Here is a 110,297-nt window from a genome sequence, read left to right as displayed (position 1 = left end):
ATTGTTGAAGTAATAATGGAGAATTTAAACCATATACGTGATTAGGCTAAATCAACATTGTTGTGTGAAAGGAAATTGGGGTTAATATAATTTTAATGTAAAGATATGAAGTGCAGAGCGTATGAGACTGATTACTGAAATGACAGGAATAATTATTGCACAGAATAGGGCTGTACTTAAACTGACAAGAACTCAAGAGCTGAGAAGAGGCCTGTTGCCTCTTCACTTACAAGGTAAATGGTTGATATGCAAAAAGATCAGATCTGAATGTTTCAGGATTGAAGGAGGTTGATCTTATCCAAGGGTCTGGGCAATTAGGGTTGTAGAATGTGCAATGAACAGCTCTCATCAGGCATCTGAATGGGCCTACCATAAGCTAGGGTAATGTCCAATTCACCTCTACCCATTGAAGACATTGGGCTTTATGGAATTGATGTGCTACAATGCAGACAATTACACTCTGCACTCTTTCCCCATCCCTACCCTGAGGCCCACCTATTTCTCCCCACCATTCACCACCCCCTGCTAATTTCCTCTCTCTGGTTTTACAATCCACAACACTTTAAACCTGTATCACGCTTTCCTTTCTTTTTTTTCCACCTTTGTTCCAGCCAGCGGCCTTTCAAGCCCCCCACCACCGTGTCAACCTATAACTTTAACTTTCTGCTGTCTGACTCCCTGAGGTATTCCAGCACCTTGTATCTTATCTTTTGTATAAATCTGCATCTGCAGTTCTTTTTTACTACATTCTAGCTGACTCTCACGGAAACCTTGACTACACCTATTTGCACCATACCGAATCAGCTGAAAGGGCCTAGACTCAAAACGTTGCTTTAACCATTCACTCACGTTGCTGAGTTACTCTAGCATTTTGCTCAAGATTCTAGCATCTGCCGTTCCACGATACTCTACAAAGTGATAACTGCATTCTTAAGAAACCTCATAGAAAATCACATTATAAAAAATAATTGTATTAATGCAGAAAAGAAGGTTTAGGGCTGGGGAGTTTCAGACGCAATACCAACGTTACTTTTCCTGCCGGATTTTCAAAAATAAAGCTATTTTTAATAGCTAAAAAAATATTCTTGTTACTGAAAGCAGAGTTTATACCTGCCACCCAGGTCCGCCACTCCCCTTTACCAGCTTTCTTCTCGTCTCCCACTACAATGTCCGAAGAAGGGTCTCGACCCGAAACATTCACCTTTCCATGTTCTCCAGGGCTGCTGCCTGACCTGCTGAGTTACTCCAACACTTTGTGTCTTTGTGTATTAACCAGCATCCGCAGTTCTTTGATGATACCGGCATTTGTATGTTGCCGTGACGGCATGAGCTGAACCTGACCCAGTGCCAACGACCGGGCAATCGTTTCACTCAACACTGAGCATTCCACCTTGGCCTATGTGATCACTCGGTTGCCAAATACTTTAACTTCCCATTCCCATACTGACTTTTCTATCCTGGGCCTCCTCCAATATCAGAGGCCAAATGCAAATTGGAGGAACAGCACCTCATATTTTGCTTGGGCAGTTTACAACCGAGCGTTATGAAATTGATTTCTCTAACTTCAAGTAACTTGTGCCACCCCGCTTCTCCATACCTCCCCCACCGTAGTCTTCGTACTAGTTTCGCTGTCGTCCTGGTGAGTTTCATTATCTGTATAACTCATTATCAACGAGCCCACAGCCAACAATGGACTGTTTCCTTGATCATTGTTTATTTTTGCATATCTTTCATTTGTTCTATATATCTCTATATCGCTGTCTATATCTCGTTTCTTTCCCCTGACTCCCATTCTGAAGAAGGGTCACGACCCGAAATGTCCCCTATTCCTTTTTTTCCTTTTACCCCAGGTGCCCTGTGACCCAGTTCCACAGGGGTACTATACACAGGTTTTGTGTGCATACTATCAGTGGGATTTTCACAACACAAGACTGCTGAAGCACAGATGCACCAATAGAGCATGATACCTTGAAGGTGGAGTCGCAGGTAGTAAAAAAGCTTTTGGCACATTGGCCTTCCATCAGTCAGAGTATTGAGTATAGAGGTTGGGAGGTCATGTTACAGTTGTATAAGATGTTGGTGAGGCTGCATTTGGAGTACTGTGTTCAGTCCTGGGCACCATGTTATAGGAAAGATGTCAAGCTGGAAAGGTTCAGAGAAGATTTACGAGGATGTTGCCAGGATTTGAGGGGGATTGTAGGGAGAAGTTGAGTAGAATGGGACTCTTTTCCTTGGGGTGCAAGAGGATGAGGGGTGATCTTATAGAGGTGTATAAAATCATAAGAGGAATAGATTGGGTAGATGCACAGAGTCTCGTGCCAGGAGTAGGTGAATCAAGGATCAGAGGATATAGGTTTAAAGTGAAGGGAAAAAGATATAATAGGAATCTGAGGGATAACATTTTCATACAAAGGGTGGTGGATGTATGGAACGAGCTGCCAGAGGAGGTAGTTGAGGCAGGAACTATCCCAACGTTTAAGAAACGTTTAGACAGGTACATGGATAGGATAGATTTAGAGGGATATGGGCCAAACGCGGGCAGGTGGGATTCGTGTGGCTTGTGTGGGCAAGTTGGGCCATAGGGCCTGCTTCCACGCTATGACCATCTGGGATTTTCCTGGCCACAACACGTGACTTCTGCAGTAACAGATGCACAGATAGAGCACACATTTGCTCACTGTGCATCACCATGTCCAGCTGGCAAAGGACTTCTGAGCAAATCTTGCGTTTGAGGCAGCAGAAGTTATGAAGCTGCTTCTGCTGTTTCTGTTTGTTGTTCACCTGACTGAGGTCAGTTGACAGGGTTCACCATGGGGAGGTCGACAACATGAGCCCCTCTGAGCAAATGAGTGAAGTTTAGTTCAGCTTAGTTTATTGTCACACATACCGAGGTACAGTAAAAAGCTTTCGTTGCAAGCTAACCTGTCTATGGAAATACTACACATGATGACAATCGAGCCAGTGTCCAGATACATGATAGCGGGAATAAGGGATGCGTCAAGAAATATTATAGATTGGGTAGAAAGTGACAGAATATGTTGAGATTAAGGATCTTTTGATGGAGTGGAAGGAATCTGTTTTGAATAGATACAGTACAACTTCAAATAAGCTCTGAACTACATAGACTATTATTGCATTAATATTGTTTGTTTTTTGTGCGCGTGTGTGTATGCGATGTGTGTATGTGTGCGTGTGTGTATATGATCTATATATAATGTGTATTTGTGAGTATGTGTATACACACACCGAACTTTTTGTTTCCCTCTCGTTTATTATATTGTTTACAGTGTACTGTGTTTACATATTCTGTTGTGCTGCTGCAAGTAGGAATTTAATTGTTCTCTCTGGGGCATATGACAATAAAACACTCTTGTGACACAGATTACGTGAAAAAAATCTGAAGAAGAGTCCCGACCTGAAAAGTCGCTCATCCTTTTGCTCCAGAGATGCTGCCTGTCCCCGCTGAGTTACTCCAGCATTTTGTGTCCATCTTCGGGTGTAAAGCGGTTATCTGCGGGCTCCTTCGTACACACCAGTATAGTCACAGCTTCCCGGCCACAGGAGGGCCTGGGTCTGATCTGCAGCCGCTGCCGCCTCCGATCGCGGCCGCCATTGGTAACGGCAGCCGAGTCCCGTTGCTAAGGCGAGCCGGGCCAATAGGAGGGGCGGTTGTTGCGCCGTGCGGACGGTGCCGCTGTCCACTTCGCCTCTTGTCAACGGTTGCCGGGCGGTTGGTCGACCGGTCGGTCGGAGGCGCAGCTCGTCGCCCAGTCTCCCTTCACGAGTACAGATCGACGGCCTCGGGTGCCTTTCATTCTTTGTGAGTATGTTAAAGCAAAGTAGGTCGTGAGGGGTTGTTTGGGGATTCCTCCCCGGGCCCCTTTAGTTTCGCTGAGTTTCGTTTAGTTTAAGATACAGCGTGGAAACAGGCCCCTCGGGCTCGATATTGACAATAGACAATAGGTGCAGGAGGAGGCCGTTCGGCCCTTCGAGCCAGCACCGCCATTCAATGTGATCATGGCTGATCATTCTCAATCAGTACCCCGTTCCTGCCTTCTCCCCATACCCCCTGACTCCGCTATCCTTAAGAGCTCTATCTAGCTCTCTCTTGAATGCATTCAGAGAATTGGCCTCCACTGCCCTCTGAGGCAGAGAATTCCACAGATTCACAACTCTCTGACTGAAAAAGTTTTTTCCTCATCTCAGTTCTAAATGTCCTACCCCTTATTCTTAAACTGTGGCCCCTGGTTCTGGACTCCCCCAACATTGGGAACATGTTTCCTGCCTCTAACGTGTCCAACCCCTTAATAATCTTATACGTTATGATAAGATCTCCTCTCATCCTTCTAAATTCCAGTGTCGATCCAGTCTTTCAACATACGACAGTCCCGCCATTCCGGGAATTAACCTAGTAAATCTACACTGCACGCCCTCAATAGCAAGAATATCCGTCCTCACATTTGGAGACCAAAACTGCACACAGTACTCCAGGTGCGGTCTCACTAGGGCCCTGTACAACTGCAGAAGGACCTCGTTGCTCCTATACTCAACTCCGCTTGTTATGAAGGCCAACATTCCATTGGCTTTCTTCACTGCCTGCTGTACCTGCATGCTTCCTTTCAGTGACTGATGCACTAGGACACCCAGATCTCGTTGTACGTCCCCTTTTCCTAACTTGACACCATTCAGATAATAATCTGCCTTCCTATTCTTACCACCAAAGTGGATAACCTCACACTTATCCACATTAAACTGCATCTGCCATGCATCCGCCCACTCACACAACCTGTCCAAGTCACCCTGCAACCTCATAGCATCTTCCTCACAGTTCACACTACCACCCGGCTTTGTATCATCTGCAAATTTGCTAATGGTACTTTTAATCCCTTCATCCAAGTCATTAATGTATATTGTAAATAGCTGCGGTCCCAGCACCGAGTCCACACTCTCCGGCTGCACACTTGCACTATCCCACACACACGCCAGGGACAATTTACAATTTTTACCGAAGCCAGTCAACCTACAAACCTGTACGTCTTGACTTGGGGGAGTGTGGGAGGAACCCGGAGCACCCGGAGAAAACCCACGCAGGTCACGACACGGGGAGAACGTACAAACTCCGTACAGACAGCACCCAAAGTCAGGAACGAACCCGGGTCTCTGGCACTGTAAGGCAGCAACTCTACCGCTGCACTACCGTTCCTCAGTCCTAGAGCTCTGCTCTGTCAGCCCCTTGGGCAAAAGCTACATGTATGTGGTTGCACATGTGGTCAGGCAAAATCTCTGGACAGAATGGACAGGTGACATTTCAGGTTGTGAGCAATATTCAGATTGGAGCCGAGCAGAAAGTGTTGATTTTTACCACTTTACCACTAACAAGATGCCGGAGGAGGTAGTTGAGGCTGGGACTATCCCAACATTTAAGCAACAGTTAGACAGGTACATGGATTGAACATGTTTGGAGGGATATGGACCAAGCGCTGGCAGGTGGGACGTGTAGCTGGGGCCGAAAGGTCTGTTTCCACACTGTATCACTCTATGATTATGACTACAGGTGCTGTCTGTACGGAGTTTGTACGTTCTCCCTGTACTGGACTGCTTGCGTTTCCTCGGGTGCTCCAGTTTCCTCTCAAATCCCAAAGGCATACAGGTTTGTAGGTTAATTAGCTTTGGTAAAATTGTAAATTATCCCTTGTGTGTCGGATAGTGCTAGTGTAATAATAATAATAATAATAATAATCATTTATTTTATATAGCGCCTTATCGTGTGCTCAAAGCGCTTTACAAAGACAATCATAACATAAAAACAAACAGACAAACTATCCTAACGGAAAAGCGGCGAATAAACAACGCCAGCGTCCTCTCACGTCAGGGTCCGGCAGTAGACAACAAAAAGCACAGGACACACAGATACAATTTTTACACAAACAGCCATCACAGTGATTGCTCTAGGCACACCCTCACTGTGATGGAAGGCAAAGAAAAGTCTTATCTCTTCCTCATTCTTCTCCCGTGGTGCCACGAGGTGATCGAGGCTCCCAACTTTTTGAAGCCCCCACTGGGCGATGGAAAGTCCCAGGGCCGAGCCGAGCAGGCCGATGAAAGTCCTGAGCCCCCACCGGGCGATGGAAAGTCCCAGGGCCGAGCGAGCAGGCCGATGAAAGTCCTGAGCCCCCACCGGGCGATGGAAAGTGCTGCGGCCGAGCCACGCAGGGCGATGAAGGGCCTGCGAGCGGGTCGATCGTACCTCGCGCTCCGGGCGGTCGAAGCTGCTACGGCTGGAGCTCCCAAAAACCGGTCGCCAGCCAGGGACCTGCGAACTCCCGATGTTGCGGTCTGCAGGGCCCACGGCCGAAGCCTCCGAGATGGTAAGTCCAGGCCCTGCGACCGGAGTCTTCAAGGTCGATCCCAGCTGGAGGCCGCCGACTCCACGATGTTAGGCCGTAGCGCGAACGGAGATACGACACGGTAAAGGTCGCATCTCCGTTGAGGAAGAGATTAGAAAAAAGGTTTCCACCAACCCCCCCACCACCCCCCCACATATACAGAGTTAAAAATAGAACAAAACGTACATTAAACGATGACAATAGACAAAAAAAACAAAAAAGACAGAGAGACTGCCGGTGAGCCGCAGCTGCAGAACACAGCCAAGCCCCTTTGTACAAGGTTGGTTGCTGGTTGGCATGGACATGGTGGGCCAAAGGGACTGTTTCTGCTCTCAAGTAAAGTCTAAAGTCTCCCACAGATATGCACAAAGATTTGGAGTAATTCAGCGGGTCCTTTTTCTCCAGAGATGCTCCCTGACCGACTGATTACTTTGGCTGAGTCCCACAGTAATCTTGATTGCACCTCCTCCCACCCTACCTAAAGGCATCCTACTCAAAACGTTGCCTGTCCATTCCCTCACATATAAAGATTGCTGAGTTATTCCAGTACTGCATTTTGCTCAAGATTCTAGCATCTGCAGTTCCATATTTATCAATAAAGATATAATTGCATTAATGAGAAACAGCATTATAGAAAATCACATTGTAAAAATTATTGTGTTAATGGGGCCCCTACTCTTCACGTTGTATATTAATAATTTGGACGAGGGGATTGAAGGCTTTGTGGCTACGATTGCGGATGATACAAAAATAGGTAGAAGGGCAGGTAGTGTAGAGAAAGCAGAGACTCTTCTGAAGGACTTGGACAGGTTGGAAGAGTGGGCAGAGAAGTGGCTGATTGAATATAGTGTAACAAAGTGGTGTCATTTTGGTAGTAGGGATAAAAGCGGCCATTATTTTCTATGGTGAGAGAATCCGGAAATCGGAGGTGCAAAGAGACTTGGGAATGCTGGTGTAGGATTCCCAAAAAGCTAATCTGCAAGTCATAGAGTGTGGAAACAGGCCAACATGTCCCAGCTACACTAGTCCCACTTGCCTGCTCTTGGTCCATATCCCTCCAAACCTGTCCTATCCATGCACCTGTTTAACTGTTTCTTAAACGGTGGGATAGTCCCAGCCTCAACAACCTCCTCTGGCAGCTTGTTCCATACACCCACCACCCTTTGTGTGGAAAAAGTTACCCCTCGGATTCCTATTAAATATTTTCCCCTTCACCTTGAACCTGTGTCCTCTGGTCCTCGATTCCCCTCCTTTGCATCTACTCCATCTATTCCTCTCATGATTTTGTATACCTCTATAAGATCTCCCCTCATCTTCCTGCGCTCCATGGAATAGAGACCCAGCCTACTCAAACTCTCCCTATAGCTCACATTTTCTCGTCCTGGCAACATCCTTGTAATTCTTTTCTGAACCCTTTCAAGCTTGGCAATATCTTTCCTATAACATGGTGCCCAGAACTAAGCACAATATTCTAAATGCGGTCTCACCAACGTCTTGTATAACTGCAACATGACCTCCCAACTTCTATACTCAAAACTCTGACTAATGAAGGCCAAAGTACCAAAAGCCTTTTGGACCACCTTATCTACCTGCGACTCGACCTTCAACGAACAATGCACCTGTACTCCTCGATCCCTCTGCTCCACAACACTACCCAGAGACTTACCATTTACTGTGTAGGTCCTGCCCTTGTTCGACGTTCCAAAATGCAACACACACTTTACTGTATTAAATTCCATCAACCATTCCTCCACCCACCTGGCCAATCGATCCAGATCCTGCTGCAATCTTTCACAACCATCTTCACTATCTGCAAAACCACCAACTTTTGTATCATTAGCAAACTTGCTAACCTTGCCCTGTATGTTCTCATCCAAATCATTGATGTAGATGACAAACAGTAACGGGTCCAACCACGAACCCTGAGGCACACCACTAGTCACTGGCCTCCATTCCGAGAAGCAACCTTCCACCATCACCTCTGCTTTCTTCCATGGAGCCAAATTGCTATCCATTCAGCAATCTCTCCTTGGATCCCATGCGATCTAACCTTCTAGAGCAGCCTACCATGCAGAACCTTGTTGAATGCCTTACTGAAGACCATGTACATAACATCTACAGCTCTGCCCTCATCAACCTTTTTGGTCATGTCTACAAAAAAATCAATCAGATTTGTAAGACACGACTTTCAACGTACAAAACCATGCTGACTATCCCGAATCAGCCCTTGCCATCCATGTGCCTGTATAACCTCTCCTTCAGAATACTCTCAGTAACTTACCAACTACAGATGTTAAGCTCACCAGCCTATAGTTCGGAGCATTTGCCCTGCAGCCCTTCTTGAAAAGAGGCACAACATTTGCCACCCTACAATCTTCTGCACCACTCCTGTATTTATGGACGACTTGTAAATTTCAACCAGGGCTCCCGCAATTTCCACTCTAGTCGAATCGGTAATAAAGAAAGCAAACCCAATGCGAGCATTTATTTCAAGAGGGCTTTTATCTTAGAAGTTAGATTAGAAGTTAACCTATGGTGAGCGTTTGTCAGCACTGGGCCTGTACTTGCTGGAGTTTAGAAGAATGAAGGGTGACCTCATTGAAACATACAGAATAATGAAAGGCTTGGATAGAGTCGATGAGGAGAGGATGTTAATATTAGTGGGAGAGTCTAGGACTAGAGGTCATAGCCTCAGAATTAAAGGATGTTCTTTTAGGAAGGAGATGAGGAGAAATTACTTTAGTCAGAGTGGGTTGAATCTGTGGAATTCTTTGCCACAGAAGGCTGTGAATAAGGTTGCCAACAGGCCCATATTAGCTGGGACATCCCGTATTTTGGGCTAAATTGGCTTGTCCCGTACGGGACTGCCCTTGTCCCGTATTAGGCCCAGGGTGCTCTGTAGGCCCGGACGCCGCCTAACGGAGGTTGCACAGCAACCCACCTCCCGGCCCGGGTGGCCGCCATTGGTGGAGCGGGGTGGGGGGGGGAGAGTCCTGTCCCGTCCCAGTGCGGGGATGTTCAGTGTGATGGGTAGACAGCGGCGGCTCGCCCCATTGACAATCCTCGGGGGGCCAGAGCAAGTTGCTGCGCTGATGCCGACTATGGGCGGCGTGGGGAAGGCGCTGAGCCGGCCGGGGAGAGGAGGGAGGACGGGGGAGCCGAGGGTAGGCCCAGCGCCAGGCCTCGGCCTCCACCTCCACCAACGCCCAGCCTCACCGTCGCTGCTGCTGCTGCCGCCTTTCCCCTTGGCCCACCTACCTCAGGCTCACAGTTACCCGGTCACGTCCAGGCCCAGCCTCCGGCTGCTTCCCCCGGCACCAAGCCTGGCTTTCCCGCTGCTACGGAGCCGGCAAACCCGCCCCCAAGAGAAAGCGGCCGAGCCCTGCTTGTACCCGAGGACCGTGGAGGAGGGTGAGAAGAGAATGGCGCTGGGTCACAGCCCTGACCATGGCAAAAATACTGTGCAAGTTCTGAACCGGGCAAAGTAAATCAATCTGCATTGCTGACAATGGCGTCTGGAATCAGTCTGAGCAAAGCAGGAAATGGATCTTGATTTTTATGCAGAAAGACATTGATTAAAATAATGTAGATATATATATGGGATTTTTTTCCTACAAAAGATAGGAATTTAATCAAAGTAAAAATCAGAAAAATGATGATCCCTAGTTCACTAATTGTGTCAGGTACAGTTCACACATGGAAACATACATAGTAATGGAATTACCTGGATTTAGAAACAGATGTATTATGGCAAGAGAGCCATCCAGTCATCAAGTCTATGCTGGCTTCATGTAAGGCAGTCATGCTTGTCCTTTTTCCTGCTTTTTTTCCAGAACCTGCAAATAATTTCCTCTTGTACAGATTTTATTCCTTGCCCATCCCCGAACATCTTGTTTGACCCTTTTTCCATCGAAGTAGGCAATGATTTACAAATCATGAAGTCGAGAATGCAGAGGCTAGAATCATGTGCTAAAATGCTGCCTGAGCCACTGATATTCACATCATTACTGCTTTCTGTATAAAAATTAAAAAAATTCTTAGAGTCACAGATTCATACAGTATGAAAACAGGCCCTTTGGCCCAACCTTCCCACACCGACCAGCATGTCCCACCTACACTAGTTTCAGCTGCGTGCGTTTGGCTGATATCCTGATAATCCTATTCTATCCATGTTCCAATCTAAATGTTTCTTAAACGTTGCGACAGTACCTACCTCAACTACCTCCTGGCACCTCATTCCATACACCCACCACCCTTTGTGTAAAAAACGTTACCCCTCGGGTTCCTATTTAATCTTTCCCCCCTCACCTTAAACCTATATCCTCTGGTTCTCGATTCCCCTACTCTGAGCAAGAGACTCTGTGTGTTTATTCGATCTATTCCTTACACGATTTTGTACACTTCTAGACGAACACCCCTCATCCTCCTGTGCTCCAGGGTATAGAATCCTCACCTGCTCAACAGCTCCCCATTGCTCAGGCCCTTGAATCTTGGCAACATCCACATTAATCTTCTCCACACCTTTTCCAGCTTGACAACATTGTTCCTATAAAATGGTGTCAAAAACTGAACCCAATACTCTAAATGTGACCTCACCAATGTCTTATATCACTGCAACATGACCCCCCCAACTTCAATACTAAATTGTGTAAGAAGGAACTGCAGAGGCTGGTTTAAACCGAAGATAGACACAAAAAGCTGGAGCAACTCAGTGGGACAGGCAGCATCTTTGGAGAGAAGGAATGGGTTACGTTTTGGGTCGAGACCCCTCTTCAGACTGGTTAGGGATAAGGGAAACGAGAGATATAGACGGTGATGTGGAGAGACAAAGAACAACGAATGAAAGACTTGCACAAAAGTAACGATGATAAAGGAAACACTGACATTGTAAGCTGTTTGTAGGGTGAAAATGAGAAGCTAGTGTGAATTGGGTGGGGGAGGGAGAGAAAGAGAAGGAATGCCAGGTCTACCTGAAGTGAGAGAAATCAATATACCACTGGGCTGTAAGCTGCCCAAGGGAAATATGAGATGATGTTCCTCCAATTTGCATTTGGCCTCACTCTGACAATGGAGTAGACCGAAGACAGAAAGGTCTGTGTAGGAATGGGAAGGAGTATTAAAGTGTCCAGCAATTTGGAGATCAGGTTGGTTCATGTGGGCTTGTTCCGCGAAATGATCACCCAGTCTGCGTTTGATGCCGATGTATGAGTCCACATCTTGAACAACGGATACAGTAGCTAAGGTTGGAGGAGGTGCAAGTGAACCTCTGCCTAACCTGAAAGGACTGTCAGGCTACCTGGACAGAGTTGAGGGAGAAGGTTTAGCGACTGGCGTTGCATCTTCTGCGGTTTCAGGGGAAGGTACCTGGGGAGGAGGTTGTTTGGGTGGGAAGGGATGAATTAACCAGGGAATTGCGGATGGAACGGTCTCTGTCATAGGCGGAAAGGGGTGGAAATGGGAAAATGTGGCTAGTGGTGGGGTCCTATTGGAGGTGGCGGAAATTTCGGAGGATTGTGTTGTATGCGACGGCTGATGGGGTGGAAGGTAAGGACTAGGGGACTCTGTCTCTGTTGCGACTAGGGGAAGGGAATCATTGGCGAAGCTGCGGGGTACCGAGGAGACACGAGTGAGGGCCTCATCGATGATGGGAGAGGGGAACCCCCGTTCCCTAAAGAATGAGGACATCTCGGATGTTCTATTATGGAACACCTCATCTTGGGCGCAGATGCGGCATGGACGGAGGAATTGGGAGTAGGGGACAGAGTCTTCGCAAGAAGCAGGGTGGGACGAAGTGTTGTCGAGATAGTTGTGGGAGTCAGTGGGTTTGTAATAGACGTCATTCAATAGTCTATTTCCTGTGATGGAGACAGATCAAGAAAGGGAGGGATGTGTCGCGGATGGCCCAAGTAAATTTGAGTACAGGATGAAAATTACAGGATGGTAAAGTTGTTGAAGTCCATGAGTTCTGCATGGGTGCGGGAGGTAGCACCGATGCAGTCATCAATGTAACGGAGATAGAGTTCAGGGATAGGGCCAGTGTACGCCTGGAACAAGGAGTGTTCAACGTTATGCCTGGAACAGGGATTGTTCAATGTATACTCAATTCTCTGACTGATGGAAGGCCAAAATGCCAATAGCCTTTTTGACCACCCCATCTACTTGAGGTTCACCTGCACCTCATCCAACCTCATCTATTGTATCCGCTGTTCTTGATGTCAACTTCTCTACATCGGCGAGACCAAACGCAGGCTCGGCGATCGTTTCGCTCAACACCTTCGCTCAGTCCGCCTTAACCAACCTGATCTCTCTGTGGGTGAGCACTTCAACTCCCACTCCCAGTCTGACCTTTCTGTCATGGACCTCCTCCAGTGTCATAGTGAGGCCCACTGCAAATTGGAGGAACTGCACCTCATATTTTGCTTGGGCAACTTGACTTCTGTATGAACATTGACTTCTCTAACTATAGATAGCTCCTCTGTCCTTCTCTTCCCTTCCCAGTTCTCCCACTGTCTTCCTGTCTCCACCTATATCCTTTCTTTGTCCCGCCCGCCCTGACATCAGTCTGAGAAAGGGTCTCGACCCGAAGCGTCACCCATTTCTTCTTTCCAGAGATGCTGCCTGACCTGCTGAGTTACTCCAGCATTTTGTGATACCTTCGATTTGTACCAGCATCTGCAGTTATTTTCCTATACCATCTACTTGCAACATCACTTTCAAGAAACTGTTTCTGTACTCCTGCAGTCCTAGATCCCTCTGTTCTACACCACTCCCCAGAGCTCTACCATTCACTATGTCGGTTGGACTTCCCAAAATGGAACACTTCACATTTCCCTGCATTAAATTCCATCAGCCTTTCCTCAGCCCACCTGCCCAACTGATCAGGATTGTGCTGCAATTTTTGACATCCATCTTCATTACCTACAATACCACCCACTTTTGTGTTATTCACTAACTTGCTAACATGCCATGAACTTTCGCATCCAAATCAGTGATATAGATTGCAAACAGCAATGAGCTCATTTCAGTGTCTTTTGAAGTAAAGATTGAAACCTCTTCATCGCTGATCAATCTGCTGATGGATATATCTTCTCACTATTTAACTTATCTAAACCTATTCTCATGTGAGTAAAAAACACATTGCTGGAGGAACTCAGTGGATCAGGCAGCATCTGTGGAGGGAATGGACAGGTGATGTTTCCAGTCGGGACCCTTCTTGAATCTGAAGACAAGCCCTTTTGACAGTCCATTGAGTTGCTTGTATCTCCTCTTACAATTTTCTACACCTCAATCAGCTAATGCATGTGCATTGTGAAATTGGGGCTGCACTAGTTATTTTCCTATGCCATCTACTTGCAACATCACTTTCAAGAAACTGTTTCTGTACTCCTGTTGTCCTAGATACCTCTGCTCTACACCACTCCCACCACCACACCACTGAATCTGAAGGCAAGCCCTAGGGTGCTGCTGAGACTCCAGTCGTCGTTGTCGCCTGGATTGTTCAGCGAACCGATGTCCCTCCCCTTGCCCGGCCATTTTATGCCTTGGAGGTGTCTCCTGCAGCTGACCTTGAGGGTGAGTTAGATAAGACCTTGGTTCACTTTTTTACCTGCCTTGCTCCCCGCGACCTTCACCGTCAGCTCCTTCTTCTTCAGTTCCCCAGGGGGACGAGCAGGCTCGGCGGCTTCCCCCTTCAGACCACGGCCTGCAGGGTCTTTCTGCATCCGGCTGGGAGGCCCAGCGGTCACTTCGGACTCTCGTTCGAAGAAGTCCAATAGCTGTTCCAGCACACTCAAGACGATGTTGGATCTCGTCATCAAGGTCGACATTGGAGGAGAGGTGACTTCCAAGGTACGGAAAGTGATCCACATTTTCCAGGGATGTTTCACTGTTGAATTGACGTTTTTTTCGTTGGTGACGATTAGTAGATAACCTGAATCTTATTGCAGTTGATGGTATGTCCAAGTTTCATGTATGCACTGTTGAAGGCAGTCAGGAACTGTTGCAGATGATTTTCTGAGAGAGCTGCAACACAATTGTTATCTGCGTATTGGAACTCGATGAGGGAGCACGTAGATGTCTTAGTCTTGGACTTGAGACGGGCAAGATTGAAAAATCTGTCATCTGTTCTGTAGACGATTCCGATTCCTGGGGGTAGGTCATCCTTGATGATGTGGATGGTTGTTGCAATGAAGATGGTGAACAGTGTTGGGGCAATCACGCAACCCTGTTTCACTCCTGATCTGACTTGAAATGGCTCACACTTGCTGTTGCTGGCCATGACTGTGGGAAGCATGTCATTGTGGAGGAGTCTCAGGATTCGAATGTACTTTTCAGGACATCCATAGGTGGATAGGACCTCCCAAAAGAGTTCCCTTGATACCGAGTCAAAGGCCTTAGTGAGGTTGATGAATGCCATGTACAGAGGTTGAAGTTGTTCACAACATTTTTCTTGTAGTTGAAGCATTGAGAAGGTCATGTCGGCTGTTCCATGTGATGGTCTAAAACCGGCTTGTGTCTCCGGAAGGATCTTCTCGGCTAAGGGCTTGAGTCGGTTGTTCATGATGTGGGAAAGGACATTGCGTGCTGTTGCTAACAGGGAAATTGCACAGACCTTCAGTCTGAGAAGCAACCTTACACCGTCACCATCTGCTTCCTTCCATGGAGCCAATTTGCTATCCATTCAGCTATCTCTCCTTGGATCCCATGTGATCTAATGTTCCAGAGCAGCCTACCATGCGGAACATTGTCAAATGCCTTACTGAAATCCATGTACACAACATCTACAGCTCTGCCCTTATCGAGCTTTTTGGTCACATCTTCAAAAAACTCAATCAGATTTGTGAGACACGAACTCCCACATACCAAACCATGCTGATTATCCCTGTCCATCTAAATGCCTGTATATCTTTTCCCTCAGAATACTCTCTAGTAACTTTCCGACTATAGATGTTAAACTCACCGGCCTATAGTTCTCAGCATTTTCCCCGCAGCCCTTCTTAAATAAAGGCACAACATTTGCCACCCTCCAGTCTTCTGGCACCTTTCCTGTATTGAAAAACGACTCGCAAGTTTCTCACAGCCTACAGATCAAATTAAAGTTCTCTGTTTATGCCACATTCAGTCATGAACAATGGCAGCCAAGTAAACAACCAACAGTAGGAGGTGAATACTCCTTGACTAGCTAACTGCTCAAACAACAAAGACAAGGGTGTCCAAACTAGAAGGCTAATGCTTCTGCAACAATTTGCAACCCACGATGGCCTTGTCATGACCTCACTACCATCGCAGAAAACAATGTTGAAAATTCTTCTTATCAAGAAACAGGTGAACGAACACATTGGATGTAGCAAAGGCTTTAGATCCCAACCACATCACAACTTTTAAACAGAATTTGTTTCAGAAGTAGTTGTATCTCTAGCCAAGCAAATCCAATAGAGCAGTAAAACCTGAATCCACCGAACAAAATGGAAGTTTGTCTCATAAAGTCATAAGGAATGGGAGTACAATTAGGCCATTCAGCCCATAAAGTTTACTCCGCCATTCAATCATGGCTGATCTATCTCTCCCTCCTAACTCCATTCTCCTGCTTTCTCCCCATAACCTCTGACACCCCTTATTTCCTGTCCACATAGAAGAATATATTTAATTCAGTCCCATCATAGAGTGATACAGCATGGAAACAGGCCCTCCGGCCCAACTTGCCCACACCGGCCAACACGTCCCAGATACACTAGTCTCACCTGTCCATGTTTGGCCCATATCCCCCCAAACCGGGTATCCATGTACCCATCTAACTGTTTCCTAAATGTTGGGATAGTCCCTGCCTCAACTACTTCCTCTGGCAGCTTGTTCCATTCCCCCACCATCCTTTGTATGAAAAAGTTACTCCTCAGATTCATATTAAATCTTTTCCCCTTCACCTTAAACCTATGTCCTCTGGTCCTCAATTCACCTACTCTGAGCAAGGGACTCTGTGCATCTACCCAATCTATTCCTCTCATGATCTTATACACCTCTATAAGATTACCCCTCATCATCCTGCGCTCCAAGAAATCTTCTCTGAGCCCTTTCTAGCTTGACAACATCTTTCCTATAACAAGGTGCCCAGAACTGAACACAATAGACAATAGGTGCAGGAGGAGGCCATTCAGCCCTTCGAGCCAGCACCGCCATTCAATGTGATCATGGCTGATCATTCTCAATCAGTACCCCGTTCCTGCCCTCTCCTCATACCCCCTGACTCCGCTATCCTTAAGTCAAGAGCTCTATCTAGAATAATGGACCACAATGGGCCAAGGACTGGGTGCAGGTCGGTGCTGCAGACCAGAGAGACAGAGTAAATGTGGCCTCACCAACATCTTATGCAACTGCAACATAACTTCCCAACTTCTATCCCAGAACTGAATACAATACTCTAAAGTTTAATTGTGGACGGCTCGATTGAAATTATCTATAGTCTATTCGATCAAGTGTCACGTAATACGACCTCGTGCATATTTGGAAATGGCACCAAATCTGGCTACTCGGAAAAATAATTTCACTGTGTTTTGCACATGTGACAATAAAGCACCATTGAACCATTCATTGACTTTGTTGTGCTCTACCATCGTCTCTGGTGAACTGGAAAGTAACTAGGAGAGATGATGGAACAGTTAATACAATGGTTAAAATGTACGTCTTGTATGATTGTTAGGGTGTTTGTTGAATTATTTGCGGCACTACATCTTGATTTAGGGACATCAATAGGGTGAAATTATCTTTATTAGATTTTCACTGTAATTGGATTTGGATTACTGATGCACAGGATATTAAATGAACAATGTCAGGCGGATACTATCTGTAGAGATGATTGATCCTATTAAATCTATTTCTAAGCACTCTTTAAATAACTGTGTGCCTATTGATAGCATTTATCCATTGCAGAATTTGTCCTATTCTGCATGTTTGCAGTTAGTAATTCCTTCCATTATAATTTATTCCTTTACAATGGAAGGAATAATTAATCTGCAAAGATTAAGGAAGGATACAAGTAGACGTAAGATGACAAAAAGGTTTTAACTTAGCGTCGGTATTTATAATGAATGTAGAACATAGAAAAGTACAGCACAGGAACCGGCCCTTCGGCTCACAATGATGCCGATAAACTAATATCCTCTGACTGCATGTGATTCCTCCATTTCCTGCATATTCATATGACTTTCTAAAAGCCTCTTAAATGCAACTAGTGTGGCGATGCCCGGGGATTAGGCCACTCCCTGGGTCATCCCCCTCGGCACTGAGTGGACAGGGCTGGGGAGGGGTCTGGAGCTACGGGGTTTGCCTGAAGGAGCTAGAGTTTACTCTCGTGCGAGAGACTGAAGAGAGTGGATGTTCTGATGGTACATTAAAGTTTCTGTTAATCCTTACCTGGCGTCTTGCCTGATTCCTGCTGCGTCCAGACCCACATGCTCAATTGGGTTCAGATCAGGTGATAGATTTGGCCACTCAAGAATTGACCATTTTTTAGCTTTGAAAAACTCCTTTGTTGCTTCCGAAGTATGTTTGGGATCATTGTCTTGCTGTAGACCGCCGGCCAATGAGTTTTGAAGCATTTGTTTGAACTTGAGCAGATAGGATGTGTCTATACATTTCAGAATTTATTATGCTACTACCATCATCAGTTGTATCATTCCTTCTCTCCTGAGATGCTGCCTGACCTGCTGAGTTACTCCAGCATTTTGTGAATAAATACCATCATCAGTTGTATCATCAATGAAGATAAGTGAGCTAGTACCTTCAGCAGCCAAAAATGCCCAGGCCATAACACCCCCACCACCGTGTTTCACAGATGAGGCTTTGGATCTTGGGCAGTTTCTTCTCTCCTCCACACTTTGCTCTTGCCATCACTCTGATATAAGTTAACCTTTGTCTCATCTGTCCACAATACCCTTTTCCAGAACTGTGGTTGCTGTTTTAAGTACTTCCTGGCAAACTGTAACCTGGCCATCCTATTTTTGCAGCTAACCAGTGGATTGCATCTTTGTAGCCTCTGTATTTCTGTTCATGAAGTCTTCTGTGGACAGTGGTCATTGACAAATCCACATCCGACTCTTGAAGTGTGTTTCTGATCTGCCGGACAGGTGTTTGGGGATTTTTCTTTATTATAGAGAGAATTCCGCTGTGGAGCGGAATCAGCTGTGGAGGTCTTCCTTGGCCTGCCAGTCCCTTTGCGATTAGTAAACTCATCAGTGCTCTCTTTCTTAATGATGTTCCAAACAGTTGAATTTGGTAAGCCTAAGGTTTGGCTGATGTCCCTAACAGTTTTATTCTTGTTTCTCAGTCTCATAATGGTTTCTTTGACTTTCATTGGCACAACTTTGGTTCTCATGTTGATAAACAGCAATAAAAGTTTGCAAACTGATGGAAAGACTAGGTGCTGAGAGCTCTCTTATACATGCAATATGGAGGCATTTAAACACACCTGGGCAATTACAAATATCTGTGAAGCCATGTGTCCCAAACATTATGGTGCCCTGAAATGGGGGGGGGACTATGTAAAAGCACAGCTGTAATTTCTACATGGTGAAACCAAAATGTATAAAAATAGTCTTTAATAAAATCTGACAATGTGCACTTTAACTACATGTGGGGTTTTTTCTATTACAAATCTTAAATTGTGGAGTATAGAGGCAAATAAATAAAGAATGAGTCTGTGTCCCAAACATTATGGAGTTCTGTGACCTAAAGCAAGCAACACTAAATTCTAGGCTCATAAATGTCCATTTGGAATGGTTATTATGGTAAATTAAGTTACCATTTGAAAACTTAACTGTTAGCAAATTAAGGAGAGGATTTTTTTCAGATACTGGATCTCTTTATAATTAATTCAGGTACGGCATGGTGTTGCCGTGTAAATAGAGGAGGGAAAATACAGGTTAAATCGTTGGTCCATGCCAATTTAGCTGGCCAGAAAAATGCTTTGAAATTTGAATTAATGGAACAAATTATTCTGAATTATATTTGTTGATAAGGGCTAAATATTTTTTGATACCCATAGCAATTAATTTCAGTGTAAAATTTACATTCGGGTCGGGTAATATTCTGAGGTTAGATAACACCTTTAGCACATTTAGTTCAGCTATACACACTAGTACCTAGATATTTTTTCTGATAACCTTGTATCTCAGTTCTTGATAAGACTTCTGTGTTCCGACAAGAGCCTTTTAAGATTTCTTCTTCAAAGACTCAAGGTGATATCCTGCCCTACAATCTACATCATAGAAACTGAAACATGAGGCATGAATGAAAAGATTAATACAGCAGTGACAATATGGAGGTCAGGGTCCACTTTGATTAGTACAGGTGTCGAAGGTTATGGGGAGAAGGACGGAGAATGCGGTTAGGAGGGAGAGAAAGATCAGCTATGGTTGAATGGAGGAGTAGACGGTCGGCCAAATAGCCTAATTCTGCTTCTATCTCTTATGATCTTATAATAAAGTTCCATACCATACCAACTTCTCCACCGGATCAACGTACTGCCTTTTATGTCCATTTTATCAGGGAAACAAAGCTCCACTGAGGCATGTCCTCCTCATCAACCGCACCCACCCCCCACTACTTCTCCGCTGGTTCTGCCCTATTCCGCTGAGATGCTGCTGCTCCAGCAGACCACTGCATAGAAAATGGCTGATGCAACCACCGTGTTTGAAGTTTGTTTGAAGGATTTAATATATAACTTAGTATTTACATAATGAGCCAATGAGAATTTTGATCATGGCCAATATCGTGCAGCAGCAAACAATAGGTTGTTGTAATTTTAGGTTAGGCTTTACTTTATATTTTAAATTACCAAATTATTTTACCTATAATGTTGAAATGTGTTCTATTTTTATGTTGGGGTCATTGATTGTGCTTGCATTTCAGGAACAGATGAAGCATGTTTAAAGTTGAGTTATAGCATCATCATTTCCATTGGACAATGTCACAAACATCTGGTGGTTTTCTGCTTCCAATGGGCCCATTTTTGGGACAGAAAAAAGTTTCTCCAGCTGAAACAGAATGCAAGGAAACCGAGGACGTTTTGGAATCAAGTAAGTAGCCACAATGCAATTTTTTTTATTGGCTACAAAGCTGCATTTGACAAAAAATAGATGACAGTGGATCTACGTTCCAAAAAGAAATGTGTGAGTGCACTTCATTTTATTTATTTTAGATCATTCCTGGCACACTGGAGAGTATTTTTATGTGCACTTGGACCCCAAAATCCCTCTGCACATCATGGTCTTAAGGGTCTTTCTATTAACTATATACTTTTCCTTTATATTCAACCTCACATTTGATTGGATTAAACTCCATCTACCAATTCTCCGCCCATTACTCATAGAGTCATAGAGTGAAACAGTGTGGAAACAGGCCCTTTGGCCCAACTTGCCCACACCGGCCAACATGTCCCAACTACACTAGTCTTTTAGAACCCAACCGCAAAACTGTTACAGAATTATATCCTGCAGTATACTTTGACCGCCTTCCTCACTATTCATAGCTCCACCAATTTGCCCGATGCGGGATCCTGTACATCGGTGAGACCAAGAGTAGATGCAGCGACCAATTCACTGAAGACTTGTGCTTGGTCCTCCGAGGCATACGGGATATCCCGGTTGCCAAACATTTCAACTCCCCTTCCCTTTCCCATACTGACCTTTCTGTTGTCTTAGGGCCTCCTTCATTGTCAAAGTGAGGCCACATGCCCAGTCGGAGGAACAGCACCCTCTATTTCGCTTGATGAACTTGCAACCCAGCAGTATGAATGTTGAATTCTCAAATTTCACACTCCCCAAGTCAGTTAACGAGTTCCACAGTTCGCAACGATGTATCCCTCTTGGTATCAGACCGTCCCGAGCCAACAATCAGCCTATCGGAACCACCCTGCCTGATGTCATCTGTTGCCAGACCTGATTTGTCCTGGTCTTTTCTTACTTCCAGTTCCTTTCCCCTACAATCAATCTGAAGAAGGGTCCCAACCTGAAACGTCACCTTTCCATTTTCTCCATAGATGCTGCCTGACCCCTTGAGTTACTCCAGCATTTGGTGTCTGGAGAGTCATAGAGTGATACAGTGTGGAAACAGGCCCTTTGGCCCAACTTGCCCACACCGGCTAACATATCCCAGCTGCACGTCCCACCTGCCAGCATTTGGTCCATATCCCTCCAAGCCTGTCCTATCCATGTACCTGTATAACTGCTTCTTAAATGTTGGGATAGTCCCTGCCCCCTCAGATTCCTATTAAATCTTTTCCCCTTCATCTTAAACCTATGTCCGCTGGTCCTCGATTCACCTACTCTGGATAAGAGAGACTGTGCATTTACCTGATCTATTCCTCTCATAATCTTTAACACCTCTCTAAGATCACCACTCATCCTCCTGCGCTCCAAGGAATGGAGTCCTCGTCTACTATTGAGGGCGTGCAACATAGGTTTACTAGGTTAATTCCCGATATGGCGGGACTGTCATATGTTGAAAGACTGGAGCGGCTAGGCTTGTATACACTGGAATTTAGAAGGATGAGAGGGGATCTTATCGAAACATATAAGATTATTAAGGGATTGGACACGTTAAAGGCAGGAAACATGTTCCCAATGTTGGGGGAGTCCAGAACCAGGGGCCACAGTTTAAGAATAAGGGGTAGGCCATTTAGAACAGAGATGAGGAAAACCTTTTTCAGTCAGAGAGTTGTAAATCTGTGGAATTCACTGCCTCAGAAGGCAGTGGAGGCCAATTCTCTGAATGTATTCAAGAGAGAGCTTGATAGAGCTCTTAATGATAGCGGAGTCAGGAAGTATAGGGAGAAGGCAGGAACAGGGTACTGATTGAGAATGATCAGCCATGATCACATTGAATGGCGGTGCTGGCTCGAAGGGCCGAATGGCCTACTCCTGCACCTATTGTTTATTGTCTATATGATCAGGCCCTGGATATATATGATCAGGCCCTGGAGATTTATCTACCTTCATACACAAGGTGTACCTCTTCGACCGTAACACTGACTGCTCTCAAGACACTTCCATTGAATGCCCCAAGTTCCACCGGCCCCTTGTCTTTCTCCTCGTTAAACACAGAGGAGAAATGCTCATTGAGGACCTTGCCCATCTCCTGTGGCTCCACACAGAGTTGACCACTTTGATTCCTGAGGAGTTCCACTCTCTCTCTAGTTACCCTTTTCCCCCTTATGCATTTATAAAATCTCTTGGGGTCAAAAGATTTTGGTATAAACCAGCATCTGCAGTTCACTTTATTACATCATTAGAATGTTTTTAATCCATTGAAATCAGTGTTGCGTATTGAAATCAGTGAGTTAATGGCAAGAAGATCAAGGAGGCCAAAACTAATGCAATTCTCCTGGTATGGTCCCACTTACCACATATAATTGCAATAGTTAGCATTGATCACTCTTCTAGGTTTCTGGTTGCACAAGTATAAATTTTACACATTAATCATTTCTGCCAGTTTAAATTCCACGAGGGCATTGAATAAAATGATGTATTTAACATAGTAGCATAGTATCTGTCAAAAGAATTATTGGTTATAAACAGACAATCTCATTTGATTGAGTTTGGCAGAGTTTACTTCATATGGCTGATTATGGATCTTTTGACCTGTCTTTCGTTATTGCTTATGCAACTGTCACATTCATCAATGCATGCCTTGTTGCTAACCAAAGCCTGCGCACTATCTGGTTCCCAAAGCTAGGATGTGTTGTTAAAACTGTAGCTCTTTCAATTTGCCAGGCCAGATGGTAATTATGCACAATAGCTAGTTCAAAATGTACAATGGTCTGCTTTTACACTTGAATTCAAGTTAACCTTGGAGCTGGGAGTTACTGTGATTTATATTCTCCTTATGAGTATACTCTGTCCACCAAAATTCTACACAAATAACAGCTGTATATCTTCTGCTGAGAACAGAGAGTGCCTGAGAGCTTGGATTTTTTATTTTTAGCCTAGTTTATTTGTTTAGTTCACAGATACAGCATGGAAAAAGGCCCTTTGGGCCACAGGGTCCATGGCGACTATTGATCACTCATTCATACTAGATCTATGTTATCCCAATTTAACATCCACTGCCTACACCCTAGGAACAATTTGCAGAGGCCAATTAACCTACAGACCTTCATGGCTTTGGGATGTGGGAGGAAGCCGGAGCTCCTGGAAAAAACCCAAGCAGTCACAGGAAGAACATGCAAACTCCATACAAACAGCAGCCAAGATTAGGATTGTCCCAAGTCTCTGGCGCTGTGACATAGCAGCTCTACCAGCTGCGCCACTGTGCTGCTTTTATTTTCTTTCGGCAGTTAATTGCCTTATAGTTACCAAACCACATACAATAAAAGCTTCGCTATTGGGCATCTGTGGGGAATATCAGGTGCTTGTTAGTCACATAATTAATAATATAAAGAGTCAGAAAGAAATTGGAAGGGGAAAGAGTGTTCTGGAGTACTCACCAGTAGTTGGCAATTGGCATTACCTAGCAAGTGATGTGCAATGGCAGGAGATGCCTGGGCACCCTCAGTACCACCTTGACGTCAGTGTGTGTGTTCAATCACTGTTACCCTGATGTCAGCCTGTGCATCAGCTCTGGTGCTGGTTAGGGCAATGCTGGATAACTGAGCTTTTGTATGGAAATATATTTTGAATAATATTTATAATGCAATTGTGCTAATTATCTAAATATTTTAGGTTAAAATGTATATATAGATTTTGATTAATTTACAAACTAAATGTTAACGTGGCTACCATTTTAGTAAGGTTAAATGAAGCCCAGATGTCTTTAATCTTTTGATAAATTTGATAATAGTCTGTTGATAAATTGTTAAATGTGAACTTATCTACTTTCTTGGCATGAAAAATTCCATTACACCTTTCAAAGAAGTCAGGGGGACTTCTCCATGTGCCCTGGTCAATATCTGTTTATGAACTAAGTTAAAACAGATAAAATTACCATTTATCCTATTGCTCTTTCGTGTCTTTGCTGTGTTCTGTTTGATAACCATGTTCATTTTAATTACAATAACAATTCCACTTAAAAGAAGTCTGGTTAAGTGCTTTGCAATGACCAATAGTTGTGAAAGGCATTGCAAGAGTGCAAGATTTTTTTTCATTCTTGTTCAACAGCGATGGGATTAAATTATGTATTATGTTACTTCAGTAAATACCATACATTTCTTTTTCCTTAGGTGACGAGTCGCCATTACCAATGATACTTGAAATGTCAGCATCTTCCTCAGTTGAAAATAAAGTAAGCTTGATGAAAAATAATCTTATTAAACTACGTATTTAAAAGGGATTTCAAACCTGATGACGCCTGTGATGTGACATTTGATTAAATACCTTTTGATAGTTGTGTTTCGCATCCACCGCATTTCTGACATTGATATCTTAGAAAGCTAACATGGACCCCATGAATCAATTGGCCTCTCTGCTGAGCTATTCTAACATATTTCAATCTTCTTACATATGATCTTGTCACATTTATTGGAAATTTGGATTTGGATCATTCCTCTAATCATTAACATAGAATATAGAAAACTGCAACACGGAAATACACCCTTTGGCCTAACTCCGAGAGGTCCACTGGGTGGCGCCGTCAGCGATGGCAGCCTCGCCAACAGTCTGTCTGCCTTTTTGTCTTTTTTGTTATTTTTAGTGTGTTTTAAGAGTTTGTGTTAATGTTCTCTGGTTTGTTTTATGTGGGGGGGAGGGGGTCGGGGGAAACTTTTTTCTCAATCTCTTACCTTGCCAAAGATGCAATTGTGTTCCGGATCGTATCTCCGGTCGCTCTGCGACCCAACATGATGGAGCTGGCGGCCTTGCTGAAGACTGACTTTCTGCGATCCCTTGCCTGGGATCTACGCTCCAACCATGGCCTGCGGATTTCACCATCGAGGAGCTCGCAGTCTCGGGTAGAGACTGATGTCGGGAAGCTCCAAAGTCACAAAAGGTTTGACCAGCGCGGGGTCTAATCGCCCGGCGCGTAGGGAGCTAACATCCCTCCCGATGTGGGAGTTTGTTTGCCCCGACGCGGAAGGCTCGACCGCCGTTTGCGGGAGCGAAGATCACCCCGACAACGGAAGGTTTGAATGCCCCGACCGCACAAGAACAAAGAAGGGAAGAATTTTGAACTTTTTTTGCCTTCCATCACAGTGAGGAATGTGGGGAGTCGTTGTGATGGATGTTCATGTTAAAATTTTATTTGGGTGTCTTGTTGCTCTTTATTGGTATAACTGTATGGCAAATCAAATTCCTCCAATATTGCAAAACATACGTGGCTAATAAAGTACTATTATGATTATGATTAACTCGTCCATGCCGACCAACTTTTATAACTCAGTCCCATTTGGATGTGTTTGGTCCATATCCCTCTCAGCATTTTCAATCCATGTAAATCTCCTTTAAACATCTCCATTGTACTCATCTTTACAGCTTCATCTGGCAGCTTGTTCCATGTATGCACCAGCCTCAGCGTGAAGAACTTGCCCCTCAGATCTGTTTTAAAATGTTTCCCCTCTCACCTTAAATTTAATCTGGCCTCCATGCCCTGGGCAAAAAACTGCGACCATTCATCTATGCCTCTCATGATTTTATATTATCTCTATAAGGTCACTCAAGCCTTCCCATCCTGGCAACATCCTGGTGAAACATTTCTGCACACTTTCCAGCTTAATGATATCCTTCCTATGGCAGGGTGACTAGAACTCTATACAATACTCCAAATGCTGTTTCACCAACTTCTTGTACAGTGATAGCATGATGGTGCAACTCCTGTACTCAATGAAGGCATGTGTGCCAAACACCTTATTCACCACCTTGTTTGCCCGTGGAATTATCAGGGAAAGTTCATGCTAACGCAATTTAATCCTCTTGCCTGCACATGAGACATTTTCTTCTGTTCCTATCTAAATGCCTCTTAAACATTGTTATCATATCTGTTTCTAACATTTTCCCTGACAAGGCATTGCAGGTAACTATTATTCTCTGTGTAAAAAATCTGCTTTAAACTTTCCCCCTCATACCTTAAACGTATTCGCTCTGTATTTGCCATTTGCATCCTGGGAAAACAACTTTGATTAGACTCAGAAACCAATTTTAACAATTAATGCCTTCACTTGAAATTAACTATCTCAAAAAAACTTAAGGAATTAAACCAAGAACTTCATAATGCTTTGTTGCCTTTACCACATGTAATTGTCTTTACCACTGGAATTTTTAAAAGTATATCTGTTACCAAGTTCTCTGTCATCAAAATGGTGGAAAGACTCCAAGTAGATAAATGGGTTTTGCAGGATAAAATATTTTCATTGTACTCCTGTTTCCCTTTCTTGGTTCTGTAATTTGTTTTCTATAACTAGAATACTTTATTTAAATTAACTATTTAAACTATTTCCTCCAGAATACTATGGTCACAGAGGACAATAAGCGAAATCATGGATCTTTTAAATTCCTAACATCTACACCACCAAAGGATTCTTCGCAACCAGAGGAATCTATGCAAAAGGACACGCTCAATCATTTAAATGGATCAGGTAAATTTATGCCACCTAATCTACTGTACCATATTTTTTTCTTTCCATCAGCCCTTGATAATATTGGTACATTTTCAAGCCTCTGGTATGGAGCTTAATCAAATTATTTTTAAAATATTTATATAATTCCCTTTTGGATATGATTATTGTTCACTGGTCCTTCAAGCTGTTTATTCTATATTTTTAACAAATCACACAAAGTGTTGGAGTAACAGCGGGTCAGGCAGCATCTCTGGAGAACATGGATAGGCGATGTTTTGTATCGGGATCCTTCTTCAGACCTATTCTATATTACTCACTATGTCTTTTATCCTTACAACAATATTATGAAAACTCTTTTCTGGCAAGATCATCTTTGTAATATGAATAAATAGGATAATTTAGCACAGATGTGTGAGAATTGTTTAGTGCTGAAACTGCAATCAATCGATTCAGTCTATTCTTCATGAAGGATAACACCACTAATTTAACAGTAAAACTGAAGATATATTTACTACTTAATGGTGTAAGAAATAGATGTAGCAGGAGGCCATTGAAGTAGAGCTTTGTCAGGTTGTGGGGAACAAAAATGCTTGTGGGACTAATTTATGAGTTTATAGAAATTTATGATATATTAATGACCCTATTTCTAGAATTCTATGAATGCGTAATTTTTTGCAACAACCATCTGTGCAATATCTTATCACATACTTACTTAGGCTCCATTGACAACAGCTGCCAAACCCATAACCTCCATCACATATAGAGAGAGACAAGGGCAGTGGGTTTTTGTGAATACTACCACTTGCAAATATCAATCCATCCTACTTGCAAATAAACCATCATTGTCATAGATACATAGACAATAGGTGCAGGAGTAGGCCATTCGGCCCTTCGGCCCTTCGAGCTAGCACTGCCATTCAATGTGATCATGGCTGATCATGGCTTTCTTGTTGCCTTGGAGAGATGAAAAATATAGCTGAAATTTGAATTCGATAAATCAATGTAACATAAAAATTCCCAATTATTTGAACATTTACCAAAATTTTTTTTTTTTTAATACTTCTGCTCCCTTGTTTTTATTTTGACATATGTTGTATTCTATATTTATTATTTTGTAGTTATGAACTTCATTTTTGCCTTTTCAATTATTTCCCAAATCGTTAAATGTCCTTACACTTGTTTTTCCTAGTGTTCCTTGATCTATATTTACATGATAAGTGAGATATTCAGCAATTAAAATATTTTATTATTCAGTTAGATCATGGCTGATCCATATTTTAAATAGATGCCCAACATTGCTCCATGTTCTTGCTAACGATTTGTAAGCAAAAAATAACAATTGATATAAACTACTCAAGTGAACCACCCTTTAGGAGGAGAGTATTTCAGGTTCCGATAAGCACTTTCTGATTTTGGCAGTAAATTACCAGGCTCTAATTTTAAAATAATGTTCAATTGTTCTCCTCAGATGAAACTACTCGATTCGTTCTATCTTAATTTCCAAAATGTTTTATCATTTATAACTTGAGTATTTTATCATTTATACTCTAAGTATATGAATGCAAATAAATATAAATTATAATGTAACTCTTTAAATCTTGGTAACATTCTGGTGAGCCCGCACAGTGTTTACTCTAAACTCGGTTAATGTTCTTGAAAATCAGTGCCCAAAATCTATGGAGTGCTCCTGGTGGTGCTTGGTAAGGATTCTTAAATAATAAAGGCTTTACTTCCTCACATTTGCATTCTAACCTTGGGATAGACAATAGACAATAGGTGCAGGAGTAGGCTATTCGGCCCTTCGAGCCAGCACCACCATTCAATGTGATCATGGCTGATCATTCTCAATCAGTACCCCGTTCCTGCCTTCTCCCCATACCCCCTGACTCCGCTATCCTTAAGAGCTCTATCTTGCTCTCTCTTGAAAGCATCCAGAGAATTGGCCTTCACCGCCTTCTGAGGCAGAGAATTCCACAGATTTACAACTCTCTGACTGAAAAAGTTTTTCCTCGTCTCCTAATCTTATATGTTTCAATAAGATCCCCTCTCATCCTTCTAAATTCCAGGGATAAAGACCAACGTTTTATTCCTGGATTTACTTAACTTCCCATTTATAGTCATCCTCTTTTCCCACTTAAAATAACGCAGAGAATTTTCAAAAAGTCTTCCATTTCTTTAATATCTATTATATTCCTGCCAGCATTAGTCTTTAATGGACCCAACTTCCCCATAGCCACTTATCGTAAATTAAACATTTGCTGCTTGATTTTACATTGTTTGCCTTTTGTTTCCTATTGCCTTGCACCTAATTGCATTCCTTGTATTCTTTACTTTATGACTCTGGTATTCTCTTGAATCTGTACTCTTCCTTGTATTAGCTTTTCATTGTGCAGGAAAGGGATAGTTTTTCATTTGGGAAGACAAAAACATTACCTATCAAATGGGACTAACTCAGATAAGCCCCTTGGTTGGCATGAATGAGTTGCACCAAAGGGTCTATTTCCATGCTGTGGCGGCACGGTGGCGCAGCGGTAGAGTTGCTGCCTTACAGCGAATGCAGCGCCGGAGACTCGGGTTCGATCCTGACTACGGATACTATCTGTACGGAGTTTGTACGTTCTCCCCGTGACCTGCATGGGTTTTCTCCAAGATCTTCGGTTTCCTCCCACACTCCAAAGACGTACAGGTTTGTAGGTTAATTGGCTGGGCAAAATGTAAAAATTGTCCCTAGTGTGTGTAGGATAGTGTTAATGTGTGGGGATCGCTGGGCGGCGCGGACTCGGTGGGCCGAAGGGCCTGTTTCCGCGCTGTATCTCTAAAATCTAAAAACAAAACACAAAAAAAACTCTGACTTTGACTTGGATGCTTCATAAATGTAACAAAGTTCACTTTTGTATGATTTGTTAATGCAAGTCAAAGGAGCAGCTGCTTGATGAATTCACTCATTGTTAATGTAACCAATCTTCCTCTATGTTTGAAGAGATTCATTTTAACTAAAAAGGCAAGTTGTATCATAATTTTCTTCAAAGATTACTATTACCTATTTTTTATTAGCTAAATCATTCTCTACTTTCATGTTTAGGATCACAAAACAGTTTTGCCAAATCTCTTCTGCAAGCTGAAACTGTGCTCTGGAATCGTCTTCAACCTGGATGGAGATGGTTCATGGCTAAGCAGCAAGCAGATGAGACATATTCCGATGCAGAGAGTGATGATCAATTGCTAGCTTCAGACCACGAAAGCAGATGTTCTTCAAGAAGAATGCTTGAAGCGGAGCAGATTGTCTTTGAATTGGATAAGTGTTGCCAACTGCAACAAAGTTTAAAAGGTACTTTATTTCATGGTCATGTAAAATCATTACCCATGGATACTTTGAGCACTGCTGACTTTCAATATCATCAAGCCATATCAAGCTTAGGAAACAATTATGCGAAACTTAGGAAACTATTGGAATATAGATCTTGTATTCTTCTTAATCAAGCATATATTAAGAGACTAAGGGGAGCATCTAACTTTGTAAGGAAACTGGAGCAATTGCTGATGCAAGAACAAGAAAAGTCCAAAAAAGTAAATGAAGCCAGAGATCAGTCAAGTGTCACATCTGTGAAGGAACTTGGACAACTATGTGAAGAACTGAGATGTCATACAAGCCACTGGAAATGCTTAGAAGAAAAAATTAAGAATGATCCTTGGTTACGTTTTAAGCTGATGCATTTGAAGAAGATTTTTATGTGCATGAAGCGAACTTTGACTTGGTTGAGCATAAATGCTGTTTTACTCATGGAGCAATATATCTCCAAAGTACTTTGTACATTAGCATTCACTGACCCTCATAACATACCCTCAGAATCACTTTGGGAATTTTTTCGAGGTTTGGAAATATACAACGTTATTACAAAGGAATCTAAAATACCTCAGTCATATCTTGAACTGAATAATTCTGTTGAAGAAATTAATATAAATGAGTCTGATTTGCTGTGTCAAAGAGTGAAAGGAACATTGTGTCAACAGGGAGAAAATTGGAAAATTGAACCATTCCTAATAGAGAGAGTATTGAAGATTTTAGCTGATGAAAGAGGGAGTATTGCAGCCTCTTGTTTTTATGATACCATCATGATGAATAAAACATTTCTTTCAACGGTGAACCATAATAATCTCAGTGCATTAGACTGGGAAAATATAAAGCTCTCATTTCTTAGTTTTGCAGATAATCACAATATTTTTTGTGGTGATGAAATGAAAGATACCTTGTGTCAACCAAAATTATGGAACAGCCAACAAGAATTGAAACCTTGTAGTTGTAAGAGGTCCATTCAAAAGTTCTGCATGGAAGATGAAGTGCTTCTGAACAAAATTGTTGACGGTCTTGTTGCATCAAACATATTGTGGCAATATGTTCTGAATCGACCCAAGATGAATAAGCCACAGGAAATCAAAGCAGAAGACCTGCACCTGCAGCACAACATCTTTTCAGCAGAAGATAGCCCTTACCAAAGTTTAGAAATGAAACAGAATGATGAAATAACTGGAAATCCCTTGGTTTTCCCTCTCATGAGAAAATCTGTACATTGGCAGGACTATACACACTGTGAAGGAAGGGTTCTGCTGTTTTCCAAATACAAATCATTGATGTGGAAAAACTTTGCAACTCAATTGCGTGATCAATTCTATTTCCAGCCACTGTTTGCTTCTTGTGGCTCTAAACATTATATTGGAAAGCTGGACCAGTGCAAGGCAGAAATCCCTGCGTTACTTATTCAAATACTGCTTGAAGCATGTTATAAAGGTAAGCATGAGCAAAACGTTGTTGCTTTCAGTATTTGTGTTTCTGGCTGATGCATTGTTGTACACAATGCCATTCTGTGCTCTCTTACGTTACATGATGTTTACAAGAAGTTTATAGTCATCAACCTTAAAAATAAAGGTATTGTAAAGTATTTTCAAAATGGCAAAGATCTTTATAATCTTGAACTGCAACTTCCTTTGTTTGAATGAAAATTGATAACAAAGTTGTACAGCCATCTTAATGAACCAATAACCTACTATTTCTACAGAATTATACAGCACAGGTTGAGACAATTCACCATAATGTATTTGTTCCAGATCATTTAAGGAAACTTCAAAGTAATTGCTCTTTCTCTATGGTTTTGCAACTTTTCTTTTTCCATGAATATTTATGTTTTTTTTTTTACGTGGGTTGAATCTGCTTCCATCAAATTAATGGAAATTAGCTGCTTATGTTGTAAAAATCTTACTTGTATCTTCTCTACCTCTATATTTTTTTGCTGCCCAAGGAGGTACCTTCTCATTAAACCAATCCTAAATAGTATTAGCTGAAGACTTTGTATAATATCAGTCACCCGCTTTTATATCTTTGCAGTCCACTATTAGGATAAAGAACACTAGATAAAGTACACTGACAGCCAAGGTTTGCCCTTCACTTTTTCAGTCAGAGAGTTGTGAATCTGTGGAATTCTCTACCTCAGAAGGCAGTGGAGGCCAATTCTCTGAATGCATTCAAGAGAGAGCTAGATAGAGCTCTTAAGGATAGCGGAGTCAGGGGATATGGGGAGAAGGCAGGAACGGGGTACTGATTGAGAATGATCAGCCATGATCACATTGAATGGCAGTGCTGGCTCGAAGGGCTGAATGGCCTCCTCCTGCACCTATTGTCTATTGTCTACCACATATTCACCCTTCAGCAGGCAATATTAAAACAGATTAAATGCACATGTATCTTTTTGGCCGTGATATATTACAGATTAGCTGCTGCATTTCCTTACGTTATGTTTGTGGCTACATCATAGGGTGACCTGAGCTCAAGAGAGGGTGCTTCATAAATGCAAGTCTTTCCTTTACATTTTGTAATGAGTAGTCTCTGTTGAGCGACATTTTCCCCCAAGCATGTCTCAATCTACATGGTGGTGCACTATATTTATTTGATCTGAATTCCAAATTTTGTTCAGATATTTAGTTACCTGTAGACTTGAAACAGGGTACATTGCTAAACACATCAAACTCTCTAATTAAGGTGCAGAACAATGATGACTTCCTGCAGGGCTCCTCCACTTGTCACATTGAAATCTATTGCTATTGGATGAATGCTAGTAAGATGTAATATCCTGCAGCTCCGCTCTTGCTCCCCCATTTTGTAATCCGAATATTCATTTCCCTTTTTAGGACTCTTCTATCATGTTTGTGGATTAGTGCTGCGGCTATAATTGAGGTCTTTTCTAGGGAAGACTAAGTTTCAGTTTGAGGGGCAGGGACAGTGAAGAGTATAGAGAGGTTCTTTTGTTGTTCTTTTTAGTTTTTCTGTTGCAATGTTTCTCCAGTTTTGAATTGAACAACTTTTGGTAAAATATGGTTCTATGACCTTATTTCAATATAACAGTATAACAACAGTATAACAGAACTTTATTGTCATTCGGTATAAATACCGAACGAAATTTCAGCAGTCACAAGACACAGCAAAAAAGAAAAGAACACAGGACACACGACCCCAACACAAACATCCATCACAGTGACTCCAAACACCCCCTCACTGTGATGGAAGGCAACAAAACTTCCACTTTTGTGGTCTGATATCCTGAGGTGCGCAACTTCTATCAGAGGTTGTTAGATATCACGTGGTTCAGTTGTAAATTCAATTCCTTTGATTAAAGTAGCCCACATTAGCTGAGCAAAACCTGAATAATATCCATACTTGGGTTCACAGAATGGCATCCACACAAGTGTGAAGGGGATAAGAAACTCGTTAATGGAGCAGTATTAACTCAGTTGGAGCACTCTCATAGAGTCAGACAGATTAAATATGCACTCTCAGAAGGGATTTCATAAAGTAGCACACAGACTCTCAGTTAGGAAGGCGACAACCTATGAGATTAAAGGAAAAGTGTTTGTAATTCATTCATTCACCAGAAGCAGAGGGTGGAAGGAATGTTTGTCAGACAAGAAGGGATATGCAGTGATGTGCCATTATCATATCTGCCTCCACCGCCACCTCTGGCAGCACATACCAGGCGTCCACTGCTATCTGTGTAATAGGATTTGCCCTGCACATCTCCTTAAATGTTTTCCCTCTCACCTCAAAGTTATGCCCTCTAGTCCTTGACATTTCATAATAATCATAATCATAATCATACTTTATTAGTCAAGCATGTTTTGCAACATACGAGGTATTTGATTTGCCATACAGTCATACCAATAACAAGCACCAAAACCCACAACATACATTTTAGCAGAAACATCCACCACAGTGACTCCTCCACATTCCTCAATGTGATGGAAGGCGAAAAAAAAGTTCAATCTCTTCCCTTCTTTGACCTTCCACGGTCGGGGGCGTCGAGCCTTCCGTTGACAGGACGATCTTGGTTCCCGTAGCCGGCAGTCAGGCCCTCTGCATCAGGGCGATCAAGCTCCCGCATCAGGGGGGTTCTCAGCTCCCCCGCACCGGGTGATCAGACCCCAGGTCGGGGCTGGTTGATCCTCCTCCGACTTTGGAGTTTCCCGACATCAATCTCTACCCGAGACTGCGGGTTCCTCGATGGTGAAATCCGCAGGCCGCGGTTGGAGCATCGATCCCTGGCAAGGGATCGCAGGCTCCGATGGTAAGTCCACAGCCCCACGGTGGGGGCTCAAAGTCAGTCTCGAGCAAGGCTGCCAAAAATCATATCTCCGGCAAGGTAAGAGATTAAAAAAAGGTTTCCTCCCGACCCCTTCCCCCACCCTTCACGTCAAACAAACCAGAGAACATTAACACATACTTTTTAAAACACACTAAAACTAACTAAAAAGACGAAAAGGCAGACAGACAGAGCGTTGTCGAGGGCCCCCAGAACAAAAGTTTCTAACTGTCTGCCCTATCTATGCCTCATAATTTTTTCTCCTTCTATCCAGTCTCCCCCTCAATCAGAGAGTTGTGAATCTGTGGAATTCTCTGCCTCAGAAGGCAGTGGAGGCCAATTCTCTGAATGCATTCAAGAGAGAGCTAGATAGAGCTCTTAAGGATAGCAGAGGCAGGGGGTATGGGGAGAAGGCAGGAACGGGGTACTGATTGAGAATGATCAGCCATGATCACATTGAATGGCGGTGCTGGCTCGAAGGGCCGAATGGCCTCCTCCTGCACCTATTGTCTATTGTCAATCCCTGATGACCAGAGAAAACAATCCAAGTTTGTCCAACCGCCCTTTATAGCCATTATCCTCTAATCCATGCAACATTCCGGCAAACCTCCTGTACTCTCTCCAAAGCCTCCACAGTTTTCCTGTAATGGAGCTACTGGAACTGCACACAATACTCCAACTGTGGCCTAACCAAAGCCCTATAAAGCTGCAACATAACAGGCTGGACTGTTATACTTAACACTCCAACCAATGAAGGCAAGCATACCATATGCCTTCTTTGCCACAACCACGTGTTGCATTAACTGTATACTTTCCCCTTACATTCAAACTCCCAAAGTGCAGCAACTCACACTTGCTCGGATTAAACTCCACCTGCCATTTCTCTGCCTGTTTCTGTAGCTGATATATATCCTGCTGTACACTTTTACATCTCCCCTCCCTGTCCGCAACTTCAATTTTGGTGTTGACTGCAAACACTGATCAACCCATCTAGATTTATGTCCACGTTATTTTACACATATCACAAATAACAGAGGTCCCAGCATAGATCCCTGTGAAACTCCACTGGTCACAGACCTCGAGCCTGAATAACACCCTTCCACCATATCCCTCTGCATTCTGTGAACACCAATTCTGAATCCAAATGACAAAGTCATGATCCCATGCATCTTAATATTCTGGATCAGCCTACCATGAGGGATTTTATCAAATGCATTATTAAAATCCTTGTAGAAACCTTTACTGCTCATTCCTCATTGATCACCTTCATCACCATGACCTCCCATGGACATGCGGAACTGAGAATGATTTGCTCCATTCCTGTGGACTATCCTGCAATATTCTTGTCCTTGATAAAAAAGAGTGTTTCGTATTTTCCTGACATGTATCCGTCCCTTCTCATAAGGTAACCATCTAGTCAGAAAAAACCCATTTCACCTGGAATTTTAGAGACACAAGAGACTGCAGATGCTGGAATCTTGAAAAAAAAAAAAACTGCTGATGGAACTCAGCAGGTCAGACAGCATCTATGGAGGAGAAGGCACCGACCCAAATGGTCATATGCTCATTTGCCTCCGCAGATGCTGCCTGACCCACTTTGATTTTTGCTGATATTTTACCTTCTTGCCGTTGATGAATTTTGCAGCTCTCAAATGAAATTGTTGCAAAACCACAGGTTTTTGATACTTAAATGAACCATCACAGAATCATGCAGCACAGATAAAGTCAGTTTGGCCTACCATGTCCATGTCAATCACAAATGCGGATCTAAAGTAATCCTTTTCTCCAGCATTGACCCATAGTCTTCTACCCTATCTATGACACGTATAATTTTGCGGACCACAATCAGACCCCCCCCCCCCCCCCCCAGCCTGCACTTTCCCAAGCAAAACAAACCCAATCTATGCAGCCTGTCACCACAAGTGAAAGAATCTATCCCAGCAACATCTTGCTGAATCTCCGCCGCTTGCACTTCTTCCTACAGTGTGGCAATCAGAACATTACATGAATCACCTCATATTTATCAGAATTAAATTCTACATGCTCGTACCCTGCCCATCTTACCAACTCACTGATATCATCCTGTAGCTGATGACAACCCTTGAATTATGTAATACTAGGCAGGTGGGTCTAGTGGAGACAGGGCATCTTGGTTAGCGTGGGCAAATTGGGCCAAAGGGCCTGTTTTCATGCTCTAGAGCTCTATGACTAATTAAGAACAACACAAATTTACATGTGTAAGAAGGAACTGCAGATGCTGGTTTAAGCCAAAGGTAGACACAAAAAGCTGGAGTAACTCAGTGGGACAGGCAGCATCTCTGAAGAGAAGGATTGGGTGACGTTTCGGGTCGAGACCCTTCTTCAGACAGACAGATTTACATGCCATCTACATACTTACTAATCATACCTCCTCCATTATCATTCAATTTGTTAACATACTACGTAACTTCTACAGATGCATCGTAGGAAGCAATTTGGCTGGATGCATCAGTTTGGTATGGCAACTACCAAGACTGCAAGAAATTGCAGAGTTGTGGAAGCAACCCAGTCCATCACACAATCGAGCCTCATTACCTTTGACTCCTTTTTGTACTTCACGCTGCCTCAGGAAAGCAGCTAACATAATCGAGGACCACTCACACCCCAGTCATTTTCATCCTCCCTCCCCCACTTCTTTTGGGCAGAAAATGTAAAAACCTCAAAACAGACTTCTTGTACGCTAGGGATGAATTCCCAATCTTTCAATTTACCTCATTGTGGCCCATGTACTTTAAAAAAATTGCACTTTGTGAGTAGCTGTAACACTATATTCTGCACTCTTTCTTTTTCGCTCTTGCATTGTCTGATGTACTCCTGTTAGGCATGATTTACCTGGATAGCATGCTAAAACAAAGTTTTTCACTGTATATCAGTGCAAATGATAAAAAAATATACCATTACTAACAGTGAGAGTCCCATCAATGATACCTGTGGTATACCACTAAACATATGCTTTCAATCACGGAAACGACTCTCCACAATCATCCTCTGCCTCCTATTACCACGTTAATTTTGGGATCCAATTAACCAACTTGCCCTGGATTGAATGGGCTCTAACATTTTGGTCCATTTTCCCGTGTGGGACCTTATCAAAATTTTTACTGAAGTTCATGAAGAGGTCATAAACCATTAATAATTTTGATGGATCTTTTAAAATCTTACTCAAATTGGTCAGGTAGGATCTCCCACTAAAAAAAGTTATGCTGAGTACCTTTGATTAATTCCCTGCCTGTCCAAGTGAAGATTAATCATGTCCCTCAGAGCTTTTTCCAATTACATCCCTACTGCTGGTGGTCAACCCACAGACCTGTAATTACCTAATGATAAGTCTGGTTCATTGGGGAAAGGCAGGTTGCAATACATTAGGCAGGAGGCTGGGAGACTAATTGGGAACAGCTGTTCTTCAGTAAGTCCACATCAGATATGTGGAAATCATTTAAAAACCGGCTGATCAGAGTTCAGGACTGACATGTTCCAGTAAGAAGGAAGGTTAAGGATGGTGGGGTCAGGGAATCCTGTCTAATCAAAGACGTTGTAAAGTTTGGTCAAAGAAAAGGAAGCATATGTAAGATTGAGGGAGCTGAAATCAGAGAGGGCCTCTGAGGAACATGAAGAAATCAAGAAAGAACTCAAACAGGCAATTAGATAGGCCAAAGGAGCCATGAAATGTCATTGGTAAATCAGATTAAAGAAAATCTCAAGGCTTTTTATACATACATTCAAAAGCAAGAGGAAAACTAGGGAGATGGAATGACCAGGAAGGAATTTCTGCATGGAGTCAGAGGATTTCAGCGAGGAACTATATGGGTACTTTACATCTGTATTCACCAAGGAGAACATAGAGGATAGTGAGATCAGTGAGGGGTAGCCTGATATGCTAGGGTAGTTTGAGATCAATAAGGAGATGATCAATTAGGTGTTGGGTCTCTTGAAAAGTATTAAGGTGGAAACATCCCAAGGGTCTGATGGTATCTATCCCAGGCAAGATAGATTGGAGGGGCTTTGGCAAGGATCTTTGCATTCTCTCTCGCCAGGGATGAGATCATGGGGGATGGAGAGCATTCAATACTGTTCCTTTGTTTTAGATGGGAAATAGAGATAATCCAGGAAATTATATGATAGCGAGCCTTGTGTAGGATTTACTCACATTTGGAAGAAATTACGGACAGTCAGCATGGCTTTGTCTGTGGTAGATCATGTTTACTAACTTGATTGCGTTTGTTGAGGTGGTGACAAAGGTGATCGATGAGGGGTAGCATAGCGGGTTATCCGTCTGGATTTTAGTAAGGCGTTGGATAAAATCCCTCATTATAGGCTGATCCAGAACATTAAGAAGCTTGGGATTAATGTTCCATCATGTTTGGTATAAACATTATGGGCCAATGGGCCTGTTTCTGTGTTGTACTGTTTTATGGTAGACACAAAATGCTGGAGTAACTCAGTGGGACAGGCAGCATCTCTGGAGAGAAGGAATGGGTGACGTTTCGGGTTGAGACCCTTCTTCACTGTTGTACTGTTTTATGTTCTTAACTGTAATCGCTTTATAATAGAGGCCTTTCTGAAATCTAGTTAAAAGCAACTTCTCAATAATTTTGCTAATATTTATGGTTTTCAAAATTATACATAATTAGGTGTGAACAAGAGCAGGAACTTGCTCTGTTACCTGCTGCTGTTCTTGATTATAAGTATCACATTCAATAGAACTCATAATTATTCCAAGAATGAGTAGGTTAACATGTATGAGCTTTTGACGGCACTGGGCTATGCTCACTGGAGTTTAAGAATGAGGGGGGACCTCATTGAAACGTACAGAATAATGAAAGACTTGGAAAGAGTGGATGTGGAGAGGATGATTCCACTAGTTGGAGTGTCTAGGACTGGAGGTCATAGCTTCAGAATTAAAGGACATTCCTTTAGGAAGATGAGGAGGAATTTATTTGGTTAGAGGGTGGTGAATCTGTGGAGTTCTTTGCCACAGAAGGCAGTGGAGGCCAAGTCGATAGATATATTTAAGGCAGAAATAGATAGATTCTCGATTAGTACGGATGTCAGAGGTTCTGGGGAGAAGGCAGGAGAATGGAGGGAAGGAGAGATAAATCAGCCATGATTGAATGGCGGAGTAGACTTGACGGGCCAAATGGCCTAATTCGACTCCTATCACTTATGATCTTATGATAATTTGAATCCTTAACATGGTAACTGATACTTAGGCCCACCAAGTAGGCGCCAACGATCAAGCACCCTTTACACAACTGAATTATTCTCATTTTATTCTCCTCAACTGCATTCAGACTGTACTACCAAACTATGCACTAGGGCCAATTTATAGGGGCCAGATAATCTAGCAACTTGTGTAGGAAGAAACTGCAGATGCTGGTTTACACTGAAGATAGACACAAAATGCTGGAGTAACAGCGGGACCGGCAGCATCTCTGGATAGAAGGAATGTGTGACGTTTCGGGTTGAGACCCTTCTTCAGACCAACAGTCGGGAGAGAGGGAGATAAAGATAAGGAAGGGTAAGGTGTGAAAATTAGACATCAAAGGGGATAGAATGTTGCAGAGCTCTCGTCAGAGAGAGAACTTCTTCAAAATAGACATTTTGTCTGCTCCACTGAGAAATCTCCTCAAGGTATGCCTACTTTGATGAAGTTCCTCTTTCTGATGAGAGTACTGCAACATTCTATCCCTTTTGATGTCTCATTTTCACACATTACCCTTCCTTATCTCAGTGTTTCCCTCTCCCCTGATTCTCCGTCTGAAGAAGGGTCTCAACCCGACACGTCACCCATTCCCTCTGTTCAAGAAGATGCCTGTCCCGCTGGGTTACTCCAGCATTGTGTGTTTAATCTAGCATCTAGCAAGTCTTTGGTTTGTGGAAAAAAAATAGAACATCAGGAAGAAATTCAAGGGAGATTGTGCAAATTCCATTCAAACGACAGCAGAAGTCAGGGTTGACCTTAGGTTTGCTGAAGCTGTAAGGCAGCACAAACAACAAAATATATATAATTTTTCATCTTCATAAATCTAATAAAGTATACTATGTTTATAAATGATTAAATTTGACTTCTGATTATCATAAGATGTTTTTTAACCAGATCTGTTAATCATTTGTTCTTCAGGAAAGACGGATTTAGGACCCTGTGGACAGGATTTGGTGTATAATGTTTAGAATATTATTTGGCTCGATGGGAAACAAACTAGTTTGATTATTTCATTTGGCAGAGATTATACTCCAGTGATCATCATTAACACATTGACATCTTGCATCTAATTTAGAGATGCTACTGTGGGGAGAATTGGCATTCTAAACTCAATGTTGCAATAATGCATGATGTAGTAGGAAGAAAGATTTAAACAGTAGCAAAAAAAAAGCATTAGTGAAGTTGAAATTTACAGAATTTACCTGATTTACTTGCATGGTTTCAGTAATCACACATCAAATCCAGCATCCCTGACTCACTGGACCCACATCAATTTACATACAGGGCAAATAGATCCACAGAGGACGCCATCTCTCTGGCTCTTCACACTGTCCTGACTCACCTAGAGAGACAGGGCACGTACGTGAGGATGCTATTCATAGACTATAGCTCCGCCTTCAACACGGTCATCCCCACCAAGCTCATCACCAAACTCCACCAGCTAGGCCTCAGCTCGTCATTATGTGACTGGATCCTGGACTTCCTGCTGGAACGACCGCAGGCAGTGAGAATGGGCCCGCACCTGTCCTCCACTATCACCCTGAGTACCGGCACACCACAGGGCTGTGTTCTGAGCCCCATGCTCTACTCCCTCTTCACACACGACTGAGTTCCTGCATTCGACACCAACACCATTGTCAAGTTTGCAGACGACACAACGGTGATCGGGCTGTTCACCAACGGGGATGAAACAAACTATAGAGCGGAGGTGCAGAACCTGGCGGACTGGTGCTCGGATAACAACCTGTCCCTAAATACCACCAAGACCAAGGAGCTGATCATCAACTTCCGTAGGTCACATAACGGGGAATATGCCCCGATCTCTATCAACGGGGACAGTGTGGAGAGAGTGTCCAGCTTCAAGTTGCACTTTACCCTGTCCAAAACTGTTACAACTGTTTCGTTTCGTTGGGTTGCTGCTGTCTAAATTACTTAAATTATTGCATCGTATGGGAGGCGCATTCCCAATCTCGTTGTACCCCTGGGTACAATGACAATAAAGATATATTGTATTGCATTGTATTGTATTGTAATGATGAAGTATATCAAGGAGTTGTAAGTCTGTGGAATTCACTGCCTCAGAAGGCAGTGGGGGCCAAGTCTATGAATGCATTCAAGAGAGAACTAGATAGAGCTCTTAAGGATAGCGGAGTCAGGGGGTATGGGGAGAAGGCAGGAACGGGGTGCTAATTGAGAATGATCAGCAACCCAACGAAACGAAACAGTTGTAACAGTTTTGGACAGGGTAAAGTGCAAGTTGATCTATGCGTTGTGGCCATCCGGCTCAGCAGGACCGGTTCATAGCAGCTATGGCCCTGGGGATGAAGCTGTTCCTGAGTCTGGAGGTGCGGGCGTAGAAGGCCTTGTATCGTCTGCCCGATGGAAGGAGTTTGAACAGACTGTTGCAGGGGTGTGAAGAGTCTTTGTGGATGCTGGTGGCTTTTCTGAGGCATCGTGTGTTGTAGATGCCCTCCAAGTCTGGTAGCTGTGTTCCGATGGCCCTCTGAGCTCTATGGACTACCCGCTGTAGAGCTTTCCTTTCTGCCTCCGTGCAGCTGAGGTACCACACAGGGATGCCATGCGTTAGGATGCTCTCTATGGTGCAGCGGTAGAAGGTCGTCAGCAGCTGTTGGGGTAGACCAGACTTTTTCAGTGTTCTTAAGTAGAACAGTCTTTGTTGTGCCTTCTTGACCAGCGCAGCAGTGTTATTGGACCATGTTAGGTCCTCCGAAATGTGAGTGCCCAGAAACTTGAAGCTGGACACTCTCTCCACACTGTCCCCGTTGATAGAGATCGGGGCATATTCCCCGTTATGTGACCTACGGAAGTTGATGATCAGCTCCTTGGTCTTGGTGGTATTTAGGGACAGGTTGTTATCCGAGCACCAGTCCGCCAGGTTCTGCACCTCCGCTCTATAGTTTGTTTCATCCCCGTTGGTGATCAGCCCGATCACCGTTGTGTCGTCTGCAAACTTGACAATGGTGTTGGTGTCGAATGCAGGAACACAGTCGTGTGTGAAGAGGGAGTAGAGCATGGGGCTCAGAACACAGCCCTGTGGTGTGCCGGTACTCAGGGTGATAGTGGAGGACAGGTGCGGGCCCATTCTCACTGCCTGCGGTCGTTCCAGCAGGAAGTCCAGGATCCAGTCACATAATGACGAGCTGAGGCCTAGCTGGTGGAGTTTGGTGATGAGCTTGGTGGGGATGACCGTGTTGAAGGCGGAGCTATAGTCTATGAATAGCATCCTCACGTACGTGCCCTGTCTCTCTAGGTGAGTCAGGACAGTGTGAAGAGCCAGAGAGATGGCATCCTCTGTGGATCTATTTGCCCTGTATGCAAATTGATGTGGGTCCAGTGAGTCAGGGATGCTGGATTTGATGTGTGAGAGGACCAGCCTCTCAAAGCACTTCATGACTATCGGCGTTAGGGCAACCGGGCGGTAGTCGTTCAGGTTGGAGATCTTTGCTTTTTTCGGCACCGGAACTATGATAGCCGACTTCAGGCACTTGGGGACCGTAGCCAGGGATAATGACAGGTTAAAGATCCTGGTGAATACCTCAGCCAGCTGTTCAGCACAGTCCTTCAGTACCCTTCCTTGAACTCCATCCGGTCCTGCAGCCTTGCGTGGGTTGACCTTTTGCAGAGCGCGTTGTACCTCCTGTGTGCTCAGTTGCACCTATTGTCTATTGTCTATTGAGTTTTTCTTCTGTGCAAGTGTCCTTCAAATGCTTGATTTTCTTTTTCTTTAGGAATTCTGCCAAGTGACTGTGAGCCATTTGTAAAGGATCTTTCTCTCTCCATGTGGTCACGGATTGCTCTCGTTCATTGGGATCAAGGTACTAAAACTGGTGCAGAGGCGGGGATGTAAAAACTAAAAGTGGGGCAATTATAAATTTATTCAGTAATTATTAGCAGAATAAAGAATTACAGAGGTGGTGCAGAATAAAGCACATTGCAGTGACAAGTAGCAAAACAAATAATTGGGAACCTCTATTTTAAATAATGTCAAATCTTTTAATAGGTGACTTCATGGCTAATTGTTTGGACTTGCGTCCAGAGGTCTGGACTGCACAATTTGAATCACAGCAGAACAGCTGTGGCATTTAAATTCAATTAATTAAGTAAATTTGGAATAGAAAATGAACATTGGTAATGTACCCACTTGTGTTATTATTTGTTATAAACACCCATCTTCAGTCAATCTACGATTCCCGATCCAATGTGGTCAATACCCAGTGAGACATTCAGTTTTATGGGGTAATATATTGCAAATAAAGGCCACATCCTATCATATCATATATCATATATCTACAGCCGGAAACAGGCCTTTTCGGCCCTCCAAGTCCGTGCCGCCCAGTGATCCCCGTACATTAACACTATCCTACACCCACTAGGGACAATTTTTACATTTACCCAGCCAATTAACCTACATACCTGTACGTCTTTGGAGTGTGGGAGGAAACCGAAGATCTCGGAGAAAACCCACGCAGGTCACGGGGAGAACGTACAAACTCCTTACAGTGCAGCACCCGTAGTCAGGATCGAACCTGTGTCTCCGGCGCTGCATTCGCTGTAAAGCAGCAACTCTACCGCTGCGCTACCGTGCCGCCCTATGAATGAATAAATTAAAAATAACGTTATCAGTAAGATTATCAGTAACGTTATCAGCAGATGAAAATCAGATTATTTGGATATGTTAGTAACTCAAAAATTGTTTTAAAATTGGGGTTATAAAATAGTTTTACATAATTTATTTGAACCCAGCTACAAACTTACTGTGAAACCAAAGCTTGAATGATTGGCAAAAACAGGAAGACTAACCACACAAAAAACACAAAGTGCTGGAGTAACTCAGCAGGCCAGGCAGGATCTGTGGAAGGAATGGATAGGTGCCGTTTCAGGTTGGGACCCTTCTTCGGACTCATCATTCGCTCCACAGATGCTGCCTGACTTGCTGAGTTCCTCCAGCACTTTGTGTTCTTCAGATTCCAGCATCTGCAGTTCCTGGTGTCTCCATACCAACCATATTGTGCTTTTAAGGTTTTAATATTGGACTCATAGAATCATATGGCACAGAGGCGGACCCTGTAGGCCCACCTTTTTCATGCTGATAGTAATGCCCATCAATGCTCAACCCATTTGCCTGCATCAGCCCTGTATCCATTCAGGCTTTTAAAATCTAAGTATCTGTCTAAGTATAAGTCTTTTAAATGTTGCAGGAGTAATGATTGGAGGAGTAATGTTACAGAACTGTAATATAATTGAATTATGGTGTAAAAATAATAACTTTTAGAATCCCCATTTACTTTTGGGATTACAATACAATACAATACAATATCCATTATTGTCATTCTACAAGTACAACGAGATTTTGATTGTCGCCTCCATATTGATGCTATCAAATCAAATATTTAAATAAATAACGGATTTAAATGTTTTCATGCTTAAGTATATTTTGACTGGATATTTATCAAGCAAGATCTGAAATAATAATTAATATATTAAGTAAATTTGAATATATTTAAATCTGCAGTTAAATTGTCAATGACTGTTATTTCTAAGAATAGGTGGGATAAAATTGTTTGTGGTTTAAAAGCCATTTTTAAGTAAATAGTGTATGGTTTCACAGGTGTTCAGAACCAGTTATTTTACATATTTAAACAAATTTGTAAAAGTTAGGTTGCCTTTTTACAGCTTGCCCTTCCCCTTTCCACATGGCACATACAAGATAATGAGTCAGATGACAACAAAAAATTGTTAATTTCATTATCCTTTCCCTTACCTAGAGAGACTGAGTCAAATTACACTGCTGACTTGGCTAAGATTAGGTAACTTTAATATGTCCTAGGAATTAGTGTGCGCGTGCGTGTGTGTTTTAATATAGTGCAACATACCAGATCAGCGGAGATATCCTCATTCTTTTAACGAGGGTTCCCCTCTTCCATTATAGATGAGGGTCTCACTAGGGTCTCCTCAATATCTCGCAGCTTCGCTTTTGCTCCCCCTTCCCCCATTCACAACAAGGACAGAGTCCCCCTTGTCCTCGCCTTCCTTCCCATCAACCATCGCATACAGCATATAATCCTCCAACACTTTCACCACCTCCAACGGGATCCCACTACTGGCCACATCTTCCCATCTCCACCCCTTTCTGCTTTCCGCAGGGACCGTTCCCTCCGCAACTCCCTGGCCGAATCGTCCCTTCCCACCCAAACCACCCCCTCCCGAGGTACTTTCCCCTGCAACCGCAAGAGATGCAACACCTATCCCTTTACCTCCCCCCTCGACTCCATCCAAGGACCCCGACAGTCTTTTCAGGTGAGGCAGATGTTCACTTGCACCTCCTCCAATCTCATCTACTGTATCTGCTGGTCCAGGTGTCAACTTCTGTACATTAGCAATACCAAGCGCAGGCTCGGCGATCGCTTCGCTGAACACCTGCGCTCAGTCCGCCTTAACCTACCTGATCTCCCGGTTGCTCCCCCTCCCATTCCCAATCTGACCTTTCTGCCCTGGGCCTCCTCCCTTGTCAGAGTGAGGCCCAGCGCAAATTGGAGGAACAGCACAAGATATTGGTACATATTCACTCTATTAAAATAAAATCTTTGTGCATTATCTCCATTTCCACATTATCTCCATTTCCATTTTTGATAGATGTATGTTTTTGAACAAAAAACTTTAAATCACTGCAAGATTGTTTTCAAGATGCCTTTCAAATTTCAAAGCAACACTTCTGCATCCAGTTTGTCTTCAGTGTAAACCAGCTTCCACAGTTCCTCCCCATATTTCTTCATCAATGTTCTTTGGACCGGCATTCATAATTGTTTGATTATGATTTGGTGAGGCATCTTTGATTTTTTCAGAGTTCAAAACATGACACAAATGCAAGGATATTGTTCTTGTTTTAGTTCAGAATGTCTTTTTGCCCATCAAAGCACCAGCTTTTACTATTGCAACGTTTAAGGAACATTTAGACAGGTATATGGACAGGACAGGTTTAGGGGGATATGGGCCAAATGAAGGCAGGTAGGACTGGTGTAGATGGGACATGTGTGCTGGTGTGAGCAAGTTGGGCCGAAGTGCCTGTTTCCACACTGTAAGACTCCATGACTCTTAGTATCCTTGCTGGTCATTTTAAACAATCTGGAGGAGTTTTTCAAGGTATATAATTTGTAGATAACTAAAACAAAAACTTAGAAGTAAATCTTAAGATTTATATAATTTGTCTCTTGTTATATTTGTTCCAGTATTCTGCAGTACCTTGGGATCAATGCTGAAGGATAAATGTTTTCCTGATTCTGACACAAAGGGAGATACATCAAGAAGCAGGACAGCTGGGCTGTTCCTTGAACTATTACACCCACTCTGTGCAATGCTAACATGGCTGAATAAGGAACAAGGCCAAAATCAAGGTCAGCAAATCAGTATTGAATCACTAAATTCTTAGTTTGTTTTGTGTGAAAGAATAACATGATGTTAATCCCTAAAATATTATTTCAAATATGTATATATTTTTCAGTATTGAAGTCTACAGCCAATTATTCAGGTTATTGCACCCTGCAATTGTTTTACTTTCTCATAATTGTGAATCCTTTCTAATTTTGTTTGAAATCAATAGACAAAGATCAAAATATACTATCCTTTCTCAAAGAATCAATCAAGAAAATGGATATTGCATGTTAGCAGTTTTATTCTTAATCTTTTCCCCTTGTATAAATAATTTCTGATAAATATTGTTCCATTTATTAATAGTACTAATCTTCCTCCCACCATCCGATAAGATCAAGTTTCAACTCCCGCTGTTCTGGATTTTTTTTTTTCCACAGTCATTTAGTTAATTTAGTAGATTACTGATGTCTGAGTTCCTAATACACAAATTGGTTGAAAGCTTCAAATTCCTAGGAGTATATATCATCAACAACTTCTTTTGCACCATCCATATTGAAACAATGGCCAAGAAAGCACACCAATGCCTCTACTTCTTTAAAAGGCTTACGAAGTTTGGCATTTCCCCAACTACTCTCACCAACCTCTACAGATGAACTGTGGAAAGCATTTTTTTGAGATGCATCACAGCATGGTTTGGGAACAGCTCCATCCAAGATCGAAGGAAATTGCATATAACTGTGGACGCAGCCCAGACCATCACAAACACCAACGGGCAAAAGGTATAGAAGTGTGAAAACGTACACCACCAGATTCAGGGACAGTTTCTTCCCAGCTGTTATCAGGTGACTGACCCATCCTACCACAACTGGAGGGCAGTCCTGAACTACTATCTACCTCGCTGGAGACCCTCGGACTATCTTTGATCAGACTTTACTGGCTTTATCGTGCACTAAACGTTATTCATGTTATTCTCTTTATCATGTATTTGTCCACTGTGAATGGCTCGATTGTAATCATGTATTGTCTTTCCGCTGATCGGTTGGCACGCAACAAAAGCTTTTCACTGTACCTCGGTATACGGAACAATAAACTAAACTAACCTAAACCTATCTGCCTTAATGTTCTTCAAGAGCCTCAGCACCATATCCTTCTCCATCTCAAATTACCTTAGTATATTCGTATTCTCTATATTGATCTCGCTACACACTTGCCGCTGATAGTGCAAAGAGAAAAATATCAACATACAGTCACTTGGGGTAGTCAATGGAAGTGTCTTGAGAGCAGTCAGTGTTAAGGTCGAAGAGGTGCTTAAGGTCCTGACACGTACGAAATCTCCAGAGCGTGATCAGAAATATCCGAGGACATTGTGAGAAGCTGGAGAGGAAATTGCAGATGCTCTGGCTGAGATTTATGAGTTATTAAATTCGGGTAGGGTGCCCGAAGACGGGGGGGGGGATAACACAGGTTGTGTTGTGCCACTATTCAAGAAGGACTGCAGGGAAAAGCCTGGGAACTACAGGCCAATGAGCCTAACATCTGTGGTCAGAAAGTTACTAGAGTATTCAGAGGTGCATTTAGATGGACAAAAGCTGATTGGGAATAGTCAGCATGGTTTTATACATCTCACAAATCTGATTGAGTTTTTTTAAGATGTGACCAAAAAGGTTGATGATGGGAGAGCTGTAGACATTGTGTATGTGGATTTCAGCAAGGCATTCGACAAGGTTCCATACAGTAAGCTGCTCTGCAAGGTTGGAGTGCATGGAATCCAAAGTGAGATAGCTGAATGGATAGAAATTTGGCTTCATGGAAGGTAGCAGAGGCTGATGGTGGCAGGTTGCTTTCATCTGGCCTATGAATGGGTGCCTTGGTCTGAAAGATATGAACTACACATTTAAAAACAATATTTTCCTAGTGGACCTGCACTATAAATGTGTTTTCATTGTTATAGTAATTTACCACAAGTAAAAGCAAAATGAACCCTCATCTGGAGAAATAAAACGTTAACATTTTCAGATTCAGTTTAAAGTTTATTAATAGCCTAATTTAAATTCGTTTATATTAATAGAATAGGAATTAACCAAAGCTAATAATCAGGAAAGAAACAATAATGTAAACAGCTTTAGTGAGGTTTATTTTTTAATAACATTATGATTCAATTGGAATAAATAATGCTTAAAATGAATATAAATTCTGAACTGTGAGCTTTGTGAAACCAATTTTTTTGCTCAATTTTAAACTGCAACTTCAGTATCTTTCCAAATGAGTTAATCTTTTTAAAAAATCTTAATTAACCTGGACAGTTATTCAATGAACCATGCTTAGTTAATTGAGCCCAGTAATTGAACATAGTGATGCATGCAGAATGGCAATTTAAGAAATTGAATAATCAATAAAAAACTAATAAAGAACCCAGGAGCATTTGGCGGTTATCTACTTGTTGCCCATCAACTCAGTGAAAAATGAACGTTTGAAATGTGCAATGAAAAGCTGGGAATTGCAAGGAAAAGCCTGGAACTATAGACCAGTGAGCCGAACATCTGTGGTAGGCAAGTTGGCTGGACAGGATTCTGAGAGAAAAGATATATAAGTACTTGCATAGACGGGGCTAATTAGGAATAATCAACATGGTTTTGTGTCCAAGGGCGATTGTGTCTTATGGATTTTTAAGATGTAATCAAAAAGGCGGTTGAGGGCAAAGCTGTTGTGTTTGATTAGATACAAAGTCCCGAAGGATACAGTAAGTCCAGATGGATGTAGAGCTGTTTCTCATGGTACATTAGGCCTTGTAATAATGGTGGATAGGTTCGAGGGAAAGGTTAGATAGAGAATCTAAGAGAAAGGCAAGTTGGTGCTCAGGGTGGCCCCTGCAGTATGATGGCCCTCCAAAGTGAGCACCCACTCTGTATTTGGTTTCTCCAACTAGAGGAGACTACATTGTGAATATTGCAAAGAAATTGTGCTACCTTAATTTATTTTGTCACGTGCAGATTTCTTTCAACTTTGGGCACGAAGGATCCTTGATATTTTATAGTACTTTCGTGGTCATTGCTCAGAAATAGGTCCACCCAATGTGCTGCAATAGGATTGCATGCTGTTAAAGTCATACAGTGTGGAAGCAAACCCCTCAGCCCAAATTGGCTACACCAACCAACATGTCCCATCTACACTAGTCCCACCTACGTACCTTTGGCCCATAGCCCTTTAAACCTATCCTATCCATGTACTTGTCCAAATGTTTCTTAAACATTGCGACAGTACCTGCCTCAACTACCCCCTCCAGCAGCCTGTTCCAAATACTCACCACCCTTGTTACCCTTCAGGTTCCTATTAAATCTTTCCCCCTTCACCTTAAACCTATATCCCCTGATTCTCGATTCCCCTACTTTGCACAAGAGACTCTGTGTTTACTCGATCTATTCCTATCACGATTTTGTACATGTCTGTAAGATCAGCCCTCATCCTCCTGCGCTCCAAGGAATAGAGTCCTCGCCTACTCAACTGCTCCCTATAGCGCAGGCCCTTGAGTCCGGGCAACATCCTTGTAAATCTTCTCTGCACACTTTCCAGTTGGACAACATCTTTTCTATACCATGGTGCCCAAACAGAACGCATTACTCTAAATGTGGCCGTGCCAATGTCTTATATAACTGCAATATAACCTCATAAATTTCTATACTCAATACTCTGAACTGATGAAGGCCAAAGCGCCGAAAGCGGTTTTGACCACCCTATCTACCTGTGACGCCACTTTCAAGGAAAGTATTTTATTATCCTTTGCTGTTATGAAACTGAGCTCCTTCACACTATTGTTTCTTTAATGATAATTTGCAAGTCTTTAATAACACATTATTTCCCTTTTTATTCTTTTTATAATCTTTAGACTTTTTTAAATGATTACTTGAGTTACCTTTTGCTTTTTCGATTCCTTTGTAGTGACCATACAGTGACCTTGGACTTTCACTCTGGATTCTCCATAAACGTTTATCTAGTTTAAAATGAAATGCTATTGTCCATTCAGTAATTGCATTTATCTAATATTATTATTGAATTAATCTCGACTACTGAATAATTGCACATGCAGTGTGATATATGACAAGTAATGAAAACAAACTGAACTGCGGTGTACTAAAATTGTGCTTCCAAATCCATTTGTTATTGCTGTGTAATAAGGTTTTGTAAGTGACATCGTTCATTAAGGACGTGGAATAGAAAAACAGCTTGTGGTTGCAAAAGCAACAATGCAACAAATATTACAAAGATTGATTTATGTGTGTGTATTCAAACTAAATAGGAAAGTAATTGTTTGAAGGAAAGTTCTTTTTTGCTAATGAATTATAGATGAACTTGAGCCTAACATTTTCAAATTTGCTGAAGGTAATCTAACACTGTATAATTTAACAATGCAGGGAGCGCTTGCTAACTATGGTATAATTTTAATGGAAAATGTGTTCTCCCAGTAGATGTAGCAAATAAAGGACTTCCTTAAATGTCTTGTAATCTGGAGGAATGAACGTATAACCTGGAGAAAATTAGTTCAGAATCAGATTTCACCTTGATGTTTTTAGTATTAGTATTTTTTTTTAAATGTACATAATAAAAGTAAATAGTTATAGCAAAATGGCGATAACAGCCAGTTAGCAGGTCAGGAAAGTACACCAACACCTCTACTTCCTTAGACAGCTTAGAAATTTTGGAATATCCGCAACAACCCTCTATTACACCCTATTATACCTCTCATAATTTTATATACTTCTGACAGATCTCCCTGAAACCTTTGGCATTCCAGAGAAAACAATGCAAGAGTGTCCATCCTCTCCCTGTGGCTAATACCCCCTAATCCAGGTATTATTCTGGTAAACCGCCTCTGCCCTCTTTCTCTTTCCAAAGCCTCCCCTTCTTTCCTGTTATGAGGGTTTCTTCCAGGTGCTTTGTTTTTCCTCCCACATTCCAAATACATGTGGGTTTATAGGTTAATTGGCTCCTGTAAAATTGCCCCTAATGTATAGGGCCTGAATGAGAAAATGGGAGAACATAGATGGTAGTGTGGACTCGGTGGCAGAGCATGTTTCCATGCTATATCTTTAAATCTAAAGTTAAACTAAATTTAGATAAATTATGTTGAGCAGGGTTGGGAACTATTTAGTATCAGAGAGGATCTGCAGGGTTCAGAAACTCATTCCTGCTTAACCACAAACATTAAGACTTTAGTCCCACCAACATCACGAATAAATTGACTTGGCTATTCCCTTTTCTACCTTCTGGGAGAAAATACAGGAGCTTGATAGCTCAGATGTCCAGACTAGAACAATATCTTATTCACTATCTGACTCCTGAACCAGTCACCTGGGACTGGGACTCTATTCCTTGGAGCGCAGGACGATGAAGGATGATCTTATAGAGGTGTATAAAATCATGAGACGAATAGATCGGGTAGATGCACAGAGTCTCTTGACCAGGATAGGGGAATTGAGGACCAGAGGACATGTTCAAGGAGAAGGGGAAAAGATTTAACAGGAATCTGAGGGGTAACATTTTCACACCAAGGGTGGTGGGTGTATGGAACGAGCTGCCAGAGGGAGTTGAGGCAGGGACTATCGTAACATTTAAGAAACTGACAGGTATATGATTAGGACAGGTTTGGAGGGATATGGGCCAAACACAGGCAGGTGAGACTAGTGCAGTTGGAACATATTGGGCAATGTGGGCAAGTTGGACTGAATTTTTAATTTAATGTAAAATCGTTGAAAACATTAGCGACGCAGTGGTGCTGGTTTCCGACGGGCACGGTGACGGATGCACCACACATCTCTGTCCTCCATACAGCTGGCAAGCTCCTCTTTTGTCTCTACATATGTGTCTTCCATCAACGTCTTCAGCACAGTCTTGTTTGGTCGTCCCGGGTTCCGTCTTCCATGGGTGCGTTCCCACAGCACAACCTTGTTTGCTGGTATTTCTGGATGGCGGTGGCAATGACCAGCGAGCCTCATCCTTCTTGACCTGATCTTCTCGGTCAGAGGTGGAATCTCCCCATAGAGCTGGGCGTTGGTGATGAGGTCCCTCCAACTGATATTTTGAACTTTTCTGAGCATTCGGGTGTAGATACCATCAAGGGACTTGGATAGTGTTCGAGTGAGAGTGATATTGTCTCTATAGTTGCATGGAAGAATCTCAGTTTGAGACCCTTAGACATCCGAGATGTCCAGATTTTCCCCATTTTATTGAGGGATTTCCATGCGAGCCCTTTCCAGACCTTGATGTCATTCTCCGAGCTCTGCATCCTCGCTCCCAGGTACTTGAAGTCCTCCACTTTCTTGAGAGATGCACTGCCACTGGTCATAAGAGGCTCATGGGCATCACCGTTGAACGCCATGTACTCCATCTTCTTGGCATTGAGGTGAAGGCCCACATTCTCGCACTCCGTCTCGACCCTGCTGAGCAGCTCCTGTGCCTCCCCTATGTGGTCTGACAGCAGGACGATGTCATCAGCGAAGTCGAGGTCTGACAAGTTGACTGACCCAATTCTTCTCGAACCCCTTGGGGTGATTGTGAAACCGAGGTCCTCGTGTTCCTTGAACGCCTGCCTCATTGCATAATCAAGGACAATGACAAAGAGAAAGGGTGCCAGCGTGTCTCCCTGTAAGACCCCCACGAGGATTTCGAACACTTTGCTCTCGTCATCCAGAGTGCCAACCTTGGCTGTGGTGCCCAAGTGCATATCCTCAATGGCTCTCAGGAGACGAGGAGGAATACCATAAGCCTGTTTAAACGCTGTATGACTCTATGACTCCATGACCATTTTACACCCCATTCCTTAAGATACTGACATGTACTCTTCCTCCTAACGCTACCTCTTTTGACTATTCCATTATTGTGCTTTAGTATTCTCTTGCACTAAGATTTTGCACTGCAATATTGCATCGTTCTGCTGTTTTGCACATTGTATTTATTGTTGTGCTTATCATTGCTGTATGTATACTGTTTTCTCTGTAAGCTTCATGTGAACATGGAATTTCATTGTACCCTGGTATATATGACAATAAACTAATCTAATCATTTCTCCTTTGAAATTACATTTCACAGTGAAACATCAGGCACAGGAATAGAAGATATTAATCCAAGCCTGTCTGACTTGGCAGTAATATGGGACATTTAAAAGCCTGCTCAGTTATTGATTCACATAAATGAATGTGCAAGGTGCCTACCAGATACTCAATGACAGATTATCTATTCTGCAGTGAAGAAACAGCTTGCCAATTGTTGAAGTTCAATTCCAAAAATGCAAGCAGAAACATGGATCAGATATTTAATCAAATTCCAACTCTATTGTTAAATTCAGCTGTGTTAAAACCTTTGAATTAGGGAAATAGTACAAGATTTCCAAGAGCCTGAGTTGAAGCAGATAACCTCAGTATATTTGATCAGGACAGTGGCACAAGTAGTAGAACTGCTGCCTCATAGCGCTAGAAATCTGGGTTCAATCCTGACCGCAGATGATGTTTATGTGTAGTTTGCACATTTCCCTGAGACCTGAATGTTTCTTTCAGGTGCTCTAGTTTCTTCCCAAAATGCATGTAGGTTGGTGGGTTAATTTTTTGTTTAGTTTAGAGATACAGCACGGAAACAGACCCTTCGGCTCATCTAGTCTTGCTATTGAGGGCGTGCTGCGTAGGTTTACTACGTTAATTCCCGGAATGGCGGGACTGTCATATGTTGAAAGACTGGAGCGACTGGGCTTGTATACACTGGAATTTAGAAGGATGAGAGGGGATCTTATCGAAACATATAAGATTATTAAGGGGTTGGACACGTTAGAGGCAGGAAACGTTCCCAATGTTGGGGGAGTTCAGAACCAGGGGCCACAGTTTAAGAATAAGGGGTAGGCCATTTAGAACGGAGATGAGGAAAAACTTTTCAGTCAGAGAGTTGTAAATCTGTGGAATTCTCTGCTTCAGAAGGCAGTGGAGGCCAGTTCTCTGAATGCATTCAAGAGAGAGCTAGATAGAGCTCTTAAGGATAGCGGAGTCAGGGGGTATGGGGAGAAAGCAGGAACAGGGTACTGATTGAGAATGATCAGCCATGATCACATTGAATGGTGGTGCTGGCTCGAAGGGCTGAATGGCCTACTCCTGCCCCTATTGTCTATTGTCTGCACCGACCAGCAATCATCCTGCACACTAACACTATCCTACACACACTAGGGACAATTTACAATTCTACCAAGCCGATTAACCTATAAACCTGTACGTCTTTGGAGTGTGGGAGGAAACTGGAGAACCTGGAGAAAACCCACGCAGGTCATAGAGAGAACGTACAAACTCTGTACAGACAACACTCATGGTCTGGATCAAACCCGAGTATCTGGCGCTGCAAGGCAGCAACTCTACCGCAATGCCACCAATTAACCGCTATAAATCACGCCTAATATGTAGGTGAATGATGGAATCTGAGGGAATTGATAACAATGTAGGTTGACCACCACAGGGATTTACGTAAGACTTGTGTAAAATGTTAAGTGCTCATCTGGATATTTAGAGAGAAACCAAGGGGGAAAAAACTTCCCCCTTGGGCCGTGAAATCCGTGCAGACCATCAACCGGATTTGATGAGGCAAAGCTCTTGCTTCCATGCTGTTTCTCTCCTGGTTTTACTCTAAATATCTAGATGAGCACTTGACTGCCAAGACCTGTAAAGCCATGACCAGGTGCTGGTAAATGGATTTGCGTAGATGATTAGTTGATAGTCAGCATGGATAAGCGATTCGAAGGGGTTAGTTATATGCTGCGTGACGCTATGCCCAGTATATGAAGTGTCTCGCAAAATATTACGAGCAACATAACATTACCTTGCACATTGTTTCCAAAGCAAATAGTATTACCTAAGCAGAATTAAATTGGAAGATCGTGCAAAATGGAAATATACTGTCTTTGTAGAGTCTGCATCTTTCATTTGTGGCCATGTGGATTTTCGCTCAGCGCTCCAGTTTCCTCCGAAACATCAAGAGTTGTGCAGGCTAGCGGATACATTGTCCACTGAAAATTACCTCTAGTATATAAGTGAGTGGTAGAATCTGAGGGGAGTTGATTGCAATGTGGAAAGAATATGTTACAGGGAACACTGGTAGGAGAATGAGATTGTTCATTAAGCTGACATAGACTGTGGGCTGAAGAGGTCTCTTTCTGTGGTGTATGGGAATACAGATGCTACAATGTTTGGTTATTGTCTGTAATAATGTACATTTTTGTGTGGCCTTGGAAACGTAGTGTTTGAATGGCTTGTGACTTTTACGGATGCTTATGTTTTAAAATGTATTTGCTATTTTTTTGTTACAGGTTCCAGTATTGGAGGAGATCGTAAACTACTAGTGGCGTCAATCTTGGTGCGAACATTGAGTCATTGCATCGTAACACTGCAGACTTCTTCCCATTGGTTAATGACAAAAAGTTTTCAGTTTCTTTCTTCTTGGTCCATTAATCAATTTCTGCTACTCGTTCAAGGAGATCTAAAAGTGAGTGCAGTTTTGATTCCATTTGTAACCATTTATTTCTGAGAAATGATATATTGAAGCCACTTTGTCCTGTAATTAATCAAGAATAACAAATATTTGATCATCGTCTCATTCATTAAGATGTATATTTGACTGAGTATTCCTGTTCTATTCGCAATGATTTAAAAAATATGGGACTAAGGTGAAATGGGTCACATATCAGAAGTAAAGCAGCTACTCTGAAACGTATAGCATTTAAAGAAAAATACATTGTTTGCTTATGCATAACTAACACGAAGAGATGAAGCGATGAGCTAGTGGGTCGTGGAATGGGAAATTTAGTTTAATGTAGATAAATGCGAGGTGTTGCATTTTGGAAAGTCAAACCAGGACAGGACCCTCACAGTGAATGTTTGGGAAGAATTGTAGAGCAGACGGATCTAGGAATATAGGTACATAGCTCCTTGAAAGTGGTGTCACAGGCAAAAAAAGGTGGTCAAGAAGGCTTTCAGTACATTGGTCTTCATCAATTAGGATATTGAGAATAGAAGTTGAGATGTTATGTTACAGTTACACAACACCTCATTTTGGAGTATTGTTCTCAGTTTTGGTCCTGCTGTAGGAAGGATGTTATTAAGTTGGAAAGTGTACAGGCAAGATTTATGAAGATGTTGCCAGGACTCGAATGCCTGAGCTATAAAGAGAGATTGGCCAGGCTTAGAGCGCAGGAGGAGTGGTCTTATTGGTGTATAAGATCACAAGGATAATAGGATGAATGCCCAGTCTTTGTATTTTTAGGGGAATCAAGAACCAAAAGACATTGGTTTAAGGTGAGAGGGAAAATATTTAATAGGGAGTCTGAGAGGCAACTTTTTCACACAGAGAGTGGTAGGTATATGGAACACACTGTCGGATGGAGATAGTTGAGGCTGGTAGTATAACAATGTTGAGAAGGCATTTGGACGGGTACACGAATAAGAAAGGTTTAGAGGGATATGCGGCAATGTAGGCTGTAGCGTTGATGTGCCATTGTGGTCGGCTGGACAAGTTGGGTGGAAGGGTCTGTTTCCATGCTGTTTCAATCTGACTCGATTTTAACCAGAGTATTGCTTTTAAACTAACAAGTGAGGGATTTTGTAATCCCATTTGTGCACAAAGACACACAGTTGATTATATTGCCATTGATGAGTCAGAGAATCATTATCATGAAGAATAAAGTGATCCAGACCTTTTGAGCGCACATCAGTACACTGCGAACCCACTTAATGCCATTCCGCAAAGTGCTGATTCATTATACAGGTAATTCTGTTAAAACGCAATAGTTGCCTCACATTATAGAAAATTGCATTGTAAAAATAATGGTGTCAATGGGGAAAGAAAGGTTAGGAGCGAGAGAATTTCAGACTTGAAATAACTACGTTTTTTTCACTTGCAGAATTTTGGTCTTTTTAATAGCTATTAGTTTATTTGTTACTGCAGGCTAAAAGCACTGAAAACTACATGTTACATCGTTTAATAAAGAATCATTGCAATAAGAAACATTTGCTTGTCAATTTCCATGGCCACCTGTGGTGAAACTGACTGTATTCTTAAGAGACAATGGTGTCTGAATATTCCAGGGAGGTTATGTGGAAAGATTTTTCTGTCTTGTTTCTTTCTAAGGACAGCTTTTTTTCTGCTTGTTAATTCCCAAAGTAACTTTTAAGTGGTTCTCTTGTTCCAAATCGAAATTGCATTATAACCAATCCAGGTCGCATAATACAAATATTGGTCCCTAATTTATCACCCGCATTATATTCAATAAGCATTATGGTAACATGTTATAGCAGAAGTACTGAGTTACAGTGAAAAGCTTTGTTTTGCATGCTATCCATTTGGCAGCTCAACTTCCCTCATCCTTGTGATTTTGCTGTGGTAACAAACAATGGCCAACGATCACTATTGTGATATTGCCATGAAGGTGTTTCCAGGCTAGACCGAGATCAAAAAATTATAGAATAGAATAGCATTCAGCTCAATTCATTCACACTGACCAGTGGGCACCTTTCCATATTAATCTCATCACCCAGTACTTGGTCCATTGCCCTCTATGCCTGAGCAACTCAAGTACTCATCTAAACGCTTCTCAAATGCTGTCAGTAATGCTGCTTTAATCACTCTCTCGGGCAACGCATTCCACTTTCTGGGTGAGGAAAGGCCCGTAATATCCCTTTAAGTCTCTTCCTCCTTAACCTAAATCTAATCCTCTAACTTTATCTATTGCATTTGGTTCTTTCAATGTGGTCTCTACATTGACGAGACCAAGCATAGATGAGGCAACGTACTTGCGTACTCAGCTAGAACTCACAATTGTCAGCCATTTCAATTCCTCTTCTCATTCCTTTGCAGTCCCATGTCTTCAGCCTTCTGGGCCTGGCTTCCATTGTTATAGCGAGGCCACGTGCAAACTGGAAGTGTCTCATATTCTGCTTGGTTAGCCTACAAACCAATGGTCTGAACATTGATAATCTCATCCCCTTCCACTCTCTTTCTGATCTACACATGTTCTGTCACGTACACCTTTACCTTTACATTGCTCTCCCATCACCCAGTTCATTTCCCCTCCTCCACTCTTGACTCTCTTGTCTTTTGAGCATCTCTGGAGAACATGGATAGGTAATGTTTGGGGTCCCGACATGAAATGTCACCTATCCATATTCTCCAGAGTTGCTGCCTGACCTTCTGAGTTACTCCAGCACTTTTTCTTTTTTGTAAACCAGCATCTGCAGTTCTGTGTATCCATGGAAAAATGAGAGATTGAAATGTAAAATTCCGAGGCGATTGACAACAAGGGTGCATGTTGAATTGGGGCTCGCATAGTTAGGGGTATTTAATATTAAGGTGCCTAATTTCAGAGTAAGCTATTGGTTATTTCAATGATTCAATTATACTTCATTCTCACAGGTACAGCGAAATCTTTTTTAGTTTTGCATAGAATCTGGTAAAAATCATACAGCAGACTTCATCTAGGCAGTAAAGTTTCTGGCTTCAACAAAGTTTCAAAAGGATGGGGATGATGAGGAGTTTCTTCTATCAGAGGGTTGACATTTTTGGAATTTTCTATCCCAGTAATCTGTGTACATAGAGTAATTTAATATATTCAGAAAGGAGATTGATAGACATTTGAACTACAAAGGAATCAAGTCAAGAGTATTTTATTGTCAAATGTCCCAGAAAGAACAATGAAACTCTTACATGCAGCAACATGTAGCATGGGCGGCACGGTAGCGCAGCGGTAGAGTTGCTGCTTTACAGCGAATGCAGCGCCGGAGACTCAGGTTCGATCCTGACTACGGGTGCTGCACTGTAAGGAGTTTGTACGTTCTCCTCGTGACCTGCGTGGGTTTTCTCCGAGATCTTCGGTTTCCTCCCACACTCCAAAGACGTACAGGTATGTAGGTTGATTGGCTGGGTAAATGTAAAAATTGTCCCTAGTGGGTGTAGCATAGTGTTAATGTACGGGGATCGCTGGGCGGCACGGACTTGGAGGGCCGAAAAGGCCTGTTTCCGGCTGTATATATATGATATGATGATATGATATGATATAACATCACAGTAAGCAAACATAGTAATCTGTAAACTATAATAAATGAGAAAAATGTTTAATGTCATTTACGTGTGTATATATATATTTATTTTTTTATACACACGCACACACACACACATACATGCACATAAAAGCAAACAAACAAACAATAATAATACAAAAAACAAAGGAGGATAGAGAGAGCATGGGAAAGTGTTGCTGAGGCCAACCTGTGGTCGATGGAGTTCAATGACAAATGGAGGAAAATGATTCATTTTGGTGAGAAGAATGAGGAGGGACACTTACAACATAAAGAAAAACACTCCAAGGAGGAGGGATAAAGAAGCTGAGAGGCTGCGAGTGAGGTAGGAAAATAACTGCAGATGCTGGTACAAATCAAAGGTATCACAAAATACTGGAGTAACTCAGCAGGTCAGGCAGCATCTAGGAGAGAAGGAATGGGTGACGTTTCGGGTCGAGACCTTTCTTCAGACTGAAGAAGGGTCTCGACCCGAAACGTCACCCATTCCCTCTCTCCTAGATGCTGCCTGACCTGCTGAGTTACTCCAGCATTTTGTGATGGCTGCGAGTGAGGAATCAGCTGGAAAAGCACAAAGAATCCTGGATTTTATAAATGGGGGTTAAAAACAAAACCATGAAATACATTTCTATTGAATATTTGTTATCATCTGTAACTGAAATATTGTGTCTAATTCCGGATATCAGATTTCAAGAAATCCATACTACGGTGAAATAGAGATGTACTAGAATATCTGTACAGCAGAGAAGGTGGAATGGCAATTTGAAAGAAGTTTTCAAAATTATGGAAATATAAAATAAAGACAAAAAGCATGCAGCTCTGGTCGCCACATTACAGGAAGGATGTGGAGGCTTTGGAAAGGTTGCAGAGGGGATTTACCAGAATGATGCCTGGAATTAGGGGATATTACCAGACATTGCAGGAAGACCTGACAGAAGTATATAAAATTATGAGGGGCATCGACAGGGTAGACTTTCAGATCTTTTTTTCCCAGGATGGAAAAATACAATACCAGAGGGGCAAAGTTTAAAGGAGATATGCAGGGCAAGCTTGTACACAGAAGGTCGTGGGTACCTGGATCACGTTGCAGGTGTTTGAGGTATATACCATAGTGCCATTTAGAATTTGGGATAGGCACATGGATATGCAGAGAATGGAGGGATATGGATTCTATGCAGAAAAGGTAAGATTTGGTTTTGGCATCATGTTCGGCACAGACATTGTGGGCCAATGAGCCTGATCCTGTGCTGAACTGTTTTATGTAATAGATAAAATATATAAAAACAGCATATTTCCATTGACAAAAGGTTCAAGAAACATAGTTGACTAATTTCAAGCAATTGATAAAAGAAACAAAGGTATCGACGAATACTATTTTCATGCAGATCTTTAGTTATGATTTAGAATTGATTACCTGAAAGAGTGGTAGAAGCAAATTAAATTCTAATGTTCAGTGATGATTATATTGAAAGTCAGAGCAGACCCAAGAGGCCACTTGGCCTACTCCTGCTCCTGTTTTTTTGTGTTCTTATGTAAGTACTTACTTAATTCCTTTTTTGAAAGACATAATTTAATCTGTATGGAGAATGCACAGTGAACATGAAATGAAAAGTTGAGTGATAGGTACTCTATCAGCAGGCTAGTTTGATAGATGGCTTACTTTTGTGTCTGATGAGTTACAAATCTGGAGGTGTCATAAGCTACTAATGGTGTAATCTATTACTCATTAATTGTATGTACCTCTAGAATACATTCTGGTTGTGCTGCTATAACCGACATTTCCAAATAAAACAATTTCTTTGATTCTTGACTTTTATCTGAAAAATATTGACATGTTTATTAATATCCAGTTCTTCAATAAATTGAATCTGACCTGCGACCCAATAAAACTAATTTCATTTCTGAGTAGTGCCCTCGGGATGCTGAATGTATACTAGAGTACAGAGAAAAATGATTTGGTTAGTAGTGCTATGTTTAAGGTTAAATGAAACCAACAAATGTCAGAAATTCTCAACACATGCAGGAAGAGGAACAATGAGAGTCATTACGATTTAATTTTTTTTTAGTTTAGTTTAGAGATACAGCGCGGAAACAGGCCCTGTGGCATACCAGGTCTGCGCCGACCAGCGATCCTCACATATTAACACTATCCTGCACACACTGGGGACAATTTTTACATTTACCAAGCCAATTAACCTGCAAACCTGTACGTTTTTGGAGTGTGGGAGGAAGCCGAAGATCTCGGAGAAAACTGATGCAGGTCACGAGGAGAACGTACAGGTTTGTAGGTGGTAGGAGAGATAAATCTTGGCTGATCTATCTCTCCCTCCTAACCCCATTCTCCTGCCTTCTCCCCATAACCCCTGACACCTGTACTAATCAGAATCTATCTATCTCTGGCTTAAAAATATCCATTGACGGCCTCCAAAGCCTTCTGTGGCAAAGAATTCCACAGATTCACCACCCTCTGACTAAAGAAATTCTTCCTCATCTCCTTCTTAAAGGAACGCCCTTTAATTCTGAGGCTATGACCTCTAGTCCTAGACTCTCCCACTACTGGAAACATCCACTCCACATGCATTCTATCCAAGCCTTTCACTATTCGGTAAGTTTCAGTGAGGTACCCCCTCATCCTTCTAAACACCAACGAGTACAGGCCCAGTGCCGTCAAACGCTCATCATTTGTTAACCCTCTCATTCCTGGGATCATTCTTGTAAACTTCCTCTGGACCCTTTCCAGAGCCAGCACATCCTTCCTCAAATATGGTGCCCAAAATTGCTCACAATACTCCAAATGAGACCTGACCAGCGCCTTTTCGAGCCTTTGCATGACATTCCTGTTTTTGTATTCTAGCTCTATTGAAATAAATGCTAGCATTGAGTTTACCTTCCTTACTACCGAAGTATCTTGAAACTAAACTAATAATTTCTTGGAACTGTAAATAATCTAACTGATTAATAATTCAATGTGCTGCAATTCTCCAAAACAAAGTCAAGATATATTTTATGATGTTACCCTATATCCTACATCAGCAACTTCTGGTCGGGGTTATTAGATGAGCTAATGAACTAATTGTTTGCGTTGCTTTAGATTTTTGACAAACAACATGGAAACAGGCTCTTCGGCCCACCGGGTTGCACCGACCAGCAATCACCCCGTATACTAGCACTAAACTACACACTAGGGGCAATTTATGATTTTACCAAAGCCTATGAAACTGTAGGTCTTTGCAGTGTGAGAGGAAACCGGAGCACTCGGAGAAAACTCACGTGGTCATTGGAAAATGTACAAACTCCATACAGACATCACCCATAGTCAGGATCAAACCTAGGTCTCAGGCGCTGCAAGGCAGCAACTCTACCGCTGCAACACTGTGCCACCCTAGCTATTCACCATATGTAAACTAAAATCAAAAATATTCCATCTTTTGGAAGCTTTTTTCTAGTGCACATTTGACTATTATAAACTGCAGATATGAAAATAGTTTTTAGATGGTTATTTTGACTATTGAAATATGTACTCTAAGAAGATAACTGCAGATGCTGGTACAAATCAAAGGTATTTATTCACAAAATGCTGGAGTAACTCAGCAGGTCAGGCAGCATCTCAGGAGAGAAGGAATGGGTGACGTTTCGGGTCTGAAGAAGGGGCTCGACCCGAAACGTCACCCATGCCTTCTCTCCTGAGATGCTGCCTGACCTGCTGAGTTACTCCAGCATTTTGTGATTGAAATATGTACTGTCCACACTCCTATATGGTCACAAGGCATCTATCAGTTGATTACTTGTTTAATATGGCCACTATAAATCATTCAAAAGTGGCATTCAATTTGTCTATCGCAAGATTCCCAAATGGTCCATGGATGTCAAATGAACACCATGCTGTGACTCAGTGGTTGTAGAAATGCAATGGGAAGAGCAGCTTGACAATTTTAACCTGTGATGGGGAGAGGTAAAAAAAAACAGAATGCTGGAGTAACAACAGGTCAGGCAGCATCTATGGAGAACATGGATAGGTGACGTTTCAATTCAGGACCCTTCTTCAGTAGAGGCCAATTCACTGGATGAATTTAAAAGAGAGTTAGACAGAGCTCTAGGGGCTTGCGGAATCAAGGAATATGAGGAGAAGGCAGGCACAGTTACTGATTGTGGATTACCAGCCATGATCACAATGAATGGCCGTGCTGGCTCAAAGGGCCAAATTGCCCTCCTCCTGCATCTATTTTCTATGTTTCAGTCGGATGGTGGTGGTGGAAGGGAGAAGCTGAAAGAGAGGTGGGGGCATCCTGTTTCGTGAAAGGGAGGACCTTAGAATGTCAAAGCCAGTCAAGTTTATTTTGTGGCTCAACGAAGAGCACTCCAATTTCTACACCCACAGACTTTTGATTGGAATGTTGATATAGCTCACCAGTAATGACACACAAAGCTCATTTTTCGATTTTTCAAGAGCGTCACATATTGCTGTCTTTCATTGCCTCCGTGAGGATAAGCATACTAAAATAAACATACCAAACTAATTTTCATCTAAGATTAGTAACCTGGTGTTCTTTAGTTTAGTTTAGTTTAGTTTAGAGATACAGGCAACAGGCCCTTCGGCCCACCGATTCCGCACCGACCAGCGATCCCCGCTCATTAACACTATCCTACACACACTAGGGACAATTTACACATACACCAAGCCAATTAACATCTTTGGTGTGTGGGAGGAAACCGAAGATCTTGGAGAAAACCCACACGGTCACGGGGAGAACGTACAAACTCTGTACAGACAGCACCCATAGTTGGGATGGAACCCGGGTCTCCGGCGCTGCAAGCGCTGCAAGGCAGCAACCCTACCGCTGGGCTGCCCACAATACTTGTGTTTTCTTCTAGTTCCCTTGGTGAAATTCCTTTGCTGTCATGTTTTCTTTGCTTCTTTTGTTCATTTGCTTTCATTGACTGATACTTTCTAAAAAATGGAGTACTGCATATGCAAAACTATGAAGTAACTATGATTCTCATTCTCAAAATCGGATGTTTTTCTGAGAATCTCTTCCGACTCTTTACATTCATAAAATACAGAAACAGTAGTCATGATTTTTATTTTATTTATATCTCAAACTGTTCTGTGATTGATCACGGTATCAACTAATAGTACACTGACATGAAAAGTTTGTTATACTGTTTAAATAATCACCGATCAGTCTGCTGGGAAACAATATTTTTAAAGGGCATTTAATTTTTATTTGAAAGCTTAGACAATACATCAGATATGATTTTTCAAAATTTACCAGGTTTCTGAAAGGGTCCCTGAGAATTGAACTATTACTGAATGTAACAGGTCTTCTGAGACAGAAGGGAGAGGGTAAGCAGGGAACCATAGGCCATTACAAAAAAGAGACAAAGTGCTGTAGTAACCCAGCGGATCAGGCAGCATCTCTGGAGAACATGGATAAGTTGACCTTTCGGGTCAGGCCCTTCTTCAGTTACTCCATCGAGGGCACATGATATTCAAGGGCATATGATATTCAAGTATTACCATGGGTAATGAATTACGATGAGTCAGAGTATCGGAGGGTGATCGATCGACTGACTAAATGGTGCCAATACAACAACCTTGCTCTCAACATCAGTAAGACCAAGGAACTGATTGTGGACTTTGGAAGAGGAAGGATGAGGATCCACAAGCCTGTCTTTCTCGATGGGACAGTGGTGGAGAGAGTCAAAAACTTCAAATTCCTTGGCACACATACATCTGAAGATCCGTCCTGGATCAGCATGTTGATGCAATCATAAAGAACGCTCATCAATGCCTGTCCTTCCTTAGAAGAATGAGGAGATTTGGTATGTCAAATACTCTCTACTCTCTTGAACTTCTACAGGTGTACAGTAGAGAGCATATTGGTAGCATTACAGCCTGGTTCGGCAACTCGTACGCCCAGGAACAAAGAAGATTGCAAAAAGTGGTGATCTTGAGGACTCTAAAAGAAGATCCACTAGAGTGATCAAAACAGAAAGTGCTGGAGTAACTCAAAGGGTCAGGCAGCATCTCTGGAGGGAATGGATAGGCGATATCTTGGGTCGGCACCCTTCTTCAGACTGAAGAAGTAAATTCCCACCACAGATGCTGCCTGACCTGCGGCGTTACTCCAGCATTTTATGTTTTCTCAAGATTCCAGCACTACAGTTCCTTGTATCTCCATTTTACTAGATTGATATCTGAGCAAAGAGGTTGTTTAATGAGGAAAGAGTGAGAAGTAAACTAGAGCGTAGAATAATTAAAGATGATATGGAACCACAAGAGTATGATGGGGCTTGGCAGGATAGATGCAAGACATCGTATAACTAGGGTTAAGGTTTCAGGATAAATTCTCATACTTTTTCACATATTTTATTACAATATTGAAAGAGGCCATTAGATCTGGAGAGTTATTTACTGGCTCTCAGAGCATTCCCACCTTATTTCCCAACAACATATTCTCCTTCACATGGCCATAACTCCCTCCCCCCCATCAATTATCTTATCACCCACATACATATGACTACTGCATATGTTTTTTGAACTTCAAAATGGCTCTGGGTGTCCATTTATTGAGAAAATTACATCACATGTCCCATTGCAGAGGGCACTAAAACATATAGTGAATTTGTAAAATATTCACTGGATATTTGCAGGACAGGTGATCATGATATAAAATCATAATAGAAAATGAGATTCGTAGAGATGGGTATTCATTAGTCAGCATGGATATGGTGGAACGAAGTGCCCATTTCTGTACTGAATGAGTTAATGACTGCATCTGCATTAGAGTCATAGAGTGATACAGTGTGGAAACAGGCCCTTTGGCCCAACTTGCCCACACCAGCCAACATGTCCCAGCTACACTAGTCCCACCTGCCTGTGCTTGGTCCATATCCCTCTAAACGTGTCCTATCCATGTATCTGTCTAGCTGTTTACTAAATATTGGGATAGTCCCAACCTCAACAACCTCCTCTGACAGCTTGTTCCATACACCCACCACCCTTTGTGTGAAAAAATTACCCCTCAGATTCATATTAAATCTTTTCCCCTTCACCTTGAACCTATGTCCTCAGGTCCTCGATTCCCCTACTCTGGGCAAGAGACTCTGTGCATCTACCCGATCTATTCCTCTCATGATCTTATACACCTCTATAAGATCACCCTTCATCCTCCATTCCAAGGAATAGAGACCCAGCCTACTCAACCTCTCCCTATAGCTCAGACTCTCTAGTCCTGGCAACATCCTCGTAAATCTTCTCTGAACCCTTTCAAGCTTGACAATATTTTTCCTATAACATGGTGCCCAGGACTAAACACAATACTCTCAATGCGGACTCACCAACGTCTTATACAACTGCAACATGACCTCCCAACTTCTATACTCAATACTCTGATTGATGAAGGCCAATGTACCAAAAGCCTTTTTGACGACCTTATCTACCTGCGACTCGACCTTCAAGGAACCATGCACCTGCACTCCTAAATCCCTCTGCACCACAACACTCCCCAGACATCTTCCATTCAATGTGTAGGTCCTGCCCATGTTAGATGTCTCAAAATGCAACACTTCTCTGTATTAAATTCCATCAACCATTCCTCAGCCAACCTGGCCAATCAATCCAGATCCTGCTGCAATCTTTCGCAACCATCTTCACTATCTACATAACCACCCACTTTTGTATCATCAACAAACTTACTAGTCTTCAGCAAACTTGCTAATCTGTATGGGAATTACTTTCCAATACTATGTCTAGCGTAGAACTGTACAGCACAAGAATAGGCATTTGGGCCCATAATGTCTTCGCCCAACATAATGACAAGTTAAAATAATCTCTGCTTATTCGTGATCCATATCCTTCCATTCCCTGCATATCCATGTGAAAAGCCTTAGAATCTTTTTCAATCCGAATTGCAAATGACATTTCATGGCCCCTTTTGGCCCTTCTAAATGCCTGTTTGAGTTCTTTCTTGCTTACTTTTTATTCCTCATAGGTCCCATTTGATTTAATCTTTCTAAATGTTACATATGGTTCATTTTCCTTTTTGATAACATTTACAGCTCTTTGGTCGTCCAAGATTCCCTTGACTTACCATCCTTATCTTTCCTCCTGACTAGAACATGCTGGTTCTGAACTCTGATCAACTGGCCTTAACCGACTCTCCTGTGTCAGATGTGAAGTTACTCAATTACAATTGCTCCCAATTTACTCTCCTTAACTCCTGCCTAATAATGTTGTACTCTGCCTTGCCTCAATTTAGTACTTTCCCCAAAGGAACAGACTTATCCTTCTTCATAACTATCTTAAAGTCGATGGAGTCGTGATCACTGTCCCCAAAATATTCTTCCACTGAAACACCAGTCACCTGGCCAGGCTCATTTCCCAGTACAAAGTCCAGTATGGTCTGTCCTTGAGTCTGAAGATTACATCTTTCTATGTATGCATCCAAGTATTTTTTAAATGTGATGAAGGTTTCTAACTTGAGTCGGAAGTACTGAAGATCACATCTTTTCATATATACATCCAAGTACTTTTTAAATGTGATGAAAGTTTCTAACTCTACCACTCTTTCAGGAAGTATTCCAAAACCCTACTCCTCTCAAAATGAAAAAAATTGTTGATTATCTCCCCTTGAGTACTTCTACACCAATGAACAACTCAGTAAATAGGAGGAGTACTCGGCCATTCAGTCCTTTGAGCTTGCTGTGCCATTGTGCATGATCAGAGCCAGGTAATCTAATTTAAAACCATAGTCCTGCTTTCTTCCTAAACCACTTGTTCTCTTTATGTGTCATAAAACGTATCCATCTTCTTAAATACACCCAGTGACATGTCCTCGACGGCACTCTGTGGTGGCAAATTCGACGGATTCACAACTCTCTCAGTGAAGAAATTTCTCTTCATCTCCATCCCATGAATCTCCTGAACGGGTGAGATTACAGAGATTGGGAGGGACAAGGTCATGGATAAAATTGAAAACAATTCTGAGAATGTTAAAATTGAGGAACTGCTTAATCGGCAAACATTGGAGCAATTGGTGAAGTAGAGAAATCTTAAGCACCAGATTGTAATATTAATATACTCACTAACAATATTAATTGAGAATGTTATTTATTTGAATATTTCTGTTGATTGCCATATCAAAGCTGCAGTTGTGTATTTTTGATTTTTATAATCTTTGTATATTCACAATTTTTGCAGCTCACTGGAAATCTTTGAACTTTTTAAATTGGCTGTTCTCCTTATGGTTGATTAAAGGTCATCTCATGATCTACAGTTAATAATTGCAACCAAATAAAGTGTAGGGTAAAAGGGTCACTGAATTCTTAATTATTATTGACTAGTTTTAATAGTAGACAGGATACCATAGTTACAAGCAGATCAAAGTAGATTTAAGAAATTATTCCATGCATGCCAATAATAATTGATTTTTAAGCAGAGAGCTCCAGTTGAGTCCATAAATGTAAATTGAGCGATAGTTTAATCTAGTTGTTCATTTTGTGCTACCTTCCCTGATGGCCTTATTAATGCATCGGTTTGACAGGAAATCAATCCTGCTGGATCCAATTGTGCCACCTTCCAAAGGATTTTGAGCAGAGGCTTCAGAATGTAACTAAACACCACACGACCTTCTAAAACAGACATGAAAGCATGGAGGATTCTAGGCAGTACTCCAGATGGAGATTTATACTGGAGGCTTTTACTAACGAAATCTCGTCCAGCGGTAGCGCAGCGGTAGAGTTGCTGCTTTACAGCGAATGCAGCGCCGGAGACTCAGGTTCGATCCTGACTACGGGTGCTGCACTGTAAGGAGTTTGTACGTTCTCCCCGTGACCTGCGTGGGTTTTCTCCGAGATCTTCGGTTTCCTCCCACACTCCAAAGACGTACAGGTATGTAGGTTAATTGGCTGGGTAAATGTAAAAATTGTCCCTAGTGGGTGTAGGATAGTGTTAATGTACGGGGATCGCTGGGCGGCACGGCCTTGGAGGGCCGAAAAGGCCTGTTTCCGGCTGTATAGATATGATATGATGATAACCTCAAATGAGGGATTTCACTCACAAATCCTTTTGAATTTCAAGTTATAAATGCAAAGCATTAATATGTTTCCCATTTATTTTTCAAATTCAATTGTATTGCAAATAAAGATGGGGTCTTTTTAACTTCAGTTTCTTTAAGAGGTTTTTAAATATATATATATATATATATATGACTTTTTGAAATATTATTGACCGGATTTCTTTGGTTGCAGCTTGACTTCCTACTTAATTAAGTTAGCCTGTTTCTTTCCGCTGCCTGATCAGAATCAGAATCAGAATTAGAATTACCTTATTGTCATCCAAAAAACAAGTCTTTTGGACGAGATTTCGTCACCCACAGTCCAACAGTAAGAGCAATAAAATAAGCAATTACACAACCACAAACCAACACAAAACAAAAAAAAAGAAACATCCATCACAGTGAGTCTCCTCCAGTCACCTCCTCACTGTGATGGAAGGCCAGAATGTCTTTTCTCTTCCCCTGCCGTCTTCTCCCGCGGTCAGGCTGTTATCGTTGCCACGTTCCAGGCCGTGCCAGACGGTGAAAGGTCCGCAGCGGGCCGACCCATGCCCCGCGATCCGGGGCGGGCGAAGACGCTGCCGCTGCACGTCGGGGCGGTCGGGGCTCCCGATCTGCTACGTTCTTATAGTATTTTTCTATTTTTGTCCAAATACAAGTCTCCCATTGCCTATTTGGGCACAGGTTCAGGTTTGGGTACAGCCCTTAAACGCGAAATCTTGGTTTACTCCTGCTTTACAAAATTAAATACTTTATTTCTTTTTAAATATGCACATAGTATATATGCAAAGAGATAAGTAATAGTCACCATAATTTCAATTAATGTTTATGATCATACTCAGCACAAACCTTTGTTGAAAAAAATAGAAACACAGATCGAAACCTCTATTATATTGAGAACTTGATGGATAATCTTTAAAGAATGCTTATATATATGTATGTATATATATATATATATATATATATATATATATATATATACACATTCATTCATACATACATATATAATAATTGTTCATGTTTGGTAAAGAAAAGTGGGCTCAATTGCGCCTTATGAAGGAAATTAGGGATAGTGTTAAAATCAAAGAGGATTAAAAAAATAATGTTAGAAAAAACCAGACCTGAGAATTAGGAGAAGTTTAGAGAAGTTTACTCACCAGAGTAGATAAAATAATTGATTAAGAGACGGGAAGATATGAGAGTAAACATGCAGCAAACATGAAAATTTAATGTGACCATCTGTAAATATGTGAATGGAAAAGGTGAGTGTAAAAATTCTTAAATGTGATTTTGGAGTAGAACAGGGAGGTTATCCTGATTGTCCTATCCAATGTAAGTTCCTCATTCAACATTTCCACCAACAATTCATTAAATCAACTGGTCATTGTCACATTGCTGTTATAGAGACTGATGTGTACAAACAGGTTGCCACCTTTAGAAAACATTTTTAATTTCAAAAAATCCTTGATAGGCTTCAGTACTTTCTGAGTTTGTGAAGAGCATAACCAAAGTGCCAGAATGTGCGTGTTACAGTTACAATTGTATTTTTCCTTTATATTTGAAGGGTTGATTTTGTTTATTACGTTGTTTTTACTGGTTGTGTAATTCATAATGACATAATTATTCACTGATGTCTGGATTACCAGCCTGTAGTTTCCCGGCATGCCCTTGTAGCCCTTCTTAAATAAAAGTACAACATTAACCATACTCCAGTCTTCCCATTCCTCCCACTTGGCTTTTGATGATGCAAATGAATTTGCCAGGGCCTCGGCGATTCTTTCCCCAACTTCCCACGATATCCAAGGATACTTGGTCAGGCCCTGGAATTAATCGCATTAATATTATTTGTAATTTGGATATAGTTCACTAGATCACCACCTATTTCCACTAATTCCTTTGCTTCCATTACCGATTCCTCAGTAAATGTAGCTGGGAAGTATTCATTTAGACCTTCCCCATCTCCTGTAGCTCGACACTTAGATGACTATGTTGATACCTAAGAGGCCTATTCTCTCACTTTTGGTCAATATACTTGTAAAATCACATAGGAATTTCCTTTATCTTGCATGTCAGAGCTATCTCATATCTTCTCTTTACCTTCCTGATTTCCCTCTTAAGTGCACTCCCTCATTTCTTATATTTATCAGGCTTCTTAACAATCCTTCCATAAACTAGGGTACTATCATTATTCACCTCTAGCCCATTGAGGACATTGAACTTTGTCTATGGAACTGATGCGCTACAATGCTAAGAACTATATTATGCACTCTGTATCTGCCCTTTTGCTGTATCTATTGTACTTGAGCTTGACTTGATTGTCTTTATGTTTGGTGTATCTAATCTGCTTGGATAGCATGCAAAACAAAGCTATTAATTGTATCTTGGCAAACTTGACAATAATAAACCTAAACCTAAACTTGCTCAAGGGATTTGCTTCATCCCAGCTCCCTATAGTCTTTCTTTTTGACTAAAGGCCCAATATCCTTGATCAGCTAGGCTTTCCTGAACTTACTAGTCTTGCCCTTCACACTTGACAGGAATATACTTTCACTGAACTCCCAATGTTACCTTAAACATAGAAAATACATGCAGGAGGAGGCCACTTGGCGCTTCGAGCCAGCACCACCATTCATTGTGACTATGTCTGATCATCCACAATCAGTAACCCGTGCCTGCCTTTTCCCCATTCTGCTAGCCCCTAGAGCCCTATCTAACTCTCTTTTAAATCCATCCAGTGAATTGGCCTCTACTGCCTTCTGTGGCAGAGAAGTCCGCAAATTCACAACCCTCTGGATGAAAAAGTTTTTTCTCATCTCAGTTTTAAATGGCCTCCCCTTTATTCTTAGACTGTGGCCCCTGGTTCTCTGGACTCCCCCAACATTGGGAACATTTTTCCTGCATCTAGCTTGTCCAGTCCTTTTATAATTTTTTTACGGTTCTATAAGATCCCCTCTCATCCTTCTAAATTCCAGTGAATACAAGCCCAGTCTTTCCTCATATGACAGTCCCGCCATCCCAGGGATTAACCTCGTGAAGCTACATTGCTCTGCCTCAATAGCAAGGATATCCTTCCTCAAATTAGCCTTCCTCAAAGATTCCTTAAATTCCTTAAAAAGGCCTCTTCGTTGCCTGATGTCCCTTTACCTTTAAAGGTCTGTGACATTATATTTGCATGCTAAGCCCAGCAATGGGCTAAAGACATGAAGCAGAGTGAGCAGCCTACTCGGCTTTGAAATGCCTTGAATACGGTTTTATAGTATTTGGCCACATGAAGGGCTGTTTTTCGCTGCTGAATAAACACAAGCAATTTTATTTGCATCTGCTTCTAGCACCAATTAGAGCTAGGAAGGCACTTATTTTGACTGACCACTACAGATGATTGGATAATTTTACACCTGTAGTGAAAAGGCTAGTGCGACTCATTCGTTTCCACTCTTCCAATGACAATTATGCCAGATTTAAAATATCCGGACGATTATTGTACAAGCAATGTCCTTTGTGGCCCTCCGCTAGCTGATGGAGGAATTGGGCAGCTGGAGTATATTTATCCAGGAATGTTAGATTACAAAATCACATACATTACACTTTGCAGTTTGTATATAATTATAATCATATAAGTTAACCTTCAATTCACTGTAAACCAAGTGTAATGTTCAGACAAACCAAAGTTTAAAAGCGTGGCTAAACAGTTCAGTAAAGAGTAATTCTGTTATCAGTTTAAAGACAAAAATACAATATTTTATTAATATCATAAATTAATTTTTTTGGAATAATTTAAATTTAAAAATGACTTTGGGAAGTAAGAGTTAGCTGGGATACAATTTCTTCACGATATGAGGTAAACATCTAGAACAAAACACACTTGCTTGTTAATGACTTGGATGAAGGGATTAAAAGTACCATTAGCAAATTTGCAGATGATACAAAGCTGGGTGGTAGTGTGAACTGTGAGGAAGATGCTATGAGGTTGCAGGGTGACTTGGACAGGTTGTGTGAGTGGGCGCATGGCAGATGCAGTTTAATGTGGATAAGTGTGAGGTTATCTACTTTGGTGGTAAGAATAGGAAGGCAGAGTATTATCTGAATGGTGTCAAGTTAGGAAAAGGGGACGTACAACGAGATCTGGGTGTCCTAGTGCATCAGTCCCTGAAAGGAAGCATGCAGGTACGGCAGGCAGTGAAGAAAGCCAATGGAATGTTGGCCTTCATAATAAGAGGAGTTGAGTATAGGAGCAAAGAGGTCCTTCTGCAGTTGTACAGGGCCCTAGTGAGACCGCGCCTGGAGTACAGTATGCAGTTTTGATCTCCAAATTTGAGGAAGGATATTCTTGCTATTGAGGGCGTGCAGCGTATGTTTACTAGGTTAATTCCCGGAATGGCGGGACTGTCATATGTTGAAAGACTGGAGCGGCTAGGCTTGTATACACTGGAATTTAGAAGGATGAGAGGGGATCTTATTAAGGGGTTGGACACGTTAGAGGCAGGAAACATGTTCCCAATGTTGGGGAGTCCAGAACAAGGGGCCACAGTTTAAGAATAAGGGGTAGGCCATTTAGAACGGAGATGAGGGAAAACCTTTTCAGTCAGGGAGTTGTGAATCTGTGGAATTCTCTGCCTCAGAAGGCAGTGGAGGCCAATTCTCTGAATGCATTCAAGAGAGAGCTAGATAGAGCTCTTAAGGATAGCGGAGTCAGGGGGTATGGGGAGAAGGCAGGAACGGGGTACTGATTGAGAATGATCAGCCATGATCACATTGAATGGCGGTGCTGGCTCGAAGGCTGAATGGCCTACTCCAGCACCTATTGTCTATTGTCATTTCAGGGTATATATTGGTAATGTACTAGTCTAATGCTATCTGGCTTGACCCCTTGGCGAGAATATGTTTTGTATTGAACTTAAATTATGTTATTTGCAAAAGGGATTAATGCACATGAGGAACAACAATGTGAAAAGAGTCAGATAATTCTGTAGACGGGAAACGCATTTTAATCCATTCTCTGGATGTCGATGTTGCAGATGGGGCAGTGATTTTTGTAGATCATGAGTGGAGATGGACATAGGATAATTGGGGAGTGAGCAGATTTTTTACACATCTTAAAATTTTGTTTAGTTTAGAGATGCAGCGTGGAAATAGGCCCTGTTATCTGACCTGCTGAATGTTTCCAGCATTTTCTGTTTTGATGTATATTTAAGTGCAGTTACTATTTATACTTTTACATTTTACACACCAGATGTTTGTACTTCACACCAATTATTGAAATCATATATATTTATATACTTTGTTCCAAAGGAAGCTCAGGATCTTTTCAGATTATATAAAATATATTTTGTTTGTAACTAGGTTCTTCGGGTGATGGCATCAAAGATGTTGCAGCTTGCAGAAACCTTCTGCGTGGAAGAAAATCAGACCCATGGAATCCAGGAATCTTTGCTGCAGGCTGAAGTGACTACATTGGTAAAAGAACTTGGCTATGCTGCCACCATCTTCAATGTAAGATATCTGGATTTACTATTTCAAAAGTCAAACTTGTTATAAAATGAATCTTTTGATTTGGTTTAGTTTAGAGATACAACATGGAAATAGGCCTTTCGGCCCTCCAAGTCCATGCCGACCAACTATCATCCGTTCACAGTGGTTCTACGTTATCTCAATTTGGCATCCACTTCCTACACACTAGGGGCAATTTACAGAGGCCAATTAACCTACAAACCCAAACATCCTTGGGATGTGGGAGGAAACCGGAGCACTTGGAGGAAACCCATGCAGTCACAGAGAGAACGTGCACACTCCACACAGAAGCACCTGGGTCAGGATTGAACCCGGGTTTCTGGTGCTGTGAGTCAGTGGCTCGACCAGCTGCATCACCGTGCTGCCTTTAATAAATCATTTGTATGATCTGTATCTAATGCTCTAGTTAATGTCAACCTTCCTTTTAATTTACATTTTCTTTCATAACAAATGGTTTTACTTACAATAAGACTGAGGTGATAAAATGCCACAAGAAAACATTGTGCTAATGCATATAGTGAGGCTAATTTTCTAAAGATGACTGACTCCCTGGTGCTAAACCATGATAATGCATAGAGGATTTTTGCATTTTAATCTCCAGAGGGCAGGGTGAAAAGTGTAATACAGCAAAAAAATATTTTTTTGTCGAATTCCCAGACATGTAAGTGGGTTTCCATTCTAAATTGAGGAAACACTAATAGAATATCAAGTAGAGGAGTGAAGTCAATATGGTAGCTACATACCTTCTTGCTCTTCTTCCCTTCACTACATATGTGGAGATCAGCTAGGTCAAATACAATCTGACTGGCAGGAAACCTGCCTGTATTATAGTAGGCCATTTGGCCCTTCGAGCCATTCACTGTGATCATAGCTGATCATCCACAATCAGTACCCCGTTCCTGCCTTCTTCCCATATCCCTTGACTCCACTATCTTTAAGAGCTCTATCTAACTCTCTCTTAAAAGGATCCAGAGAACCGGCCCCCACTGCCTTCTGAGGCCGAGAATTCCACAGATTTACAACTCTCTGGGTGAAAATGTTATTCCTCATCTCCGTTCTAAATGACCTACTCCTTATTTTTAAACTGTGGCCCCTGGTTCTGGACTCCCCCAACATCAGGAACATGTTTCCCGCCTCAAGCGTGTCCAATCCCTTAATAATCTTATATGTTTCAATAAGATCCCCTCTCATCCTTCTAAATTCCAGTGTATACAAGCCCAGTTGCTCCATTCTTTCAACATATCACAGTCCCGCCATCCCGAGAATTAACCTTGTGAACCTACAATGCACACCCTCAATAGCAAGAATGTCCTTCCTCAAATTTGGAGACCAAAACTGCAAAACTCCAGGTGTGGTTTCACCAGGGCCCTGTACAACTGCAGAAGAACCTCTTTGCTCCCATACTCAGCTCCTCTCACTATGAAGGCCAACATGCCATTAGCTTTCTTCACTGCCTGCTGTGCCTGCATGCTTACTTTCAGTGACTGATGTACAAGGACACCCAGATCTCGTTGTACTTCCCCTTTTCCTAACTTGACATCATTCAGATAATAATCTGCCATCCTGTTCTTGCCAGCAAAGTGGATAACCTCACATTTACCATGCATCTGCCCCCTCACCCAACCTGTCCAAGTCACCCTGCATCCTCATAGCATCCTCCTCACAGTTCACACTGCCACCCAGCTTTGTGTCATCTGCAAATTTGCTAATGTTACTTTTAATCCCTTCATCTAAATCGTTAATGTATATTGTAAATAGCTGCGGTCCCAGCACCGAGCCTTGCGGTACCCCACTAGTCACTGCCTCTCCCTCTTATTTATTTCATTGTATTGAACTAATATTCAAAGTTAGGCCCCAAAATTGAATTCAAATCCAGCCAGGAGATCCAGACAGTTTAGTCTCTATTGGCTCTGGAGGCTAAAAGGAAAAGTGACAATTTGTTAAGATTCTGAACTGTCTGCTTCTCTCAATCCTTCTAATGGTGCTTCCTCGTTGATTGCTAGCCCTGAAGTTATTGAAAAGAATCATGATGTAGTTAGTCTAAGGGGTGAGAGAGGAGTTTACAGTGAGAGGGGGAATATTGAAGGAAGATGTACAATGTGCCATTGAAAAGAATGAGGATGAAGTCTGGACAAGTTTGTTTTAATTTATAGAGCTACCCCTTGCTTTTGGATACTTCAAGAAAATGCGTTCTTGATGTATACCTGGAAAATTGCGTTACATATCTTTCCGTTTTTTGTTCTCACTAACACTTGTGGGATCTGCAAATTTGTAAGTTAAATAGTTTGTATATATTTCTAGTTTTGCTTCTTCTTCTGCTCCCCAAATATTCCTTGCAAATCGTATGGGCATCTGCAAGCTCTACTTCTGTCACTTTTTCTGCTCTCAACAAAGATAGAGAGCTACATTATTCACAAGAGACTGCAAAATCTGGAATCTGGAACAAAAAATAAACTGGTGGAGGAACTCAGTGGGTGCAGCGTCATCTGTGGAGGGAAAAGAATTGTCAACATTTCATAGAACATAAAATATAGAATGGTACAGCACAGAAACAGGCCCTTCGACCTATAATGTCCATGCCAAACATCATGCATAGATAAACCAATCTCATCTGCCTGCACATGATCCCTCCATTCCCTCCATATGCAAGTGTCTATCTGGAAGCTTCTATCTTATCTGATAGATAATCAGATATGTCTCCCCAGCACCATCCCCCCCTCCCTCCGGCAGTGTGTTCCAGGTACCCGCCACACTCTGTCTAAAAAACATGCCCCGCACATTTCATAGAGTCATACAGCACAGAAACAGCCCCTTTGGCCCAACTCATTCATACTGACCAAGATGCCCCATCCAAACCAGTCCCATCCGGCCCAAATCCCCCCAACCACCACCCCTCTCCCGCACCATCCATGCACCTGTCCAAATGCTGTTACAGCACCTGCGCAACCAGTTCTTCCAGCAGCTCATCCCAGATACCAACAACCCTTTGTATGTAAAAGATACATGCTACTTCAAAGGTACATGCTATTTCTTCTGTCTGAAATATGAACTGTTTCTTTTCCCACAGTTGCTTCCAGGCATGCTGGTCAGGAGAGTTAGTTGCTGAAAAGTACGGTGTATTGTTTGGGGAACACATCACTGTCTTTGAAGTTGATAATGAATATAATGTCAGAAATTCAGATTTTATCCTAACATCTGAACGTAAAGAGGACAATAGATAATAGGTGCAGGAGTAGGCCATTCGGCCCTTCGAGCCAGCACCACCATTCAATGTGATCATGGCAGATCATTCTCAATCAGTACCCCGTTCCTGCCTTCTCCCCTTACCCCCTGACTCCGCTATCCTTAAGAGCTCTATCTAGTACTCTCTTGAATGCATTCAGAGACTTGGCCTCCACTGCCTTCTGAAGCAGTGAATTCCACAGATTTACGACTCTCTGACTGAAAAAGTTTTTCCTCATCTCCGTTCTAAATGGCCTACCCCTTATTCTTAAACTGTGGCCCCTTGTTCTGGACTCCCCCAACATTGGGAACATGTTTCCTGCCTCTAACGTGTCCAACCCCTTAATAATCTTATATGTTTCGATAAGTCTGTTTTGATATGTCTCATCCTTTTAAATTCCAGTGTGTACAAGCCCATATGCTCCAGTCTTTCAACATACGACAGTCCCGCCATTCCGGGAATTAACCTAGCAAACCTACGCTGCACGCCCTCAATAGCAAGAATATCCTTCCTCAAATTTGGAGACCAAAACTTCACACAGTACTCCAGGTGCGGTCTCACTAGGACCCTATACAACTGCAGAAGGACCTCTTTGCTCCTATACTCAACTCCTCATGTTATGAAGGCCAACATTCCATTGGCTTTCTTCACTGCCAAGGGTTCTCTACAGAAGAGCCAATCCACTAAGCTTTTCAGCTTTTACCTTAGCAATGAGCAGTACTCAGAGAGACTGTTTTCCCAAATTGGCAAAGATCGAAATGTGCCACATGCTGTTGTTAACTTTCCAATTAAAAAAATGTGTCTTTAAGAGTTCACAGACAAACCACAGCCCCATAATTCAAAATGTTTTCCACTCTACATTAAGCACAAAAGATGTGCAGCACTGGAAAAAATCCATTCAAAATAACAAGCAAAAGGACATACAGAGTGCAGCTAGTAGAGCTGCTGCCTCACAGATCCATCGACCCAGATTCAATCTGGACCTCCAGTGCTATCTGTCCGCAGTGTCTCTGACTTCCCTGTGACTGCATGGATTTCCTATAATACTCTGGTTTCCTATCACATCTGAGGACATGTGGGTTAGGTTAATTGGCCACCATAAATTGTTCCTGGTCTGTATGTGAATGCAGAATCGGGGGAATTGATAGGTGTAGTGGAAGAATAAAATGAAATTACGGCAGGAATAATATGAATGGTTGGTTCTTGGTCCTCCAAAATATTCCAAATGGAATTTAAACTGGAGGTGGTGGAGTATGGACTTAAGCAAGAAGGACTTCTCGGAGAAGAGCTGCCTTAAATTTAGATGCGTCTGGTTGAATAATTATAGTAGGGTGAAGACTATTCCATGCTTTAATTGTTGCATGATAAGTCTGACCATTCCAACGTAGATCGTTCTGTAATTTGATGCCAAGATACTTGGTCTTTTTTGATTCTTCAATGGTGCACCAAGGATATTATATGATGTTTCACCTGGTTTCCTCCTCCTGGTGACATGCATGGTTTCACATTTGGAAGGATTGAACTGCATCCCCCATTGTTGTGACCACTCAACCATAGTATCGAGATCTTTTTGGAGAGCATCTTTATCATCAGCGGACTTAATTTGACGATACAGCAAACTATCATCAGCAAATAGTCTGGTCGTGCTTGTGACTTTTTCATGGATGTCATTAATGTAAAGCAAAAACAGATGAGAGCCCAGTACTGTGTCCTGAGGTGTACCACTTAACACTGGTTGCCATTCAGAGCTTTTTCCATTCACACACACGCGCTGAAGACGTTTTCGAAAACTGGAAATCCATTGTTTCGTGTTGGAACGAACACCGTAGAAGTCAAGCTTCCGAAGCAGTCTCTGGTGTGGGATGACATCAAATGCTTTAGAAAAGTATAGTACTACTAAATCTGTGACGACATTGCTGTCAAGGTTCTTGGTCAGGTCATTTGTTGTCAGGATAAGCTGAGACTCGCATGATCTATGCCTCCTAAATGCATGTTGGTTGTCAGCAAGTATGCTATGTTTGCTAAAGTGTCTCATCAGATTACTATCGATTATATGCTCCAGTAGTTTGCAGCAAGTGCTTGTTAATGAAACAGGACGATAGTTAGCCGGGTTGGTGGTTAAACCCTTCTTAAAGAGAGGAGTGATGTTAGCCTTCCTCCAATCCAGCGGAACATCACCTGAGTCAAGCGACTGTTGGAAAATGAACTGCAAAACAGGAGCCAGTTCTTCGGCCGCGATCTTAAGGGCTTAATTCTGTATTTGGTCAGGTCCAATAGTTTTTGTTGTATTGATGTTGAGCAGTAACTTCTTTACACCTTCAACCTCAATTTTAATGGCAGGCATATCAGCATATGGGCTGGGCGGTAGATCTGGGAATGATGAAGGATCCGTATCTTCCCGGGTGAAAACATGTTGAAATTGGTTTGCAAGAGCTTCTGCCTTTGCCTGATCCTCAGTGATCAGACAGTTGTTCACTTTGAGCATCTGGATACCAGTGTTGTCTGTCCGTCTAGATTTCACATATCTCCAAAACGCCTTGGATTGCTCCCCCTCAAGAATGGAAGAAACATGTTGTCTATGAGTACTCCTAATAGCGCGATCAACTTGCTTTCGTACTCTAGTACTCTAGTTTTGTACCCCTTTTTTGGGCACGGATATAACTTCTCTTTCTTACTGCAGAGACGTTTCAGTTTTGCCGAAAACCAAGGAGGGCGCATACGGCCCTTAATGAGTTTTTGAGGAACATGATTTACAACAATGTCATTTAAAGAGTCTCTCAGCCACACCCAGTTGTCCTTTACCGTTCTTTTATCTGGATGCAGGTTAAAGAAATCTTTCCTCAGTTTTTCTGCCAAGTCTTTAAATTCCTCACTGATCACTTTTCTCCAGAGGGAAATGTTACGCAGTGGTTTTGAAGGAACTTTAATCTTTGTATGTAGTTTTGCTTGAATAATAAAATGATCGCTGATTCCAGCACACGATGAAACCTGCGAAATTAAGTCTGGATGCGATGTCAACAATAAATCTAAAGTATTTTCAGTGCCATTGTTGATGATCAGCATGGACTCTATTAGCTAAAAAAACTGTGGTGCGCTCTGTGATGGTGAAAATTGTAGATATGTGGTTGCAGATGCCAAACTACAAACATAACATTAAACATTTTCCTTTTCAGACATTCTCAACGAAAGCACTGGCGCTATTTTCAACTAAATGTCGAAAGATGGCTCTTGAGTTATTTGAACAAACCATGCCAGTGGGAAGACAGTGGAGGGTAAATTATCGATCAGGTATTTAAATCCCTCAAAAAGCATTAAAAACATGTGATAACACAATTGTAATGAATTCAAGTATGTATTGTGAGCAATTTTGGGCACCATAGCTGAGGTAGGATGTGCTGGCCCTGGAGAGGGCCCAGAGGAGATTTACAAGAATGATCCCAGGAATGAGTGGGTTAACTTATGATGAGCGTTTGAGTTTAGAAGAATGAGGGGGGACCTCATTGAAACGTACCGAATAGTGAAAGGCTTGACTAGAGTGGATGTGGAGAGGATGTTTCCACTAGTGGGAGAGTCTAGGACTAGACGTCATAGCCTCAGAATTAAAGGACATTCCTTTAGGAAGGAGATGAGAAGGGATTTCTTTGATGAGATGAGAGGGTGGTGAATCTGTGGAATTATTTGCCACCGAAGGCCGTGAAGTCAATGGACATTTTTAAGGCTGAAGCAGATAGATTCCTGATCCCTGAGGGTGTCAGGGGTTATGGGGAGAAGGCAGGAGAATGGGGTTAGGAGGGAGAGATAGATCAGCCATGATTGAATGGCGGGTTAAGCTTGATGTGCCAAATAGCCTAATTCTGCTCCTCTTACTTATGACCTTATTTATAAGTTACTTGATTTACCACGTGACACAGACAAATCATAAAATCTTAGAAAGAAACTGGACAGATGAAGAGATTTTGGTCAATCTAATAAAATGACTCCTCATAATCCTTGAGTCCCATTTGCCAGCATTTTTTAAAGCCCTCGATACTTTTCCCTTGATGTATCCCAACAGCATCTCTGGCAGATCCAAATTCCAATACAGGTAGTTCTTCTATATCGCGATAGATGCATTGCTAAGAAACATGTTAGAGAATATTTCATGATAAAGACAGTTGTGCCAATGGGGGGAAAGGAAATTAGGGGCCAGAAATTTTCAGACTCCCAAAAACAAATTACTTTCCACACAGGATTTTGAAAAATAAAGGTCTTTCCAATAGCAGTAATTTTAATTTTTGTTACCGCAAGCTAAAAATTCTAAATGCTGCATTGATAGACTATTGTTGTCCAAGTGTCAATAGAAGCAGACACAAATTGCTGGAGTACCTCAGCGGGTCAGGCAGTATCTCTGGAGAAAAGGAATAGGTGACATTTCGTGTTAAGAACCTTCTTCAGACTGAGAGTCAGGAGAGAGAGAAACTGGAGGGTCAAGTATTTGTTTGTCAATTTCAGTGACCACACACGGTTGAAGTAGAAACCGTGTTCTTGAGAGACAATGATGTCCAATTGCCACAGAAAGGTTCTGTGGAAATACATTTCTTTTCTCCTATACTGTTTAAATCAAAGTTAGCTTTTTTATGCTTATCAATTTCCAAAGTAGCTTTCAAGTGATTCTCCAGTTCTCATCCGAAATCGTGTTTTAACCAATTCAGCCCTTGTAATGCAAATAGTGTTCCATAAATCATCACTCACATTATATTCAATTTGTGTTATGACAGAACTACTTGAAACTAGTTAAATAAAATGAAAATGTTTCCTTTGCTGGCCTGATTAATTGCATTAAATTTGTGAGGTCTCAATTTTGATCCTGTTCCCACAATTTTGTCTTATTAACTTTATCTAATAACTTTTGAAACCTCTAACAAATCTGCTGCTTACTAAGAACAACTCTGGATTTTCCAGTCTTCAAGATCTGGGAAGGGGGAGGGGAAGAGAGGGACAGAGGAACTATCTGAAGTTGGAGAAGTCAATGTTCATACCACTCATACTTCATGGTTCATTTTGACCTCATATTTCATATTTCGCCTGGGCAGCTTGCAGCCCAGTGGTATGAACATTGACTTCTCCAACTTTAGATAGTTCCTCTGTCCTTATCTTCCCCTCCCCCTTCCCAGATCTCCCACTGTCTCCCTGTCTCCACCTATATCCTTCCTTTGTCCCGCCCCCCTGCCATCAGTCTGAAGAAGGGTCTCGACCCGAAACGTCGCTCATTCCTTCTCTCCTGACCTGCTGAGTTACTCCAGCATTTTGTGAATGAGGCAATTTAAAGAGGTCAATTAACCTAAAAACGTGCACATTTTTTTAGAGATACAGCATAGAAACAGGCCCTTTGGCTCACCGAGTTCACGCCGACCAGTGATCCCCGCACACCAACACTATCCTACACAAGCTGGGGACAATTTACAATTATACCAAGCCAACTAGCCTACAAACCTGTATGTCTTTGGAGTGTGGGAGAAAACAGTGCACCCGGGAAAACCCCACGCAGGTCATGGAGAGAACATACAAACTACAGCACTCATAGTCGCGATCAAACCCGGGTCTCTGGCGCTGTAAGGCAGCAACTCTATAATTGCGCCATCATGCTGCCGTGGAGGAGGAGACTGGAGCACCTCGCGGAAATCCTCTTGGTCATAGGAAGAACATACAGCACCTGAGGTCAGGATCAAACCTGAGTCTTTGGCACTATGGGATAGCAGCTCTACCAACTGCACTACCATGCCGCCCAGATGCCCCAGATTAACTGGGTCATATTTGTTCAGTTGAGGCCGAGTACATTTCAAGTTATCTCATCCAAGCTACTACCACCACCTCTTCTTACTTCTTGGGCAGCAGACCAATTCTTTGGTGAAGAAGAATTGGTATTTCAGTCACAGTCTCTGCCTACACTAAATGATTAGGATTCCCTTACCTTGAGCTTTCAAAATCCACTCGTGACCAGAAATACATCTAACTCAAAGCAACAACTACTAACTACTTCTTTAATTTCCAGCAGCTTGTATTCATTATTACAATCTCGTGCTTAAGATTCTGAAATGGAACTCATTGCCACAGAGGGCTGTGAGGCCAAGTCAGTGGATATTTTTAAGGCAGAGACAGACAAATTCTTGATTAGAACGGGTGTCATGGGTTATGGGGAGAAGGCAGGAAAATTGGAATAGGAGGCAGAGATCAGCCTTGATTGAATGGTGGAGTAGACTCAATGGGCCGAATGGCGTAACTCCAGACGGCATCGCTCTCAGGATCTCAGGACCACACAAGCTTCTCCACCACAACAAGATGACAATCCACAGAGAGGTTTAACCTCATACACGTTGTTTGACCTGTTGAGATGATTGCTTTTTTGCTCCTGATTCCAGCTTTTGCATTCTCACGTGGCATCAGCCAAGTTATAGCTATTTAGTTTGTTTTACACCCTTTTTTGACCTCATCATCCGGTTAAGTCAAGCTTAGCGACATTAAAGATGGTTCAAAAAAAATTTTGGTTAAACATTAGCGATTTTATTCAAGTAGTCAGCTTTTGTTTATAACATGAAGTGAAAGTACCTTTTTGTTTCTATTTCAGTTGTGCTCCCCAGAAAATCCAATGAATATGCAACTGCTGCTGTTCAAACTATAATTGGTCAGGTGCTGGAGGGAATTAAACAACTTCCAGAAGATGCTCAAGCCATTCCATTGACAGAAGCCATGACTGCTTTTATGGAGGCCTGGATGGATCATATATTGAAGGAAAAGATTAAATTTAGGTAATCTATGTAATAATGTTACTTGCAATTATATGTTTTGAGAAAATTGTTGTCATTTTTATGGTTAGTCTCTGTCGACTTGATCTGGCAAAGCAATCAGCTTAATTGTCTAGAGATTACTGCAATAATAAAATACCTTGAAACTGCCTAACTTGAGAAACACAAACAGATTAATAACGTTGAAGAGTACAGCACAGCATCAGGCCCTCCAGCCCACAATGTCTATGCCGAACGTGATGCCCAATTAAAGCAACCTCCTCTGCACGCACATGATTCACGGCCCTTTATTCCTTGCATATCCATGTGCCTGTTCAAAAGCCATTTAAATGCCACTATTGTATCTGCTTCCACCACCACCACCCCAGTCATCGTGTTCCAGGCACTCATCACTCTCTGTATAAAAAAAATGCCAACACACATCTTAAAACGTTCTCCCTCTCACTGTAAAGCTGTGGGTGATTGAATTAACATTTTGTTCAAGATGGCCGCGCCGTTGTGTTTGGCTGCCTGCCACTGTATGTTTCTTTTTTTTTCCTGGTCAGATGTACAGCACTTTGGTCAACGTGGGTTGTTTTTAAATGTGCTATACAAATAAATTGACTTGACTTGACTTGACTTGCTTTTGACATTTCCACTTTGGGGAAAAGGTTTTGACTGCTTACCATAACAGTTGATTTTACATAAGAAATAGTGAATGCTTTGTCTTAAAATTGTCTTAACTTACTAGAAATGTAGTACCAATTTCCTGCAATGTAAAACTAGCCCACTCAAGTTTTCCACCTGCATTTGGTTACTACAATCAATAGTCAATAGTTAATAGTCATTTATTTGTCACATACACATAAATGTGTAGTGAAATGAAAAATTACCCGCAGTTCAACAATAAGACCAATAAGAATAATCAATAAAAATGCAATAACACATACACTCATAAACTAACACCAAACAAAAGAAACATCCATCACTGTTCTGCTGTAACTGCTGATTCTTGATCTGTGGTTTGGTGGTGCTCGATAAGAATGTGGTGCATTCTCCTTCCTCATTTATAATTGGAATCCCAAATTCTAAGAGCATTAGCTAATGAGAAATTAGTTATGAATCTTAAACTTTTATTTAGGTCCCATTGAGTGTAAATGAATTCTAAATCGGTATTAAATCGGTACAAATTCAACAAGTTTAGTTGCCATTGATCACAAAGATAGGAAAGGTTTAGAGTGATGTGGGCCAGACACAGGAAGGTGGGATTAATGTAGATGGGGCATCTTGGCCGATGTGGGCAAGTTGGGCTGTTTCTGTGCTGTACGACTCGATGACTCTAAGGTTGAAATTAACACAATCAAGTCAAAATAGAGATGTTTATATTTGAAAAGTGCATCTTGTTCCATACAGGACTTTATAGCTAATTAAATATGTCTACATATAATTATTATTGTAGGAATTAGTAGCCAAAAAGATATGTAGTGCAAGATCCCACAATACCTTCAAAGGGGAACTGGAAAGGAACATAAATAATAATAGCCTCAGTGGGCTGAATGGCTGTCTCTTTTGACATAATAGTTTAGTTCCTAATTTCTCTGCAGCCTCCAATAAATCCATGTTATTCTCATTCATCACCTCTTAATTAATCAAATCTGTTGACTTCACTCACTTAGATTCAGTCTTCCCGATCGGATCTTGGACAGGAGTTTTCCAGAAATGTCTTCTTTCCAAAAATGTCGAGGGAGAACCCCTTCTGCATTATGACATCTCAAATTCCTCAAAATGTCACCCTTGTCCTTTTACTTTCTTATTCAAATACAGCATCAGGGCAATTTCATTCAAATCCATGTGATCAGCTGATACCCAGATAATGATACCCAGCATTACATCTGTGGGCAGGGCAGGGCCGGCAATAAGCATGCTTCATGAGCTGTGTTTGTGAAACCCAGTGGCTGCCTGAAAAGACCAGGGAAGTTTAATGGTAGACACAAAATGCTGGAGTAACTCAGCGGGCCAGGCAGCATCTCGGGAGAGAAGGAATGGGTGACGTTTCGGGTCGAGACCCTTCTTCAGACTGAAGTTTTAATTGTAAATATATGGAACCAGAGTCACACACAGGTCAAATGAGCAAAGACAGGAACATTCCTTCCTCCCTCATCATATTAGTGAACTCATTGGTGTTTTACAATGGCTTTGCAATTATTTTACAAATACTGACATTTTTGTTTTCTGTATTATTTTAAACTAAATACAAACTCTCAAACTGTTGTCGTGAAATTTGACTTCATTGTAATATAAACACACAACAACTGTGTCCTTAAATTCACATTGTTATTCAATTTATGTTTCCACCAATGTGTTTTATTGAATAATTATAAAGTATTGGTCTGACTCTGTGATTCTGGTTATTACCGTACATCTTTCTTTAAACAATTTCATATTAAAATGACATTGATAAATTTATTCCAGTGTAATATATATTTTGTATTGAATATAATGCACATAACAAATGTTTTGACAGTATTAAGTTGCATATTTATTGTTTGTGCCCTTCAGTGTCCAGGGTGCCTTGCAGCTGAAGCAGGATTTTGATACAATGAAAGAACTAATTTGTTCAGATGATCAGCAATTATCAATGGAAGTCAGACAGTCTGTCCTTTCTCTCCGTGTTTTCTATCAAGTGGACAATGCCATTATCTGCCTCCTCCAGCAACCTACTCGGAAGGTCTATGTTCCATCAAATACTTGGGAGCATTTCAGGAGATGCTGTAGGTGTTGAGTAATTTTCAACTACTTGTATATTTTGAATTAATTATGTGCTGGTCAGTCTCCCAACTACTTTTTAAAAGTTAAGAACATCCATGAACTGTGCTGCCCATATCTTAGCTCGCACCATTTTATTTGCCGTTCAATCAGAGTTTAATGGCCTATATTGGGAGACTCTAGAACCAGAAGGCACAGCCTCAGAATAAAGGACATACCTTTGGAATTTCTTGAGCCCGAGGTGGTGAATCAGTGGAATTCATTGCTACAGATGGCTGTGGAGGCATTGGGTATTTTTAAAGCGGAGATTGTTAGGTTCTTGATTAGTAAGGGTGTCAAAGGTTACGGGGAGAAGGCAGGAGAACGGGGATGAGAGGGATGATCGAATGGTGGAGAAGGCCCGATGGGCCGAATGGCCTAATTCTGCTCTTCTGTCTTGTGGAAGAATCTTATAATGATTCTAATTGTGGTTCCCTTCAACCACTGTGATTCTAAGCTTTAACATTCCTTTCCTTTTGTACTTCACAACAACTCTTCTATGTCCAGAGCCTTTAGATTAGAAGCTTGTTAGTTTAAACACTGAGAATCAATGGACTAGAACCAAATGCAGATCAGCAAACCTCTGGGCAAATGAGACGATGCAGGTTAGCATCTGAGCAGAAGTGTTACACATGCTCAATTTATTTATTCAGTCTTTCAGTACCTGAACTATTTTAAATTTGAACATGAAATTGCATAGAATATAAATTCAGTTCCAGTCATAAATGTTTAAGAATAAAGTAGCAGGCAGAAAGTACGAGTTTTGTTGAAACGCATGTCCTGACCACAGTGGAGTTTTATTCATCAATAGGTCAAAATAATTTTTGAAATTTGGTAGTAATTACAGAATAATGCATGCGTGTACTGAGAATACTGAGGTGCTCAGATGCTCGGATAGTAACCATTGTAAAAGCTAACTGTTCCCCAGCATTCCTTCCCCACTTTTGAATGTTACTGTTGTCTGATGATTTATTTAGGTGAAGGATTAAAATGATCTGAGGTAAAATAATCAGCCTTTAAATGAATTGAGGTGTTTTACTTCTATTTTGATTCTAAGCTTTGAAATCCTCTATTTTTATATTTCTGTTTAGATTTGTTAAATACTCCGAATATTCTCTGTTCTATTGAGAACATTTTGGAACTAAATTATTGAATTGAATTCATTTCAAAAAATGTAACAGCTGCAAATTTTCCAGATGAATGGGAAGGGCACTAAAACGGGATTTTAAAATGTTTTCATCAGCTGGAGATTTGTTATTTATATCAATCAGGCAATACTTCTGTGGGTCAAACATTTTAAATATTTTTTTGATCCTTTGGTTGTTTTCTGAAACCGGCCTTGCCTGGTTTTTGATGATGTGACCTTTCAACTAGGCTAATAAACATTTTCTTTGCTCCAAGGCTCCTCTTCCAGCAGGACGGTCGACTTTAGTCATCAGAACTTGAACAGTCTTGACAGCCTGGATTTGCGGACTGAAAGGACAAGAGCAGCCTTTCAGCCTGAAGCTTCTGATCAACTAAACAAGATTATAACAACTAGGCACCCAGAGTCGTACTTGGCAGTAAATCAGCAGGAATGGCTTGCACTGCGAATGAACACCAGCAGACGCAGGAAAGTTCTCCGTCTGCCTTGTATGAAAAACACGCCAGAATAGTGGGCGGACATTGTTGGCTCTGTTATTCAGTTGGAAAAGTCGACCGGCAGACTTACATTTATGACAAGGCACTTTAACACTTTTTCTCTTCAGTTGAATCTATGACTGATTTTAAGATTACGAGCAACCAGAACTCCATTTCATTTTCTGTACTGTGAATAATTAACCAGAATTTTGTGGAATAGTCCCAATGTTTTTTATTCCACAGAAATATTAGCATTTCCAAAGCTGATGATCAATTCAAAAAGCGCCTTTGCTGAATGAATTTTCATATAATATTGTAAGACAAAAGTGTAAATGCTCAATTTTCTACAAAGTGTATCTGCTGATTTATGCCATCTTGAGCTTGAAAGAATTCAGTATGCTATCTTGAAAGACAGTATTTTTTGACTTCGAAGTATTCTATATAATAATTTATCGTACTTTTAAATACACTGAGGTTAACAGAGCATCTTCACTAAAGATATAATCTTTGGAATTCTACTGCCTCTATAAAGTGTTTTTAATATTGCAAGTTGGAGGATATCTGCGATGATTTATATCTTTTTTTTGGATAGGCTGTCAGGCAGAAGAAACTACATACAATATTTATGGATTGCCTGTTTTTAATGAAATATTCTTAAAAGAGAAGGATTTTCTATTTAAATCACATGTATTAAAATACAGTATGTAACATGATTCTGTAAGTGCAAATTTACTTTGACATACCCAACTTCCCTTACTCCACACCCTTGAACAGTTTTTCCCTTTCTCAAAGCTTTTACGTCAGACCACATATCCAGCTGAGTTCCATAATTTCAGTGAACACCCATTCTTCCCTGTTGAGCCTTGAACATAAACAGCTGGTGAGGGTGGAGGAATAGGAGATGGGGGGCTGGTTTGCATATTGGGTGTAAAATCAAAATTAATCACACCCTCTTCAAGTTTGAACATGTCTGGATTCAAACTGTTTCATTTATAGGTTATTGGCTGGTGATCGGAAACAAGAATCTAACCTGCTTTGTTAGCTGTCTACTGAGACCAGTTGAAGCACACTTGTTGACTATTTCCACGTGATGTAGTTCCAGATATAATTTTGGTTCCTGACTTCTGCAGCATTTCAAGGGCAATAATAATCTTGCTATGACTGATTGCAAGAAATGTGAGTCCACTATGTGGCTAACATTTGTTCAATGTGCTATATCAATAATACACTGCAATAGAATATTATAGAACACTTGCTGCTTTTGAATCACATGACTGAATAGTATTCAGGGAGAGTGCTACATTTAAAACTGAACATTAACAGAAGTCCACCTAATCAAATGTATGTTATAGATTATTACTTTTAGGATAAAATAGAACACAGTTCTTGGAGTCTTCTTTCCAACATACATTCATTAATTACCACCTAAAGATTTGTTCACTCTCCACATTTGTAATTCTTCCCATCCTCAAATGTGTGTCAAATTCATCATGTACTGCAAAGCATTTTTTGCATGATATGAAACCATGAAAATTACATTGATTAAGAATGCCACGTTTGATGGCACTGGGATCCTTAAAGCAAGCCCAGGGGTCAGTTGTACAAATGACGCAAGTGAAAATAATGAGGGTAAATGTCAAGTGATTATAGACAATAGACAATAGGTGCAGGAGGAGGCCTTCGAGCCAGCACCGCCATTCAATGTGATCATGGCTGATCATTCTCAATCAGTACTCCGTTCCTGCCTTCTCCCCATACCCCCTCACTCCACTATCCTTAAGAGCTCTATCTAGCTCTCTCTTGAATGCAGAGAATTGGCCTCCACTGTCTTCTGAGACAGAGAATTCCACAGATTCACAACTCTCTGACTGAAAAAGTTTTTCCTCATCTCAGTTCTAAATGGCCTACCCCTTACTCTTAAACTGTGGCCCCTTGTTCTGGACTCCCCCAACATTGGGAACATGTTTCCTGCCTCTAACGTGTCCAACCCCTTAATAATCTTATACGTTTCGATAAGATCTCCTCTCATCCTTCTAAATTCCAGTGTATACAAGCCTAGTCGCTGCAGTCTTTCAACATATGACAGTCCCACCATTCCGGGAATTAACCTAGTAAACCTACGCTGCACGCCCTCAATAGCAAGAATTCCTCAAATTTGGAGACCAAAACTGCACACAGTACTCCAGGTGCGGTCTCACTAGGGCCCTGTGCAACTGCAGAAGGACCTCTTTGCTCCTGTACTCAACTCTGCTCCTATACTCAACTTTCCTAGAGTAGACCGATGGAAGTCGTTGGTGTAATGATTTCCTCATTTTTTTGTTCCACTCTCTGTGGATCAGATGTCATGTGCAATAGCCAAAAAATTGGTCAGGAGATTGTAAGAAATTAGATAATTGTGCTGTGGTACAATGATTCAAGATGTTCAAGGCATCGCCCAGGTTGTTAAGACTGTTAGGTGTGCAGCCGAAGACAGGGATTGCTAATGGGTATATGGCTGGGAATAGGAGTCAGGAAAGTGGTTAGGTATGTGGCTGTACCTTGGGGTTGATTACTTGTGTAGGTAGAGAGCAGGGTATGATGACCAGCTGATCTTGTCCATAATTATAAACCATTTTAGTCTTGCTATTGTACTATGATTCACTCCCTTAGTTTTGTCTTTATTTCTCAGCTAATTCAGAAGTGGAGATAGTCAAACATTATTGTAAACTAATGGAAAAAATTCATGTAAATCATTATAACTAACAATTCAAAATTTTGAGAATCGTTATTGAGGGTCGACTATATGTTGTAACACACTAGAGTTTTAGTAAGGTGTTAAACACTACACTACTGCAGACTGACTGGAAAAGTTAAACAAATCTTTAGTGGCAGAAAACAAATATTAATGGTCAATATGTTTATTTTCTCGAATAGTGGTTGGCATTAGGTTGCTCAGCGTTCATTGCAAAGTCTCTTGCTTTTCAAGGTCCCAACCCGAAATATCATCTATCCATGTTCTCCAGTCATGCTGCCTGACCCGCTGAGTAACTCCAGCACTCTTTTGTAAACCAGCATTTCTGCAGTTCCAAAATGGTACACAGATTGGAGTGGAACATGCACCAGTTTCCTTGCACCAGCTGCCCTTGACTTGCTAAGTGGTAGACCTTATGGGTTTGGAAGGTGTTCAGGGGATTGGTATCTGGCCAGGTGTATAGCCACTGGTTGTTATGATTGTTAGGTGTGCAACCGAAGACGGGGATTTCTAACGAGTATGCAGTCGGGTGAGTGGTTAGGTATGTGGCCGGATCTAGGGGTTGGTTACTTGTGTAGGCGTCATCTCAGTGACGCCCCCTGCTGAATTAGCAAATGTTTGATAACATGCTACATCACCAGTTTCTCAAAATCTTCAGATACGGCCAAGGAGGACATCTCTGACCTTGAAAACATGGTGCACAACTCAAAGAGAAACAAACTAATCCTGCTGGGCGACTACAACACTACGGTGGAATGGGATGCAACCCTATGGCAAGGCATGATCGGCAAAACAGGAATAGGGGTGGCCAAAAGGAAATCTACTATTGACAAAATGCTTGGACCACAATCATGTCATGCCGAATACCTTGTTTCATCAGAGGGACAAGTTTCATCAGAGGGACAAGAGGGACAAAATGTCATAGCAGTACCCAAGATCCAAGCACTGGTTCGTGCTACATCATCTGATTGGGATCATAAACCATGCCCACAACACCTGTACAAGGGCAAGCACAAGTGATTGATGAAGACACAAAAAACTGCAGGTGCTGTAATTTTGCGTAGAGTACAAAGTGTTGATGTAACTCAGTAGGTCAGGCAGCCTCTCTGGAGGACATGGACAGATGATAATTTTATGATTTAGTCTTCAGACTTTGAAATGTCCCAACCAAAACTTTGCTATCTATGTCCTCCAGAGATGCCGACTGACCTGCTGTGTTACTCCAGCACTTTGTGTTTAGTTTAGAGATACAGCATCCAGCCCTTTGGCCCACCAAGCCCTGCCGACCATCTGACCGTCAAACTAGTTGCATATTATTCCATGTTCGCATCCACTCCCTACACACTGGGGGAAATGTTACAGATGCCAATTGACCTACAAACCCGCACTTATTTGCGATGTGGGAGGAGGGAAGAAACCCACATGGTCACAGGGAGAACGTGCAAACTCCACACAGACAGCCAAACCAGGTCAGGATTGAACCCAGATCTCTAGCAATGTGAGGCAGCAACACCACCAGCTGCCCCACTGTGCTGCCCAGGTGTTCTACTGATGATTGATGGACTGACCACCACCCAATCTGCTTCATTACCTCTGCCAACCTGCTACAAAACATCAAACATTGCCACAAGTGTTGAAGTTCTCAATTACCCACAAAGACAGCTCTCCTCACACAGAGTCTCCAACAACCTGCCAACTTTCAGCTTACAAGAACTGCAAAGTGTCCACGACGCCCTGAAATCCGCAAAAACATCACAGACATCTTTAATTTCTCCCTACTCCATTCTGAGGTACCCAACTGCTTCAAGAAGACCACTATCATTCCAGTGCCAGAGAAAAAACAAGATCTTATGCCTTAATGACTACGGTCCAGTTGCCTTGACATCCACCATCATGAAGTGCTTTGAGAGGCCGGTTATGGCACACATTAACTCCAACCTAGCAAGCATCGTTGATCCACTGCAGTTCACCTACCACCACAACAGGTCCACGGCTGATGCCATCTCCCTGGCCTTACACTTATCCGTGGAACACCCCTGGACAAGAAAGACACCTACGTCACACTCCTATTCATCGATGCCTCTACTTACAATACCATGATCCCAACCAAGCTCATGTCCAACCTCGAGGAACTTGGAGTCAGTGCTCCCCTCTGCAACTGGATCCTCGATTTCCTGACCAACTGACCACAATCAGTAAGAAAAGGTGACAAATCATCCTCTGCGACAATTCCCAACTTTGGTGCCCCGCAGGGACGCGTTCTCAGCCTCATACACTTAAGAACGCAGCCAAATACTGATCAAACTCAATTTACAAATTTGCAATAAACCGCACCGTAGTGGGCTGGATATCAAATAACGACAAGACGGAGTACAGGAAGGAGATTGAGAACCTCATAACCTGGTGCCACGGCAAAAACCTCTCCCTCAATTAGAGCACGACGAAGGAGGTTGTGATCTGCTTCAGGAAGCGAAGCAGTACACACACTACATGGTGGCGAAGTAGGGATGGTTGAAAGCTTGCAGTTCCTAAGAATAGATATCACCAGCAATTTATCCTGGACCAGCCACATCGAAGTTAATGCCAAGAAAACACACCAACATCTCTGCGTCCTTGGAAGGCTTAGAAAGTTTGGCATGCCCGCAACAACCATCGCCAACTTCTACAGATGTGCTGCAGGAAATATATGTTATCGGGATGCATCACAGCCTGGTTTGGGAACAGCTCCATCCAAGACTGCAAGAAATTACAGAGTTGCGGGCATAGACCGGACCATCACACAAACCAGTCTCCCTTCCCTTAATTCCATCTACACCACGCTGCCTCAGCAAAGCCACCAGCATATTCTCTCCCATCAGGCAACAGGTACAGAAGCCTGAAAACGCATACCTCCAGATTCAGGAACAGTTTCTCCCCAGCTGTTTTCAGGCAAACTGAATTGTCCTCTCATCAGCTAAAATGCAGTCTTGACCTCCCATCTACCTGATTGGAGACCTTGGATCTACTTTTAATTGTACTATATCGGAGTCCAATGTTACATCTTGAACTGAATATTGTACCCCTTATCTTTATCTGTGCATTGTGGACGGCTCGATTGTATCCATGTTTAGTCTTTTTTTCTGACTGGATGGAGCGCAAACAAAAGCTTTTCACTGTACGTTGGTACACGTGGAAATAATAAACTGAACTGAACTAAATAACAGCAGCTGCGAGGAGACTATTGGGTTCTCTAACGAAGAACTGGACTAATTTGATTAAAATGACCAGGAGGTAGAGGAGCTGATTAAACACAAACTTAAATGCATTCTGCATTGGAAGCTCCATGTTCCCAAAAGGGAACAGAAACAATAGACAATAGACAATAGGTGCAGGAGGAGGCCATTCGGCCCTTCGAGCCAGCACCGCCATTCAATGTGATCATGGCTGATCATTCTCAATCAGTACCCCGTTCCTGCCTTCTCCCCATACCCCCTGACTCCGCTATCCTTAAGAGCTCTATCCAGCTCTCTCTTGAACGCATTCAGAGAATTGGCCTCCACTGCCTTCTGAGGCAGAGAATTCCACAACATTTTGAGGGTCATCTGGAGGCAGAAGTCCATCAGAAAACTTTGGACCACAGTGTGTCTATCTGTGACGAACAAAGAGGCAACCAAGAGAGGATGCCCATGTGTATGCTTGCATGCACGCATCCTCTCTTAGATGCATCTTTGCTCATCACAGATAGAGACGTACAGCCCATCTGCCCACCAAACCCACACCAATCATCAGCCAACCATCTACCTCAGTTGACCCTTGGACTATCTTTGATCGGACTTTACTGGACTTTGTCTTGCACTAAATATTATTCACGTTATTCCCTTTATCATGTATCTGTGGATGGCTCGATTGTAATCATGTATTGTCTTTCCGCTGATTGGTTAACACGCAACAAAAGCTTTTCACTGTACCTCAGTACGTGTGACAATAAACTAAACTCTAACACTAACCCTACATTAACCCTCTTTTTTCATTTCCCCCTTATCCTCGTCAACCAGATTCAAGCCTGTACCTACACACTGTAGAGGTAATTTACAATGGCCAATGAATCTGACATCTTTGGGTTGTGGGAGGATAGTGGAACACCTGGAGGAAAACCATTTGTGTGCAGGAAGAAAGTGCATGGCAGACAGCATCTATGGTTGGGATTGAACCTGGGTCTCTCGCGCTGTGAGACAGTGGCACAACTAGCTGCCTCACCAGCACGGTGCCACTCCATGCTGCATGTGCTCTTGCCTCTTAACTGGCACCTTTCAAACCACAATCTACACTTTAAGCACATATTTAAACTGACATGCAGAGTAGAATAGTCCATTCTTGGAGTTTGTATAAAGTAGACCAAAACAATTAGATCTTGTCTATCTCTTCATTTGAAAGTGACGGTGTTATGAACTTATGAATTAAAAGCAGGAATGAGCTAACTGAAGGAGGGTCCCGACCCAAAACGTCACCTATCTACATTCACCAGAGGTGCTGTCTGACCCGCTGAGTTATTCCAGTACTTTGTGTCCTTTTGTGTAAATCAGCATCTGTAGTTCCTTGAGTCTACATAATCTAACAGCTCCCCAGGCCAACTCTGCCACTCAATACGGTGTAGCACAGCAGTAGAGTTGCTACCTTACAGCGTTTGCAGCACCAGGGACACGGGTTAGATCCCGACTACGGGTGCTGTCTGTACGGAGTTTGTACGTTCTCCCCGTGACCGCATGGGTTTTATCCAAGATCTTCGGTTTCCTCCCACACTCCAAAGACGTACAGTTTTGTAGGTTGATTGGCTTGGGTTTGTATACTTGGTGTAAGTGTAAATCGTCCCTAGTGTGTGTCGGCTTGTGTTAATGTGCGGGGATCGCTGGTCAGCTGGTCGGACTCGGTGGGCCGAAGGCCCTGTTTCCGTGCTGTATCTCTAAACTAAAACTAATAGGATGCCAACCCTGCATCCATGCCCAGACCTGGTAATAGAGTTACAGGGTCGTAGAGCTATACCACGTGGAAAGAGATGCTTCGGCCCACCTCGTCCATGCAGTTGGCAAAATGGCATGCTCCCATTTGTCTGCATTTGGCCCGAAGCCCTCTAAACTGTGATAAAGTAATCTTTCACTCATTTAATTATCAATAATCCACCTACCAGGCAGTGAAGAAAGCGAATGGTATGTTGGCATTCATAGCAAGAGGATTTGAGTTTAGGAGCAGGGAGGTTCTACTGCAGTTGTACAGGGCCTTGGTGAGACCGCACCTGGAGTATTGTGTGCAGTTTTGGTCTCCTAACCTGAGGAAAGACGTTCTTGCCTTAGAGGGAGTACAGAGAAGGTTCACCAGGTTGATCCCTGGGATGGCGGGACTTACATATGAGGAAAGACTGGATAGACTGGGCTTGTACTCGCTGGAATTTAGAAGACTGAGGGGGGATCTTATAGAAACATATAAAATTCTTAAGGGGTTGGAGAGGCTAGATGTGGGAAGATTGTTCCCGATGTTGGGGGAGTCCAGAACCAGGGGTCACAGCTTAAGGATAAGGGGGAAGTATTTTAGGACAGAGATGAGAAAACATTTCTTCACACAGAGAGTGGTGAGTCTGTGGAATTCTCTGCCACAGAAGGTAATTGAGGCCAGTTCATTGGCTATATTTAAGAGGGAGTTAGATGTGGCCCTTTTTGCTAAAGGGATCAGGGGGTATGGAGAGAAGGCAGGTACAGGCTACTGAGCTGGATGATCAGCCATGATCATCTTGAATGGCGGTGCAGGCTCGAAGGGCCGAATGGCCTACTCCTGCACCTATTTTCTATGTCTATGTTTACCACTGCCTTAAACATTTTCAAAAACTCTGCTTCCACCATCCTTTGAGGAATAGATTTCCAAAGACATACAACCGTTGGAAAGAAATAAATGCACCTCGTCTCTTGTTTAAACGGGTATCCTTTACTTTTAAACAGTTTATTTTTAAAAGCTCTGGTGACACATGGTATCTGGTTACCATTTATCCCTCGGCCTACTTTACTGGAACGGATTAGCCGGCCATTTATCTTGTTACATTTGTCAGAGCTAGCTTTGTGCAAATGGGCATCAGTTTGAGTACATAATGGCACGTTGAAATTATTTTATTGACTATAGTGCACTTCAGAGCATCCTGAGTACGTGAAATACATCACATTAATCCATGTTCTTTCTTTGCCTGTTCTTCTGAAACACATTGCTCTGGAGGAACATCCAAGATCAGCTTTAAGTGAACTGAGCCTTCTTTATTCATCATGTTTCTTTTGTGTCGCTGAGCATTATTAACCACCTCCCTACAGGGAGAGAGAGGTGGAGCAAGGTCATTGGAAGGTTATATTGCTACAATTTCCAGTGGATAATTTTATTGGAGAAATGTTGCAAACGATTCTCCTGGCTTTTTTTTAAAACTGGGTCATGCTATAAGGCAAGACGAGCAAAGAAAATTGTTACATTTCTCCCCGACCACCATCAGTAAGCATGCAAAAAGGTTGGTGCGGATTCTCTGTAAAATTACATCACTATATTTTTGGGTAGTCCTTTTTCTGCAATTAAATTTTATTTGATTCAGGTACATGATAGCTAAATTGGATTTTTAAATTAGGCACATGTTCATTGGATATGAACTACTATGAGCGGACATCACAGAACTAAAGTAGAAATTGTTGAAACTTCTTAACTGCTTCATCGCCCCAGGGAATCCACTCAATAGATTGATCATTCCTTCATTCTAATATTCCTTCCGTTAATTGGTTTTGAATTGACTTCAGGATAGACATTTCCTTTGGTTCGAGCGTTTTAACAAGGTGAAATATCTTATAATGTCAGTATATTTTCAGGTACGAACATATACTGTGTTGTAAGATTAAATTTATTCTGGATTCAACCAGAGAAATTATTTTTTTCCATTCAATCACCTATCAACCGTCTGAACCAAGAAACTCGAGGTCATAAGGTCATAAATGATAGCAATAGAATTAGGCCATTCGGCCCATCAAGTCTACTACGCCATTCAATCATGACTGATCTATCTCTCCCTCCTAACCCCATTCTCCTGCCTTCTCCTGTACTAATCAAGAATCTATCTCTGCCTTAAAAATCTCTACTGACTTGGCCTCCCCAGCCTTCTGTGGCAAAGACTTCCACAGATTCACCACCTTCTGACTCAAGAAATGTCTCCTCATCTCCTTCCTAAAAGAGCATTCTTTAATTCTGAGGCTATGATCTCTAGTCCTAGACTCTCCTACTAATGGAAACATCCTCTCCACATCCACCCGATCCAAGCCTTTCACTATTCTGTATATTTCAATGCGGTTCCCCCCTCATTCTTCTAAACTCCAGCGAGTACAGGCCCAGTGCTGACAAACGCTCATCTTATGTTAACCTACTCATTCCTGAGATCATTCTTGTAAACCTCCTCTGGACCCTCTCCAGAGCCAGCACATCCTTCACTCAGATATGGTGCCCAAAATTGTTCACAATATTCAAAATGCCGCCTTACCATTCCTGCTTTTGTATACAAGCCCTCCTGAAATAAATGCAAGCATTGAGTTTGCTTTTCAGGTTGGTTTGACAATAAGACTGTGGAAGCTGGATTTGAGGTCAAACTTTTGGGAGGGTTGATCTGGTGGGGAAAACATTTGAGAGGAAGGGAAGTTATGCTGGCATAATTGTTATGAGATGAAAGGGATGAAGTATTTTCAGTGCAGATGTAATAGTAGTGATTTTGCAGAAATTGTCATGCAGCAGGGAAAGAGGCACTTCATGTCTGCACTTGATTTCACCAATGTAATGGAGCCTATCTGTGAGTTCACTCATCGTTCCCCATCCAACAATCCTCCTCCTCGTGCAATTGCAGGAGGTACAACATTCTCCCTACCCCTCTGCAAATCACTTCCATTTAGGGACCTCAGCAGCTCTTTCTGGTAAGATAAGGTTTTACATGAACCTTTAGACTTTCGAGATACAACGCAGATTCAAGCCTATCGGCTCATTGAGTCCACGTCGACCAGTGATCACCCCATACACTAACCGACACCCACTAGGGACAATCTGATGCAACTTACCAAAGCCAATTAACCTACAAATCTGTACGTTTTTGGAATGTGGGAGTGGATCGGAGCACCAGGGGAAAACTCACATGGTCACAGGGAGAACGTACAAACTCCATACAGACAGCACCTGTGGTCAAGATCGAACCGGGGTCTTTGGAGCTGTGAGGCTGCATCTCTATCATTGCGCCACTGTGCCGCCCTCTCTTGCACCTCTTTCAACCTTGCCTTTGGCATTCATTGCTCTCGAGATGGTCTCCTCTTCACCAAGCTTAAACCAGATGACTGCTTCACTTGGACTCTGTCCACCAGGGCTAGCTGGAACTCTTGGCGTCAAACCATCTCAATTCCCCTTCTCAATGCCATACTGACACATCTGCCCTTAGCCAGAGTGAGGCCACGTGCTTAACTGGAAAAATAGACTACAACCCAACAGTATGATCATTAAATTCTCCAATTTCAGGTAAACCCCACCGCCCCTTTCTCTCCTTCTGATCTATCCATTTTCTCTCATGCATCCTTTTCTTTCCACTCTCCCTGCACTTAGTCACCTAGTTCCATATCCCCCTTTGCTTTCCCCTTCTACACATTGCTCACACTTACCCCCTCTGGGTCCCCTATTTCTCTCTCGCCCCATCCCCCCCCCCCCCCCCCACCAAGTTCCCACCTACCAACCAGCCCTCCCTCCAGTTCTACATTTCACTTCTCACCCTCCTTATCAGGTTTCACATTTGCACCCATTTGCCTTCTTTCATCACTTCCAGCCTTCGTGACCACCTTCACTCTTCTCTCCCCCATCTGACTCATCTGAGACTCATATTCTTCTTTCCTGGATCCACCTATCACTCTCCAGCTTTTGCCGCATCTCTTTCCCTCACCTCTTTCCACAAGCCATGTCCTGTAGAAACTCCAGGTTTGAAGACGGATCCTGACCTGAAATGTCTTCTGTACATTTCCCTCCACAGATGTTACCTGACCCATTGAATTCTTCCTGCTTTATTTTTATTCAGAGATTAGCACTAATTATTTAACCGTGTCACTTTTCGCCAGTAGGTACGCACTTCACAATATTGTTGGCCCAAGAAGTCGTTTTCATCTTCTTCTTACTTCTTCTTAAGTCCTTGGCTCCTCTAGGGAGCATAGGCCATTGACAAATGTCCTCCATCTCACTCGGTTGTTGGCAGTTTTTTAAAGATCCCCCCAGTTGAGCCCACTCTCAGACATTTCTGCCAGGACACCTCTTCTCCAGCTGTTCCTGGGGCGACCTCTTTTCATTTTTCCTTGGGGGTTCCATTTCAGGGCTTGCCGGGTGATGTTTGTGACAGGTTTTCTGAGAGTGTGTCCAATCCAACTCCATTTTCTCTTTCGAATTTGTAAGTCAATGGGATCCTGGCTTGTTCTTTTCCACAGGTCCACATTGCTTACTTTGTCTCTCCTCCAGATGTTTAGTATCCTCCTGAGGCAGGTGTTAATGAATGTTTGCAGCCTGTTTGTTGTGTGTTTTGTTGTTCTCCATGTCTCTGATCCATACAGCATTACTTGCTTCACATTTGAATGAAAGATGCGTAATTTGGTGTTGATTGAAATCTATTTTGAGCTCCAGATCTTCTTGAGAATGTTAAACACCACCCTAGCCTTATTATTTCTGTTTTTTATGTCTGCATCTGCCCCTCCGATGCCCCTCCGATGCCCCTCCGATGTTATCAATAGTCAATAGTCAATAGTCAATTTATTTGTCACATATACATAAATCTTCAGTGAAAGATTTACCCGCAGCCCAACAATAAGACCAATAAAAATAAGCAAGAAACATCCATCACAATGAGTCTCCTCCAATCCCCTCCTCACTGTGATGGAAGGCCAGAATGTCTTTTCTCTTCCCCTGCCGTCTTCTCCCGCGGTCATGCTGTTGAAGTTGCCACGTCGGGGCGGTCGGGGCTCCCGATATTGAAGCCCCCGCCGGGCAGAGAAAATCCCGCGGCCGGTTCCAGGTGGTGCCGGACGGTGAAAGGTCCGCGATGCGCCGACCCAAGCCCCGCGATTCGGGGCGGGCGAAGACGTTGCCGCTGCCAGAGCGCCCGATGTCGGCCCCCACCCAGGGCAGGGCCTGCGAGCTTCCGATATCCACACGGCCCGCGGCCAAAGTAGCCTCCGGAGACGAGTCGCAGCCGCTCTCGCAGCGCCACCACAGCCTCCGAAGGCAGCCAGCTCCGCAGATGGTGAGTCCGGTCTGCGGGCTCTGCGAACCAGAGCCCCAGGTGGTCCCAGCTGGAGGCTGCCAGCTCCAGATGTTTGGCTGACGGTAGGCCGCAGCGGGAACGGAGACACCACCCAGAAAACAAAGGTCGCATCTCCGTTCGGAAGACACAGTTTTACAGTTCCCCCCCACCACATAACACACAACCACAAAAAACACTACATCATATCTAAACACTACAATTAAGACAAAAAACAACAAAAAACACAAAAGACAAACGGACTGCAGGCAAGCCGCAGCTGCTAGGGCAGCACCGGCACACGTGAAACCGTACACAACATGAATCCACAACACTGCCTAGGTATGTGAATGTTTCTACCTCCTCCAGGGCAGTGCTGTGCACGAGGATAGGGCTGCTGGTTTTGGAGTGGATCTTCATCACCTGTGTCTTTGCTGTATTAGGTGTAAGACCAAGTTTTGTTGCAGCTTGTAAGAGTCTGTCCGTCTTCTCCTGCATTTGTATCTGTGTGTGTGAAAGGAGAGCTATGTCGTCTGCAAAGTCAAGGTCATCTAGCTGTTCCCACATTGTCCACTGAATTCCATTTCTTTTCCCTTCAGTTGTTTCCATCATGATCCAGTCAATTGCCAGGAGGAACAGGAATGGTGACAGTAGACATCCCTGGTTGACGCCCGTCTTGACACCAGAGCTCTGGGAGAGCTGGCCTGCATGCCTAACTTTACATGAGGTTCCATCATACGAGTTCTTGATTAAGTTCATGATCTTGGTGGGAATTCCATAGTGGTCCATTAGGCGCCATAGTGTTGTCCTGTCTAAGCTGTCAAACGCTTTCTCAAAGTCGATGAAGTTGATGTACAGGGACGTGTTCCATTCAATAGACTGTTCAATGATGATAATAATAATAATAATCCATTTAATTTATATAGTGCTTTTCAGGATACTCAAAGACGCTTTACAGAGCAAACAAGACATAAAACAAACAAACAAACAAAAGATTTGTCCAGACGGAGAAGCAGCGAACAAACAGCGCCAGCGTCCTCTCACGTCAGGGTCCGACAGTAAATAATAAAGAACACAAGACACACAATTACAATTTAACACAGACAACCATCACAGTGATTGCTCCAGGCACACCCTCACTGTGATGGAAGGCAAAGAAAAGTCTTATCTCCTCCTCATTCTTCTCCCGTGGTCAGGCAGTCAAACCGCTGCCTCGAGGCGATCGAGGCTCCCGACTTTTGAAACCCCCGCCGGGCGATGGAAGGTCCCAGGGCCGAGCCGAGCAGGCCGATGAAGGTCCTAAGCCCCCACCGGGCGATGGAAAGTGCCGCGGCCGAGCCACGCAGGGCGATGAAGGTCCTACGAGCGGGTCGATCGAACCGTGGTGTTGTTATGTGGTCTGTGCATGAGCGATCCTTCCTGAATCCTGCTTGCTGGTCCCGTAGCCTCACGTCTACAGCTTCCTGAAGACAGTTGAGGATGACTAATTATTTAACCGTGTCACTGTTCGCCAGTAGGTACGCACTTCACAATATTGTTGGCCCAGGAAGCCGTTTTCATATTACCATGCTAAAAAGCTATGAAGGAATGCTATATGGTATAATTTACAATGGAGAAACATAGTTAGCTTTTACTGAAGAATGTGAGCTTTGGGTCAGTATGTGCCTGACCAGAGAAGAATTCTAATGTATTCATTCCATTTATTCACACTATACAGAAACCCTTATTCGGTCAAATATTTGATCCATGCATAACATTCCTGTGTAAATTAGTTGCGTATTTATCAGAGTTTGACTGACTAACACAGGCCCTGATGTCCTATTCATACTGTCGGTAGTTAGAAACTGGTGCTTACATTCTTTAAACCTGGACCCTCATTTTTCACGTAGAATGCACATTAACCACTGCACCCAATGCAGTCATGATCCATTAGTCTGAAAACTCAAAGAAGGTTTTTCAACAGTTTCTAGCAATGCTCAGAACAATTTGTTATAAATGAAGCAGCTAATTGTATATATCAGGGAAGTGTTTGTGCGGAGTTTTCCTGTTCTCCCAGTGACTGCATGGGTTTCCCCCTTGATTACTCCAGTTGTCAAAAATATACAGATTGGCAGGTAAATTGTCCATTGTATATTCCCCCCAGTGTGGAGGTAAATGAAGGAGTCGTGTGGAGGTAGAGGCTGGGTAGGAGATGGTGCGAATGTGGGTAGAATACAATGGGATTATTGTAGGATTGATGTAAATGGGTGTTTCAGGATTGGCAGAGACTCGATGGGTCGAAGGGCTCGTTTCCAAACTGTAAACCTCTAAGAAACTGTATGAAACATTTGAAGCGGCAAGTAACAAGATATTTTTATATTTTGTTCGAGGAAAGATCCAGGATAAAGCCAATGAACAAAATCATTTTCCACACTTGGAATTTTCAACGTTTCTGGAATAAAGTCTCACCTCGGGTGCAAGGTAAATAATGCTCAGAGATCGTGGGGAAACTTTGCTAATTAGATCATTGAAATCATTTGACGAGTAGACGAGGGGATCTTATCAAAACATATAAGATTATTAAGGGGTTGGACATGTTAGAGGCAGGAAACATGTTCCCAATGTTGGGGGAGTCCAGAACCAGGGGCCACAGTTTAAGAATAAGGGGTAGGCCATTTAGAACGGAGATGAGGAAAAACGTTTTCACTCAGAGAGTTGTAAATCTGTGGAATTCTCTGCCTCAGAAGGCAGTGGAGGCCAATTCTCTGAATGCATTCAAGAGAGAGCTAGATAGAGCTCTTAAGGATAGCGGAGTCAGGGGGTATGGGGAGAAGGCAGGAACGGGGTACTGATTGAGAATGATCAGCCATGATCACATTGAACGGCGGTGCTGGCTCAAAGGGCCGAATGGCCTATTCCTGCACCTATTGTCTTTGTCTATATCAGCAGCTGAGAAGTCCTTCCGTCGCCAGGCTTGGTGGAAACGCACGGCTTCCTTCTGGTACATAACTGGGAAATTACATTGAAAGGCATGAGGGATGCTTCAGGTAAAGGAACTGAAAGAACATTAAGACACAATAATAGAAAATGTATCCAACGGGATCCCACTACTGACCACATCTTCCCATCTCCATCCCTTTCTGCCTTCCGCAGAGACCATTCCCTCCGCAACTCCCTGGTCAACTGGTCCCTTCCCACCCAAACCACACCCTTACCAGGTACTTTCCCCTGCAACTGCAAGAGATGCAACACCTATAATAATAATAATAATACATTACATTTATATAGCGCTTTTCATACACTCAAAGATGCTTTACAGGGATTTAGAGAACATAGGGAAGTGAATAAATAGATAAATAAGTAAACGAACAGAGAAAGGAGACAGAAGGTGAGGTGACCTTCAGTGGTTGAAGGCAGTACTGAACAGGTGAGACTTCAGTGATGTTTTGAATGTTTTGAATCCCTTTACCTCCCCCCTCGACTTCATCCAAGGACCCCGACAGTCTTTTCAGGTGAGGCAGAGGTTCACTTGCACCACCTCCAAACTCATCTACTGTATCCGCTGTTCCAGGTTTCATCTCCTGTACATCGGCGAGACCAAGCGCAGGCTCGGCGATCGTTTCGCTGAACACCTCCGCTCTGTCCGCCTCAAGCTACCTGATATCCGGTTGCTCAGCACTTTAACTCCCCCTCTCATTCCCAATGTGACCTTTCTGTCCTCCAAAGTCAAAGTGAGGCCCAGTGCAAATTGGAGGAACAGCACCCCATATTTTGCTTGGGTAGCTTACACCCCAGCGGTATCAACATTAACTTCAAATAGCCCTTGTTTTCCCTCTCTCTCTATCCCCTCCCCTTCCCAGTTCTCGCACCAGTCTTACCTTCTCCGAAATCATTCCATCTCTGTCCCGCCCACTCCCCTGACATCAGTCTGAAGAAGGGTCTCGACCCAAAACGTCACCCATTCCTTCCCTCCAGAAATGCTGCCTGCCCCGCTGAGTTACTCTAGCATTTTGGATCTACAATAGAATATGTTAACATGTCTAAACTACTTCCATGCTGTATAGAGTCATAAAGGGTGAAAGCAGCCCATTTGGCTCAAATCATCTATGCCAACCAAGATATTTGGCCGCCTTTGACCCACATCCCTCAAAACCTTTCCTTTCCATGTAACTGTTCAAATGTCATTTAAGTGTTATTATTGTAACTGCCTCAACTATTTCTTCTGGCAGCTTGTTCCATGTAGACTTTTCCACCCTCAGCTGGAAAAAGTCGGCATTAGGTTCACATTAAATCTTTCCCCTCTCAGCTTAAACCTATGTCCTCAAATTCTTGATTCCCCAACCCTAGGGAAAAGACTATGTGCATTTACCCTTTCTATGCCCCGCATGATTTTATACACCTCAACATAATCACCCCTCAGCCTCCTGCACTCTGAAGAATAAAGTCCTAGCTTACCCAACGGAGGTGCAAAGGCACTTGGGAGTGCTGGTGCAGGATCCCCAAACAAGTTACTTTGCAAGTCGAATCGGTAGTAAGGAGGGCAAATGCAATGTTAGCATTTATTTTGAGAGGACTAGAATATAAAAAGAGGGATGTAATGCTGAGGCTTTATGAGGAGCTGGTCAGACCACATTTGGAGTATTGTGAGCAGTTTTGGGTCCCATATCTGAGGATGTGCTGGCACTGGAGAGGGTCCAGAGGAGGTTTACGAGAATGATCCCAGTAGTGATCGGGTCTTCTACCTCCACTTTAGACTCCGTCCAGGGACTCCGACAGTCCTTACAGGGTGGACAGAGGTTCACAGGTACCTCCTCTAATCTCACCGATGCGCGCTCCTTTCCATCGGCGAGACCGAGCTTGGACTCAGCGATCGTTTCACTGCACACTTACACTCGGCCTACTGGATCTGAAGGTTGCTCACCATTTTAACTCCCCTGCCATTCCCATACTAACCTTTCTGTCCTGGCCCTCCTTCATTGTCAGAGTGAGGCCACATGCAAATTGGAGGAACAGCACTTCATATTTCACTTGGGCAGCTTACAACCCAGTGGTGTAGGAACAAAACTGCAGATGCTGGTTTAAATCGAAGGTAGACAGGAAATGCTGGAGTAACTCAGCAGGTCAGGCAGCATCTCGGGAGAGAAGGAATGGGTGACGTTTCGGGTCGAGACCCATCAGTCCGAAGAAGGGTCTTGACACGAAAGGTCACCCATTCCTTCTCTCCCGAGATGTTGCCTGACCCGCTGAGTTTCTCCAGCATTTTCTGTCTACCTTCCAAACAACACAGTGGTACGAACATTGAATTCTCCAATTTTTGGTAACTTATACAAACACTTTCCTCCCCCCTCTCCTTGTTTCCACCCACGCCCCCACCCCCTTGCACCCGCTCTTCCTCCACTAAAAGTCGGCTAACCATTTCCACAGTTCATCACGATGTATCCCTCTTGGGATCACACTGTCCCAACCCAACAATGAGGCTATCAGGGAACCACGCTGCCTAAGGCCATCCGTTACCGGCTCTGATTTGTCTTGGTTCTTGGTTCCATTCCCCACCTTCCTATCGGACTACACAAGGTTCCCAACTGGAAATGTCACCTATCCAATTTCTCCAGAGATGCTGTCTGACCCGCTGAGTTACTCCAGCATTTTGTGTCTATCTTTTGTATAAACTGGCAACTATTACATTTTGTTACCTCTTTCACACCCCAGTTTTGGAGGTGCTGCTACATACTCTTTACTCATATTCTACCTTATTTGATAACTCTGATATTGTACTTTTTCTTTTGTACTATTCAGAATTTTGCTACAGTGCATTCAGAAAGTATTCAGACCCCTTCATTTTTTCCACATTTTGTTACGTTACAGCCTTATTTTAAAATGGATTAAATTATTATTTTTTAATCATCAATCTACACACAATACCCCATAATAAAAACGCGAAAACAGGTGTTTAGAAATTTTTGCAAAGTAATTAAAAAGAAATAACTGAAATATCACATTTACATAAGTATTCAGACCCTTTACTCAGTACTTTGTTGAGGCACCTTTGGCAATGATTACAGCCTCAAGTCTTCATGGGTATGATGCTACAAGCTTGGCACATCTGTATTTGGGTAATTTCTCCCATTCTTCTCTGCAGATCCTCTCAAGCTCTGACAGGTTGGATGGGGAGCGTCGATGTACAGCTATTTTCAGGTCCCTCCAGAGATGTTCGATCGGGTTCAATTCCAGGCTCTGGCTGGGCCACTCAAGGACCTTCACAGACTTGTCGCGAAGCCATTCCTACATTGTCTTGGCTGTGTGCTTAGGGTCATTGTCCTGTTGGAAGGTGAACCTCCGCCCCAGTCTGAGGTCCAGAACGCTCTGGAGCAGGTTTTCATCAAGGATCTCTCTGTACTTTGCTCCATTCATCTTTCCCTCGATCCTGACTAGTCTTCCAGTTCCTGCCGCTGAAAAACATCCACACAGCATGATGCTGCCACCACCATGCTTCACAGTAGGTATGGTATTGGCCAGGTGATGAGCGGTGCCTGGTTTCCTCCAGACGTGATGCTTGGCATTCAGGCCAAAGAGTTCAATCTTGGTTTCATCAGACCAGAGAATTTTGTTTATCATGGTCTGAGAGTGCCTTTTGGCAAACTCCAAGCGGGCTGTCATGTGCCTTTTATTGAGGAGTGGCTTCTGTCTGGCCACCCTACCATAAAGGCCTGATTGGTGGAGTGCTGCAGATATAGTTGTCCTTCTGGAAGGTTCTCCCATCTTCACAGAGGAACTCTGGAGCTCTGTCAGAGTGACCATCGGATTCTTGGTCACCTCCCTGACCAAAGCCCTTCTCCCCCGATTGCTCAGTTTGGCCGGGCGGCCAGCTCTATGAAGAGTCCTGGCGGTTCCAAAGTTCTTCCATTTAAGAATGACAGAGGCCACTGTGCTCTTCAGGACCTGCAATGTGGCAGAAATTGTTTTATACCCTTTCCCAGATCTGTGTCTCGACACAATCCTGTCTCGGAGATCTACGGACAATTCCTTCGTCTTCATGGCTTGGTTTTTGCTCT

At 42.5% G+C, this 110,297-nt stretch overlaps 1 protein-coding gene across 3 annotated transcripts; it reads left to right on the top strand.

Moving 5' to 3' along the window:
- The first annotated feature begins 3,625 nt into the window (after positions 1–3,625).
- Positions 3,626–90,874, top strand: ccdc142 (coiled-coil domain containing 142). Of its 3 annotated transcripts, none has more exons than XM_078414048.1 (15): positions 3,626–3,820; positions 13,785–13,958; positions 14,039–14,234; positions 20,289–20,455; positions 24,595–24,656; positions 26,808–26,940; positions 30,005–31,708; positions 43,539–43,625; positions 47,037–47,201; positions 56,510–56,685; positions 75,668–75,817; positions 82,232–82,346; positions 85,663–85,843; positions 88,379–88,590; positions 90,026–90,874. In XM_078414048.1, exons 4-15 carry the CDS (start codon positions 20,344–20,346, stop codon positions 90,277–90,279), a joined length of 3,351 nt encoding a protein of 1,116 aa, XP_078270174.1. In that variant the 5' UTR covers positions 3,626–3,820; positions 13,785–13,958; positions 14,039–14,234; positions 20,289–20,343; the 3' UTR covers positions 90,280–90,874. The 3 variants fall into 3 exon arrangements, with proteins under 3 accessions (XP_078270174.1, XP_078270355.1, XP_078270268.1); XM_078414142.1 differs by lacking the exon at positions 3,626–3,820 and adding an exon at positions 11,227–11,273; XM_078414229.1 differs by lacking the exons at positions 13,785–13,958; positions 14,039–14,234.
- The last annotated feature ends 19,423 nt before the right edge of the window (positions 90,875–110,297 follow it).

Source organism: Rhinoraja longicauda, chromosome 1 (assembly GCF_053455715.1).
Source record: "Rhinoraja longicauda isolate Sanriku21f chromosome 1, sRhiLon1.1, whole genome shotgun sequence".
Lineage (NCBI taxonomy): Eukaryota > Metazoa > Chordata > Chondrichthyes > Rajiformes > Arhynchobatidae > Rhinoraja > Rhinoraja longicauda.
This window is presented reverse-complemented; position numbering and strand designations above follow the sequence as displayed.

Bases quoted from the DNA above. Each gene is read 5' to 3' on its own strand.
- ccdc142 (XM_078414229.1), top strand. From the start codon at position 20,344: ATGTCACAAACATCTGGTGGTTTTCTGCTTCCAATGGGCCCATTTTTG. The intron at 56,686-75,667 runs GTGAGTGCAGTT...GTTTGTAACTAG, and splicing joins TCGTTCAAGGAGATCTAAAA to GTTCTTCGGGTGATGGCATC. The intron at 75,818-82,231 runs GTAAGATATCTG...TTTCCTTTTCAG, and splicing joins ATGCTGCCACCATCTTCAAT to ACATTCTCAACGAAAGCACT.